Source organism: Sceloporus occidentalis, unplaced genomic scaffold, assembly GCF_023333645.1.
Source record: "Sceloporus occidentalis isolate IW3139 unplaced genomic scaffold, rSceOcc1.0.p SCAF_10, whole genome shotgun sequence".
In the NCBI taxonomy this organism is placed as follows: domain Eukaryota; kingdom Metazoa; phylum Chordata; class Lepidosauria; order Squamata; family Phrynosomatidae; genus Sceloporus; species Sceloporus occidentalis.
The window spans coordinates 22157856-22263042 of record NW_028316990.1 but is presented as its reverse complement, the minus strand read 5'-3'; the positions used below and the strand labels follow the sequence as shown (position 1 = coordinate 22263042).

General features: G+C 51.5%; 1 protein-coding gene across 1 annotated transcript; it reads left to right on the top strand.

Annotated features, from left to right (window-relative positions):
• The first annotated feature begins 26472 nt into the window (after nucleotides 1–26472).
• LOC149306156 (heparan sulfate glucosamine 3-O-sulfotransferase 4-like) lies at nucleotides 26473–84383 on the top strand. Its single transcript, XM_089540832.1, has 3 exons — nucleotides 26473–27050; nucleotides 81097–81775; nucleotides 83248–84383. The coding sequence occupies exons 1-2, from the start codon at nucleotides 26473–26475 to the stop codon at nucleotides 81734–81736; spliced, it is 1218 nt and encodes a 405-aa protein (XP_089396958.1). The 3' UTR covers nucleotides 81737–81775; nucleotides 83248–84383.
• The last annotated feature ends 20804 nt before the right edge of the window (nucleotides 84384–105187 follow it).

Here is a 105187-nt window from a genome sequence, read left to right as displayed (position 1 = left end):
GCCTTGGCATGTGCCCCTGGCATTGCAGCCCTGAAGGGATCCAAGCAGGCTGATTCCAGTACCCCTTCACCTTCCTCCCCTTTGGGCAACTGGCAGGGGCAATGACACTGAAACGTGCCACACTTCCAGGATCCATGGTGGCACCTGAAGACTTGTCCTCCACCAGTGCATGCATGGCCAGCTGTGAGATGCCCTTTGCAGGGCCATCCCAAGACAATTTGCTACCTGAGGGGGAGTAGCAAATGGAAACCCGCTCTATTCACCCACAGCTGATAGGAGCTGCCATGTTGTAGAGTCTGCCCAAATTCCAATGGCCCTCTCGCTGTGTGGAGGGATGCTAGGCGAGGGAGGGATCCCAGCAACCCAGCCAGGGCTCAGTACAGCCAGGCAGGTTTGTGGCAAAGCAGCACCATCTTGTGGCGCCACCAAAAACTGGGCCTGGAGCTCTGAAAGTTGCTTGATGGTGATTTATTTGAACTGCTCCTGCTGCTCTTCTGGGAGCCTTGCTAACTGACACCTGCAGCGGATCAGGAAAGGCATGGAGAGGAGAGGCCATGGTGCCCAAATGGACCTTGCCCAAACGGAAGGGCTCCTGGCATCCCTGGACCCAAGAGATCTCTCCTGGGCTTACCAAGCCTGGGCCTGTACTATTATTATGATTAGTAGTAGTAGTAGTAGTAGCAGCAAACTTTATTTGTAGAGCACTGTACGTTTACCCAGCACTGTACATAAAATAGAATAAAATGAAATGAAATTTTAAAAAACTCGATGAAGGCGATGTGTTCCTGGGCACTACTCCCTTAAAAGAGGTATCTGGGCTGAAATAATTTGGAAACAGGGTTTCCTACAGCAAAGAGCAGCAATTAAATTTGTTTCAGCAAACTTTTTATTCACAATGAAACATTATGCCCACGTGAAATGAATCAGCTAGGTCAGATATGCACTGCATAAGCAAAGACATATTGAACCTTTAAGAGACCACTTGAAGGCCTCTGTTTTCAAGCTGCTTCTTATTGCTTTTAATGAATAGTTTTTCATGTTACTGATAATTTCATTACATTATAAAATGTTGTTAACCTTTTATGTATTACATTTCTTTTAATTTGGAAGTTGCCTTGAGTCCTGGTTTTTTCAGGGAGAGGTGGGGTGTTTATTAGCATAATAATAACAAGTTAATAAGAATACTGCTGATAACCGCAGGCAAGCATTCCACGAAGCGAAGCCGAACTGCAGAGGTCTGAGTGAAGCTACCATCTTCCAGCACCGTCATCCAAAGTGACCCTTCCTTGCTCTGGTCCTCCTGTCAATATAACTGCTGCTGAGCCCAATAACTATTGGCAGAAAACTGCTGGGCTTATAAACCAATTCTGGAATATAGTAGAGTAGTTGACAATTTTGCAGAAACGTGGTTCACAGTCCTCAGTGAAGATGACAGGCACTGGATGTCTTCCAGAAGTGAAGGAATTGCAGGAATCTCGGGAACTCTCCAGCAATCCCTGCTGCTCCAGCTCCAGCTGAATAAACGACCAGAGAAGCCAGGCTCCCGAAAGTGCTATCTTTATTTACAGAGTGCTAACCACAAATCACCAATGCTACTATACAGATCAAACAAATACTAACGCCTACTCAAACCCACAAGCAATTACTGGAAGCCCCTGAGTTTATATACACTCCAGACCATGCGGTCTCCCAAACTCAGTCACTTCCTGTCCCACACTGTAAAGTGTCCTCCTATCCATGAAGACACATGTTTCATCATCCAGGCTTTGCTGCACGTAGTCAAGCAGAGTGACCTTGTGCCTATGAGCTTCAGCCGTGGCTAATTAGCCTTGTCCTTCTGGTGCTGGATGCTCATGGTCACACACATCTAAACATTTCTCAGTTTGCTGGCTTTAACCCTTAACACCTCCGATCGATCGTCTGGCTGCACAAGGGCTTGAGCTTCGGGAGCCAGCAGGACAAACTGAGTGGCCCCTCAGGGCTGGCTGCTGGCTGCCCTCATGTCAACTGGGCAGTGGATCTATTCCAGGGGTCCAAGGAGCAAAGGAGCTCTCTGGAGTGCTGCTGACCCATAGTCCCCCACTGCCTCCAGACCTGGTCCTAGATTTCTCCAGCACCTTGGAGAGGCACCTTGCTTCCCCCTCCCGAAGAACCAATGTTCCCTCATAGAATCAGCGAGTTGGAAGAGACCGCAAGGACCATCGAGTCCAACCCCCAGGAACTCTCAATCAAAGCATCCCCATTAACAGATGGCCATCCAGCCTCTGTTTAAAGACCTCTAAGGAAGGAGACTCCACTACACTCCAAGGAAGGAGTGTGTTCCACTGTCGAAAAGCCCTTACTCTCAGGAAGATCTTGCTAATGTTGAGCTGCAATCTCTTTTCCTGCAGCAGGCATCCATTGCTCCATTGGGTCCTGTTCTCTGGAGCAGCAGAAAACAAGCTTGCTCCCTCCTCAATGTGACATCCCTTCAAGTATTTAAACAGAGCTATCATATCACCCCTTAACCATCTCTTCTCCAGGCTAAACATCTCCAACTCCCTAAGTCGTTCCTCATAGGGCTTCATGGTTTCCAGACCCTTCACCATTTTGGTCGCCCTCCTTTGGACATGCTCCAGTTTCTCCACATCCTTTTTAAATTGTGGTGCCCAGAACTGGACACAATATTCCAGGTGGGGCCTGACCAAAGCAGAATAGAGTGGCACTATTACTTCCCTTGATCTAGACCAGGGGTAGGCAACCTTTTTGAGCCGGGGGCCGGGTTGCTGTCCCTCAGACAACTGGGGGGCCGAAGCCAAAAAATAAATAATTAAATAATTTTTAAAAATTTAAATATATAAATAAACCAGGACAAATGTATGACAAAATTTTCAAATGGAAGACACTTTTTTTAAAAAAAAAATGGAGGACACGCGAAAAAATTTGCTGATTTTTTAAAAAATGTTAATATAAATGCATGTTTCTGAGGCTTCTATGGACAATTGCCCCCCAAAGGCCCCAGCGGCAATCGGCGGCAGGACCAGGCTGGGGCCGGTCCCAAGGCCTTGCCGGGCCGCATTCGGCCCGCGGGCCGCAGGTTGCCTACCCCTGATCTAGACACTATACTTTTATTGATGCAGCCTAAAATTTTATTCGTCTTTTTAGCTGCTGCATCACACAGTTGAGTCATGTTCACCTTGTGGTCTACTTGGACTCCTAGATCCTTTTCATATGTAGAAGTCTATCATTCAGCCAGGTGTCCCCCATAATCCTATATCTGCACATTTCATTTTTCCTCCCTAAGTGCAGTACCTTACATTTCTCCGTGTTGAATTTCATTTTGTTAGCTTTGGCCCAGCTTTCTAGTCTATTCAGGTCATTTTGAATTTTGATCCTGTCCTCTGGGGTATTAGCTATTCCTCCTAATTTGGTGTCATCTGCAAATGGGCCCTCTAGCCTGCTGTGCTGGCCAGGAACTGGGGAGCATGACACCCCTGTTGTGGTGGGAAAGTCCCTGGGCCCTCAGAGGGAGGGAGGGAGTGTGTGTGTGTGTGTGAGTGTGCGCACATGCGTGAAGACTGAGGCTTTCCCTTCCCACCAAACTGGGATCTCGGATTCCAGACAATCCAGACGTTCGGATCCAGACTTGCTAGGATGGCTTCCAGTGCCTGGTTGTCCAGTTCAGCCCAGCCTTCCTTTCTGCAGTGCTGCCTGACTTGAGGACCGAGTTCACAGAGCCTTGAACAGCCCCTCGAAAGTTCACACTGCCATACAGAGCAGATTGTCTGCCCTACTGACATGGTAGCCACCAGTGTCTGGCTGCTTCTCCTGCTTAGGAGGGGAGTCACAACGCCCACCAAACTTGGCTCAAGGAGGAATAGAGGTCTGAGACTCAGTCCAGAGCCAAAGTTCTGGTCACAAGCCCCTTGGAGAGTGCATTGAAAACATAACGTTTGGCCAGGGGACTCCCAAAGGAGCCCCAGGAGGGCGAAGGTGGCTCCTTGCTTCTTGGCTCTGCAATGGCAGAGAAGGGAAGACACAGTCCTTCAGAGAGTCTGGCCATAGCCAGCGCCTGGAATTGTGCCTGAAAGCAGCCAGGAAATCAGATGGCCTAAGAAGACCTCCTCCATTGCCACCTACATCAAGCAGCAAAGGTCTGGTTTACTTCCCAAGACCCCCTCCTCTTCCTCCTTCTCCTCTTCCTCCTTGTTATTATTGTTGTTGTGTGCATTCACATCATTCCTGAGTTACTGCAAGCTTAAGGCAACCCTACCACATTGTTTTCTTGGGCCAGTTCCTTCAGAAGGGGTTTGCCATTGCCATTCTCTCAGGCTGAGAAAGTATGACTTGCCCAAGGCCGCCCAGTGGGTTCCCATGGCCCAGCAGGGATTTGAACCCTTGGCCTCCAGAGAAGTATTTTAATGCTCAACCCACTGACCCTGGCTGCTTCTTCCTCCTCTCTGGCTTATTCCCCAAAGGCCCCAGAAGGGAGGCTCTCGGTTGCAGCAGGGGGCGCTCCTCGCCTGCAAAGTGCTGCAAAGGCGGGAAGGGATGCTTTACTTCTGAAACTGCATCTTTGGTCCAAAAGGCACTGCAGAAATAATCCAGTCTGCTTTAACTGCCCTGGGACAGTGTGAGGAAATTTTGAGAACCGTATTTTTTGTGAGACATTTAGCCATCTCTGCCAGAGAGCTCTGGTGCCACAATAGAGAGCAATTCCCAAGATTTCCTCGTATTAAGCCAGGACAGTGAAAGTGGTCTCAAACTGGATTATTTCTGCAGTGTGTTTTGGACCTGAGTCTACCTTTCTGAAATTGCACCACAGCCCACACTGTGGTTTTCCTTCCCTTCCTATTACATATCCACTGCCCCGTTTTTGTTCAAATGTAACATCCAGCCTGAAGCAGAAGAGTCCTGCAAATCTGCTGAATTTTTGCTTGGTCTTAATAAAAGTATTATATTGTTGAAAAGAAAAATCTAATGGATGAATGCAAACACAAACATCTTGTAAACACACCAAATTCCCCTTTCTTTCCCAATATTATAATTGTGAAGAAATCATAGTAAGATAGGGTTGCCATGTAGGCGGGGCAATCACGGTTTCTGAGCCCTGGGAGCGCCCCTGCCCGGTTTTGCAATGTTGTCCCAGGCCCCAAGTAAGAGAAAGGGGGGAAGTATGTAGTTTGGAAGTCTTTAAACAGAGGCTGGATGGCCATCTGTCAATGGGGATGCTTTGATTTAGAGTTCCTGCATGGCAAAAGGAGGTTGGACTGGGTGACCCTTGGGGTCTCTTCCAACTCTATGATTCTATGAATCCTACTTTGATTTTTCATATGTCTTTAGCTATAGCTTGATCCTTTGGGAGGGCTGAGGGAGAACCCCTTCCTCCCATCTCAGTGTCTCCAAAGGCTTGAATGCTAGGCCAGTCTGGGGCTGGGAGAGGAGGAAAGGCCACTCTCTGGGCCTCAGCCTTCTTCTCCTGAGCTCCTGCCTTTCGTGGGAGGAAGGCTTGCCGAGGACTGGGTCCCTCTGTGAGTGTCACCTTTGGCAGAATAGCCCAAGCCTCAGTGTTATCTTTTTGGAATGTCCTGACGCCCCAAATCAAAGGACAAAGGAGACCATTCCCAAACACCAAAGCAGGGAAAATGGGGAAGGGGGGGAGTCATGAAGTGGAGGGAATCTTCCTTCAAAGGCCTGGCCAAAGAAAGCTCAGGCTTGCTGGAAAGGCAGCGCCGGAGGCTCCCTTTTCTCTTTGCTGGCTTTTCCTTCCTGAAGAGCTTCAAGGCTCCGACGCATTATGAGGCTGGCTGCACAGACTTCAAGGCCAGGAAGCTCTCTCTTGCTCTAGCTCTCGCCATCCTCTCCCCACTGGCCAATTAAGCGCATGGTACATGGCGGCCTCTCTGTGTTTGCTCAGATCTGGCCCGGCTTCTCAGCCTTCCACCAGGTTCTCCTTCATGGCTCCAGTGGGGTTTGGCTACTTTGAATTCCCTCCCCTTCTCCTTTGGAAAACTCCTGGAACACCAAGAAAGCCAGGCCTTCCCATGCAGCCCTTTGAGAAGAGGATGGGAGAGGCAGTGGGGATCCCGCTGTGGCCTTCCAAAGGGCAAGGAGGCAGCAACCAGAGCAGAGGCCATTGGCACCTACTTTCCAGGCCCAGAGGGACCGCCCAAGATTGCAGCCTCAGATGCCAACAATGAGACAGAGATATGCAGGAAAGTTGGCACTGGTGGCAGTGGTGGGTGGTGGGGAGCCTGTTTGGGGCATGTGTGCCAAGGATGTGCTTTCCAGACAGTGGCCCAGAGTGCAAAGGGCAGGGCTGCTTCCTTCCCATCCTCATTTATTATGTATTTAAAAGGACACAAACCCAAGGTTTTGGCACATGGCTAGTGTCTGCACCATGAGAGTCAGAGCACAGCTCCCTTTCCCATGCCTGCTTGGGGGTTCTGCCCCAGAGACAGGGATAAATCATTCTGGGAGCTGGGAGCCCTCTCCTGACATCAGAGCAGTGCCTAGCGGTGCAGAAATGGTGCCAGGCCCTCCTTGGGCAGACCTTAGCACAGCACAGTTTCCTCCTCTTTCTCCTTCTTCTCAGGGATCCTCCGGCTGTGGTGGGGGTCCATAGGGCCAGGCCCTGCCACCACCAGCCAGGATCTCTTTTCATGCTTGGCAGAAAAAGCAACCTCTCCGCAGGCAGGAGACCCATAAGCTCTCTGCCACCTTCTGGCTGCCATGAGCTGAATCACAGCCTCCTCCCATCCACATTCACAGGGGTTCCTTCTCGCCCTCCCTCCTTCCTTCCTCCCATCTCTCTGTCTCTCTCTGATCTGCTCCACTCGCCCTCTTTCTCTGTGTCTTTCACTTTGGCTGGCTTGGCTTTGGGAGGCTCCAGGGAACCCGATGTTCTGCCCCCCCTCCACTGCATCTCCATCCCCGCTGCCTTTCCAGCTGCAAAGCCCAGCAGCTCCTTTCTTTGCCATAAATCAGCATCTCATTGTATCCATAACTTTTCTTATCAGCTTAATACAATCCTTATCCCCAAAGTGCAAGAATCCAATTCTGTGGGCCAGATGAGCCCGATTACATTAATGAATCTGTCTCCTTGGGAAAACCAGACAAGCACTCGAACCCGAGCTGGCCGAGCAGATCTCTCCCTCCCCTCTCCATGCGCCTTGTGTTTGGACATGAGCCTCTAATAGGCCTGAGCAGGCTGGTTTATGGGGGCACCACAAATCCCCCAGGGTTTTCCTAGGCAAGGAATTCTCAGAGGGGGAAACCGATTGCCTTCCTCCAAATAAAGAGGCTGTGACCTCTGGTCTCCCTTCCCTCTGCAACCAGGCCTGGCCCTGCTCAGCTTCCAAGATCAAATGGGGTCCATATGGTGCTTTAGCTTCTGCCTAAGCCAGGTTTCCTTCCTTCCTGTCACTAGGAATGTGGGCTTTTAACTTTTTTATTATGATGAAGGGGGTTTAGCAGTAGTTTGTTCCATTCTGGGAGAAAGGCAGTCTATACATTAAAAACAGACCTGCCAGTTGCCATCTTGGGCAGTAGCCATGGGCTAGAGAGGACTCCTGCCTCCCCTTCAAGTTGGCCGTGGGAGGACACTCCGAAAAGCGAGACAGAGAGGCTTATGATGTTGCCTTTTCCGCTCATTTTCTAGGGCTTTTTATTTCATTTGCAAGGATTTGACAATCCTAAGGATTTAATTACCCAACTTGTAAATCTGTCTCGGGCATCAAACTAATCTTGCTGCCAACAGAGCCCCCCCCCCCGGCCCCCCTGCCAGCGAGGAGGAAAGAGCCAGAATTGCAAGGAGCCTTTAATTGTATGCGGGGGAGGGGGCACTCCTATTTATAGCAAATCGCCAGACTCAAAAGTCTTAAGAAATTAATGGCTTTCTTTCAGATACTTGTTTAATTATCCTCACCCAAGTTTGTCACTTTGTGCAAAGGTAAATTGGGGGAATTGTTGGGGAGGCGCAACATTGTGTTGCATTGTGTTGCAGGGGGTCCTTTTGGGGGGCTGCTTTCCTGAGAGAGGAAAGGGGGGATTCAGAGACTGAAGGGTGGGGGGTGGGTCAGTGGGGGGACCAAAGGCCCCTTTCCTTTCCACCTGACCCCCAGCCTCACTCTCTTCTCCAACAAAATATTGAGCATTTCACAGCTGCACTGTAGGGATGGGAAACCTGTGTCTCTCCAGATCTTTTGGATTACAGCTCCCAGCATTCCTAGAGTTGGAAGAAACCACAAGGGCCATCCAGCAACCCCTAAGACACAATCATGGCACACACAATCTCCTCTTCTCTCTCCCTGGCCCAGTTCTGTGCCGCAGGGGTCCCTCCAGCCAAGGCTGCATCCCCCTCCCCACAGTCCAGGGCCAGCTCCTGAGCAGGTGTGACCTGTGTGGTTTGTGACATGCTTTTAAGAATGGAGAGGCAGGGATCTTTCACCTCCAAGAATGGTTCAACCAGCCCAGTTCCTTGATCTGGGCCAAGGGGTCCTCCACATGCCCACCCCTGGCCACTGCAGCCCCCTCCCACCTCTCCATGCTGTGCACCCACCAAGATCCCCTGCAATGTATCCACCTTTCCTGCCTAAGAGGTGCAATGCCCTCCCCATTCCCTCTTCAATAAAAGGCTGCGATTTAAAAAGGCAATTGAAGACAGATCCACAGGTGTCAGGATATGCCTCCATTAGAAGGCCAGCCTCTAGGCAAAGGAGGTGCTCCTGGGCACCGTGGACCTCTCGCCAGCCACAGGATGTGCCCAGAAAGCTCTCTCCCTTCCCTGCCAAGCGTTCTCTGGGCTGAAGGATCTGTTCACATTGACCTGGGAGCCCACCGGTGATCCCTGGGTTGGATTAAAGTACATATATAAAGGCAATGAATCCAGGCCACCTTACTTTTCGGATGCAGTGATTCCTCCCTCTTGACCAAATTCCTGTCATAATTGTGGGTGGGTTGTGGAAGCAGACAGATTGCATTTATAGAAATGAAGAAAATGGAAGCGAAGAGAGTTTCTGGCACATCTGGCAGCAGTGTCCCTTCCTGTCCTCACTGGGAATTTTGGGAGATGCAGCTCCCCCAAAGCATGCTACCTCCAAAGCATATGGGTTTCAAGGGGGCCGCAAGACTGGCACATCTAGGCCAGAACAGAGCTGGGCTGTAGGGCTAGGGAAGGCATCCCTGCCCCAGACTCCTTCTTGCCTCCCCTCTGTGCAAAGGGGTCATCATGGCATGTGCACACCGACAGAACATGTTTCCAAGGAAGGGTGGGCTGGGCGGTGGGAGAGAAAAGCCCTCCCCATCCTCCTTCTCCTCTTCCCTTGCCTCCTTCTTGGGGTTTTCTGCTGCCTCCCCTCCCCGTGAACCCACTCCTGGCATCCCACATCAAACACAACACAGAGCAACATAAATGGAACGGAGCTCCCTTTAGACATTTGCTTCATCAAGCCCCTGCTTTTCTCCTTACAAATCTGCAATTAGTTTTTGTTCTGATTAGGGTTCACTTGCTAATGAAAGGCTCCCGAAGAGACAGCTGGGACTTCCAAGGCAAGGCAGGCAAGCAAACACTTCAGAATTAATTGCCAAGGCAGCAACCGCACGGCATGGCAAGGCAAGGGTGGCCACACACTCACGTCCCCACACCCACATCACATGCACATCACACACACCCTTCCCAGTATGGATGAGAAACTGGAACAGCAAACCCATCAGGGTCCCTCCAGGGAGTACGAGGAGCAGACCCTGCCCTCAAAACAGGGATGTAGCCGGGGGGGGGGGGTTCTTGGGGTCCGGACCCCCCTTCCGTTAGAAAAATGAATGGTGCGTGCTGCTGCGCCGCCGCACCCAAGCCCCAATATAATGGTGGCACTTAGTCTGGACCTCCCTCTTCCTAAAATCCTGGCTACATCCCTGCTCAAAAGCCCCCCAGATAGCTGGCCGAAATGGGAAAGATGGGTTCAGTTGTGAGTGTGTTTCCATTCTCATTGCACCACTGTGGGGCTGAAGATGAGAAAGGGGCAGCATGGGGAGGGGGCATTATATATCACTGCCCCCTCTGTGGCTACAAGAGCCTTCCTCCCCCTTCCCTCCTTTGGAAGCCACGTGCCCATCATCCATACACCTTTTGCTGGAAAATCCCATCAGTCAGGGCAGAGTCCTATGCCAGACTTCTGGGTGGGTCAGTGGGTGAGTGAGTGGAGGCCAACCATATGCTGGAAACGCCACTAGAGAAGGCAGGGAAGGGTGACCCGCTGCTGCTTCTGAGTAGGATTGTGGCCAAATCGCCCTTGTTTCTCCTGCAAATGATGCCACCCATGGTCCCAATCCACAGTGGTGTCAACTAAGAGGGCGTAGGGGATGCGGACTGCACCAGGTGAACCACCAGAAGAGGGCTGGCACCTGGCTGAGCATCTCAACCACCTCCCAACCCAGCCCTGTTTTACTTGTGAGTCCGACATGCCTACAGTCTTGGGGAGCAGAGGAATGGGCGCTTTCTGGGACCTCAGGGCTGTTGGGGGACACGGCTCCCATACCGCAAAACCCCCTTCCTGACCCCTGACTGGCCAATCTGGGGAGTGGCACTGGTCCAGGGCCATAAAGTGAAACGGACAGCAGTTGCTCAGTTCTGCACTCTTCATTTGCTTGACTGGTAAGCCAACCAGGAGCAACAACATCAGCTCAGCACAGTTATGTTTCTGGTCCTTTCAGAATGTTCATAGGAGAGAAACAAGCATCTCCCCAAATACATTATCTCAAAAACACTCCCTTTTCATTCCAAGGCTGAAGTCTTGTCAGTTGCGTCAGCAGAACAGAAGCACGCTTATTTAAGTATCTCACTTTTAGCCGTTCAGTTTTATAAGAATCTTGATGATCAAAAAAGAGCATCTTTAATTTGCAAAAAATAAATGGGATCCCTCTCTATTTCTTCTTTGGGTCTCTAGAAGGCCATTGTCAAGAGCCTCCCTGGAGAGGAAGGGGCTTGCAGGGAGTCAGGAAGGGCAGGCTGCTGCCAAGTGTGTGTGTGTGTGATCACACATGCCCGTGAACTTTTTCCATTTGGGACTCAAGGGAGACAAGGCTGATATCTTCTAGTGATTCCCTCTGGCACAGTGCCATCCCTATGGGTTCATCTGGAGGGGCTTCTCTCCTCCTGCTGCCCCCCCAACTCCTTCTCTTACTCTGCAGCTTCCAGAAAGAGAGAGACACAGAGAGAGAGAGAACGGCTGGCTCTTTGCAAGTGCCAGGTGAAGGCCACTGATCATCACGATACAGACATGCTGCTTTTGTCAGAGACAATATTAATGTGGCCGGCCGTGCCGCCTCTTCAGCGCCCCCGCCTTCGCTCCTGACAGCGGCGATGCCTGCTGGGCCCAGCTCTCAGCCTCTATCCTTGAGGTTTAATAGAGCCATCGGAGGGGCACAAACATTGATTGATTCCTATTGACTTGTTTGGAAGAGCGAGGTGCGCCTGACTGGACCAGCTGTTTATTACAGCCCAGCTGTAACCGATGGCAGGGTTGGGAGATTGGGAAGGCTTCACAGCACTCTGCCCATAAGACACAGTCAGGAACGGGGCAGGGATGGTACCAGGCGCCTGATGGGCACAAGGTGGACCTTGCCAAATATTGTGTGTGTTTGCATGTGCCCTGGGTGAGGGGAACAGGACAAAAGCGGGAGAAAGGAGATCAGAGACACCAAGACCAGCCTTGGTGAGGGGTGCGTTGGGGATCTCTCCCCACAAGAGACTCTCTGAGAGCCTTTAGAGCTGAAGGGCAGGGTATAAATACCATAAATAAATAAATAATAGACAATCACAAGCCCCAACATTGTGATTGCATGGTGTGAATTCACACCTATATAACTGTACAGTGGTTGTGCAACATCCCCCTTTCTGTCAAATAATGGCAGTGTGCAACCAATTGCCTCCCTGTCCATGCGCTACTGCTCCTTGTCTGCTTGGGCAATGGGGGATCGTGGCTCTTCCTGCAATGGCAGTCAATATGGTTGTATACAGAAAGAATTAATGAATAGTTATGCTCCATTCAGTAATGCACAATTGCATGGCTAGGATGCTGTAGAGCAGGATCCTAGTGTCAGCCCTGTCATTTCCCAGTTGTTAAATGGGAGTTGTCACACAGGAGAGTCTCCCTGGTTCACAGACACTCTTCTAGTTGGGAATAAAAGGGGGCCTGAAGCTTCTCTGAGACAGTTATGCTTTTGCCTGTGAGACACTAATGGCCAAAGAAGGGCAACTCCAGATGGAAGGAAAGGCACACCTGCAGGTGATGCCAGCGGATTCTGGCCCCACGGAGGATGGTGCCATCCGCAGAAGGAGCCTCTCCCTCATTGCCAGGTCCCCCTTTTCTTGAAGCCAAAGGAGGCTTCCCAGAGTGGGAAAAGGCCTCCTCTTCCTCCTCCATAGCCATCCGGTGGAGCGGCCTCTTTCCAGCGACTTGTGTTTTGGCGAGAGTAAATCAATCAGAGCATATTAGGCCATCTTATACCAACTCAGCCGATTGCCAACTTACTTCTAGGCAGGGATTTGTGGGGCCAAAGCTTTTAGTGCAGCTTGGGACCAGCACAGCCCCAGAAGGAGACACTTATTTCATGAGGTCTGACATGTCTGCTCAGAAAGGTAACGGAAGGAACTCAGAATCTAAATGTTGAAATGGAAACCTCTTTCACTGTCTGTCTCTCTCTCACACACAACGTACACATGTACACACACCCTTTGAGATGCTGTCCCAGTGGTCTTGGGTGACGTTCTGAGCATAATAATAATAATAATAATAATAATAATAATAATAATAGGATTTATTTATATGCCGTCCAATCAATGGGAATCCGGGCGGCTTACAACAGAGGGGATAATAGACGGTTCCCTGCCCTCAGGCTTACAATCTAAAAAGACATGACACAAAAGGAGAAGGGAATAGTGAGGAGGGGGAGGGGATCAAGTCCAGCATTCTTCTCTCCCTCTGAGGCCTGGACCAAGTCAGATGGACTAGAGGGAGGGCTCTTCTTCTTCAGGCTAGGCCTGATGGAGCTGGGCCTGCTTGGTCAACTCCCTCATAGGCTGGAAGATGACAGTGATGGAGGGAGGAGCCTCTTTCTTCAGGCTAGCCCTGATTGAGCTGTGCTTACCTGGTCAACTCCTTCGCAGGCCAGAAGATGACAGTTATGGAGGGAGGAGTCTCTTCTTCCAGGCTAGCCCTGATGGAACTGGGCCTGCCTGGTCAACTCTCTCATAGGCCAGAAGATGTCAGTTATGGAGGGAGGAGCCTCTTTCTTCAGGCTAGCCCTGATTGAGCTGCGCCTGCCTGGTCAACTCCCTCAAAGGCCAGAAGATGACAATTATGGAGGGAGGAGTCTCTTCTTCTAGGCTAGCCCTGATGGAGCTGTGCCTGCCTGGTCAACTCCTTCGCAGGCCAGAAGATGACAGTTATGGAGGTAGGAGTCTCTTCTTCCAGGCTAGACCTGATGGAGCTGGGCCTGCCTGCAACTCCCTCGCAGGCCGGAAGATGACAATTATGGAGGGAGGAGTCTCTTCTTCCAGGCTAGCCCTGATTAGAGCTGGGACTGCCTGGTCAACTCCCTCATAGGCCAGAAGATGACAGTTATGGAGGGAGGAGTCTCTTCTTCCAGCATCTTCCCTCTGTAGACCATCTGACCCGCATGGTGGGTCTTCACCCCCAAACTTCAAGAAAGGCTTCAGCTCTGGACCACCTTATGCCAGTCTTTTCTTTCCAGGGCGGGTCCGCTTGCCATTGGTCACCCAAAGAGGAAGAGGAATGGGCTCCCAGCCAGCCTCAGGAGGAGAGCTCATGGCTGGAGGGAGCATGTGGCTGCTTCTCCCGCAACTCTTCTAAGCGTTTTTATCTTTTGCCTTTCCAATGGATTTCTCTCAATAGCTTTAATTCTATCGATGGTTTAATCACGTTTTAACAATACCTCTTTTGTACGTTCTGAGTTCTGTCTGAGTCTTTGTCACATCACACAGACATTCCCAGGCTCGGCGCATCATCTCTCACAGGCAACACACAGCCTGGGCACACTGATTATATAAGGAACACCTTTCAGGGTGATAAGGAACATTGTGGGTCCAGCGCTGTTCATTGGTAAGGAACATCAGCTTAGCACAATGGATGTCACAGGTGAGGGGTCATAACTTATATTTCCCCCTTGGATCCTGTACAGGGAGAATGATGGACTATAAATTAAATAAATAACCAAATATTTCATCTTTGGCTTTGGCACACCTCATGCAGGTGTTTATGTACAGTATAGTTTTTGGTAGCATAGACTATGCGATGTGATGAATCCCCCCAAAGGAGTGCATATAACTGCTGCAAAGGCTCATAACTGCTACACATAATAAATATATGAAGGAGATAAAGCTGCATGTTCACTCTTTCCCTGATAACCCAGAGTTTAAGATATGCCTGAGAGAAATGTTGGAGCTGATCAGATGAAGGTCAAGTTCTTTATCTCTCAATCTAAGCCATTTTATCCCCAGTGGGCAAGAGAGCATCAGGAACAAGCACAGAACCTGCTGTACCTTCCCACAAGTTGTGTGTGTGCGCGCGCATGCACAGGACTTGCATGGTCTGTGCATAGATGCACATGTTCATTTGGTTATGCATTGGGTTGCACACTTGAATGCCTTGGTTCTGTTGCACAATGCTCCTGTTCAACAGGAAAGTTGTATACCTCGTCCTGTGCTCAACTCCACATGATGCTACAAAACCCCAGTGTGGGCTCCCAGCCTCCGTGGGTTGGTAAAGGTGGGGGCTTTCAGAATGGGGGGGGGGGGGGCAGGTGATACTCTGAATTAGCTGCATTCAATATGCTGAGCCTAGTCTGGTGGACAGGTTCAGCAACCTTCAAGTGTTTCTTCAAAGCTTGTGTGTTTAAGTGATTTGCTGTGACTAAGCAGATGCTGCACCTTCGAGAGGGGAACTCTCTCACTTCCCCTCTTGCAAATGGTAGCCACTGCCATCTTGGCACCACAGGCCAGGCTCAGGGGTGTATGTGTGTGTGTGTGTCTGTGGGCAGAGTGTACTGCAAGCCTCCCACTTGGTGGTTGTTGGAGGGGGAGGTTGCATGTCCCCCCAGCTCTGTGGGGCCCAGTTGAGTTCCTCCATCCAGACCCACCTTGGCCTTGGAAGCAGCCTGGTGGGTCTGTGGGAGGCTTCTGGGAGTGAGTGGGGTCAGTTGCCCTCCCATCCCCATTCAGAGAAGGAGTGCACATGCCCCCGCTGCCCGCCAGCCCCCACTCTGTGGAGGTTTCTGTGGCTGCAGATCAAGCCCAGCATCCTGCCCACTGGAACCTCTCCCTGCGTGACAGAATATGGATAAAAGAACCATCACTTTATAACAGCAGGAAGGAGAAATAATTGCATGGCTGCCTCTGAATGCTCTCTCGGTTCAGTGTAATTGAGGAGGTGTCTCTCCCTTCGGGGGACAGCTGGGGCTGGTGGTGGAAGAGCAGCATGGAGGGGTGGAGATGGGGGGCTTTTGGGGAGAGGAAAGGGGCCTCCCTCCTGCCCTCTCCTTAATGGAAGCAAGGAGTCATGCTGGGGCTTTAGGACTAGGCCTCCCAGGGAAACCCTGCCGGCTATGCCCAGCAAGAGGGACACAATTTGGTGCGCACACACGCGCGCGCACACACACGCACGCACACACACACACACACACACACACACACATATACACACCCAAAGTGGGCACCCTTGCCAGCCCCTCTTGCCACCCAGAGCAGGAGAGATTCTCCTGGGCCATGCCAGCTTTCCCTTTCTCTCTCTCTCTGAAGTGACCTCAAAAGTCAGAGCCCCCCGTCCTTTGAAAAGAAGGGGCTGGGTGACTGTGGAAGATCCAGGGCCCCTTCCTCTGCCACTGGGGCCCTCCAGGGTTTATGTGGACGGCTAAAAAAAAGAGCAGAGCAAAATCACTTTTTAACACGTCTGCATTAGATAGAGGAGCTGGAGGGGACTGCCACCTGCTTAAAAGGTGAATGGATGTCCTGGAAGGTTCCCCAGAGAAATGGAGATCTGGGGAGAGAAGGGCCACAGATACAGCCTTGACCACATTGACACTTTGCCCTCTCTGTGTTGCCATTCTGGGCCTTGTAGAAGGGAACTCCTCCATGCCATTCTCACATGGGCTCCACCCAGACATCCCAGCAAATGTTAGCCTGTGCCGTCCCACAATTAGGGATCCGCATCAGGGTTTGTGCTTCGAAAGGAAGAACAACCAAACTGTGGCAAAGCAACTGCTGGAGACAAAGCAACAGCCTACAGCCATCTTGTGAATTCAGATGCAGGAGAAAATCACAGTTTGCAAATGAGCTTCAAACTCTTTTTGGATACTCTGGTTCAGCAGCCCTGATAATCTTGAGGGTGAACTGAGGCAGGTTCAGATGTAAATACAAGTCGTCTCTTGGCGGGACATCGGCCGGCAGCTGGGACACTCTCTTCTTGCCTCTTTTTGCCCTTGGGCCGGGAAATGTAATTGGACAACTCCTGGGGTCTTGTGTTGTAATTTCTCTCTGTGCCATCTCTACAATTTCAGGCTGGCTCTTCCCAGGAGTTTTCTGTCCCCACCTTTTATACCAAAGAGAGCCAACAGGGTGTGTCTGGGAGCCTGCCGCTGCCTTGCGTGGTGTAAATCTACACTCATGTAGCCTCATGGTAGCTGTGCTGCCCTCCCTCTGCCATATTTGCCAACACACTTCCAAAGGGAAATCACGCAGAGGGGCTTCTTTGGCAATGAAATGGTGAATCACGGGGCACCCCGAAGCACCGATGCTCCACCCAAGAAGATGCGCCACCCAGGGCTAGGATTTGGTGGGTGAGTCACCGCACGCATGTAAATCCCTCTGATACAGTGGCACTCCTCTAGTCAGAGCTAACGACAGGATTGGGGCCCCTGTGGAATTACAGTCGGCCCTTCTTATACACGGATTTTTTTATACACGGATTCAAGCATCCACGGTTTGAAAATGTTCGAAAAAAGTATAAATTTCAAATATCAAACTTTGATTTTCCATTTTGTATAAGGGACACCATTTTGCTATGACATTATATTTAATGGGATTTGAGCATCCACGGATTTTGTGATCCATGGATGGGGGATCTTGGAACCAAACCCCAGCATATAACAAGGGTCCACTGTATTACATTTGTCGAACTCTGCGCATGCAACCCTGGAGTGAACCTATCCATTGCAGAACAGAAAGGGCAGAACCTCATAGGAAGGGAGCTTGCAGGGGTGCAAGGCAGCAATGCGACCCGGCCCCTCTCCTCGCGCCTCTTATGCATTGTCCCTGGTTCCCAATGCAGCCGAGGCGGAGGGCGCAGGGTGGGCCAGAGGCTTGGCTGCCCCTCCAAGGGGGGGGGTATGTCGGTGGGCCCGTGTTTTTACCCAGGGCCCCTCCAAAGGACTGGGTTGAGGGGCTGGGCCAAGGGGCGGTTAAGAAGCCGCTTGTCCTGTTGTTGCGAAGGCTCCCAAGGACGGGGAAGTGACACTGACTAATTGAATTCTGAACAAGCCAGTGCAATGCAAATATCTGACAAATGAATTTAATTGCATTCACGTACAATAAAGCTGAGATCTAAAAGGTCAGCGGGAAAATGGAAGGGGTCCCCAGAGTGCTAACAGGGAAAAGTTGACTGTAATACACATTCATCACATTTTATCATCTAATTAGTTCACACAATGCCAGGCTGATGGACAAGGACCTAAGCAAAAGTATTGATTGATTATTGCCCTGGTATCTATCATTTTGCTTCAGCTCGACAGCGTCAGGTGCTGCTGCTGCTGCTTCTGCTGGGGATGCCGATGGCAGCTGCCCTGAATGTCTCTGCTGCTGCTTCTGTGGGACGGAGGGAGTGATAAATGGCTTTCCCTATGGCTGCCTCCAGAGCCAGGCAAGGATTTCATGCCTACCATGACTGATCAAGGGAGGCCACTCCAGTCCCTGCCCGCCTGGTCGCCAACCCCCTCCATCACAGGACCCTTCCCCAGTTAAGAAGAAGCCCTGGGAGGAAGGAGCAGGCCAGGAATCCAACATAGCCTCCTGTTTTCTCTCCCATAAAATGCTCTCAGCAAAGCTTGGGGCTGGGCTGACTTTTTTGGCCTGCTGCAGTTTCTGTTATTGTCACAACCTCCATTGCCCAAAGGAGGTTGCTCTGCTATGGGGTGCTGCCTGCGCCTGCCTCCTCCCTCAAGCTCCTTCTCAGTTTCGGCAGAGAGATCCAGGCCCTGGTCCCTTGCACCTTTCCAGGGAGGGCACCATCACCCAGTCCTCAGGAGTATATCACACAGAGCTTTTGGGTGGTTTGGTGGCTCAGTTCCAGCTCACTTCCGAAGTGATTGTGCTTCCAACGATGCGGTTTCACCTCATAAAGGGACTGTTTTATCAGACGCCATTGATTTCTATGGGAGCTGCTTGCAAATTGCTTCAGCAGTGTTTCTGAAGTCACCCCTCATTTTGGTTAAAACGGAAAAAAAGTGACTTCAGAGAATTCACTCCCAGGCTGCCTTCGATTGCACTGCGAATTGGTCTGGTGTGGAAAAGCACTCCGATGCCACCCCCCTTGGCCCCTGCGTACTGCTCCGTCATTCCCTCCTCCTCCTTCATGCCATCTCCTCCTCTCCACCTAACCCATCATCCCCTGACTGCTCCTGGATCCCCATCTTGCTCCCTCTCCACCTAACCCATCATCCCCTTACTGCTCTTGCATCCCCATCTCACCTCCTCTCCACCTAACCTATCATCCCCTTACTGCTCCTACATCCCCATCTCGCCCCCTCTGCCACCTAACCCATCATCCCTACTGCTCCTGCATCCCCATCTCGTCCCCTCTGCCACCTATCCCATCATCCCCTGACTGCTCCTGCATCCTGATCATGACCCCAGCAACCCCCAGCGAGCTATCCCATCATCCCCTGCCTTCTCCTGCATCCTGATCCTGGCCCCAGGGACCCCCAGCCACCTATCCCATCATCCCCTGACTGCTCCTGCATCCTGATCCTGGCCCCAGGGACCCCCAGCGAGCTATCCCATCATCCCCTGCCTTCTCCTCGACCCCGATGAAGGATGACAGCTAAGGAGGGGGCAGGGAAGGAGGACAGTGTCCAGAGCCCCACTGAGCATGTGCAAAGGTGCCGATTCTAATCATTGAACCCTCAAAGTATGCTCTGGTGTGGTAATACAATGTGCACTCACTCCCCTTTGCTTGAGTCTGTATCACGTGACTTGCTTGGAATCGAACTGACTTCTCTTGCCCCTCACTTTGGAAGGACAACAGGTGTGGAAAAACATCACATTTTTACCTCAGTCCGCATTTCTAGAGAGGAGTGACTCTGGATCTGGTGTGGAAAAACATCACGCTTTGCATTGCTAGAACAGGAGTGACTGCGGATCTGAGCTGCAACCCCCCCCCCCCCATGTGTGATAAGATCCAGTTTCCTCGAGTCTTGCCCAATCCCCCAGACATTTTATTCCCATTTTCATATCAGGTTGTGAGACTTTGGCCTGAATTATGTTAGTACCAGCCAGAGGAGGCCCACTGAATGAATGAGATTTGTCTACATGTTGAATCACCATTCAGCAACCTGTTTAATGGCTTTGCTCCAGGTGGAACTCACCAGTGACGTTCATGCCTTTGTGTGTTCTTCCTCCATGGAAATCTGTATCATAACAACAACAACAACAACAACAACAACAACGTTTCCTCTACAATGTACATTTATCTGTACAATTTATCCCTTTGACACTTTTTGCCACTGTGTATATTTTTCCCAATTCCATGCATTTCAGATGCTCACAATTTAAATTATGCACATTGTTTTGTGAGCCTTGCAAATGTGCAAATGCTCAAGGATACATTTTCATGCAACAAGTTTCAGAAGGTGTGAAAAAGGTACTTTGGGTAGGATTGTCACATCTTGCTCTCCATCCCTTTTCCTTGAGACCCATTTGCTGGTGATGCTGTGTTGCTTTACTGAAGACAAGAGGACTCACTGCCTCCCCTTCGTAAATGCAAACAGATGCAACTTCATTCTGCAGGTTGGAGCACACAAGGATGCCGAGCGTTTTATTTGCACTGGGTTTTATTGCATTATTTTCTTCCTTCCATTCTGTGCCATCCTGGGGTTTTATGTTAAGACTAACCCATAAACCTGGAAGGAAGGGGTGAGGCTTCCAGCTGTCTTTGACACCATCACTTACAATGGAAAAGCAGTTCCACAATGCGCTGATATTTCTGATGGGATCCCCTTTATTTGTGCCTTGTCTCTCACCCCCTTTTGTTCACTGGTTAGTAAGAACATGGCCTTAAAAAGCATCTTTAAAATACCTCCAAAAGGGCAGTGAACAAGCAAATGTGATCTCGCATTCAGTCATTTTTCAGCCAAGAATCTGGAGACGCAGAGCCAAGGGGTGTTTTCTGTTTCCTTGCTCTGCAGAGCAGCTTTGCTGCTTTGGGTGCCTTGGCCAGGAGAAGGATGTTGGGGGTCTTTGTGCGGCGTCTTTGGCTGTTATGCGCACCAACAAACCCTTTGATTTGATGATCACCAGAAGCTCTTGTTTGTGCTCCTATGTTTGTTGGCAAGCGCCTTGTTTTGGCTCCCAGAAATTGATCCCTGCCACACCAAGGCGGCTGCTTCCCCTCACCCTCCACCTCTGAATAATCCGGCCTCTATGTTAACATCGGGGAGACAGAGAAGAAATAAATCAAGCCAAGACATAGGAAACCTATCAACTTTCCTAAGTATCAGAAGTGGGATGTTCTATCTTCTATGGAAGCACCTTGAAAAGTCAAACCAGCCGGCTGCTGACTGACCAAGAAACGAACCAACCTCCTGAATGAAAGTCACTGTAAAGACAAGAAGAGAGTGATGCTGGCTGCGCAAAGGCCCCGGGGCCCCTTCCCTTTGGGATTGTCCCTCTTCCAAGGGACTGCAGCCCAGGAGAGGTGCCCTGCCCTGCCCTGCCTAAGGAGGGCCCAGAGACAGGTCCTGTTGTACGGATGAGCTGCCTACTCCTGGATAGGCTTCCTCTAGGAGTAACTGGGGGCAAATGGCCACCGACCACCAGGGCATTGCAGGGCAGATAGAAATCCTGAAATGGCAGAAGGTTTAGGGCAGCCACTGGGGCAGCCAAGCATGTAAGATGCCAGCCACAGATGCTGGCAAAACATCAGGAAGAAACTCTTCTAGAACGTGGCCACATAGCCCAAAACCCCCATAAAGAACTATGGATGCCGGCCATGAAAGCCTTCAACTCCACATGTTCTGAAATGTTTGCACATTGTGGTCTAGGTGGGTGGGAAAGGGGTGCGTGCTGGGCACTGTCGCTCTTTACCCATTTCTTCCCTGGAATAAGGTTAGGGAGGAAGAAGCCAGCAGGTCCCAGGGACAAAGCAGGCATGGGTTTTGCCGTTGGACAGTTCCAATCAAAACAGGGGCATGGAATCCCTTTGTACAGAAACAGTTGCTGTGGGTTAAATCACATTAAACCTCAAAAGTGGAGCACTCAGTACTGTCTGGGCTGGGCTGGGGGCTCCATGGCTTGGATCAGAAGCTGAGATATGGGTTGGGGGAGAGGGCTTGGCCCCTTCTGTTCCCTCCCTGATAAAACAAGAAAACCAAGAGGTGAGATACTGAAGGGAAAGGAAGGACTCCCTACCCCCCCCCCCTCCACTGCCAGATAATGCCAAGAATTAGCATGCAAACGGGCAGCTCTCCTCCCTTCCTGGGCACCCTTGAAGGAGCTCCGCAGCAGCAGCAGCAGATCCCCTTCAGGCCCGGCCTGGGTTCCTGCTGCAGCTCCAAAGGGCAGAAAAGTCTGGCTTGGGGGGCAGGGAGGCCCTTGAGCGGAGGGATGGGAGCAGCCTCCGAGGGAGCAATTTAATGAGCCAAAGCAAAGCAACGTTTCTGAAATGGCTGCCATAAGGTGCCACTGGTTCTAGCAGAACATCTTGGCACCATGTTATATTTGCATGAATTTGCATAATTTTTATGTCAGACCATATGGAATGGGCCTTCACCAGTGGTAGGGGTGTCTCTCGAGCTGACTGTCTTAGTAACCCACTGTATCATGTTGCTCACTTTTAAAAAATAATCACACACACACACACACACCATATATATATATATATATATATATATATATATATATATATATATATGGTAGAGAGAGCAAGAATGACAGAGAATCTCCTTGTTGCCTACTAATTTGGAAGGATTAAGCCGAGCAGCAGCCGCTTCTGCTGTGGCTGTCACATGTAGTCATTGCTGAAATAATAGAAGCGTTTTAAGGAAAGCAAGAAGCTCCTCAGGAATGCACAATTTCTCCTTCCACGCAGAAGAGACATCAGGCGGATGTTCTGCCTTTGACTTGCCCAAGAGCTCTTTGCTGCAGCCAAGTCCCCATCAAGCCTCAAGGAAAGAAGGCCAGGCCATGGCACAGGAAGGAGGAGGGCACAGGAAAGGGCAAGGCTTAGGGGCACCTGGGCTCACAGCCCCACTTGGCCATTATGATCCTTGGGTGACCCTTGGTGGAGAGCCACCTTCTCTCAGCCTCACCTGCCTCCTGTGGGTCATTGCTGTGAGAAGACTTAGATTTTCTGCATGGCAGAATGGGGATGGACTGGATGGCCCTTGCGGTCTCTTCCAGCTCTATGAGTCTATGATTCTAAGACACCTGGGGAAGGGGACAGCCTGGGCAGCTTTCTCTCTGCGAGACAAACGCAGGGGATTAATGCAAGATGTCAGGAGATACTGGCTGGCATCTGGTTGGGAATTTAAAATACCGTAAACCAACCTAGGGTTGCAGCATTACACAATGTTTGTATTCCCAGGAGGATAGCGATGTCATGGCTTCTCCACATGGACCATCGCACAAGCAGAGTGAGCAGTATGGCCGTGGTGTAACGATTGTGGTGTTCAACAGAATGGCACTTTTCAGGACAGACAGTACAAGCAGAGGGGGCAGAATGGTCCCCAGGAAAGCCATGGGGCACAGGTCTTGCAGAATGGATGGCGCAGAAAGTCATGGGTGCCCCATGCACGCCTGGAAAATTTCCCCCCACCTTTTGCAAAGCCTTCTTTGGTGGTGAGAAAACCCATGGCATAATAGAGCATCTTCTCCAGGGCCTCCTTGTACATTTTGCAGTTCTAGTCTAAATGGTTGCTTATCATGGTTGCATCATTGCAAAGTTACTCCTCACCGACTGTGAGGCAGGATCTTGGCCATTGTTGCCCAACTGTGGGAGGACTAAGAAGGCTGGGCACTTAAGGTGACCATTGTCGCCAAAGGCCCATGAGGCTCAGGTCCAGGCTATCTGGCAGACCATATTTCCCTGGATGACCCTGAGATATTTACATCTTTAAGAAGAGGACTTTAAGAACATTTTGGGGAGAAGCAAGAGGGCTCTCCCTAGTCTCTGGAGCTCCCTTCCCAAAGAGATTGTTCTTGCAAAACCCTTTTTACTCTGGCAGGCTTTGAAAACAAAAGGTCTTTAAGGAATGGACTGAAGGCGATGCATTGTTTTTAGACTGAACTGTTCTAATTGCTTTGTATCTTTTAATGGCATTTTATCTTTTTTAAAGTGTAGTTTTAAAGCATTTTTAATATTGTCAGTCATAAAATCCCATTTTAATGCTCACTTTTTGGGAGTGATTTTAGTTGTATTGTTTTTAAATACTGAAAGGCAGGATAGAAATAAATATAAAAATGACGATGACGATGACGATGCGGTTGTAACAATGAAAGCGCATGTGTGTCCAGCGTGCGTTCTCTCTCTGCCCCGGCTGAAATTGGTGGAAGATAGTGCTTTTTGATGGTGCATTTTGCTGCATGCTGGGAGGCACATTTGGCTGCTCGATGCTGCCATTCAAAGCAAAAGCCACAGAGCACAAAGGGTGCTTATCTCTGCCTGTGGAGACAACCACAACCATAACACAGGATCCAAAACTGGCCCACCGAAGAGCATTGGAAACAGTGGAGTGCATTTTCCCGGATTGGGGAGTAACGACTGCAATTCTGAACTATCAGAAGGTTGCCAGCGATCTCCAGGTCAGATGGTCAAGCAAAGTGGGTGGGAAGCGCAGGGGAGGAGAAGAGCCAGGCAATGGGGCAGACTAGGCCAGGCATGGGAGAGTGGGTTTTCCTTTCCTGAGAGGTGTTTATGGCCCGCCTGGGACACTGTCAAGACACCCTTCATTGCATGGGCTGGATGATCTCTATGGCCCCTTCTAAGTTTCCACTCAACGCTTCCTCAACAGGTCATATCTGTATATTTGATGCCATCGTAAAAGTAACTACACATCCGGTTCGATACTTCCATCCCCAGGAGAATCCAAATGGCAGAGGAACAGCTGTTACTTCTGGGATGGTGGGAATGTCTGTACGATGTACAGAAGACAGCGGAGAAGCCAGAACCTGTGCCAGTGCCTCCATCTTCATCTCTTCCTTAGAGGAGCCCTGTCTCTTGTAGGGGCTTCTTTCCTGGCTTTCCTGCTGGGGCCCAAAGGCACCTCCTGCCTGCTCAGCTCCAGGGCCCCAATCCCCAGCCATGGGCTCATCGGGAGCCTTCTGCCTCCTTTCCCTTTCAAATAAGAGGAAGACCAGGGCTGAGCCTGGCTTTTATGTGTTGCTTTCCCGAACAGTCCAGCGCGGTGCTTGTGACACCGTGGGCCGGCTCTCTCTGGCTCCTGGGGCCCCTGGAAGGAGCCCAAGTGGCCTCCTTGCCTTTCCCTTCCCACCAAGGCAGGAGGAACTCCAGCATCACTCAGCCAAGGTAGAGACCTCCAGAGATGTTTAAATTACTCGCCTTGCCATAAATCAAAGGCAGAAACAAGACTAAGCCGGGCTCCCTCCTGGTGCCGAGCTGGAAGAAGGCGCCTCGATATTTATGGCGATGACAAAAAGAGCAGGCAGCTGCCGCTACATTAAAGGGAATGAATCCGCTCTCAGCTCTGGACCCCTCTGTCTCCCTGCCTGCCTTTGGCTTTGGGGCCTGGGCTGGGGCTTCCTTTATGCTGGACAGACTTGGGGGGGGGGTCTCATTTATCCCAGTGTTGTCAACACTGATGGCAGAAAGGGCTCTGTGGCAGCTTCCAGGCCAGAGTGTTTCCTTGCCCTGGTTGGAAATAGGGCTCAGGATGGGGCCAGGGCTCTTCTGAAGTCGCTGCCAGGAAGGTGCCTCGAACTGGGCCAAACCCCGGGTCCATCTAGCTCTGTTCTGACTGCCAGCAGCAGCCATGCCTTAGTGGGCATCTGGGCGGGATTCTTTCCTTCACTCAGCTGGAGGCCCTCTGTGGTCTCCCCTCCAAGCGTCAACCAGGCCGATCCCTGCTTCACTTCCAAAATCAGACTAGCTCAGGGGCCGGAGGGCATCACTCTCTGTGTGTTTGGGCTGTGAATTCCTGCATCAGGCTGGACTCTATAGAACTCCTTCCAACTCTTCAGTCCTATGGCTCTTCCATAGGAGACATCTGCTGCATCAAGTCTGAAGGCCTTCAAAACTGAAATCAGAAATGCATGATTAAAATCCCAGAATATTGTTATGTCTTTGCCTCATCCTCTCAGGTTTCATTTCTGTCCTTTTTTATTATGTGTCCGTAGATCCGATACGTAGCTAGATCGTTTGCATTGACCATCCCACTGTCAGTGCCTCTGTCTCTGGGTGTTAGCTCTGTCTCTCTACGTTTTCTATTTGATACATGGAAAGATCCTGGTAGGAATGGAGATGACTCTCAACTAAAAACAGGGTTCAAAGAGAGATTTCTCCAAAGGACGATCTAGACTTGGACTTTCCTGAGGCTTTGTGACCAGGATGTCCCCCAAACATAGCACCCAGTTCCCCATGGAAGGGGCAAACAGGTGGGAGGAAGAGCGGGGAGGAGAAGAAGAAGAAGGAAGCCTGGGAGAGCAAGGGCAGGGCTTGCCCCTAGGGAGACACTGGGGGATCCTGGCCCATTTGGGGGTTTCTGGAGGGGAAGGAGCCGGCTCTTGGGGCTGGGCGCTCGGCACATGCTCAGAGGCCCCCTCCGGAGGGAGGAAGAGCGAGTGGGCGTGGCTGCGTGGGCAGCGCGCCCCTCCCCTCCCTCCCTGGCCCCGCCCCCTCTTCCGGAGGAGCATCCTTCCTTCCTTCTTGCCTTCCTTCCTTCCTTCCTCCGGAGGAAACTTTGCCGCCCGGGCTCTAGGCTGGCTGGCTGGCTGTCTGTCTGCCGCCGGGGCCTGGGGCGGGGGGCGGAGGGCGGGCGTCCGGGGCCTGGGCCGTGCCATGCGGGGGGGCTCCCTCCCGAGGGCGTCGCGGGGAGGGCGGCGGGGCCTCGGGGCGCCCAGAGCCAGCGCCTCCTGCTCCGCCTCGTGCTCCGGGGGGCTCCGCGGCCTCGGGGGGCTGCTCCCGGGGGGCGTGGGCGGCGGGCGGGCGGCTGACAGGATGCGGCCGGGGCTGGGCGAGGCGGCGGGCAGGCGGCATGGCCCCCCCGGAGGCGGCGGAGGCGGCGGAGGCGGCGGCGGCGTTGGGGTCGGGATCCCGGGGCTCCGGTTGTGGGGCGGCGTCGGGGCTCCCTAAGGAGGCGCCGAAGGGCTGGGCGGCGGGGCGTCGTTCGCGGGTGGGGAGCAGCGGCCGTCGCCTGCTCTGCATGTGCAGCCTCTCGCTGTGCCTGACCTACGCCTGCTACAGCCTCATGGCCGGGGGGGCCCCCCTCGAGCCCCAGGGACCCCCGCCCGCCTCCGGCCCACGCAGCCCGGCCCCGCCTCGCCCCTCCGACGCCAGCCCCGCCACAGACCCCTCGCCCGCCCCCAGCGGGGAGCCCCCCAGGCAGCCCGGCCCCGGGACCCCCAGCCCTTCCCCGCCTCCGGAGGCCACGCCGGGGAGCCCCTCGGAGGAGCCCGGGGAGAAGCGTCTGCCGCAGGCGCTGATCGTGGGCGTCAAGAAGGGAGGCACCCGCGCCCTCCTCGAGGCCCTCCGCGCCCATCCCGACGTCCGCGCCGTCGGCACCGAGCCCCACTTCTTCGACCGGCACTTCCACCGGGGCCTCGCCTGGTACAGGTCGGTATTCCGCCGGGGAAGGAGGACGGGGCAGAAAGGGAGAGGGAGGCAGGGAGGCAGGGAGGGAGGAGGCGACCAAGGGTCCCTCCCGGGAGAGGCCTGCAAGGGCCCCCCAGCGAGGGCCACTCCGACCTCGTCCCAGGCGGGGCTCCAGCTCTCCCCGGCTCCCTCCGTCTGAGGCGGATCCCCCGAGCCAGGAGAAGAGGGAGGGAGGGAGGGAGGGAAGGCAGCCCGGGAAGGGGCCCCGGCGCCCCTCCCGGCTCTCCCTTCTTCTCCCGCGGCGGGGCTGGGTTCTCTCGGGGCTCCTGCGCTGCCAAGTTTCGGGCAAATGAAGGTGGCCTCTCTCTTGGGATCTGGGGGTGGCTCCTTCGGTCTTGGCTGAGGCTCCCAGGGGAAAGGCAGCCACGGATCTGGAGGGGCTTCTGGAGCAGAGGGCTGCATGTCCTGAGCGGGGCTGTGTGGGGGCGTTTGTGCGTGTTGTGGGTGTGTTTTCCCTGTGGGCATTCCTCCCTCCCTTCCTTCCTTCCTTCCTTCCTTCCTTCCTTCCTTCCTTCCTTCCCCGAGCGGTTCCCCTCAGGAGTCTGAAGGGAGCCCCTCGTCCATCCGCCCCCCAACCTCCTCCCGATTTCAGGGCAGAGAGAGACCCCCGAAGGAGTTCTGGGGAAGGCGAGGCACTTGGAAGGGGGACGTCGGGGGAGGAGCGGGGTCCCATCAGATCACGCTCCAGCTTTCCAAGATCCAGAGGCGTTGGAGTAATAAGCAATTCATTGGGAGGCATCTGTTCATCTCAGGCGAACTAGCAACAGCTTCCAACCAAGCCACGGTTTCTTCTTTGCCTCCGTGGATGCGGCCCCAGAAGTCGGCCCCAGAACTTGCCCCATTCCCAGCCCCAGAGGCTGGCGAAACCTCAGGAAGAAACTCTTCTAGAACATGGGCACAAAAAACTATTGTTTGTCAGTGGTCAGAATCCAGTTTAATTTAAGGTTGCAGAAGCAGAGTTGTGCAAGGGATGCGATTGCGCATATATGTGCAATGCCTGTGAATGCCTTGTGTCGGGATGCCCATTGGTCATGGATGTGTAGGGGCATAGCTGCCCACTTGCCATCCTTATTCAGTTGGGCAGCATTGCCATTCTTCAGCACAAGAGTTGCATAGCACAACAAAGGAACAACTCTGCATTACGCAACCCCAAAGTAAATTTGGGGGGGGGATCTCGGCCATATTGTTTTAACAGTGTTGTGTGGTCCCCTCACTTTGCCTTTACAAAGGCAGGGGATGGATACATTTGCTACCTGTTCCCAATGGGGCCTCTGCTTCTATCCCAGAAAAATGGCTGTGGCCAGCGCATCCCCGAATCCATACAGACGCCAAGAGCCCCGGCCCCACCCTTTGCCTTGTGCCCCACCTGCAGGGCTGCTTGCAAAAGCTCCTGAGGGATCATGGCCCACCTTCCCTTGACCTCCACTGCTGGCTGCCAACCTCTCCCTACTTCCATGGACCCCCCCCCCAGCCCAGCTGGCATTGCCAAACACTGGACAGTCTGCTGGGGATGGCCAGCCAAGGAAGGTTTCCTCTCAGCCCCAGATAAAAGCGATCAGGCAGGCACTGGTGGCGCAATGCCTGCTCCATTTATTGCCCAGTTCTGGCCCAAGTAATAATGGCATCACTGGATGCCTTTTCCTACTCACTGCAACAAGCATGTAGCTTCCCAAAGAAGCAAGACTTAGGGAGCTGGGGATGTTTAGTCTGGAGAAGAGAAGGTTAAGTGGTGATATGATAGCCCTGTTTAAATACTTGAAGGGATGTCATATTGAGGAGGGAGCAAGCTTGTTTTCTGCTGCTCCAGAGAACAGGACCCAGAACAATGGATGCAAGCTGCAGGAAAAGAGATTCCAGCTCAACATTAAGAGGAACTTCCTGAGAGTAAGGGCTGTTCAACAGTGGAACACACTCCTTCCTCGGAGAATAGTGGAGTCTCCTTCTTTGGAGGTCTTTAAGCAGAGGCTGGATGGCCATCTGTTGGAGGTGCTTTGACTGAGAGTTCCTGCATGGCAGAATGGGGTTGGACTGGATGGCCCTTGCAGTCTCTTCCAACTCTATGATTCTATGATTCAAGACTTTTCAGGGCGCCCCTTTGGTCCTCATAACTCCAGCTTGAGGCTAGACTTATCCTTATGCAGAAACTGTTGACGTCTTTGGCCCACATGGGTCTGGATTGCTCTCATGTCTGGTATTGTCGAATTGGAAAGGTCACTCAGTGGTTGTTTGGCTCAAACCCAGTGCAGGAATCAACAGTGAAAGCACCCATGGCAGGTGGACATCCAGCCTCTGTGAAAAGGGTTTCCTTCAGCCTGGGCAGTTCTCGCACTTGGATCTCACTTTAACTGCCATGGCTGTGTCCTATGGGATCCTGGGACCTGTAGTTTGGCAGAGAGCTCAGTGTTTCTATGCCACAACAGGTTCCAGGGTCTCATGGGATGCAGCCAGGCAGCTGAAGTGAGTGGGATCAAAGTGCCATAATGGCTGGCCACTAAGCGCTCTGCTGGCCCAAGGCTTTGCCCTCCTCCATCCGTACCTTCAGTCCAGAGTCCCTTCCCACCTTGCAGTCTTAAAGAGCTCTGTCAGCTGGAGGGCCGGGGCTGTTGCTTTGCTTGTGCTGTTGGCTATAAAATGTACGCAGAATCATTCCAAGCTCATGTGTACGTGTGACTCTGTGTGCGTGTGCTTGTGTGTGGACTGTATTTAATGGCTTGCATGCTCAGAATTTGTGATGCCGCCGCTGGCTTCTGGAGCGTTGTCCGTTTTGTTGGCGTGTCTTCCCTCATTCCCTTTGGAGATTGCTCCGATGCTGGTGAAAGAGGGGGAAAGTGAATGGGAAAGTGAATGGGGAAGTTGCTCAGAGTTGCCTCCAGGGTGAGCACATGAATTAACCAGAGATCTTGACTGTGTATGTATGTGTAGGAGGAAATTCTAACCTGTTCAGCAGCGAAATAATAAATAGGCCACCGACTTGGCTGCCTACGCAGCTTCCTGCTTGCTCAAAGTCCAAATCGTTCCTGGCTGGCGATGCGCCTTCTGAGCGTTTCTCATGGGTGCCGGGATGATGCTGATGATGCTGGGGACTGGGCAGCCCAGAAACAGGCATTCAGAAATAGCATGGCCAAAAGCCATTCCTCCCTCTGCAGACAGAAAAGCCCCCTCTTTGTGGCTGAGGAATAAGTGGCAGCCCTTCAGAACTGGGCAGGCGCTGGAACTGCCTGGCCAGAGCTTTGGGAAGCTTAAAACTAATTCATTATAGAACTTGCTACAAGCCCTATTTCCCTCCCCTCTCCAAATTACTAATTAGTGTGAATGTTAACAGTATTTCCAATAACTTGCTCTGTTACTTGTTACCTTTTTGTAACTTTCATAGTTCTTAGAAACAAGAATAATAACTTGCAACTGATGAGAAAGTGGCATCAAAATTGGAGGGAATCCATTCAGAATGCCTCTAATATTAAATAACAACAAAAATGAGAAAATTGCTGCTTTTTACGCACTCAGACCAAGACAGTTCTTACTTGTTCCATTACTTTTGATGTGTACCATGTTTAGTGGCTTGTTTACTTTGAAAAAAGGAAAGAAGGTTAGAGGTGGTATTTGCAACGTCTTGGATCCCAGGATCACTGCCTTGGCATCATGTCCCATTGCCTTGCGCTTTCCACACACAGGAGTGATCATGCGTGATCCATCTTAGTGCCTAAAATGTTGTCACTGCTCAGTGCCTTGCTCTGTGTGCATTCCTGCCCAGGTAACTCATGATTCATTTGTTGGCTGACTAATGTACTGATGGTATCATCCCAACAACATAGGAAGGCAGTGGGTCAGACTGCAAGACTGAGCCCATTTCCAGTTGCCAACTCTTAAAAGGTTGGTCCAAAGAGTCTCAGGCACCTTCTGGCTTTGAGTATCCAGTGGTGCTGGGTTGCACATGTTGAGATGCTTCCTCTCAGTTGGGGGGAGAGGCTTTTAAATGGTCTGGGATGGTTCACTGGGTTTTTCGTTCTGATGATCTCAGCTCCTCCAGATCCTTGGGCCATCCCGCATTTTATGGCGAATGCATCTTCTGTGCTGTGTATCATTGACACTCTTCATGCCTCCTCAAAGGGCTATCGATTTTCTTGGCTCCTGTGGAGAGTTCTGTGTCACCGAAACAGAGTGGTTTTCAGGGGTGCTTCATACATTGTGGGTCTGTTGTGCTGAGCCCACGCAAGGCTGCAAAAGAAAGAAAACAAGCAGCCTCCAAAAGCTCCCAAGGAAAGTTTCAGGGCTTGGGTCTTGTAGATGTTTTCTGGTGGGACAAAAAGGGCTGGTCGACTAATGCTTAGACATGGGAGGGGTCTCAAATGTAATCTAATCCACCATCAACAGCATCCGATCCCACCCCCAGCCACTGCAGGAGATTCAGGCCCAGAATGGTGGTTGGGAGCTGCCACCCAGTCCTTCCTTCCTTCCTTCCTTCCTTCCTTCCTTCCTTCCTTCCTTCCTTTCGATGGCATCTCCCACCCATCAAGAGAATGACCAAGCCCAGCCTTGCAAGGGCCTGTCGTGGAAGCCCACCAGTGCCTTAGAAGGTGGGAGAGGGCAATTGTGTGCTCCTCCAGATGTTGTTGGACTGTAACTCCCATTAGCCCTACTAGTCAACATAGTAAAGAATGCTGGGAGCTGCAGTCTAGCAATGTCTATTTATTTTATTTATCTAGAGTATTTATACCCTGCTCTTCAGCCAAAAGGCTCTCAGAGCATCTTACAAATGATAACTTAAACATTTCCCTGGCCTCAGGGAAATGTCTGGAGGGACGCATGATCCCCATCCACATTTGAAACCATTCCTACTGCCCCCAAAAGAGCCGTGTGGACCTTGCCTCTCCTGGGGAAGGACATCCCTCCCGTCTTGCCTGGTTTATGGATAGCCAGCCTGGAGGTCGTGCCAAGAGATGGACTGCCCAGTCAGGTTGTTGGATGGCTTGTTAGTCTGCCCTGGCATGTCTGTGCTTTTGCTCTCTGGCCTGCAATGCCTGCTTGTGATGGATTGCCAAGAGGGGCTTGGGGTCAAGGCGGTCGGCTCCACATGAAAACGCTGGGTCAGTGGGTGGCAGCCGGCAGAAAAGGTAAATCCATGCTAGGGGTTATTAGGAAACGGATTGAGAATAAAAGTGTCAGCATCGTTATGCTCATACACAAATCTGTGGCATGGCTGCACTTGAAATTCCTGTCAGAGAGGAGGGCGCAGAGCGAGAAAAGGGCCAGAAAAGGGCAGCAAAATCGAGACTGAAGCATTTCTCTCTCCCTCCCAGCTTCAGACTGGAACCTAATAGGGTCACTTACTGAGGCTGATTGGAGGGAGATCCGGAAGCAGGCAATGGCTCCAGCTCTGCGGGGGTTCAGGAAGGGAGCTTTAATGGCACCTCTCCTCGCTTCAAACTCTCCTGGTTGCATGGGAGCGGACGTGATTGCAGTCCAGGAGCTAAACCTTTTTCCCAACGTGATTTCAGCACCTGGAGAGATCCTGTGCATCCACAAAGGGATACAAGTGCAATATGCCTTCAAGCCATTCGTGAATTCTGGCAACCCTGTTATGGGGCTTTCTTGCCAACATTTGTTCAGAAGCGGTTTGCCTTTGTTTTAGTCCAAACAAACTGAAGATAGATTCCTGAAACTGGATCCATCGCCTAACCATTCCAAAGTGACCATTCCAAAGTGACCTGGAAGTCTTCTTTAACATGTTCAACCACTGTCACAAGATGCAATGATGGTTGCCAGTTTGGATACCAACTCATGCCAAAGAGAGGGGGTGGGTTCCCCTCCTTCCCCCTCTTAATGTTCTGTGGAGGGAGGGAGGGAGGGAGGGAGGGAGGGAGGGAGGGAGGGACCGTTGGGAGCAGCCCTTCCCCTCCTCAGGTGAACCCCTGAGGCGTCAGGCCTTTGATTCTCAGCAGACACACAAATTGGAGGCGCCTTGTACAGAGAAGGGATTGACTCTCTCCTTTGTGTTTCATGGCTGCTGCTTCTTCTCTCTCCTCGCTCTTGTTGTCATGGGGACTCCTTTTTTCCCTGAGTTATTATATTTTGTGCTTCAGCAGAAATCCTTATTGCTTTTGGGGCTGGGGAGGCTCATGTGGGACCTTCTTTCTTTCCCCCAACTGCTTGTCTGGTGCGCTGGTAATTTCTTTCAAATGATTTTTGCTTGAAGTGGTTTCAGTGAATTGAGAAGGGTGTCTGGACATGAATGAACTGTGAGACTTTTAGCACCAAATCTTCAGGCAGAACGCATTATCAAACTTCCTCAAGCATTCACTCTGGATATTATAATTTTGCTGGCACTACATAAATAGGCAGCAGCCCACCATATATTACAATCTCCTTTGAAGCCTGCTTTTCTATCCTCTTTGTGATGCATTACTCAGAGTCCCCAACGACCCCTAAAGCTTCCTTGGCAATTTGTTCCACTACCCAGCCAACACCCCCAGTTCCAGCCTTCCTCCTGCGGTGCTCATCTATCATCGCTGCTGCTTCCTGGCTGAAGAGGAATGGGAACCCACTTTGCCCAGGAAGGTCCTTGTCCATGGCCCTCGCCTAGTCATGGCCTTCCCCTGGTCTTCTTGCCCAGTTCCAACCATTCAGCCCTTGATGGGGAGGCTGCTGGTAGGCCTCCAGCCCCAGGGAAACCCCCTTTTTGTGTCCTGAAACTGGGAATCTTCCTGAAATGCTGCAACATTGGTGTGCCTGCAGTTACCAATATGGTCCATTTCACACCTCACCTGGCATGAAGGTATCTGCGCTCTCTCTCCCTCTCTATATAATATGTACACACACACACACACACACACACACACTGCCACCACCCCAGGTGAGCCAGTTGGGTCGGGGGCTCAAAAGCTTGGTGAGATCCAGGAGATAGTTGTCTACCCATCCTCTTCCTTTAGCCCAGGGCAAATCAGCCCCTTACTCTCTCTGCCCCGTTTTCAGGGGGTTCCTGAAAGAGTTTAGGGTGGTGGCTGATCATGCCTTCCAAACCAACCTCGCAAGTGTAAAACTAGTAGCTTGGAATGGAGGAGCAAGTGGGGAGAAGATGGTGCCCCCTACGTATGGACCACCCTATTGAAGGCTCTTCCGCCCTACTTCCAGGCCCGCTTACTAGAGGTAGCTTTCCTTCCTCCACATGGGGCCATGGGCTCTCTTGTCTGTATCTTCTGGAATGGGACCTCTGAGCTTTCCTACATGTCCTCCCAGACCATTTAATCTACTCCTGGGAAGACCGCATGCCCCACTGTTGGGCCATTTCCCCTGCCTGGCACTGGCTCTCCTTGAACTGAAAGCAGACTTTCTGTTCCAGGCCAAAAAGAAAAGTCCAGCTTCTTCCATTGGAGATACCCACGGTCTTTTTGCACTGGGCACCTCTAAGCTATTTGTCTTTGAGGCTCCCACATAGGTTGGTCTCTGTGTGGAGTCCTCCATGGAGAGCCAAGCAGAGAGCCAGCACGTGATTTTTCCTCATTCCCTGACTTTGGGCTGCTTTGGGTATTCTGCCTTGAGCAGGAAACTGCTCTCTGGGGGACTAATGTGGATTTTGTACATTTTTATAGCCTAACTTAGTTGCAGTGCTGCAGAGGATTATCTCCGGAGCATCTTTGCAGCCCTTAGCTAAACTGGGGTCCTTCTGGCACTGCTGGATACCCCGTTCCCTTTGGGCTTGCTTCCGGAAGCAGATCACAATCTGAACATTGGTGCCGGGAGGCCAAACTGTTTATTCCTCTCTCTCTCTCTCTCTCTCTCACATACACACACACACACACACACACACACACACACACACACCAATGTCCGGATCTTCCTCTGAGCGGCCCATGCACTGGCTGGTTCCTTCATCTGGGGCCTTTTATTTCTATCTAGCTGTAAGCCTGGCAGTTCTCTTTATTTGCGTTTTTTATCTCAAAAGTGAAAGTGTGAGAAAGAGAAAACCCTTGAAAAGGAGGAAAGCATTGGAAAGCTGGAGAAAGCATGTGCTTTTAGGAAGACAGGGAGAGACTGAGAGAGAGAGAAGTGAGGGGAGACGTCAGAAATGGGTATTTTTGTAAATCTTCCAGTTGTCTCTCCCTGAGGAATATGCACCACTTTGGTAAATCATGTTGGAGGAGACTCTGCTCTTCCCCCCCCCCCCCCACTTCCTGCAGCCAGATATTAAATCCCTGCAAGCATCCTGGATGGATCATAAACCCCACGGCCCTTTATGGCTTCAGCGTTACAATTGCCAGTCACATTTTATGTAAATGCAAGCATTTACCCCAACAAACTCTTCTGTGAAGTATGCCAGCTTCTTCAAAGAATTTGTTTGGCAACATAAACAGGAGAAGAGTATACCAAGAAGTCATGGCAGTTTACAGCTATGTTCAGGTGCTGCAATGTGTGTCTGTGGGATTGTGCAGTTGGGTTGTGCAGTTGGTGTGTCCTACGGCTGTGGAAACAGCATGGGGCAGTGAAGACTGTAAGAGACCAAGAGGATCCCAGCCCTGATTTCTGAATAATTCTCCAGAGTATTCCAGGCAGACCAGAGTCCTGGAGTGTGCCATAGTTCTTTGACCTGTGTGAGCCATTGCAGAGGATCCTGGGAACTGTAGTTTCAGGAAGGATTTCTCTGCTGCCATCCAGGGCAAGGGAACTGGGGCGCTCTCTGGCAAAAATTCCCCAGATGAAAAATCCCAGGATCCCTAAGATGGATCAAACTGGCCTCATGGCGTTGTTTGAAGGATCACTCCAGAGGCCACAGACTGGTCTGCTGAGCGGAAATCACAGCAGCTATGGGACTGAGATGCTGAGCCTGGCATGGCTGCCAAAGTTGGCAGCTGACTGTGGCCTCTTGGGACAAACTAGGTAGGTCATGGAGACAGCCTGGCGGGGGGGTTTGAGGGCTGGGTGGCGGTCCCAGGAATCCTGAGGGACTGAGGTCCCTGCTTAGCCAAACAGGATCATCACCTTGGAGCAAGTCACACTCTCTCAGCCCAAGAGCAATGGTGAACCTCCCTTGAGAAAATCTTGCCAGAGAACCCTGTTTTTAGAGATAAAATGGTATATAGTGGTTTGAGTGTTGGACTAAACTCCATTGGACACAGAGTTAAATTTGCATTTGGCCGGGGGTATTGTTGGCTGAGAATCCCCGCTGCACCCTCAGCTCTGTGCCAGGCATGCTTTCCTCCAAGCAGTGTGTGTGTGTGTGTTGTGCCCTCTCCCCACCCCCTTCCAGGAGCAGCCCTGTGATTGATGAAGGAGGGTCTCTTACCCAGGAGACACCGGCCTGGGCATTGATCCGCCTCCCTTTCTGCATGCAAAGTCAGCAATGCTCTCCCCTCCTGGCTAATTCCCCATCTATTTATTTGGACTAAATGAATCCCAGCCTCTTCCAGGGTAGCTCAGCGGGTGCATTTAACACTCCTAAGCCACTTGGTTGGTTAGAGTTTTTCTCCTCTGCCTGGTGGAAGGCGCCTGCGGGGCTAGTGAGGGTGGCGAAGGGAGTGCCTTCCGCCTCCTCAGGACTGTGGGCTGGCAGTGATTTTGGTAACTATTTGGAAAGGTCCTGAGCCCCTGTAGCCTGTGTTTTCCTTCCTCCATGTGTTTGGGCCTCCATGGGACCCTGTGCCAGCCAAATGGGAAGCAGTGGCCTCATCCTGCCCAGCGACCGAGGCAGCATGGGTGAGCCCTGAGCTTCCTTCCACTTTGTAGCAGAGAGATCCCATCAGTTTCCTTCCCGTTGGGCAGCCAGGGTGAGGTTTTGGGCAAGGGTCAGCCCCTCATGGCGAAGCAATGGTGGATTTGTGATCGCTAGATGTCTCTTCTTACAAAGGGTGTTCCTTAGGAGCATGAAAGCAGATGCCTCAAATCCTGTATTTTTAGGTGTTAGTCAAACAGGCAGCCCCCAAATTGCACCCCAAATGTTGGAGTGGGGATGGGGGCAGTTGCATGTGAGCATGCTCTGCACTCCATAATGAGCCCTGCTTTGCCCTGTTTGGAATTCAAGACCTGAGATCTTGAAAGAGCCTGGGACCCTTCCAAGACTTGAGGTGGGTCTTAGGGAGACAGACGTTCCTCACAGGTCCCAACTGATCCCAACTGTCCCTTTTGGGAATCTTGCAACCCTGGGGCTTCAACATGACTGGCCCTATAGCAGTGCCCACAAGATCAGTCCCAATAGGCAGGCAGCTGTTTTCAGATAGGGGTGTGTTTGTGTGTGTGTGTGTGTGTGTTTCTTTCAATATTCAGCTTCATCCAGAGTAGGCCTTTTGCAAAGCTAATGGGTACTTGCCCACTGGAGATCCAACCATCTCACATTACCTTGGATTAAAACAGGGATAACTCATAACAATCCATTATTTGTTTGTCCAAATTGCTGTCCAAATCCATTTCCCCTCCATCTGTGGTGGGGCTCCAACTCATCTTGGAGGGGGCAACAGGGGAGTCGGAGACGTGGGAGGAGAAGGGTTCAGAGCTCCGGCTCCCCAAGGAGTCCTGGGGCTTTGCCCTCAAGAGCCCTGGCTCTCCCACCCACCCTGGCCTTTCTCCCCCTTCGCATCATGAGAGGCACTTCATGAATGGAGAGCTATTTTCCTTGCGACATTGCTGAGGCAGCCTCTTGTGGAAGTACTGAGGCATCCTATGGAAAGGCACAGCATAGGTTTGCCTGGTAGTTGAGGAAAGCTGGAAAGTTTTGCTGCTGCTGCCACTGCTTTTACAGTGTGAATGTGCGCCTGCTGCACCTGTGCTTTGCAAGAGGCACCTTTGGGTGGGAAGGAAAGTTGTGGAGGAGTCGATCCACCTGGCTGCTGTCCCTTTGCTGCCGGCATAAAGGGATCCGTCGGAGGCTGTGGGCATGCGCCGCACACCGGCAGATCAAGAACAGCCAAGGTTCGTTGCTCAGCTCAAAATCCTTCTGGAACCTGAGCAAATCAAGGCACTGGGGAAAAACGCCTGGAGCCATAACTTTGTTGGCAGAGCAGCACGTCCGGTCACCGAACAGAGGCAGAGAGATCCAGCGAGTCACGGCGCTGCTAATTCCTATGCAAAAAGGGTTTTTATCTCTCTAAATGGTATTCTGCATCATTACTCATTGTAAGGAGGTGAGGGCTGGCTGTGTTTAACTGCTGAACTTTGCAACCTGAACTGAAAGCTTATTGGAGCTGCTGACGCCTCCGGCCCGATGCTGTACTGCTCCTAAGTGGTGCGCATGGTGTTCGAACACATGTCGGCGGCTGGGCCTCCATTAGGAGCTGGCTGGAACTCTGCGGCACAGACTGCGCAGCCCATGCAGGTCCCCCTTCCTTTCCTTTGGCCCAAGAGAGTCCCCCCATGTGTCTCCCTCCTGAGGAAAGGGGGACTTAGCTTTGGCCCCGGTTGAAAAGAGTGAAACAGAAGCCCTTAATATTAATGTTTGTAGCTTCAGTCCAATAGCTAGTCCCAGCAAGAAGAGACCCAGGGATTTACCCCACTGCCCCCCCTTTCTTGACCTTTTCCAGTCTTTTGTCTCTCAGAAAGAGCCCCATGAAGGGAGGGCATGGGATCAGCAAGGCTGAGAACCCCAGACATTCATCGGGGCCTCCCTTCAGGCGCATGTGGCCCTTGCAAGATGGGCCCTCCTAGCCTGGCCCCTTTTGCCCCTCCCTTTTGCCTTGCCCACTCTGGCGGCTGCCTCTCTCTTTCTTTTTAGGCTCGCAGGCGGCCTCGGCTGAGTGGCACCGTTCTGAAACCCAACCACAAAGCGTACTGATTCCTCTTTGTTAACATGCATGAGACCTGCGCATTTTTATTGCTTGACTCCTTGGCGTTTAATGAATAACCTTGGTGTTACATTAATGCAAGTTTGTGTGTTGTAATTAATATTTGTGTTGCCATTGGAAATGGAGGGTCATAAATGGCAGCGCGTTGGAAGCGGCGGGAGGGCTTAATTGGCCATGTGCAGCCCTGAAAGAGTCCAGCCATTAAATGCTCAGCGCCAGCGAGAGGAGGGGGCTGGCAGGTCCTTTGCCCACCAGGCTGGCAGGCGGCCTCTGGATGAAGGGGCAGGCCAGGCCAGGACCTGTGGGGATGGAAATAGTTGGGGCACCACCCTAAAATCCTGAAGGGGAGTAAGAGTTCTTCAGGCAAGGAAGGGCAAGGCCATGCCAACAATGGAGGGGCAGGGAAGGGGGCAGCATCTTTTCCTCTCCGCAGCCCCTTCCAGAGTTTTCTTTTCAAGCAACCAAGGATCACAACACAGTCCAGGCTTTCTACAGGACATACATGCAGGATGTGCATGCAAAACTATTTGAAAAGATTCCTTTCATATTCCCTAAGACACACACACACAGATGCAAACACTGCCTGCGGCCTTGTTCTGTATGTATGTAGTTGTGTAGTTGCTGGGGATCCGCACCAAGCACAAGATTTGCTTTGGATCCCACTTAGCTGTTTTGGGAAAGGGCCCAGGGTTCCTTGGAGTGATCCATCAGCCATCTCCTCCTTGCACCCTGATCCTGAGACTCCCATTTACTACAATGGGAAAATTCAGAAATGGCTGCAACTGTTCCTTCTTGAAATAAGCAGCCTGGGAATCCTTCCAAAACAGCTGGTGCCATCTTCCAGAGAGATTGTTGCCAAGGATTTGTGCTTTGCTGTTCTGTGTCTTGGCTTTGACATTGGCTTTGACTCCTGGTGACTCTGCAAAATATGAGTCTCTGAAGTATGAGGGCCTCAGTTGAGCCATCTTGGTTTCTAGGGAGTTGTTCACACTTGATTTGTTCTTCTTGTTCCTGTTTTGTGTCATCAAGTCAGCTTTGACTTCTCCAACAGCCCACCTCTGGTCTTGCAAACTCAGGGCAGCCTTGACTGGGTCATTCCATCCGTAAGGCAGTCTTCTTCTTTTCCAGCTGCCTCCCAAGCATTATTCTTGTCTTCCACTCCGTCCTGTGGTTTCATGAAGTTTCCAAAGTGCAATAGCTTGAGTTGGTCTCTGAGCCTCCCCTCCTCCTTTGCTTCCTCCTCCTCAACCTTTTCCTTCTTCTTTTTCAGTTTCACCATCTACCATTTGTTATTGACTGCAGTGTTTAACTATCAATGATTCAGATTCTGTCTAAGCATCTAGGAATCCATGTTGTATTGTTGGATAAAGTGGCATCTTCCCAATAGTGTCACTTGTGCTATTGTGATCCTAACTACAGCAATTTCATTCATTACTGTTATTATTTATGGGAGCTGCTTGTAACTCATTTTAACAGTTTTGTGGAAGAAAAGGAAACATCGTCTACCATGGAATTAATTAGCGTGCACACTACAAATAAACCTAGACATAATAATAATAAAGAAACGAAGCAAGCACAAAGCAGTATAAAATAACCATCCATGGCTCAGGTTGCATTAATGGTGGGGAAGATGAACTCCAAAGAGGACATACTTGAGAGCAGTGAGGCTTGAAAAGCCGGCGTGAGGCCAGAACAAGCTAAAGAGCGCTGGATTTCTAATCCCCCAGCAGTAATGGGGGTCATGGAGGCAGCCAAACAGGGGGGTCCTCAGGCTTCTGGGAGACAGAGATGGAGAGAAAGTAAGGGATGTAAGGGAAGGATTATTATGCGCCTGCAAGAGAGAGGAGGGATTTGGGATTTCTTGTTTTCAGGTTCAGAGGGGAGGGGAGGGGGGCCAGGCATAGATCCACAGATCTGGAAAGGCTCTATCCAAAAACCGCTCAGTTAAAACATCCCAGCAGCAGGGAGCTGTCCAGATCTTTTCAAAGAAGGAGACCCCATCACTTACCTCTCTGGTCAATGGGTTCCATTGCTGCACTGCTCTTACCATTACGATGTTCCTTCCCAGTTGAAACCTACCCTCCTGTAAGATAAAACCGTGAGCCCTGGTCCTTGCTCAGGGCCACGGAGTGTGCAGGGAAGAGGGAGGCTTGATAAGATGGACTGGGACCCAGACAACCTCTTACAGCCCACAGGATGTCAAGCGCTGCCCCTTGGATCCTCCGGTTTCCCTGTGGCTTCTGCCTGTGCCCACAAATGCGCATGCAGGAGGCAGACCCCAAGCCATGGGGCTGCCAGAGTGAACACTGGAGGGGCTTCCATGCCTCCAATGGTTTTGGAAGATAGGGGGTTCTTGTAGGTATTGCCTGTCCTACAACCAGGGAACAAGCTGAGATTCCTTCTTCTGCACCAGCATGAAAGGGGCCATAGCTCCGTCTAGTTTCCACTCAGGCATCCCTGGTGCCTCCTCAGCCCCAGAACGCCGGCCAATGCCTGGGTCACTTCCTCTTTACAAAAAGACCTCTCCTAGAAATGTGGCAATGTACCATATGTACTAAATGTACCATACATCTGGTAGGTGGCCTCATGAGGCAGACCTCTCCCCCCCCCAAAAAAAAAATCCAAGGGCAGGTGACTTGGCATGAATGGTGTGACCAGGCTAGAACTAAGCCCAAGGGATCCAGGTTCAGATTCACGGTGTGATCTTGAGCCAAGCACCTGAGGGGTTGGCATTCTGACCTTGCAAATCTAAAATGCATTGATGGGTCATCTGAATCTCAGCTGGAGAGTCAGTGTTGTGTAGTAGTTGCAGGTTCACAGGGTTGTTGTGAGAATCAAAAGGCTCCCATGCTCAGAAAAAGAAACAAGACCCTGCACTGTGTGTGTTTGTTGAAAGTGAGGTGAACATTGACCTAAATCCTGTTAGTTTTTCCAACCAGAGTAGACCCATTGAAGGTGAACTCATCACCTGACATTGGCTTGGCTTGTTATGCGTACTTGTGGTTTTATTGTCCCCGTTTTGACAAATCAATAAAACATATATGCACAGTCACACATCCTTCCTGGGGATAAAATCACCTGAACAAAAAAGCACATTAATCTCCTAACAGCTGGAGGACGACTTGTCTGGGCTCCAAGTGTCTTGCTTAAGAATCTAAGAATGACTTTGCCAGCTAAGACAACTTTGAAGATGCTTAACATTGTGCTGGCATCCATTTAGTCTTACTAATGAATTTTATGAAACGCTGGAATCCTACTGGTGGCTTGGGGTTGTGAGCATGAATATTTTTTACACTTGTTGTGCCAGGAGATGCCCAGCACCTCCTTCCACAGTACCTCTCCCCATTGCTTCTTGCCCACAGGTTGCAAGGGGTGCCATTATTTCTTCCTTTTAAAACCCTTCACTTTGCACCGTAATGGTGCTGCAATTCACTACAACTGGCATGGCCACATCCCAGGGAATCCTGGGGTTTGGAGTTGAGGGAGAGGTACTTTGAATTGTCAGCCAGAGAGCTCCAGTGCTTCACCAAACTGCATTTCCCATGATTCCATAAGATGCGCCATGGCAGCAGAAGCAGCGTTGCAACTGGGCATTGGGAGAGGCCTCTTTCTGCACAGATTGTACGCATTCAGGGCGGCACATTCTCCACCATGGTGCCCTTGCGAACACAGACTGAGAGGATATTATATTAGAAACACTCATAGTACATCTCCGTGCAGAAATTGGCTCAGTAAATTATTTTTATTGCCAGGGAGAACTGGCCAGGGGCCTGTTCACATTGAATAACAGTCACACAATGACTCCCCATCAGCTTCCATGGAAACATCCTGTGGAATCCTGGGAATTGCAGTTTAGGGAGGGGTCTTTTGAATCCTCAGTGGAGGTTGCTCCAGCAACCCCCCAATTCTGTGGGATGATGGTGCCAGGGCCGGAGGAGAGGGATCCCACTATAAAATAATAGATTCTTCTTCATGGTCTCTGCGAAGCACACAAATGGGTTATTCTGCGCCTGCACAGCATTTCTGGATGCTACTGGAATCTAAAGTCGAAGGCTTTCATGGCCGGCATCCATAGTTTTTTGTGGGTTTTTCGGGCTATGTGGCCATGTTCTAGAAATTTTCCTTCCTGACGTTTCACCAGCATCTGTGGCTGGCATCTTCAAAATACCTTCCCTTTGGGTGGCTTTACCATACATCAAAGGAGTCACAGACAGAATAGGCAAAGTGGCGAGGAAGCACAACCTTCAAATGGTTTACAAACCGACAAAGAAAATCCAGCAAATGCTTTGTTCAGCCAAGGACCAGAGAGACCCTCTCACAGCCGCAGGAGTTTACCGCATACCATGCAGCTGCAGACAAGTCTACATAGGGACCACCAAATGCAGTGTGCAAACAAGAATCAAGGAACATGAGAGACACTGCAGACTGGGCCAGCCAGAAAAATCAGCAGTAGCAGAACATGCCACAAACCATCCTGGGCATAAAATACTGTTTGAAAACACTGAAGTTCTGGACCATGCCAACCACTGCCATGTCAGGATGCACAGGGAAGCCGTTGAGATCCACAAACACCTGGACAATTTCAACCGGAAAGAAGAAACCCTTAAAGTGAACAAAATTTGGCTACCAGTCCTGAAGAATAGCAAAATAAGGACTCAGCAAATGCAAATGGGAAACCATTCAGAGTCAGGGGCTTTCCCAGCAGATAATGATCCCCAATTAGCAGACATTAATCCTCATTTGCATTAGCCTCCCAGCCTGAGGCCAGCCATCAGCACAGAACAATACACATGCAAATCACTCCTGCATTCCCAGGCTCACACAGTATATACACACCCAATTTTTCCAGGCAAAGCATTCTCTGAAGATGCCAGCCACAGATGCTGGCGAAACGTCAGGAAGAAACTCTGCTAGAACATGGCCACATAGCCTGAAAAACCCACAAAAAAGCTACTGGAATCACTAGGGAAGACTTTTTGGTGGTAGCTCCACCCACCCTCTATATAGGCAGGAGGTCTTCCCGCCCTTTCTCAGTTCCAAAAGGTCTGCCGCGTGAGCAACTTAGGAACCTAGCTCCTTCCTTAACTTTTGCTTTCATTTCTGCATTGGCTCTGACTTCGTTTGACTCTGACTACTCTTTGGATTGTGGTTTGGACTTGGTTTTGGACTCTGATTAATGGTAACACTCAGAATTCTTGACAATTCTCTCTCTTCGTCTCATGGCTTTGGGCTAAAGATGTCTGCACACTCTTTTAAAAGTGCACTGAATGTGGGACAAACATCCCGGCACTCAATGGACACTCCTTGTGCCTCCTCTGACAGGGCACAAGGACCACGTCCCTGCTTCCTGCCCTCACTGCATGGCCGTCACTCCACAGACCAGGAAGAATAGGGAGATGCGCCTGAGATCCATGCTCTATGCGCAAATCTTGAAGCCTCCCTCCACCTCTAAAGCCTCTGGCAAGGCTACGGCCTCCAAGGGCAAGTTCCCATCTCTGGCCTCGGGGGTCCCTGCCAAGGCTACTGCTGCCAAGGGCAAACCCTCTTCGGAAGTTTCTGGGTCACCAACCCCAGACAAACGGAGGTCTTTGGACCAGGATGTGGCTGGCCACCCATCCTCACCAAAGAGGAAGAAGTCCTCAGACTCCTCCAAACCGGAGAAAAGAAAGCACAAGTCTTGGGACAAGTCCAAGGACTCATCCCACCATTCCGAGGGAAAGTCCCATCCCTGCCCAGACTCCAACTCCGACCGCCAGTCCCATACTGACATGCCCTCCCATCCCGCCGACACTGAACTGGGCTTGGTACTGTGCACCCAACCAGCACCTCAACCTCAGTTGTCTCCTCGTCCCGACTCCCGGGCTCGACCAGACACCTTTCTGCATTCCTTGTCTGAACCCTACCAACTCTCGGAGGGTGAAGAGGAAGCCTCTCCTTTCACCCAAGTGGTGATACTGGACCGACTCTCCCAGACTTCGGAGGTCATTGGTTTTGAGGACGAACAGGACTATGATTCATCCTCTGTCCTTGCTGAACCCTGCAGACGGGATACTGTTTTTGATCAAGCGACAGACACTTATTTTTTGCCTCTTCATCCTTCTGAATTCCGCGGAGGCCATTTTGTTTCAACCTTCCAACCTGTTGACTCTCTCGTGCCTCCTCCAAGGTCATCTGCTGCATCCATTCCACTTTGGTCTCGCCTCTCCTCGGCTTCCCAAGTTGAACCAGTCCGACCCATACAGTCAGCTTTTGCTGTGTCCCTGCAAGTGCGCCCCTCATTCCCAGTACTGGTAACCACTCAGGCCCTCTCGGCCTGCACCAGGACCAGATCAGCTTCCGCTGAATCTGCGGACCATTCCGTCTCCGACTATGCTCCGGCTCAACAGTCTCAGGCCCTTGCCTTTCTCAAGGCCCCCTCTCCTTCAGATGACATTTTTTCCTTTTCTGAACAAATGATCCGGATGGGCAAGGCCCTAAACATTGAAGTCCTCCATGCAGACTCTCAAACTCTGGATCCCATTTATAAGAGGGTTCGGGACAAGGTCCCAACTCCGACCTCCATTGCATTTCTACCATTGATGTCCAGGACTGCAAAGAGTTATTGGCCCACTTTGTCCATGTCCCAACCATCCACCAAGAAACTTGGCAATCTCTACCATATCACACCCGTGGAAGATACTTGGCTCTTTGAGCACCCTCGCCCAAATTCTGCAATTGTGGAAGCCTCGCAGATTCACTCAGCCCCGAAGACAGCTTTGACCCTCCCCCAATGACAAAGAGGGCCGTAAGCTTGACACCATGGCACAGAAATCCTATGTCTCCACAGTAATGGACCTTAAGATCTAAAGTTACTCAGCTTGTATGGCTGCCTACCAACAGCAGCTTTGGGAGAAAGCTCTTCCCTTGTATTAAGACTTCCCTGAAGACAAGAGACGGACGGCCATGGCCATCCAAGCAGAAGCTCATGCACTGGCTTCGCACCAGATCTCGGCGGCCTGACACTCGGCTGAATGTGCTTCTCGACAACTCTCATGCGCCCTGGCCCTCCGACGCCACGCCTGACTAAGGTCTTCGGATCTTATGCCTCAAGCCAAACAGGCCATCAAAAAGCTCCCCTTTGACACCATGGGACTCTTCCATAAGGAGACTGATGAGAAGCTAGACTTCAAGAACAAAATGAAGAACATAGGCTGTAAATACAGTATGTCGTCTTCCTCAACTTCTCACCCTCCTTTCTCTCAATACCGTTCGGGATGGCAAAGACCCCCCCTACCCGCCCAGCCAGGGTAGATCTAACCAGTCCTTGGACTACCAGCAACAGCGCTTCCCTCCCCAACAGCAAGGGAAACGCCAACAAAGACAGAAATACAAGCAACCCTTCCATAAGAAGGATGCAGAACAAGGCAAGCACCACTTCTGAAGCTCCCCAGCACACACCGTTCTGTCAACTCCCTTTGGGAGTTGGTGGCCCACTTCCACCACTCTTGGGCCTCCATAACATCCGACTCCTGGGTGCTTTCCATCATCTGTAGGGGTAATGCCCTGGACCTGCAATCCTCTCCCCCAAGGGGTATCATTCTCACCACTCCCCCTTCAGACACCTTTCTCGATGAAGTGCGCTCCTTGCTTCAAAAAGGGGCCATCGAGCCCGTCCTGGACCCGACATTGCCTCTTTTCTCGATACTTCATCGTCTCCAAAGCCACAGGCGGCCTCCATCCCATCCTGGACTTGTGCTTCCTGAACTCTTTCATTGCCTACAAGCGTTTCCGTATGGTAACCTTGGCTTCCATCTTGCCTCTCCTGCAGGAGTCAGATTGGTTTGCCACCTTGGATCTTTGGGATGCCTATTTCCACATCAGCATCCAAGAGGACCACTGGGACCTCCCCGCCTTCTCTATCGCCCCGACTGCTTTCAGTACCGAGTATTGCCCTTTGGACTTTCCCCTGCACCAAGAGTGTTCACAAAGTGCATTGCGGTCATAGCCGAATACCTCCGCCAACAAAACATCATCTTTCCTTACCTCAACGATTGGTTGTTTGTGGTCCTGTCCAGGCAGATGCTCCTCTCCCATCTCGAGTCGGCACTCTCTCTCCTTCACCACTTGGGACTCGTGTTCAACAAGGAAAAGTCCACCTTCTGCCCAAACCAGCGGGTAGGCTTCATAGGACTCCACAACCTGCAGAGCATACCATCTTCACGATAGGTTTCTCAACCTCAGGTCTGCAATTTGTCACTGCCTTGTCTTCCAGCTCATCACTGCACAAACAGCTCAGATTGCCCTCGGGCATGGCATCCACCACATATGTCATGCTGTGGGCCCGTCTCCGCATGCATCCCTTCCAGTCGTGGCTCCTCTCAGTCTTCAACCCTGCTTTCGACGGTCCACGCAAGTGGCTCACTGTTCCAAGGCCTGTCGCCCGCTGTCTCCGCTGGTGACTCAACCCACTCAATATGTTGGTGGGCATTCCCTTTCTGCCACCACGACTACAGACTTCACTGACCACCGATGCCTCAAACACAGGCTGGGGAGCCCATCTCAATGACCACTCTGTCGATGGGAGATGGTCTCCCAAAGAGCGCCAAATGCACATCAACACGCTCGAGATGCTATCAGTTCAAAAGGCACTCATAGCCTTCGAACCTTCCCTGCGGAACCAGGTCATCGTCCTCACGGACAACACAACCATGATGTATTACATCAACAAGCAAGGTGGTACCAGGTCGACCACCCTTCTCAGCCTCACCCTTCAAATCTGGAACTGGTGCATCCAAAGGCGGATCACCTTGCAAGCCATCCATCTCCCCGGAGAGGAGAACAAACTGGCAGACAAATTGAGCAGAGCTCCAGACTCTTGTCACGAGTGGCAACTGAATCCTCAAGTTGCCCTTCACCTGTTTTCTCAACCTCTGACCTTTATCAAGCACTACAGACTTGATACCAGACACCAACGTGAAGCAGCCTTTGGCAGAGCTGTTCTCCTTTCCGGAATGCACTAAGGTTAGTTGGCACCTGTCAAACGTGACACTCACACTGTTTCTGGTTTATTAATTGTTTATTGCCAGGACACTCCCTCCTCCACAATGGGAGAAGCTTGCCAGTCTAACCCATTTGTGTGCTTCGCAGAGACCATAAAGAAGAAGGACAGGTTGCTTACCTGTAACTGTAGTTCTTCCATTGAGTGGTCATCTGCAAATCCACACAAATTCCGCTCATCCTTCCCTCTGTTGCGTCCTTCTCTCTTCCTTGTCTCTCTTCCTTGTCTGCTCTTGCAGCGGACCTTTTTTGGAACTGAGAAAGGGCGGGAAGACCTCCTGCCTATATAGAAGGTGGGCGGAGCTACCGCCAAAAAGTCTTCCTTAGCGATTCCGGCAGGCGCAGAATAACCCATTTGTGTGGCATCGCAGATGACCACTCGAAGAACTACAGTTACAGGTAAGCAACCTATCCATCTTAGAGTTGGAAGCGACTGTAAGGGCCATCCAGTCCAACCCCATTCTGCCATTTAGGAAATCTAAATCAAAGCATCTCTGACAGATGACCATTCAGGCTCTGTTTAAAAACCCCCAACGAAGGAGACTCCACCAAAATCTCCAAGGAAGGAGTGTGTTCCCGTGTCCTTACTCTCAGGAAGTCCCTCCTAATGTTAAGTGGAATCTCTTTTCCTGCAATTTGCATCAATTGCTCCATTGGGTCCTAGTCTCTGGAGCAGCAGAAAACAAGCTTGTTCCCTCCTCAATATGACATCCCTTCAAGTATTTAAACAGGGCTATCTTATCACCTCTTAACCTTCTCTTCTCCAGGCTGAACATTCCCGACTCCCTCAGTCGTTCCTCATAGGGCTTCATGGTTTCCAGGCCCTTCACCATTTTAGTTGCCCTCCTTTGGTCACATGGCTCCAGTTTCTCAACGTCCTTTTTAAATTTTGGTGCCCAGAACTGGACACTGTACCTGTGTGGGGAGAAGGGCAGGTGGGAAGCGGGGAGGAAGAGGGAGGCCGGGCGTCTCTGGGGATGAACCGGGGAGGTTCCCCAGTGAGAATGAAGGGGGCAGGATTGTCTTTGGGGGGGGAACCCTCCCTGCCATGGCTGCTCTTTAGGGGGCGAGAAGCACCTTTGGAGGACGGTCCCCTGGGAAGCTGAGCCCATGCTTAGGAAAGTGTTTTGCACCCCAAAGACTCGCTGCTTCTTGGCTATGAATATTCAGCCTCATTCTGCCCCTTCTATACAGCATGTGTGTGTGTGTGTTCTCACACATAAACACACACGGACAGACATACACACACCAGCCGTATCCACTCCTTTTTCCACCCAGCCCCCCCCCCCTTTTGCTTCGTCTTCTTAAACTGTGGATTCAATTAGTTCTATTTGCTGCTTTAGTAATAAAACAATTCCCTCCGTGGCATTAAAATGAGTTTCTCTCATTATTTCATTTGGCTCTGTGTTACGCTTTTTTAAAGAAAAAAGTGGAAAGAGGAAGGGCAGGCGGAGGCAGGCGGAGGCTGTGGGTGCCAACTGCTGCCCCCTCCCCGAATAGGAGGGGTGAAGGGAGCATCCTTCATCTGGAATGGCGCCCAGGGGCCCTGAACATGCCAACACTCACACACCTGTCTGGGATCCTGTGAGTGTCTTACTAAGGGGTAAACTCACCAATAGAAGCAGATGGGCATTTGTGTCCAAGGCAGAACTTCCATGTTCAGTACAAGGAGTGGCGTTCTGCCCGTGATGCCATTGTGCCCTGACACACATGCAGACTGCATGCACATGGTCGCACACTAAGGTGCATTCACATGGCACATTGGTGCTCGTTGCTTGTTAGGCTGCAGATGTGATTGTGCAACATCACAGTTCGTTACTGAAGTCATGTTGTCAGTGCTCTACTCTAGGAGCGTCACACCTCCTCCCTGTCTCCTCCATGTGGGATCTCAGCCACCCGTGGGGCATTCGAAGGCAAAAGAGCCGAGGGGCAGAAGGGGCTGCAGGAGACCAGGCCGGGCCCAATCCGAGGCCTTTGCATGCCGGCTGCCCCTTCTCCTCCTGACACAAAGAGGTCCCACCAGCGCCTCTTGGGGGGCAGGATCAGGGCCCCTGGTCCCACCCTTCCATTTGTGGGACTCTTTTGACAGCCTTTGGACCCAGAGGAGAGGAAAGGCAACAGTGCCTGCCTCTCTAGAACAGACTCCTCTTCTGGCGCGGATTAGTTTTTTGCTGGAGTTGCTTCCAGGCAGGCATTAGTTCTGGATCCGCTTGCTCTTTTTTATGGGGCATCCATTCATGTGATGCATTTTCCTTGTCTCTCACTTGAGCCTGCAGAAAAACTCGCTTTCTTTTTCCTTTCCCCACCCCTCTTTTTTTTCTTTCTTTTTCAGTAAGGAACAGAATAAATGCCAGTGCAATTTCCCCAGAATGCAGACAAGGGAGAAACACAATGGATGGCTTTTGATGGGGGGGGGGGGGAGCCTTTCTCATTTGCAGTGCCCTGTTACCCCCCCCCCCCTAAAAACAACTAAATTGGGAAGTGTGGAGAAAAAAGACTGTTGCATCCTCTGGGAGGTGATGCTGAAGACGGTTCCTAATGCCAAAAGTCTTTCCTATCCTTCAAAATGCTCAGGTTTGGATAATGAGGAGTCTCCCAGAAGACTCTCTGGAGAGGCAAGCAGCCCTCCAAAACACTCACTTTCTAACCTGCTACCTTTCTGCGCTGCTTTATCACGCAGCAATGGAGCGTTGTTCCAGGGGGCTTCAACTTTGTTTCCAAAGGCAGAGAGACTCTACCTGGTGAATGGAGGCTCCCTTCTCCTTCTCCTCCTTCTTCCTCCTCCTCTTCCTCCTCCTCCGCTGCCCATCTCTGCCATTCCCAAGCATAATTGGCCCGGGCCGGCTTCTTTCCCTCCTTGTTATGAGATTCCACTGAAGCCTCTCTCCGGGTCGAGAGTGCTGACTGCAGGGAGAAGGATTTGAATTGGAGAGAGCTCTCTCTCTCTATGCCTTGAGCCTGTAATTGCCCTTCCTAGGGATCAAAAGCTTGTGGTGAAGAGAGAAGCGAAGCAGTGCCACATGGCTCCCTGGCACGAGGGATGGCTTGCAGCGCAGCAGCATCTGCTTAGCCTCTCGGCCTCCTGAGGGGGCTCCCCAGCACAGAGAAGTGGGTTCCCTGACACAGGATTTGATCCTATTCCCCACTGTACCTGAGGAACAGCCACCCCCTCAGATGCCACAGCCAGGCCCCTGGCTCCAAAGGGCCTTCACGATGAGCATGCCACTGTGCCACTGACTGGGACGTGTGCCGGCCGGCTGGTGGTGTAGCATGCCAGGGAGCCAGAGCTGACTGGGGACTCTTGCAGGAGCGTCTCCTCCTCCACTTGTGCTCATCACGTGCCTTTTGAACAGGGCCCCTGTCTTTTCACTCATCATCCCCATAGTATTCCCCCCCCAGTTAAGTGCCAGTCCTGCAGCCACTCACTCACAAACCACAAGGTTTGTGAGTTCCAATGCCAACTAGGGGCTCAGGGTTGACTCAGCCTGGCATCCTTCCGTAGGTCACTAAAATGAGTATCCAGCGTGTTGGGGCCAATTAGTTTACACATTGTAAACTGCTTAGGGAGTGCTTGTGCACTGATAAGAAGTATAGAAATGTACTTGCTATTGCTGTTGCTATACATGCGCTGCCAACCCTCCCTCCATAAGAGCATGAACCCTCCTGCCCAGCTCTTAGCTCACACAGTTCATGCTTCAGTAGGTGTTCGTCTGCACACCAATCCGTGTGGCTTTTTGACACAGAAAACACGTTTCCCATGCAAGGAGCAGGGTTCTCTGTGCGGGATCTGCTGTTTCCTGCTCAAGAAGCATGTTTGTTTTCTGCACAGAGAAAATGGTGTATTTCTGCGCAGAGGAACGCTTAGCGAAGGATGAAGGATCTCTCAGCAGCCTCTGTTCCTCTTGGCAGGGTTTCTCAAGTGTCAGGAAACTGCTTTCTCAGCCAGGATATGAATAATGACAAATATTCTTTCCGTTTTACTTTTGAGAATGCCACAGGTTAAGAGGTGAGTAGGGACGCCTGTCTGTTTTCCTTTCGTGCCTGTCCTGCCTGAGAAGGAGTTCGGTGTGACTCAAAAGCTGTCATGATTCTTAGGAAACGCACCAGGCGGGCTTGGTCTCTTGGAGCAACTCGGAGGGTCCCATGGTGGTCACCTGAGTCCAGGGAGAGCCAGACCGCAGCTGGACAAGAGGGATGTGAGTGCTGCAAATTCCATTCATACAGACAGGGAAAAATAATTTTCTAATTTTCCTCCCCACTGCAAGAATGTCTTCCACAACTGTGCAGTTTTCAAGGACTATTCACATTCCAGGAGTTATTTTGCCAACTACTGAGAGGGGGATGCCCACATGGTTGTCTGCACAGAAAAATGACATTTTGTTCTCATGAGTTCTTTCCTGTGCAAAAGACATGATTTTTGTGGGGAGAAAGGGGCATTCCTGAGCAGAAAAAGCCCTACTTTGTGCAAGAAAAGAGAATTGTCCTGGCCAGGATTCTCCTTGAGGGTGGGAAGGAGACCGCCCTGCCACCAAAGGGTCAGCCATGAATGGCCATCCCAGCCCATCTCCCTTGGCCTCATCCCAAAGCCCAGCACAAGGCAGCCCTGTCCCCGGGACTCGTTGGTTTTGGCTCCAGCGGATTGGAGGCTGCCATTAATAATGCAGCCCAGTGACAAAGACTACAAAGCAATGATGTCCATTTAGGACGGAAGGGCATTTAGCAGCCGGGTGAAAAATTGGACTGCAGGATGGGTTGAGAAAGACGTCCAAGTTGAGCAATTAATCAAAGCAGTGGTAACAGGGGAAGGAAAAAAACGTGATGAAAGGGATTGCTGGAGCGGATTACGGACACATTTTTAAAAGCAGCAGGAGGGGGCCGGCCAGCCTGGGAATGGCCCTTCGCACAAGAATCTTCGATCACTTCGGCAATCAATCTTGCATTTCCTTAAGAGCAGCAGCAGCAGCATCCACCTCTGAGGAAGGAAAGGAGGCCGCCCTTTTCCTCCAACTCTCATTCTTCCTCCACGCATCCCCTCAAACCCCTTCCTTTCCGTTGTTGTAGATTAACCACAAACAGCAATCCATACATTAAGCAGCATATTGAATATTTGCCTCAGAACAGTGCTGTGGCAAGTGGTTCATTTCCCATCCAGTGCTCTGTCAAAGGATTTTGGTGCCTAGGTCTCCATTCCCAGCCGCTTCCCACCCTCTGCCTGGTGAGCAGCTGTTTAGGGACCCCACAATTACAGGCCGCTTTCCTCGTAAAACAGATTGTTTGTTTCTGGAGATAATTACGCCCGACTTTATTATACAATGTCTGTTTCGCAGCCAACAACCAACCTGGCTTTATGGGGTTTTGCCGTAAAATACCTAGCTGAGATGTGCTCTGTTCCCTAATATGATTCAATTGTATTGTGTTATCTGACCTTTAAAGGGAGCTTGCAATCTATAAGAACATGGCTGAATAGATCCAGAGGTGGAGGGGAAAGGCGGTGAGCGAGGGAGCGAAGGAGGGAGCAAAAAGGATGGGGAGGCAGTGGTGCTTTCAGTGTGCAAATCCTAGCCCTAGTCTTGGAGAGGACATTCCTCTTCCTTCTCTGGCTGCAGACAGACATCCAGAGGGTGGTGGGATTTCCAGGAGGTCTGGAGGGGTCCCAGGGCAGGGGGACACCGGGTGCTCAGGAAGGAGGGCAAAGGCATCCAGGTGGCTGACCTGGGCCATGCAGGGCTTTTCCCTGCCCCCTGAAAGGAAGCATCTGCCTACCTGGAGATTCTGTGAAGCAGAGCATCCTGGCATGATTCCGCCTTGTGCAATAAATGGGGAGAACCTGGAGGATTTCCATGCCAGTTCCAGCTACTGTGAGATGGGGTGAGTTGGGGGCAGTCAGGGAAAATGTGTGCATTTTTACAGGTAGTTTCTCTGTGTTTCTGTCAAATGTTGCCTTGCTCCACAAAGTAGCCAAAGAGGAAGCCCTGGGACGGACGGACAGACAGACAGACAGACACACACACACACACACACACACACACCTGGCCTGCTGTGCTGGCTGCCTGCCTCTCCTTGACTTCACAAAGAGGGAAAGGCAACCACTTTGCACAGGAGAAGATGCTCTACACCGCTGGGCCAGAATCCTCTTGGTGTCCTGTGCATCTGTGCCTTCAGGTCCCCTGTTGCCTTATGGCAGTCCACAAATTCCAAAGGGTTTTCTTGGGAAAGGAATACTCAGGAGTGGAAATAGAGCCTACAGCACCTGGTCTTACTTGACAGATTCCCATCCAAGTACCAACCAGGGCTTCCTCTGCTTATCTTCCATGATCAGTGGGGATCGGATACCTCCAGGGTAGTATTTAGCCTCTGTAAATGAGCCTTTTGGGGAAACGTGTTTGTCCACCATACAACTGTAGCATGCAGTGGAAAGGACTGGAAAGCAAGCCTTTTAAAATAAACTTAAAACAACTTCTGTGGGAAGAACCCTGCAAAGGCATAAGGAAAATGCTGTGAGGAGAAGCCCAGAGCACCAGACAGCATCCAGGGCTGAAATAAGAAAGGCACACCAGAAGCCATTGCACATCCTTTGGCTCTTCCAGCCCAGAACTGTCTTCCAGCAAAGCCTCTCCAGGGCTGGAGGCAGGGGGCTTCCCCCTTCTGCAGGGAACTGACCCTGGCTGGACTTTGGGCCACAGTCCCTCCCTTGAGAGGAGACGCCCTCCAGCAGCCCATCCCTTGCTCCTCTCGGTTGGCACTGCTGGGCACAGCCATAGGGCCCTCCTCTGTGTGGTCTGACCACCTCCTTTTCTTTCTCCGTCATCCTGGCAGAAGCTGAAGCCCAACCAGCTCCCGGGTTTTCCATGCACTCTGGGACCCCTCATGTATTGTGGCAGACTCTGCCCCACATGGCCATAGGTTGTGGTGGGAGCAATTTCCTTTTGCCCTGTTGCTCTCTGGGCTCTTGGCTCAGAGCTCTAGCTCTTCACCAGCTTCTTCTGCTGTTCGTCCAGGTTTCCTCCGCCGCGTGGGCGCTAGTTCTTGTTTTCCCCAGACTCCAGATTGCCAGCTTGGCTTCAGGAACCTTCCGGTTCCTTTCCAAGGCTGCCTCTTCCTGTGCCAATGGGCAATTTGCCCTTGCCCTTCCCACCTCCCCCCTTTCCTATCATTTAAGATTTTTATCAGATAACACACACTTATTTCAGCAGACAAATATAGGCTAATTATATACAAAGGGAGATGTTGTAAATCCCCAAACTTCTCTTTGCACAAGGTTCTTATGGCATGGCAATGCCACCAATGACTGTGTTCTTTAAAGCGAGGCCATGAGAAAGGCCATCATCCAGAGGCAGGTGAGGCTGTAGAAGAGCAGGCAAGGGCTTGAGATCTTGATTTCTCCAGCGCTCTCCTTCAGGCTGAATGTTGAGGAATTCTTTCTTTCAGTTAGTCTCAAAGGTGCTGCAAGGGATGATGATGATGATGATGATGATGATGATGATGATGATGATGATGCAAAGATCCCTTTGCATGCAGATTTTCCAAGCTAACATGGTGATGGCTTTGAATTCTTCTATAAGTGTGAAGCACCCAGATCTCAGAGTCTCTGCCTGGGCCTCCCCTAGATCCTGGGGGGGGGGGGGGGGAATCCCTCTACAATACTGAGACTCTGAGGTGGAAGTATGTTGGGGGAATATGTGTGGGGCATTTGGGCCAGGCCTGGGTCCAGTAGTCCTGGAAAGACCCCCATCTCATGCCCTCCACGTTGGACCTGGTCCACTTTGACAGCGTCCAAGACTCCTTGGAAGCAAATCCCATGGGGCTGCCTGGGATTCACTTCCTTGTATGTTGTGCTTCTGGAGTGAAGCAGACGGTTGGCCCTGCTTTTGCCTTCCTCCATGAAAGGGCCTGTTCCCCTCCAGCCAGGAAGGGTAGCGTGATGATGGATGATGCACTCCACTAATGGGTGTGTCAGTCCCTTCGTGGCTGCCTCCAGTGGCGAGTCTGACAGTGCCAAAATAATAATTATAACAGCAACAACAACTAAATGGCTATTTCCTCCAGTTGTCATGGTGCCAGCGAAGCACTACCTTCCGCCCACCCACACACCCACCCATGCCCACACTTCCAAAGGACAAACCAGCTTCCCCACAGAGAGCTTTGCATTGTGTACAGCAAAAGAAGTGCCATTTGAAAGCAAATGGCACAGGAGCCAGGGCACAGCTGTTAAGGACATGGGGATGGCAATGGGTTTTCTCAGTGTCCCTCCCACCATTGAGGGCATTGCAATGCCTTCTGTTTAATAATAATAATAATAATAATAATAATAATAATAATAATAAGATTTATTTATATGCCGCCCAATCACTGGGATTCCGGGTGGCTTACAACAGAAACAATAATAGATGGTTCCCTACCCTCAGGCTTACAATCTAAAAAGACACGACACAAAAGGAAAAGGGAATGGTGATGGGAAAGGGGATGAGGTCCAGCATTCTTCTCTCCCTCTGAGGCCTGGACTAAGGCAGATGGACTGGAGGGAGGGCTCAACTTCTTAATCGAGGCTGGGCCCAATGACGTTGGTCCTGTCTTTTCTCTCCCTCTATGACCCGAAGATGACAGTTGGAAGGAGGGAGGGGAGGGCTCTTCCTCTTCAGGCCCGATGGCGTTTAAAAGTCACTATGTCTACCTACCATCTACCACCCGCCTTTCTCCTGCCTCTGTCCCCCTTCCTTGCTTCCTTTTTCACTCTCCTGCCTTCCCTTCCCTCCCTCGCCTTGGAGCTGCCCTCTGCCTGTGGCACATCTGCCCTACAGGACGTGGTGAGTTCCTCACATTAGTTTGGGTGCCGTGCCATGCCTGGCGCTGGGTCCTCCTGCCATGTCCCACTTCTCCTCCCAGGTGACAACACTCTAACCTTTGGGTTGTATTCTTGTTTCTATAGTAAACTTTTTTTTCCTTTTAAAACAGAGAAACCTTGACTCTTTGATTGATTTTTAAATAAGCATATATTTAGCTGTTTACTGGTTGAAGTGCATGCTGGGTGCCTGTTCTTTTGCAGAGAGACTAATCCACACTGATCTTGCTAATAAATAATGAAAGGCAGGCATTCAAGGTTGCAGGAGGCTTGGGTTGGTGCCTTCCATGGGGAGAAGGAAAGGAGGGCTAGTGGAGAAAGTTTCCCCAAAAGGAGGGCTGCTTCCAAGGAGGGTGCCCCCCTCCTTTGGGCTTTGGCTGCCTCTGTGCCCTGATACTGAGGGGGGTCCCTTGGGCCCCACCATCCTCTCTTTATGCTGTGGCTGCTGGGAATGATCATCAACACTAGTATCACCCATTTCATAGACTACCGACTGTGGAGAGTTTTGGTCCATCAGTGACTCAGAGTCAACCATCACCATAATCACCACTCCTCCTCCTCTTGTTCCTCCTCTTTGATATTGCACAATTTGGCTGTGTTTGCAACCCTTGCGTGTGAGTTAAAGGTATTGTTTTTTGTGGGTTTTTAGGGCTGTGTGGCCATGTTCTAGAAATTTTACTTCCTGACGTTTCGCCAGCATCTTAGGCTGGCATCTTCAGAGAATGCTTTGCCAGGCAAAGCATTCTCTGAAGATGCCAGCCACAGATGCTGGCGAAACGTCAGGAAGGAAAATTTCTAGAACATGGCCAAATAGCCCGAAAAACCTACAAAAAACCATGGATGCCAGCCATGAAAGCCTTTGACTTCATAGTTAAAGGTATTCTTTCAAGTGGCAAGACGTGAGCAAATTTCCTCGCCTTTTATTTCTTTCCCTTCATCTATCCACCAGCTGCTTCCTATCAATAAAGTGGTATTTTGGCAAGTGTCGGTTGTTGCTTTGTCATAATGGCTGCCTCTGCTGTGCAAGGCTTGTTGCCTGGCTGGGGATCGTCTTGTTGCTTGAGTGGGAGGCGCGCACTTTGGGGATGGGCATTGGGTCTTCTTGGAAGCAGGCAGGTTATGTCCACTCCTAGGCGGGGGCAAGGGGGTGTCCCCTGCAGAATGCATGGGGGCATTCCCTCTAATGCCATACAAAGGAGTGGGCTATGCTTCCCAACTCAGGTGGCAGGAAAGCATGGGCCACCTCCCGCCATCCCTTCTGGTCTGCTTTCCTTCTTTCCTTCCTTCCTGGGCTGCATGATTTGCCTCCAGAAGTTGGAGGCTGACTGGGCCCAACCTCCCTATAATGGATGAGTTGTGAATGCCAGCCTGGAGGAGCCACTTAATGCAGCCTTGCCTGCTTTTAAGCCCTGTGTGCTCCTTCCAGCCCCAGCCCTCGCAGCCACTTGCCGCCCACTTTTGTTTTCCCTCCTTTGACACCTCCATCCTGAAAGGCCACCCTCCCTTTTGTGTGGGATTGCCTCCTCATCCCTCCTGCTTCTCTCCTGCCATTGGGTTAAGAATAAGGGTGCCCTCAAAGTCAGGGTGCCTTTCAGGGGCTGAAGAGCCCTGCTTGATTGAAGGGGGTGGCATGGGAAGTGCTCTGTCTCGCAGCAGCCGGTCTTTGCACAGATGCCTTGCCTCAAGTCTTGCCCTTCCTCCCTGGGGGAGCCGGTGGGTGCCATGCCCATCCTCTGCTCCACTACCAGGGGCTGATGAAGGATAAGCCTCCCTCCCAGGACTTAGGCATCTTTCTCCACCTAATGCATGGCTTGCATTTGCAAAGCTTAAGGCCTTCCTCCCGCAACTCCACTCCTGCAGGCTCCTTGCCAAATCCCCCAATGTCAGTCTCAGAGTGGTGGCATTTGGCTTTTGGCTTTAAACCAGGGGCATGTGGGCCACATCCTGAAAGCTTTATCCTGGCTCTCAAGGGGTAGGGGGCTTTTGTCTGTGATGTCAGAGGACAGGAGGGGGATTTGCAAGGGAGGGAACCCCACTCATCCTCTTCTGAGGCATCAGCCAGTGTGACCTGCACTCCCCCTGCCACCTTCACAATGCCACTGGTCCTAACCCTTCTGCCAGGCAAGAAAGCACAGCTGCAGGACTGTGACCCTCTGGCCACATAATGTCCATATAAAAATCTTCAGTCCACCATCTTCCCAGGGACTGTATCCCACTGTTGAACAGCTCTTACTCACAGGAAGATTAGCCAGAGCTCTCCCTGGAGCAGCATCAGGAGAGAAGCTCACTCCGTCTCCCACTTGCAGGTGTGTGTGTGTGCATTTGTGGGTGCAGGCATTGTACCACAGCCCTATGCACACATACACACCTGCCCTTGGGTTCCAAGGGTGTGCCATGAGAATTGAAGCAAAGAAATAGTCCCTGGCAAGGGGAATATTTGGGGGAGGTTGGATGACACACAGCCACATGTTAGTAAAAAGAAAGTTGCAACAGAGCTAAAAGATGCAGGGTTTGGCTCTGAAATGTATCAAAGTGGAGAGGAGCACATCTGTGCATAAACCAAGGGCCATAATCCTCTCACCCCACCAACGGCATTATAGGAAATCCAGGACTCTCTTCTGGAGGAGAGTCTGACTGAATCTTAGGAAAATCTTCCTGGTGGCCAACACCAGAGTGGACTCCCTGGGAAGAAAGTGATGGGCTCTCCATTGCTGGAGGTTTTTAAAGAGTGCTTGGATGCCCACCTGTCAGGGGTGCTTTTACTGTGGGTCCCTGCGACCATCATGGGGTTTGAACTAGATGGCCTTTGGGGTTCCTTCCAATGCGCTCTGTGAATCTATGATGGCCGCTGTCTTCTTCCAGAGCTTTCACCCATTTGGGTTTTGCACAGGAGGGAACACCCCACCAATCCAGCCCTGTGCCTTTTGTGAGCTGTGTGGGGTGAGGATGAGGGGAGCCAGGCCAACTCTGCTGCCAGTCAGTGGGGCTAGGAAGCCCCTGCAAGGTCCAAAAGGTGGGTCTTTGGGGCTCTTTGCCAGCCTGCCTGCCTCTGCTGGAGACATCCAGAGTCCAGCTCCCTGGGCGCTCTGGCTGCAGCCCAGAAGACAAGGGAGCTGTTTTGCTTTCTTGGAGATGACTGGCTGAGCTCAATTTAACATCCCTTTAGAGTACTTGGTGCTTAACATCCTAATGACTGTAAAAACAAGCTAGAAATTTATTAGAGTGGCAATGGGAGGAATAGAGAGCAGGGAAGTGTGAAGTGAGTTTGTTGCAAAGGAAACCACAAGAAGGTAGGCAAGTGGACTGAAGAAGACCCGGTTCTGACTCCTGAGGCTTGGGCTTGGTCAGTGAGACTTTGACCAGCAAGGCCCACGATAGCTAGGGGGCATGCGTTCCCGAGTCCTGGTGGGGCTGCTGCCACTTTGGTAAATGGTTCACATAGTGACATTTCTGCTAGCCCCAAAGGTGACACTCCTGGTTATTTATTTATCTATATCAGTTCCAGCTGGTTGTGTTTGCCATATACAGCCAAACAATGCAGTTCTTGGATTCCTTTGCCACTGTCATCGTGTGCTGCTATCCTTCTGTGCCTTCAGGTCAGCTCCAACTTCTGGTGACCTTCTTCTAGGGTTTTCTTGGATCTTTGTAGCTGAGCAAGGATTCGAACCCTTTTCTCCCAAAGTCCTAGTCCAACACTGAAACCACCACACTACACTTACTCTCATAGAAGTGCCCACCCCTCCATCCACCATCATCCAGAGAGGAAGAAAGGCAAGCCATCCAGCCTGGAGGGAGTGAAATGGCAGGCCTAACACCATTGTGCCTATCCTTAAGAAACAGAGTCCTCCCTCCAGTCCATCTGCCTTGGTACAGGCCTCAGAGGGAAAGATGAACTCCAGGACCTGATCCCCTTCCCCACAACCATTCCCTTCTCCTTTTGTGTCGTTTCTTCTTAGATTGTAAGCCTGAGGGCAGGGAACCATCTAATTAAAAGATAGTATGTACAGTGCTGTGTAAATTTACAGTGCTATATAAATAAAGCTTAATAATAATAATAATAATAATAATAATAATAATAATAATAATAGGGTTTTCTTGGCCAGATTTTTTCAGAAGAGACTTGCTATTGCCTATATCTGAGGCTGAGAGAGTGCCACTTGTCTAAGGACACCCAGGGCTGAGCAGGGATTCAAATCCTGATCACCCAGAGCCTCTATGTGGCTTAGACTATGCATGTACACTGGGTTATGTCTACACAGCGCATAGTTTGGCCTCTCCAAAGGGGCCGCTAAGACAAATCGTATAAAAAGAGCAGGGTCCCTGCTGCCGCAAGTGCATGGCAATGCCAGCCTCCCTGGGATTAGAACGCCTTTCCTCCAAGGACAGAACCCTTTCTTCCTTCCCTTTTCCAAGTGGTGGGGAAGTCTCTCTCGACCTCCATCAGCCTGTGAGCTTCACTGAGAATGTTTTCTTGCTCATTCGTTCACCACCCACTTGTCATCCACAGGGCTGTCTTTTGTCTCTCCAGTGGCTTTGGTTTACTTCGGAGTGGCTGAGACATGAGAGGATGAGGCCACCCTTCCGAGGAGTGCAGTAGCCTTGGAGCAGGGAAGAGCCTTTTCCAGCTCAAAGGCACATGATTCAGACCCAGGGACAGCGGCCAAGTGCTGCGGTCTCCAGCCCCTCTGTGCCAGGTTGCCACCTTTTAAAAGGGGCTCCTTCACCAATCACAGAAAGAGAGAGACTTCTGCTCTCACCTCCAGATCTCCATTCTTTGTGGCAAGTCCTCAAAGGCCACTTTTCAGGACCAAACCCTCCCAAGATAAAGACAGACCCTTTCCAGAGCTATGGCTCTCAGTCTTTGATCTCCAGCTGGGAATTTTATAAACACCAGGTTTATAAAATAATTATTTTTTCAAAATAGGCAAAGGGCTTGAGGCAGCTGTAGGGTGGGCTAGGACAAAACATCCTCAAGCAGGACACACGCACACACACACACCCCGCTCACGATCTTCCTGGGCAGATGAGAAATGTTGGGCCAGTGCTCAGCTCCAGAAGACCCTTGAAAGCTCTGCCCATGAGCGAATGAATGAATGAATGAATGAATGAATGAATGAATTCACGATCTCTCCTGTGTGGGAACAGCTGTAGCCCCAACCAGATCTCAAAATGTCTGAAATCTGGAGGCGGAGGGGGCTCCCGTTTCTCCAGCCCTTGGCTCCCCGGTCGCCCCCCTGAAGCCCAAGGCCCCACTCAGCCTTTCAACAAGCCACCCCAGCCCCCACCCCCCAGCACCAGCCTGGTATCTCCTGTTTTGAAGCCATGACAGCTCATGTGCAACCGAGTGATTTGCTTGGCACAAGCTATTTGGCCTTGTCAAGATACATCTTCTGAGCACGTAAATTATGCAGTTGAAAATGTTTCTTTATTAAATTGCCTGCATTCCTTTTAAGCTCCTCTTGTCCTGTCAGTCACTCCCCTTCCTGCCAAGCCCCCTCCCTGTTTGCAGACTCCAAAGGTGGGGGGGATGCAGAGGCTCCTGATAGGAATTGCCTCCCCCCAAAGGGTGGGACCTCAGGAACTACCCTCCAAAGGGTTTATGGAGCCCAGCATCTGCCCGCCTTGACGACAAGGAGGACCCTCCCCTGCCTCCATGGGCAGCGGATGAGGGGGCCCCCCATGAAGCTAAAACAGGAAGGCTCTGCCCAGTGCATGCAAATGTGTGAACAGTGTGGGGGTGTGCGCATGAGTGAATGGGGTCACTATGTTTGTGTGGGTGAGTGAAGGGCCTGAGTGTGCTTTGTAGATTTGGGATCTTGTGTTCGATTCAGACAAACGTGAGCGTGGGGAGTTTGCATCTCAGGAAGGTTGCATGCTTTTCCTCCCCCCCCCCCGCCCTTTTCTGGCCCATAGCCCTTGGGACCTGCTTGCCCAGAGACTGTGTGCCCATCTTGCAAGGGGCAGATCAAAGCAAGGAGATCCTTCAGCCTCCCAGGAAGGAAGCCCAAGCCCTTGGAGCTTCATTTCCACATCTAAGTAGGGAAGAAACCCTGGGAGACCTCTTCTCATGCATTTGCAACAGCAGCTGCAAATGGAAGGGATTTGGGACAGATTGTGCCCCAGCCTTAGGTCAAGATCCTGCCAAGAAGAGCCCCAGGTATTATTTAAGCTGGTCGGAGATGGGTGCCCCCCATGCCCTTCCAAATGCCTTTCAAGTGTTGGTTCTGACTTTACAGACAGGACCCTAAGCTCCCCAAATAGGTCGAGTGCCACAGACGCCTCTTTCCAAGTTCAGAGTTGACACATCACTCCACTGCCATGGAAGCCATAGGGGAAGGCAAGCACTGGCGGTGGGTCTCCCACTGTCACAGCTTAGCCCATCCTTTGAGATGGCAGAGTAAAGTCTTTCTTTTGATTCTAATTAATCCCATCCTAAGCCCTCTTAACTTGCAAAGGGCAACACACACACACAAATGTAGACACACAAAAGTGCAGGTGGGAGCGGCGAGATTTCCCCCTTGTTTCTCCTGCCCTGCTGCCAGCACATTGCCCTGCAGGCTCTGAGGTGTTTTCTTCTTAGTTTTAGGATTTCTGTAAGGTTTTCATTTCCAAACCATTTGACATATGAGAGAAAAACAGCAGTTTCTGCCAGTTCCTACGTGCAATTCCTGTCTGTCAGCATCTTGCAGCTTTTTAGTGAGCAGAAAAGGAGCTGAAAAAGAGCCCTGCACATGGAGAGAGCATGCGGTGGATTTGATCCTTTTCTTCCTCTGAGAATACAAACTGGGCATTTCCCAGGTTGAGGAGATCCCTTTAGGTCTTCCCTCAGTCTTTCTAAACTCCTGTTCTGAGCTGAAAGAAGCTGTGGGGCCTCTTCCACCGGCAGCCCTGAAGGCCCCGATGCACCTGATGTGCCTCTCACATGGGTGCCCTGCGCAGGCCATGTCACCGCTCAGGCTCTTCCACTTCTGCTTACAGCAGGCTTGGGCAAAGTGAGTCCGGGGCCAATTTTGTGGCCCTCAGGGTCACCCAGTTGTTGCCATGTTCTGAATGGAGAGCCATTGCTAGGGAGATGTGTGTGTGTGTGTGTGTGTGTGTGTGAGAGAGAGAGAGAGAGAGAGAGAGAGAGAGAGAGATTGTGCTCCAAGGTGCACAATGTCTCTTCTCCGCCTGGCTCCCGGTTTGGCTCTTGCTCTGGATCCTCCTTGTTCTCCTGCTTCCTCATTCAGTGCAGATGCCAGTTGTTACAGGGAAGGCCTGTGCATTATTCATTGCAGGGAAGAGGAGCAGAGCAGATAAATTATGGATCTGTCCATGACACACACAGATTTGGGGGGGGGGGGGTGAGTGGTTAAGAAGAACGAGAGACCCAGGGGTTTCTTAAGGAGGGCAGGAGGAGGAAGCCCCCCTCTCTGACGCCCATCTGTGCCTGCATCCCATAACATTGGGGCCTTCTCATCCTCCGCACTCTGGAAGAGTTTGGGGTGGGGTCCTGGTCCCACAGCCAGCTCTCCTGGCCCGCGGTTGGCCCTCAGCGGCGAGGTTGATGGTGTGGGGCTGGGAGAACCGAGGGGGTCAGAGATGGGGACAAGGCCCTGGGTTTGGCTTTTCTGAAATTGGTCAGAGGGGAAGGGAAGAGCTTTTTCCAGCTGAGGAGGAGTGGTACACCTCTGTGAGAGCAGATCTCCCACCCCTCTTTCCTGTCCCTTCTCACGTTCCCACCTTTCTCTCCCCACATAAAGGGCCCCCTTTGCAGGGAGAGCAGCCCCACAGCCGCTGTCCAGGTGGGAAGAGAAATGCTGACACAGGGCCTCCTCATCCCCGCAGGGAGCACAAATGGCACTGCAGTAAAAGAGAAGCCTCAGAGTTGTGGCTACTATAAAAGTGCCTAACAAACCTGACTGGCAAAGCCAGCTGTTCCCTACAGAGCAAAGGCAGTGGCAGTGGGGCCCGAGAGGGATTGTCATCGGGAAATTGGCTTGTCAGGTTGCCTCTCCCTTTGCCCTTTATCTGAGCAATGTTTCTATGGGTATATGTGTGTATGTGTGCGTCTGCGGATGCACAAGGTGGATGCCAGAAACACTGAGCTGGGGATTCTCTCTAGGGGCACCGCTGAAAGTCAGCAAGTGGAAAGAATCACAGTGACCAGGGGGCCTGGGATGGATTGGGGCTTCCCCCTTGCCTTGCCTTGCCTTGCATGTAGGTGCATGTGTTTGTAGGGGTCATAGCCAGCCCCTCTTCTCTCCCACCGCCAAAGCCCCTTGGGATCAAGGAAGGGTGGCCAGACTTTGCCCTCTCCTCTTCCTCCAGCAGATGTCTTTTTAAAACAAAAGTCCAAAGCCTCTCAGAGAAATGGACTTGCATTCAAAAGGTTTTTGGGACTGAGAGAGAGAAAAAAACTCCTGCATTATTTCCTTCCTCCCTTCCTTGCCGCTGCAGACAGAGGGTCCCCAGCCAAGAGCCATCCAGGAGGCAACACTCTGTTCTAGTGCCATCTTGTGAGCTCCGCAGAGCAGTTGGTGCTGATGGTGGTGGCACAGACTGCTCTGTCTTGTGAGATGTTCCTGCAAGTGCATCTGCTTCCAAGCAGCCTTTCCCAATAAGGACAGCTATTGCCAACAGTACTGTTACTGTTGTTGTCATTTCCAATTGCCAGTGCCTTCCCCTGAGGCTGAGAGCATGTGACATGTCTTTAGGGTCCCCAAAAAATGGGTGCCTGCAGGTCCCCCAGTGCCCTCCCAGGCCTTGTGCCATAAAAACTCAGTGCGAAGGCAATTTTCTCAGGAACCCCAATCTCCCACCAAACCACTCAGAAGCCCCTGGACAAGCAGCGCCAAAGAAGCCCCCTCCTCCAACACACAGGTATGCACATCAATAACTGCCACCCAGTGAGCATGATAGACCAGCATCAACAGGTATAAACATTAAATCCACAGACTGTGTGGATTAAATTAACTGCTTAAAATACTGCCCAGTTAAAACAGCCAAAGCTGGTTTTAAGAGGGTCCTAAGGAGCAATACACTTGTAGCCAGGAGCCCAGAAGGGGTCCCAGGACTCATGGGGTGCAGCTGTAGAGAAGGCCCTGCAGTCTCAGGAAAGGCCAAGCCAGAATGGCAGGGACCCCTGTTGTTGTTGTTGTTGTTCCTAGGGGTCCCTGGGTGGCTGGCGGTGGCTGGGCAAGAGAGGCATTGTGTGCAGGGGGGGCACTTCTGCTGGGGCCACCATGGGCTGGAAGATACCCTCCCCATTTAAAAAGCTGGTCCTTGGCATGGTGGTGGTCCTCAGCTGGCCATTCCCCCGCCATGATTTTCTCTGCCAGATGGGCAGGCAAACCCTGCCCCTGTGCCCCCATCTCTCTTCTTCTTCCTCCTCCTCTTCCTCCTCTTCCATCCAGGGGCGCCTGGAGTGAGGCCTGCAGGTTGCTTCGAAGTGCATCACCTGTCAAGCAAAATTGATTTTGGCTCTGACTTATCAGAGATAACAGCTGGGCTGCCGGAGCGCAGCATAGAAGCCTCGCCTTTTAACAAGCACAGGGGGGAGGATTTCACAGCTTTTAATGTGGAGACCGGGAGGAGAAGGAAAGGGGGGAGAAGCACAGGTTGCTTACTTTTGGGTAACCTGCAGCTCAGGGAGGAGGTGGCGGGTATAAGCAAGCTCCCAAAAGGAAAGAATGAAAAATACATATATATATGTGTATCTGTGTGTATGCATATATGAGAACCGGTGTGGTGTGGTGGTTGGAGTGTTAGACTAGCACTCTGTGAGAGCAGAGTTCAAATCCAGGTTCAGTCACAACCAGGAACATGCACAGGGAGAGAGAGTGCTCCTGAGTGGGTTTGCTGCCTGACATGGCTCTTGTTTGTTGCTTGAGAGCTGTGTGTGTGCATTGGGGGCAGGGGAGCGGCCTTGCTCTGGAGTCCTTCACGGTTGCCAAACCAGGCTCTCATTTCCTTGGCTCTGTTTGTTCATGGAGCTGGAATGGAAAAGCAGAGGGAGAGGCAGCCTTCCGAAAAACAGAGTCTGGGCATGTGTGTCCACCTCATGCTGCCAGGCCCCTGCCATTGCTTTGGCTGCCAGGTCCCCCATCCCTGGGAGCTTCTCTGGAGCAAGTGCCCAGCTGGCACACCTCTGCCCAGTGGGGCTGGTGGCCCTGGCTTGTGGATGAGCAGAGGGAATGTACCAGGCAGCTGGCCCCATCCAGCCCAGGCAGGTGAGGGTCCAATGGCAACCCTTCCAGGCCCAGGGCAGAGATGGCTGCTGAACTCTTCCAAACAAGAGGCCATGTGCACACTGGTTGTGGCTGAGGTGTCTTGCTTAAGGACATCACCAGGGGAGAGACCTTTGTCACACCACATTTGTGACAGCACCAGAGCTTTTCTTTCCTCCCTTGGTCTCAGGTTTATCCTGTGGGATCGCCTGGTACCACTAGTCCCACTGGTGTTTGCCTCTCTGTTTCCAGGCTGAGGGCATTCCCTCTCTCCTTCTGCCTTTCAGGGGTTGCCATCTTCATTCCTCTTGCAAAATGGGTGCACCTGGCCCATTCCCCCCTCCATCCCCACAAGCGCGCAGCCGGTGATTTAAGAGCCACCATGAGCTTTTTCTTTGCCCGTAATGAAGTCAGTCACATTTTATTGCTAAATCGCCCTGATAATGGCCCTGTAACTGCATCAAAGGAGGTGTCGAGGCCCAAGCGGAAGTAACTGTAAATCCGAGGCAGAGGCTTCGCCTGGAGGGGCTGCTGGGGTCTTTGCGGCTGTTGAGCAATGTCCTCATTCTGTGCTCTCTTCTGCATGTCTCTGCAGGAGATGCGTCTCTTGGGGGCCCTTTCCCAACACCCCAACATATACACACACACACATACACAACATGAGGAGCTTGCAGGAAGGTTGGAATCTGAGGAGCCCTTTGCACTCAGAGGCAAAGTGGGCCCACGTCTTGCCTGCATTCCTCCCTCCCCAGCTGCCTCCCACCCAGGACGCAGGTAGGCATCCTGTGCTTCCAAGGGCCAGCCTGGACAGTGCCCTGCGCAACGTGTGGTGGGTGCTGGACAAGCAACGCACCTCCTCCTTTGCCAGAGGTTTCTGATGATCCTCTGTCTGCCAGAATGAATTATTTACTTCACTCATGTAATTAATTAACCCCACCTTTCTCCCAGTGTGGGATCTACTGAGATTAAAACAAAACTCAGCTAAATGCTGAGGGTTTTTTTTAAGTTTTAAAAGTATTATATAACCTCTCCCTTGAAAGCAGCCTTTAAAACAGTTTAAAGGCATTTGGAGCACCACAAGAAAAATAAAAGTGTAGCATGCCCAGAGCCCATTAAAATACCCCCCCCCCAAAAAAAAAGCCAGTTCATAGCTGAAGGTCCAACTAAATAAATAAGTGAATGGCAATGGAAGAGGTTTGGTCCCTTGGACTTCTAGTGGGAGGGAGTTCCACAGCCTTTTCAGTGGCTAAGGAGAAGGCCCTCTCATGTGGCCTTGCCAGATGTGGCTGATTCCTTTGGGCAACCTGGCAGTGCGGAGGCTTTGGGAGCCGGCCCCCCACAACAGAGACACCCCCAAGGGCTTTCCAGAACATGACCCTTGCCCTCAGCATCCTTCCAGAGCTTCCAGGTGGCCTTGGCCTCCTCTCCAGCTGTGTGCCCATGTTCTGATAAAGAGCCATAAAGGAATGCTTTAGCTTCTTTAAGGGAGGGGGGGGGGATTTGCAGCAGGGGCTGCAGGTAATGTGCCTCTTGCCACTCGCTATTTCCTGGGCCAACCATAACTGGCATTTGGGGGGCTCTCTGGCGCTGTCTGCCCAAGACTGCCCTCCCAAACGCCTCCTTGCTCCTCATCCTCGGAGGGGGATGCCCAGGAAGGAGTGGCCAGTGGGGGGACGAAAGGGCTCCTGGGCAGCTTGGCTGGAGCAGAGTGTCCATGGCACTCCTTTGGCCAGAGCTGCTGCTGTTGCTGCATTTGTGTTGTTGCTGACACACAAAGGCAGGGATGCCATTTGCTTCCTGGCTGCTTTCCAAGGCTGTCCCTGCATGCAAACAAGGTTTCCTCCCCTTTGGCCCCAGCGCCTTCCCTTCCAGCAAAACACAGGGAGTGTTCTTTGGGGGGAGAGTCAAAGGGAGGAGGGGGCGCTACCTGTGTAGTGCTGATACCTCTCAACCTTTTCTTCCCTTGGAGAAAAAGATAATAAAGCCTGCTTGGCAGGGAGAGGGAGCTGGCTCAGAGGCCTCATCTTTAAACAGGAGCTGTTGTTCCTTTGAGATGACATTGTCAAGCCCACTGGAAAGACCCGGGTGGGAGGGACGTGTGTTTGCCAAGACACCTGTGCTCTGGGCCGTGCCACAGACAGACAAGACACGGAAGGAAGGAAGGCACCCGGAGGGCTCTCCTGCGCGGCACTCGCTGCCATCACACCTCACAGGGGACATGCGCTGGAGCGGGAGGAGGAGGATGCAGGTGCCATGTGCAGCTGGCCAGGGAGCTACTCTTTCCTCAAAGCCCCCCTCTCTTCCTAGGGCAGCCGAGCCAAGGTGCCAGGGACCCGGAGCTGCTCTGATGGCAGGTGGGTGATCTGGGGCTGCCCTCCTGGCCTTGGCACCCAGCGGTTGGGATGAGAAGAACCAGAAGCTCCCAACAAGGGCTTCAGCCCAAGGGCTGCTCCCAGCTAGAGACAGGGGGATCCACTGACCCATGGGACCTGCGGGCTTGCCATGTTCCCCACTGACTTGGTTGGGCCAAGGGTGAGAATCAGCCTTCCTCCAGCTGCCCTTGGACTGCAGCTCCCAGACACCTGGGACTCTGCTCTGGGCTACTTGGCCTCTGATAGCCAGAAAAGGGGGGTGGCCTCATCCCACTTGGTTCTCAAGGAGAGGGAGGATGGCTTGGTTTGCCATCCGGCTCCTTAAGATGTGGTGTTTTGTGTGTGTGGAAAAAGAAGTGGCTTTGCTTTTGGAGGCTGCTCTTCTATGGATTTCCTTTCTTAGGCAGATGCCTTTCACTTTATTGTGCATGATGGTTTTTCTTTAATTTTATCTGTTCTGCAGAGATAACCTTTGCTGCTAAGTGAGCTAAAAGAGAGAAAAGGGGGCTCTTGGGAACCTCCCCTTAATGCAAAAAGTCTCCCCTTCTACCCCCCAAAAAATCATAGCAAGGTGCCATTGCTCAGGATAACTTTAGCCTGAAAAGTACTGGGCCAGCCTTCTTCTCACCCACCGATGGTGAGAAATCACAGAAAAACACCCTCAGCCAAGTCTCACTGAATACAGAGAAAGCTTATTTGGGGAAAGGATCTGAGCACAGCAAGAAAGAGAGAGAAAGGAAAGCAGTAAGCACACACAAACACACACAGTTTTCTAAAAATAAAAATTTGAAAATGAATCTAATTTAGCCAATTGCATTGTACCTGTTTTTGTGATATACTGGGTTTCAGAGCACATGCAGAGTCCTTTGCATAAATGATGGACTGAGAAAGCATTAGAGACCGTCTTTGCTTGTGTGATTCCAATGATCACGAGGGTTTGGGGTGCTGCCCCACATATTTATGGAAATTTTATGGAAAGGACAGGGGACCCCTTTCTGAGAAAGATCAATGGTGAAATAAATCCCAGTTCTGACATAAGGAATCAGCAGCTGCTGAGGGCTGTCTTGCTTTGGGGCAGCAAAAGTTCATTTGGTTTTGTGGAAACGACTTCTTTTACAAAGTTCCCAAAAAGCATACCTATATAAATGCCATAATAATATAAATAAATACATCACTTTGGAGAGCTCCTGCAGAACCAGGAATCGCTTCCATAAAGCTGAGTAGAATCAAGGCCGCCAGTCAAAATTTGCTGCAAAGATAGTTCCACTTTCTTCGCGGATCCATAACAAACCAGCCAATTCAGACCATTGCTGGAAATGGGATAAACTAAGAAGGGAATTGAACTGAATCCAAACCAAGGAATATTAAGGAATTTGGCAGGTGGCTCTCCCCTTGCAGATGAGGGAAAGGAAGCAGCTCTCTGGCTGGTCTGAGTTTTGGGGTTTTTTTTTTGGGGGGGGGGGGGGACTGGATGGCCTCTGCCCAGCATCCCTCTGGGCCAAGATCTAGGACCTGGCTGTGGATCCAGGCCCTGCTGTTGGGCACTTTTCGGGGCAGGACAGTGGGCCCTGGACAGGCCGACTGGCTGCCCCACTGCTGCTCCCCTCCAGCGACAGCTTCCCTTGGAGGCAAGCAGATGGCATAAGAAGGCGGCTTTCTTCCTTATTGGGGCATGTGCTGCTCCAAATGCTGTTCCTGTTTGGAAGGAACCAGCTGCTGCCTCCTTCTGAAGCCCAGTTTTCTGCTTTTCAGTCAGCAGGGGCTGTTTACACTCAGAGTGTCCAATAAAAAAACAATGTTATTTTTGGGCCTGACATTGATGCTTATGAATAACATGTAGCTCTCGTTCAAAAGTACATTAGTTGTCACTCTTTGGCTCCTTGTTAGAGTGCTAGTTTTTATGGAGAGACTGAGTCCTCCTCCTCCTCCTCCTCCTCCTCCTCCTCCTCCTCTGTGGCTTTTGCTCAGTGGTGGAGATAACAAGGAGCAGACCTCACTAGCTGCTCACTTCCTCACTGGAGCAGGCCAGATGTACAGCCAGCCTTTGTTTGGCCAAGTGCGAGCATGACTGGAGCACTTCAATTACCTTTCATTAGCATAAAGAGCAAGAAGTCTTTCCCTTCACCAGCGCAGGAATGGGCTGGCCTGACGCATTGGCTATGTTGACGCCGCACATTGCTTATTGATGGCAACCCACAATCTGGGCAGCCTGGCCCCAATTAGCTCTCTTGAGTCCCTCACACGCCCATCTCTCTCCTTTTCGCTCTTTCTTGTTGCTGGATGCAAGCTGCTAACTGTCAAAAATACTTGAGCAACTTTGCAGAAGACGTGTGGTTTATTTTTTAAAAAAAATACATTCCACCTACAAAGAGGAGCTGACTGGCAGCTTCCACAATGGAGATAGACTTATTTTAATCAAGGCTTGCAGAAGGAGGCTGGAGCCAAGTGGCACATGTGCATACCTGCACACACTGGTCCAAGCTGGGCACGTCTCCATTTCCTACCCACCTGGACCAGGGCACAGGGGCTTCTGGCTCCTCTAGCCCCCAAACTGAACAGCAGCCCCAAGCAAACAGTGCTGGACTCTGGCAGAGCCAAACAGCCATGGCAGGTTAGGCTGGAGAGGGGGTTCAGAAGTGGTCTTGCATATGCATCCATGCATCTGTTCCATTTGCATTCCCCACTTCTAGGGAAAGACAAAATTGTGGCAAAAAAGGAATAAATCTTGCTCACTCTCCCCTGGATGGATGTGGCCCACCAGGCCAGCAGCCTTCCTCAGATGTGGACACTGAAGTCCATCTGAGGACTGGCAAGAGCAGTGCCCTGTCTCCTTCTGAGTGGGATGCTAGATTTCTTTTTTATGAGGTGGCCTGGGATCACATTCAGCATTTCAGCAGCTCCATCACAGTGCAAACTCAGGTCCGGCTTGGGTTCAACAAGGCACCCAGACACCTTTCACATGTACTTGTGCCCAGTCAAGTTGCCCATGGTTGTGCCTGGTGTGACTACTACTACTACTACTACTACTACTACTCTTACCTAAAACCAGAATATGTGCTCGATACCATCAAAGCGTTTTGCCCCTGGCCCTGGCTTGGGGGCCTCTTCTTCCATTCCAGGGGCTTTAGGGGGCATGGCATGCCCCCCCCCATCTAAGCACACATGGAGACCCCCCTCCCCTCAGCCCCCAACCCAACAGAAAGCGATTGCACATTTGTTGAGTTTGGGTTTGAATGATGCTGGACTTTATGGGGAAATCAATGTGCGTTGAGTGCTGAGCCTCTGGTTTGTGCTCAGGGACTTGGGCTAAGCTGACGAGAGAGTGCTAATTGGTTTGCAATGAGCATTTATGCTAATAAGCCTGTGCAGCAATGCCCACAGCTCTTGGCGCCACTAATTCTGTTTACCTAAACAGGGACTCTCTTTGCCTTGCCAGCTTGGCCTGGGATTGTGCCTGCTTCTCACAGGGCAGTGTGAAAACGGGATGCTGCAAGAAAGGGGTAAGGGGGGGGGGGGGCTTCTTCCTTCCAGAATGGCTTTTACCTTCCATCCATCTTCTGCCAGAGGAGGAGAAACAGAGTACTCATATCTTTGGCAAACATGACGTCCCCCAATTTGTCCTATATGGCTGGGGTCCAGGTTGTCCAAGGGGGACCATCTCCCCAAGAATGTGGCCAGGCTCCTTGGTTGTCCCCAGGAGAGATTTTGGCCTTCTGTTACTGGTGGCATGTCTGGGGAGGAGGACATGGAAGATGGCCTTCTTGGTGCCCATTCTCAGGTGCCAAAGGAGGCTCAGGAGGCTCCCTTCCATTCTACCAGAATATAAAAGATCTTTAAAGGAAATTTTGCTGGTTTTAATTGATTGGCTGTTGAGGGAGAGGCTTTTCTTGAATTGGCACTGCTTTTTAAACAAATGTGTTTTTAAACTGTTTCTTGTTAACTCGGAGTGTTTTGATACTATAGTTTAGTTGTGTTTTAGGATAATAGCTTCCCTAGCCTGGGCTTTATCTGTATCTGTGGTTCATTTGCTGTGAAACATCTTGAAACTCAGTCCTGGCAGAAAGAGGTGGAATGTAAGTGAAGGAAGGATGGGGTGGGGAGGAAGGCACGCATTTCTCCTTGCAGGTAAGAAAGCAGCTGGGTAAATGGCAGAGCAGAGTGTGGCTGAACTGCTCACAGTGTTCTCAGAGTTTGGCTCAGAGTCATTTCTGCTGCATCTGCCTGGCAAAGAGAGCAAGGTCCACTGAGACCTCATCCTGGCTGTCTTTCTTGCATAAGGTCCGATGTTCATGGGCCCCTCTCTGGTTCCCCTGAGAAAGAGCCTAAGGGCCATGGCAAAAGAGAAGCTGTTTGCCGATAGAAAGATTGCTAAGTTGGGTTGCCCAGGCAATCCTTCCCGGCTTCCGGATGTTTCTGCTGGAGTTGTATTCACACATTGGTCCTTCTCATACCCAGCTTTTCTACAGCATTGAAGCTGAAAGAGAGAGAGAACAGTGAAGGAGGGCATGGTGGCTCACTTGCCAAGACAGGGAGAGGGGCCGGTTGGGCTGGATCTGGGTCCCCCCTCAGAGCTCCATGGACCTGGAACTGGGCTTGGCTGGTTGACCTCCTCCTGGTGCCTCCCTCTTTGTGAGCTCCAGAGCTAAACAACCTCTGGGCACAGGTGCTCCCTCAGTTGGGGAAGGGCTCTGAAAGCAAAAGCGCGGTCTGACTTGCGATTAGCAGCAGCAGCAGAGGGGGTCTGACAGATTGCAGGAGGGCAGTGAAGCCGCTCAAGCGAAGAAGAGTGGCGCCTGGGACAGTCTACCAGCCCAGCTCTGGGAGAGGAAGCTGAGTGTGCCGCTCCAGCTGCACTGAGTATGTGATCCGGAGTCGAATGAGCATCATAAATCTTGATTATTCTCTGTCTCAGCTGATTTGAACCTGTGTGTTTGGCTGGGAGATGCCCCACGCCTGTTCCCAAATATGGGGAGGGGGCAAAGGTGGCCCTGCCCCTGATTCTGGCCACTACAGCATTGGCCATTGAGGGGATCCACAAGGGCCAGGCCATGTGTCACTGCCTCTTGAGTGCCCCTCTGCTGCCATTATGGATAGCTGGGATCCAGGGCCCATCGCCTGGCAATCTGGCCAATTATGGGAGGCAGAAGTGCTCAGAATAATAAGGATGGCCTGGTCCTCTTCAGGCAGATGATAGATCATTACTAGTTTTGCATGCATAATGGATGACTCTGGCACCTGCGAGAGAGGGCTCTTTGTGTGTCCATCTGTGGGACACTTGCCTCCCTGGTTAGGAAACAAGAGTTGGACCCCTGTTTGTTAAAGACGCACCCTGAACTTGGACCCATGCATGCACATGTCTTGTTTTGGATAGAGGACAAGGGGCTCTTTGCTCACTTCTTCCACACTACCCCATACCTCCCCTCTTCCCAGCAATTCTGAAGCCCCAGAGGAGGTCTACTAAGTGTCATTAATGATGGGAGGAAGGGAGGGAGAGATAAAAGTAATGGGGCTGAGGGGAGCTGCATCCTCATCCCTGCTGCTGGACTCCAGAGAGAAGAGGAGGAAGGTGGTTCTCTGTTCAGAATGCTGAAGGCTTTCTCTTCCCTTGCAGACTGTCAATGCCGCATTGCTTCTGGGCCATGCTTGGTCTTCTGGCCGCTTCCCTGCCCTATACATGGGCACTTGGGTTGGGCACAGGAATGGATGGGGCAGAGGCACCCTACAGACTATGCCAGACCTTTGGGACTCTTTCTTGACCAGTACAGACCACTCTGAATGGCAGCTGTCACTTTCCCCTGACAGCTCTCTCCCATTGCCACAGCTCAATGGGAGCTTCCAAAGCTCAAACCAAGCAAAGTCCTGGCTCCTTCCTCCTCTCTCTGAAGGTGGGGAGAACACGTTTGCCTGTTTAACTGGCACAGGGAGGCCATAGGTTGCACTGAAACAATTTGCCGTGTGCATGAAAGCACGCGTACCCCCTGCACCCCCACTCTGCCCCCATTTCCATCTGGGCCCCACCAGCCCAGAGAACCCCCACCGTTTAAGCTGCTGTTGCGGGGGCCGGTGTGGCCTCCCTCTTCCAGGGCTCTCTCTCAGCCGGCCGGCACTGGAGTGTATTTACCGATTTCCTCCTAAAAGCTTTTAGGCTGATCCGACAGGGCAGCTCCACTCAGGAGGCCATTAGTTCTCACGCGTTCTTTTTGGTGGGAGTAAATTCCTCTGAAGAGGAAACTCAGCTCTTTGCCATGGAGATCTATGGCATTATATTTTTAACTTTCTATTTTGGCACTCTCCCCCTTCCCCTTCTCCCTCCTTCTTCTCCTTCTTTCAGTCCTCAGAAACATCAGCGGCTCTCAGGGGTGGGACCCAAATTGCACAATTGAGGCAAATCAATATTTCTTGTGCCCTGGCATGGAGCCTCATCTCCGCGACTGTGTAGCTTCACACATGTTCCCACTGGTTTTCCTGGTGGCTGCAAGCTGCAAATATTCATCTCAAGACTCTCAAAGACTTTCACTGGGGCCTCCTGCAGCATCTGTGGGGAAAGGAAGGTCTCCGGTTGGGGGCCGGGGGCATGTCTTCATGCACCCCCAGGGAAGGAAAAGGCCCACTCTCCTCTGACATTAGTCTCTACTTTCCCACTCTCCTCTGACGTTAGTGGTGATCCCTCACACCCACCAGTTACTCCCAGTACCACTAGATCTGCCCCCCTGGTTCCACACAGCTGAGACATGGACACTGAGAGAGCAATGGGGGGGGGGAGGATTTGAGCTGGACAAGTAAATGGGGCTTCTGCAGAGGGGAATTATAGAGCCAGATAGGGAGTCCCAAAGCAGGGGGGGCGGCTGCATTGAATAAAAGCCACAGAAAGTGCCCCATGGAAGACCGTGCTTCCAGCACCCATGGCTCCAGCCTTTAGCTAATGCCCAAAGATGATCACAGAGAACCCCCCCCCCCCCAATCGCCAGAAAAGCTTCTTAGAGATTTAACAAAGGAAGCCAAAGGGCTTTGAAAACTCTTAACAATAGATCTCTGAAAGCCATGCAGGCTCTTGATCACAAGGCAGCTTGAGCCACACAGTGTGTTTGAGGTCAAGTACACACACGCACACATGCGCACCCCACCTCCCAACTATGTCCCTGCCCCATAAGTGCCTTCCCTGTTGCCTCCCATCCCTCTGAGAGGAGTGTGAGGGAGGCTGGGAAGGAAGCCGTCTTTGAAAGACTCCTTTGCCACAGCTGCCTGTGATGGCTGTCTGCTGACAAACTGTGGCAACGGCGGCTGCGCTGCTTTGGTCCTCCATCCAGGTGTGTGTTTGTTGGGGGGCTGTCATGCCCACAGCCTTCAAAACCTCTCCCTGAGAGCCCCACTTTCTGTAGCACCTTCCCCCATCCCTTGGCCATGGCTGGACTCCCTCTTGGCTAATATTCAGACATTTGTTGACACATGCGTTCCAACTCAGAAAGCTTTTGTTTAAAATTGTGAAAGCTTTTGTTTTAAGATTGTCCTGAAGGACACACTTCAGTGCAGCAGCAAAATGGTTTGAGTCAATCACAGCGGATGAGAACTTGCTGGATTCTTTCCACTTTTTGTGCTTTTTTCTGAACCTCACAAATTCAGAGTAACCAGAGCGGAACAGTGGGGACAGGTTTCCTCCCATTTTGATAGGGTTCAGAGAGAAGAACCTTCTGGGCTGACCACCAATTTTTGCTAGACATCTCTTTTTGGGGCCACGGTAAGGGAGGAGGGACAGATGAGGGGAAGGCTTGGGCCTTTCCCAGAGCACTCCCCTCACCCCCCTTTCCTGGCTGCTCCCTGTTTTTCCTCCCAGTGTCAGGCAGGATCACTCCTTGGTTCTGGCTCTCAGGCTGTGGGTCTGAGTGGCCTCGCGGTGGACAGAAGGCTGCCCTTCGACTGGACTGGCTGTGCAGAACTAGGCCCCTTTGCTGAGCCTGAGGGTTCCTTGGATGGCCTGCTCCATGATAGCCCCTCCGGAGAGTCAAAGATGAAGCAAAGGGCCCTGGGTTTTACTGCCAGACAGCAAAGACCGACCCACTTCTTGCAATGCTGAGGAGCTTTTCCAAGTGCACCCACAACAGTCACACACTCCAAGAAGTCCAAAGATTAGATTATGTGGAGCATCTGGGGACCTTCATCCATGGGAAGCAATTTACAGATGTGCTTAAGTGGTGGAGGGCCACAGAGAGGGAGCAGATGGAGATGAAGATGGAGGAAGGCAGAGTGTCCTTGCCAGGGAAGCATGCACTCCGTCCCATCCCACATCTCCACCAGAGAGAAGGGGCCTTCCCTGAGACAGAGGAGCAAACCCTGGGCTAGACCTGTGCTGTGGAGAGTCCAGTGTCTGGAAAGGATGGCAGCTGCAGGGAAGAGGCCACAGTGGGAATCTGCAGTGAGGCTCCATCTCCACATTTGGAGCTCCGGAAGACCTGAGGCCCCTGATGCTCACCCAGGTTCTCCCGGCAGACCCATTTTCCAAATCCTTGTTCCAGTTGCTGTAGCAACTTGGGCCTTCTTTTCCTGCTTCTGCATTTTCTGATCCTATCAGTTTGCAGCTGATGTTAGCACCTTGGTCGTTATGGTAACGCTCTCCCTTGTACTCCATTGACATGTGTGTGTGTGTGTGCGTGTGTGTAAGCGAAGCAACCATTGTGCTTGGTGGCATGCACTCCTCCTCCTCCTCCAGGCTCCCAGGTGCAGCCCCTCTTTCAAGTGAGCACAGAAAGGGCCTGCCTTGCAAATGCAAGCCCCTCCAGTGTCTCTGGGCAGAGGCTGAAACTCAGAACTGGACTTTGATGCTTCTGAGAAACAGCTGCAGGGTGCCTTGTCCTCTGGATGCTCAGGGGATGCCTTAATGGTAGGAAGTGATGGCTGCCTTCTGGCGCTTTGGGAACACCGGAACGGATTTCTTCCACCAAGGAGCTGCTCAGACAGGAGGAGGTTTCCAGCAGAGCCTCTCCTGGCAATGCTGTCATTGGGGCCCATGGGCTGCTGGGCACTGGCTTCTCTTAACCCCTGGCCGGTTGTTGAGGGCAGAAGCTGGGCCAAAAGAGATGCAAAGAGCAGAAGACGAGGGCTGGAGAGAGAAGAGGTCACTAGGGTCTTTTGTGCCCGGGCTGTGTATCTCTTTCTCTCTTTCTCTTTGTCTTGGATCCACTTGGGGGTTTGGGCCTATAGTGTGAAAAAACTAGCCATGGTGCTGAACTGGGAAGCTTTTTAGACTAAACCCAGGAAGGAGAAATACTGTACCTTTTAAAGCAGCTCTCTCCCTGATTTGGCAGATCCTGGAAAGAACAGGATAAGACAGGACAGGATGGGATAGGACAGGACAGGACAGCATAAGACAGGACCCTGGAGAATTCCTTCAGAGCCCAGGACTGAATTTGCAGGAACCCTCCAAGGTCCTGCACCCTAATTCCCAACCCAGGTTCAGCAGCTCAAGGAAGACACCTTTGCAGTGAATCTGGGCACAGAGTCACTGCCCACTTGTCCATGAGTGTGGATGAGCTGTGCCCACAGACTGCCCCTGGGACTGCTGTAGGAGAGCCTCCTCCTCCTGTCAGGCCCCAGGGCCACCCCTCTGCCCCCCGCCATCCCCAAGTGCCCTCAGCCATGACACAAGAAGAAGGGTTTCGGTGTTTCTCGCGGGTTGGCTGATCCCTCTCCAGGAGGAGCATATGGGGAGCCAGGATGTTCCTTTGCAAAGCTCTTTATGAGCCATGTTTAAGGTTGGTTAAAAACCCTGGGGGAATTAGAGCAATATGCACCCATTATGGAGTGGCAGCTGCCGGGTTCGTGTTGCTTATTCAAAGGGATTGGAGGCCACGCTTTGGTGGCGGGGTTTTGGAGAGATTAAAATTATTTTCAGCATTAAGCACAACATTTCAATGTTAATGCTTTCGGTCTTGAATATGGATTCAGAGACCAGAAAGAGATTTACAAGAAATTACAGTGATGCAAATTCCACCAGAAAGTGGGTTCTCTCCCCCTTCCCTCCTTCTTTTCTTTTCTTTTTTTTCTTCTTTCTTTTTCCCCTTTTGTTGAGCAAATTCAACATGAGATTTGACTCTGGAGCTTACAGCAAATAGACTTTGGTTTTCATGCAGATTGCTGCCTTTAATGGTGGAACATCTCATTCCCCTTGCAAATTCCTCTCCTGTCTGCCTCGGATACTCAGAGGGCACTGCTGCTGAGAGCCCAGGCAATTATGGAGAACGTGGCCACACTCAGGCGGAGGGGCCTTCCTTCCCTTTGTGTCTCAGGAGGGAGCCAACGGTGCTCCATCTCAGTCAGCAGCTCAGGGAAGGCGGGGGACCACCGAAGCCCCTTCCTCTGGAGGGACCACTCACACCAGCATCCCCCAAGAGACCCACGGCAATCATCAGTGTGGGCCTCTCCCACCACTCACACTCTTTCAACCTCAGAGGAAGGAAAAGGCAAGTCCTCTGTGAACAAACCCTGCCAAGAGAACCTTGCCATGATCAAATCGAAAGGACTTGAAGGCACTCAGCTATGAGAAGGCCATGCATTTAAAGAGTCCCTTTCCAGGAGGGGCTGGCAGGGAGCCACACACACACACACAGAGAGAGAGAGAGAGAGAGAGAGAGAGAGAGAGAGGAAGGCCTGAGCTACCTACAAGGTAAATGACAGCTGCGAGTGAAGGAATAAACAGGATAATCTGGATTTAAAGATGCCACCAAGTGGGAGGGAATTGGTGACATGCAAATACACAAATTTATCCAATGTTTCCTTCCAAAGTTAAGAGCTTGTTTGAAGCTAGTTGTCAAGAGCCCTTCTGCAAAGTCTCCTTTTCCCTCGGCTCCAAGGGGCTTTGGATCCGGTGTTTGTAGGGGAAGATTGATCTCCTGCCTGCTGCAGATAAGTGCCAGGGGCCTCAGTAGAAAAGTGATGGTGGATCTTTGGGCGAAAAAAGAATTGCTTCTTCAAGTCTTCCTGGGTCACAGCAAGGCCAGTGGGATGTGGACTCTCTGAACTGGCCACTTGGAGGCCCATTAAGTCCAACCAAGGAAGGGTCAAGGGGGCCAGATGTCTGAACACTGAGTAGCTTGGAGCAGCTTTGGAGGGGTTCATGGCCCCCTCCTCCCATCTCTCCCTCCTTTCCAGGCAGCCTTGCCTTGGTGGCTACTGAGGCTTGGGTCTCGCTGGCCACCTGGCTTTCTGGCCCCCAGAAGCAGAGGCGCCTCCTTCCCTCCCGTCTTCTCTGTCAGGCAGGTCCTCTTGCCTGGGAACCTCAGAACCTGCTGGCAGTTAATTATTGACGGAGCGTGCGAATTAGAGATAGAAGAAAAGTCATCCCTCCTTGCACACAAGATAGTAAATAAATTTAATTATAGGACAAGAGGCAGGGGATCTCTCTCTCTCTCTCTCGCTTAAGTTTTATTAGCGCAGACATTTAAAAGCATGTCATCATAACAAAAAGGGCTTGTGTAATCCTAAATGTACCACTTTGGTACAAGGCTCCAAAGTGAATAGATTTAATTGAGCAGATGGTTGCCTACTCAGGCAGGTATGGGACAGGTTTACTGCCAATTAACTTTTGTCTACATATGCCTTTGGCAAATTGGCTGTATAATGGCTTCCTGGGACCAGTTTAAAGGCTTGCAAGGCACCTGAGGCCAGGTGGCATGTGGCAACTGGGGCCCGCTAGCCCTTGGAGAGCTCCCGTGACACCTGTGGCTGATATGATTATGGTCCCCTTACCAACCACCAGCCCCTCACTCTCTGCCCTCTTTCTCTCTGCATCTCTAGGGACCTGATGCCCAAGACTCTGGAAGGGCAGCTGACCATGGAGAAGACCCCGAGCTACTTTGTCACCAATGAAGCACCAAAGCGGATCCACGCTATGGCCAAGGACTCCAAGCTGATCGTGGTGGTGCGGGACCCGGTCACCCGGGCCATTTCGGACTACACTCAGACCCTCTCCAAGAAGCCCGAGATCCCCACCTTCGAGGTGCTGGCCTTCAAGAACCGGACCCTGGGGCTGATAGATGCTTCCTGGAGTGCCATTCGCATCGGGATCTATGCCCTGCACCTGGAGAGCTGGCTCCAGTACTTCCCACTCTCCCAGATCCACTTTGTCAGTGGGGAGAGGCTGATCACCGATCCGGCCGGGGAGCTGGCCAAGGTGCAGGACTTCTTGGGCCTCCGGAGGGTTGTGACAGAGAAGTATTTCCACTTCAACACCACCAAGGGCTTCCCCTGCCTCAAGAAGCCCGAGGACAGCGCCGGCACCCCCCGCTGCCTTGGGAAGTCCAAGGGACGGCCTCACCCCAAAATCGACCGAGATGTGATCCAGCGGCTGCGGAAGTTTTACAAGCCATTCAACGTCATGTTCTACCAAATGACAGGCCAGGATTTCCAGTGGGAGCAGGAAGATGGCGAAAAGTGACACTGGGGCAGGAAAGGAGAAACCGGCTCCTCTCCGGAGGTAAAGAAAGGCCCTTGGGGGAAGGTCATCCCCTCCCTGCGGGGCCCCCAAGGGCCTTAGAGAGCCACATGGGGCCCTTTCTCAGATGTCCTGCAGGATTTCCAGGGAGAGACACGAAGCCCAGGTGGGTTGTGGGGGGTTGTGGGGCCGGAGCAGCTGACCACAGAGAATGCTCTAGCTCAGTCTTGCCTAGGGATGCGAACAACATTTGCACATTTTCTCATCCTTTCTGGATCAAAAAGGGCCTCGTGACACATTTTTGCACAATCTTTGATTATTTATGGCTTTTGGGGGCTCTTCTGTAAACACTTTTATTTACAGAGCTGCCCAGTTCCCATCCTCTTGGCCTGACTCATCTCCATGGCTTGGGTCTGGGCTGCACCAGTCAGGAGGAGGCCTCTTTTTTCCTTCTGGCCGAAGGCTGGGATTGCCACAGGAACGAGGTGGCAACCCCTGTCCCTTGCGCCACTGCCAGAAGTGGAAGGGGACTGTCCTGTGGACCATCACCCACCGAAGCCTCGCTGGAGCTCAGGATCAGGCAAGGGGTGCTAAATGCATTTGTCAAATCTGGCAGGAGGCTAGGTGCCGGGAATGGTAGCATTTGTTTCCACAGAAGTAAATGTCAATTCCTATTAGCTCAATTAAGTGTAAAACCAGCGTCTGACATAAAACACCATCATCCCCTCCCCCCCCTCCCGCTTTTCAACCTCCAAACCACAAAATTATTACTACATGAAAATTGGAAGTATGCACTAGGGCTGGCTTTAAATTGTTTCACATGTTATTAAACTGTCATTTCCTCTGCTTAAATGAGAACCATGTTATGAAGTTTAATTCTCAATGATTAATGAATTCAGATGGAGGATTCTTTTCTTTTTAATTGCCAATGGCAAAGCACCTTGTTGGGTGACTAGGGACCCCCACCACCACCACCACCAGTCCAAGCATCTGTCAGGAGAACATTCTTCACATCTATGGGAACGGAGGTGGGATCCATTGAGCACAAGGGTGCCCCACTGGGCAAAGTCCCCCTGTCTGTCCCACGGCAGCAGAATGAAGCCCTTTTAGCAAAACCCAAAGAGATCCTTTCGGATGGCCATTTTGTGCAGGATCCACTAGGGAGGAGTCCTGAAGTGAGAGCATAGCGCCTCACTCCACAGCCATGAACAAACATGCGCAAGCCCACCCAGACCTCCTCCTCCATGTCACAGAAATAGAGGCCTGGTGTGGGCCTTCCTGAGTGGGCAGCATTGAACACATGCCTCCAAGCTCTGACCAGTCCATTTGGCTTCAGCCGAGAGAGAGGTGCCCCAGACCTTGCCAGGGAAGGATGGCCCCTGGCCCCCAAGCTCACACCCATAGACACATGTGGCCAAAGGCAAAGGAGGGGGCCATGCGACAGAGATGGGGGCCTGGGGGGGGGTCTCAACTGTAGCCCCCATCTTCAGCTGCCTTTTTCTTTTCTTTCCCAGAGATGCGTCCAGAGAAGGCAGGGAAAGAGCCTGACTTTCCTTCCCTGAGATCCAGGACCACCACACTTCTGCCACAATGACTGGGGAAGATTTTTCTTGAGGAACTAAAGCTGCTGCCAAGCCATTGTCCTTCTTGGGACATGGGATGTCGGCCCCCACACGCGGCTCCCACCTTCCTCTGTCACTGGAGCTGGAGGGCAGAGACTGGCCAAGGGCAGCTCCCTGTGGGCACCTTCCCACCTTTAGTTCAGCTGAGGCCGAGAGGAGAGACCTCTGGGCAAACAAGGCCAGGAGCCTCGCAGCCTCCGCAGGGGCCCATGTCCCACTCCGAACCGTTCGCAGGGAGCCACCCACCAGTGGTACCAGAGGAAGAGGAGGAGAAGAGGAAGAAGAGCCAAGCCATTTCAGCCATCCTGCTGCTGCACCACATTTTCAGAGATTTATTTTTGATACAGGTTGAACTACCAACAATGGGATGAAGGCTCCAAAAAGCCAGAGGGGTCTCTCCAGTGGTGGTCCCACTCAGTGGCTCCTGAATCCCGAAGTCCTGCTTTTCTTCCCAAGCACAAAGCCTGAGGCTGGTTTGCTGCCCCCCTTCTCCCTGGATGGTGGGCATCGGGGCTCTTCTCTTTTGGGGAGGGCATGGGGAAACTGGGCACTTCTCCCTGCAGCAAGAGCTGGGGGCCAGGGGGTGTTGGGTGGATGCCCCTCCACCAGCCCCACCTAAGAGCCCCCTCTTCTCCCACCCCACTGCCCTCACCCTACTCTTCTGCTCCAAAAAGCCCGTCAGTCTTTGGGGGAAGTCACCGCCTCAGAAAGCATTTGGCTAAATTTTTGTTTTTCATCTCCCCTCTTTAAATGTCAGCACTCCCAGCACGCAGGAGATTGAATTTTTGTATTTGATTTCAATTAGCAAAGCATAAATTATATTTAATTTTCTACACACAAAGACTGGATGAGTCATTGTCCTGGAAATCCAGGGATATTATAGTACAGAGACTTGACAGCGGAAGAGAGTTCTGGTGCTCCAAGCACAAAGGCTCGGCTGGGGCAGCCATCATCCATCCGCATCCTCGGCCCAGAGAGATTGGTCTGCCGGCTGGAGTCAAACCTCACAGAAACAATAAAAACCTTCCAACAGCAGTTGCTGCAAAAACACTCCCTTCTCTTTGTCCAGTGGGGGGGGGGGGGGGGGGCAAGGCAAGGTGTGGGTTGGTTACCTTCTGCAGCTCAGCTGTCTCCCCAGCCAAGTTGAGGAAGAGCAGGAGGAGTAATCTGACCCTATACCAGAGCAGTCAAGAGTCTCCCCTCTTTTGCCCAGGGAGGAGCAAGTTAATGGGGGGGGGGTCCCACAAAGAAGCCGTCCCCACAAAACCCTCTTGCTTGCTCATTTCAAGGTGAGGCAGAGCTCTTTTTTTCTCAGACGCCAAAGCTGGAAGCTTCACCAAGCCATGGTCTGCATCAGCTGCATCTAAGCAATCTTGCCACCAGCTGAGTTGCCAGCGAACAAAGGTTTGGAGCAGGCCTGTGGGGCCTCTGCTCCATAGGAGCTCCTTGTTTGTCCAACCAACTTCTTCCACAGGCCATTTCCCCCTCTTCCAGGCCTTGCACCCTTCAGCCTGACACAGGGAATCTCTTATCTCTGGTCAGTACTGGTGGGAGATAAGAGCTTCCCCATTTAATGGGTCCCTTTCTCTGCAGTGAGCTGCAAAGAGGCGATCCTTATGACACAGATCAAATGAGAGGTCTGGGTGTGCTCTGTGCATGGACATGAGTGCAAGCGTGTTGTGGTAATGGTGGTGGTGTGGGAATGGGGCAGATGCGTATGAGTCTGCCTGTGAATAGTGTGTGAGAGGTTGCCATGGCCATACCCATCTTGTTCTGTGGCCATATCCACTGCCAACATGCCACTCCCCAGAGCTTCTGGGGTGGCATCCAGCCCCTGATCCCCCCTTCTGCAGTTAAGAGCTGTCTCACCTGCTCAGCCCCATTGCTCCAAAGTACAGCAGCCAGGATGGTTTCTTGCCCCAGCTGTGGTTTGTGAAGTTGGGCGTCATGGCAGCCCCCAGTGAGTCCAAATGGTGGTGGGCAAATCAGTTACAAACTGGAGACAGGCTTAGGGGACACTCATGAAACACGGGTTGTGGGTGACCTCAATTCAGACATAAAACTCTTGCTGGCCCTTGGGTTGGGATACTTTCTCTTGCAGCCCCATGCCATTGTGTCATCTGATAACAGCAACTGGGTTTCTTGTTTTAATCAACAAAACAAAGAAGTAGTGAACTATAAAATTGCTAATTATTTTCTATTAAATTTACTTCTGAATAAGTTGAGACACCAATTACAGGCACCATTAAGCACCATTAGCGATGGGTGTTTCCAAGGCCGGGTGGAAAGAAGACTCGGGAGGCGGTTTTGTTTTTAAAAAAAGGACTTTGCAGTTGAGACTCTCTTCAAAAACCATCTCATGGTTCTCCCCCAGAAAATCCTCTGCCAGATGTTTACAGAGTCATCAAATCATCACTAAGCAGCAAATTATGATAGAGGTTTTGTTTTGTTTTCTTCTGGAAAAAGAAACAACATCTGAGCCTGTTCTGCAGGAAACAGACCCACCTCTACAAGTAAATATCTAAGGGTTTTTTGTGGGGTTTTCGGGCGATGGGGCCATGTCCTAGAAGATTTTCTTCCTGATGTTTCGCCAGCATCTGTGACTGGCATCTTCAGATGCTGGCGAAACGTCAGGAATAAACCCTTCTGGAATATGGCCACATAGCCTGAAAAACCCACCAAGACCTACGGATGCCGGCTATGAAAGCCTTTGACTTCAGATCAAATATCTAAGCTTCCCTTTGGGTGATTTGCGGCAGGTGAAGCAAAGGGCTGGCAAATGTGGCCAAATGAAAGAGGCAGATAATAATAATAATAATAATAATAATAATAATAATAATAAATTTTATTTGTATACCGCTTTTCCATAGATCAAAGCAGTTTACAGACCATATAAAAACCATTAAAAACATTTCATAAAAATAGATAAAATCCACTAATACAAATTATACAAATTCTGAACACAATCATTCAACAGGGTAAGGCAGATGGAAACGGGAATACACAGCTTCATTTTACAGGGGGGAAGGCTTGACAGAAGAGGAAGGTTTTGAGCCTCTTTTTAAATGTTACCAGGGAGGTCACAAGACGGAGCTCCTCGGGGAGACCATTCCAAATTTGTGGGGCCGCCACTGAATAGGCCATCCTATTAGATGGTTTTGAGAGAGGCCAGGACTGCTAGGCCCCAGGGCCCTTCAGATGCTCCTGGACTCCAAATCCCAGAAGCCCCTGTTCCAGCAGGGGCAATATTTTACTTGTTTCATTTCATTTTTATGCTGCCTTTCTTCTGAAGTGGAGCTGAGGCAGCTGACAGAAACTAAGGACAAGATCAGCTAAAACACTGACAATAAAAATTAAAACACAATTAAAACCATTACAGTTTATAAAAATATCTAAAAAACATTCAAAAACGTGACACATTTAAAAACAGAGCACACCAATCTGACATAAAAAGGCTCCCAGCAAGCAGCTACCCATTAAATGCCATTGTTGTTGTTGTTGTTGTTGTTGTGTGCCTCCAAGTCATTTCCAGATTATGGTGACCCTAAGGCAAACCTATCATAGGGTTTCTTGGCCCATTTCTTAAGAAGGGATTTGCCTTTGCCATCCTTTGAAGCTGAGAGAGTGTGACAGGTCCAGGGTCACCCAGTGGGTTTCATAGAATCATAGAGCCGGAGCCAGGATCCAAACCCTGGTCTCCAGAATCACAGTCCAACACTCAAACCACTATTCCACACTGGCTTTAACAAAAGGACTTTGCCTGTTGGCAAAAGGAGGGCAGGGAGAGGGCCAGGCAGGACTCCTGTGGCAGGGAGCCCCAGAGGGAGAGCCAAGGGAAGCCCGTCTCCCATCTCCCCAACGGACCGGCCTGAGAAGGTCCAGGTAGGCGGGAGAAAGTCCTTTCCACAGGTGTCAGGCCTCTGGCTAGTAGGTTTAGGGTGTTACGGTCTTTCAGATAGTCTGGACCTAAGCCCTATTTGGCCGCGTAGCTCATGACCAGCACTTTGAACTGTGCCCAGAAAGGGAGAGGTAGCCACTGGAGCTGTTTCAACCAAGATTGTTATTAGCTCCCTGTAAGAAGCAATGAAGGCAAGTGTTACTGTCACCAGATCTGGCTTCCCAAGGAGTGGACGCAACCGGGACACTGGCCTTAGCTGCGCAAGCCTCCTTGGTCCATGCTGAGAGATGGAGCAGGCTCAGTGGCTGGAGGAGAAGGGCAGGCCAGTCAGGAGGAAATGGCAGCTTAAAACCCCTTCCCTCTGGTGGTTTGAGCATTAGACTGGGATTCTGGGAGACCTGAGTTCAAATCCCCACTCAGCAATGGAAACCCGCTGGGGAAACTGGACCAGACAGATGCCCTTCAAGGCCCAGCATCAACCAATTCTTGAGCCCAAAGGAACCTGCCACTCATGCATTTCTCACAAACGGTCCTTTGCCATTTTTACTTCTGAATATTTCACTTCAAATCCTGTTTGACAACAACATGTCAGCTTCTTTACTAATTATACTTATCCAGTCAGGAATCGGGGACATCTTTGTAACGAGATAGGGAAACAACCATGCAAAAAACAGGGAAATGGTTGGCTATTTATCTGGAAAGTCAGATTTCTGATTCATTTGTTATCTGCAGAAAACTGGACTCCGCTTCCCTTCTGTGCATCTTTTCCCTGCTCTTCTCCCCACTCCTTCTATTAGCAAATATGGAGAGATGGAGGGTGTTGGCTGCCCTACAGAGCGATCTGGATGTGGGCCTGGCAGGAAACCCTTCGTGGGATCAATGCTGGCATCCATCAGAAGGGTGATGTTGCCCAACCACCGCTTAACTATGTGAGTGTAGCTTTACTTGGCCCAAGCACAATGTAGGATCTTGCGTGAAGATGGATGCCATGGAGGAGAAGCCTTTGGGGAAGCCACATTGCAAGAAAAAGTGTGCATACTCCCAATGGTTTGTTCTTGTGTGGGTGGGAGGATTGTCGTTTGTGGGGGCCACGGGTAACAGAAAGTCCAAACCCTCCCGGCACAGCGATTTGCCTAGAGACTGACAGTCAGCTGTCCGCAAAGGGGCTTGGAGGCTGGGAAGTGCCTTTGGGGATCACAGCTCCAAGGAACCTCCAGCCAGCAAGTCAACAAGACGGGCCAGGAGGGGGATTTGGGGATTCTGGGACTTGCAATCCAAGAAAGCAACTTGACTAAGTTCTGGTTGGGTGAGTAATGCAGATATCTTTCTCTGGTGCGGTTAGCTCTTGAGATACGCAAATCTGATTTTATGTAAAACATCCCATCCATTTGCACTATCTCCTATTCCCCAAGGAGACACTTTTTGGCACAAGCTAATTCCAGTTCGGTCTTTCCTTGCAGAGTTTTTTAAAAATGTTATGGAACAGTGACTCTCTTGAATTAATTAACTTGCAGCTCTTCAGCTACGCAGCTTCTCTGCAGATGTTACTTTCTGGAAGTGAAATGTTTCTGTAGAAGGCTGCAAAGGCAATGGAGGAGGCTTCAGCTCAGCACATAGATGTGCAATCCCACTCCTGCATGGTCCCTCTCTCTGTTGGGAAGTACTCTTAGCAGAAGCAGTCCATGGGGCTACAGCCGGGGGGGGTCTCCCCAGTAGGGCTTTACTGTGTTGTAAGGAAGGGACTTTAATGCACTTTCATGCCCCCAAAGCTTGCCAGTTGTGGACAATCCCTCCCTTGCCCAGATGGGCTATGCACCTACATTCCTGCAGCCCTAGCAGCAAGGGGCATGGACGTTGGCACCAACACCTGGAAGCCAAAGCGGGGTAGATTAGTGGACCCTCCCAACTCTAAGACCCTATTATTCTACGGGGAGGGCAAATGGGGCACCTTGGCAGCCACATGCCGGCAGCCCCAGAGGAGACAACACTCACCCAGCCAGCACAGTTTGCCAGAACAGCATGTCCTCCACTGGAGGAAAGCATTTCCCCATGATGATATGCAATGCAAATCCCTCTCAAGCTCAACTTGGAGAAGCACACTTCCTTGGAAAGGTCAGGGAAGGAGCAGGGAAATTGGATCAAGGCAAGCAAGCAGATGCGCCAGCCACATCACCTCTGAGCTCTGGGTCTCTGGTGCAGCCCCATCCCATCCCACCCCCCTCTTCCACCCCCAAAGTGCTGAGCCAGAGAACAAGATCACAGGGACAGTCCTAAATGCTCCATAGAAGGGCAGCCAGATCTTCAATTTTTGCTTTAGTTAGATTTCCTGCTAGTTTTTTATCATTGCCTTCTAACTGCTGGTTCTTGTCAGCTGCTGGGGAGGACAGATCAGCCTATATTACCTACCTGACCATGCAAAAACAGCATTCCTGACTGGTTGGAGGGGCTACATCATGCTCATCTTCATGCCATAACAAGCCCCAGTGGCCTGGGCAAGGTCCATTGCTGTGGCAAGGGGGAAATGCTAGCCCCAGATATGGGTTTCAGCCCAGGCCTCTGCACTCTCCATGCATTAAGAGGGAATAAGAAGGTCCCCAGTTGCACCCCAGGAGAGAACTCAAAGTAATACTGGGTTGTCCTTCCACCAACATCCCTCCCAAAGGCTTCTGAGCAGCCACCATGGGAGAAGAGAAGTCTTCATATGGACCAGAAATCGGTTCCAGAACAGGAAGCAGGGGCCTTCACTTGTGTGAAACTGAGCCCCCGGACACAGGGAAGGAGCCACCTGAAAACCCAATAGACGGGTTTGTCTCCTCGCTCTTGTTTTTCCTAAGTAACTCTTGACACTTAGCTTGCACATCTTAGCCATTTCCCCCTCTTCCTCCTCCTCTTTCAAAAGACTGAGTTGCTGCTGTCTTCCACCATTGAGCAAGGCAACAGAAATGGGAAATTAAACACAAGACAGCAGAAATTAATGATATGTTAAAAGCACCACTAAAAGTGTGAGGCCGCTAAAAGGCATTGTTGCTGCAAGAAGGGAAGGATGCAAGAGCCACTCCTCACATGAAGGTGCTGGTGGGCAAACCCTTACAAGGAAGGCACAAGCCCAACCGGCTCCATCCTTCGTCTTCATCAGTTCTGCACCGCTTCTTTGGCTGCCATGATCCACCAGACATCTATGCCCTCCAGGATCCCCATCCTCTTTCTTTATTCAGGAACAATGTAAGCTTCCAAAATGAGGGTGGAGGATGGGGCTCGGCGCGATTTGTCTTCCTTGAGAAGAGCAGCGAGGCCAACAAGTAGTAGAGGGCACTTTTGCACTGTTTTTTCTGCCTTTTGCCGAACAAACTGTATAAGGTTCTCTCTCTCTGGCTTTGCTTCACGAATGAAGATTCAGGAAGGACTCATCCCGCGCTTTGTACAAGCGCGTTGATGACTAAAAAGGCCAATCCGGGACAAACAGGTCCAGTTGCAGAAAGCACAGCGGAAAGACTCTTTGGGTGATGTTTCCGGGTTGCAGTTCTTTCTGCGTTGTCGTTTCTCTTTGAGACTCGTTCAGTGTGAGCTTTCGAAAAAAGCTGCAGCATCGTGGATAGTGCGTCTCCATGCCTCCCGATGCAAGATGCTAATGGTTTAGCTGTGTTTATCTGATTCTTTCCATGTATCAGTTTGTTCTCTACAGGATTCTTATGCTCTAGCTGGCTCTTGTAACTTTCTGTTTTATGGTTTTAGTGGTTCTTTTATTCCGTTAGATTTGTTTGCTCATTTTTCCTTGGCCTTCTCTGTCACATTCCAGTACCAGGCACCAATTGAGTCTGTTGGTCCCTTGGGTGTCCAGAAGCCTATGTCCAGATGTGATTGGCCATTTTCCTCTGAAGTGCAGCATCAGCCTTCAGTGCAGGCCAGGTAGCTGCTTAGGGGAACCAGGCAAAGCACCTCGTATCTCCTCTCCCACCTCCCCTTTGCCAACAGACACAGCAGTTGCATCCCAAAAAGAGAGAGCCCGCCACCCTCCAAAGATGCCTATTCCCCTCTCAAACAGTTCCTGCAGTAAAGGAGTTCTTCCTAACTTTTAGATGGCATCTCTCCTCTTGTCATTTGAATCCACTGGTTTGTGTCCCACCCTCTGGAGCTGCAGAAAACAAGCTGGTTCCATCTTCTACCTGACATTCCCTCCAGGTATCTCTCCTTCCTTCCTTCCTTCCTTCCTTCCTTCCTTCCTTCCTTCCTTCTTCCTTCCTTCCTTCCATAGATCATGAAAGATGTAACAATATCATGTCACCCCTCAGTCTCCTCTTCTCCAGGCAAAACACACCCAGCTCCGAACATAAGGCTTCGCGGTTTCCAGGCCTTCCAGCATCTTGGTCACCCTCCTCTGGACACACTCCATCTTCTCCACATCCCTCTTGAACTGTGGTGCCCCAAACTGGGCACAGGATAATTCCAGGTGGAGTGTACCCAAAGCATTAGTGAGTGGGTACTGTTACTACAGCCACCTATGCAAATGTTTCCCAGCCACCAGAAAAGCAAGAGGCCTCCTTGCCTGGAAGAGGAGCTGTCTGGCGTAAGAGAAAGGGGCAAAGGACACACCCCACTTTCTGCCTCCCATTTTCAATTTATTCATCATTGCATTTTAGACTACATTTCACGGAAAAGCAATTGCACTCAAGGTGATTGACAGACACCAGTAAGTAAACATGCAAGCCAAGGGTAAAGTGGTGTGAGAGCCATTGCAACTCAGCACAAGTGCGGAGGAGGCTGGTGGGGTTCTCCCTTCTTAGACAGGGGTCCCAGGCAAGTTTATGGGGGGCAGACATGGAGAGAGGGGCGGTCAGGGCTTTTTTTAAGCAAGTGTGTGTGTGTGCGTGCGTGTGTGTGTGTGTGTGTGGCACTATTAAAGATGTAAATCAGAAATTACGGCCCTTTGCCTGGGAAAGAATTGCTTCCCTACCAATTACAGTTAATAGGAGGAAATTAATGTACCAATTAATATGGCTGCTTTTAAAACTCCATCTAATTCGTTAAGCCATGCTCCAGCCTCCTGAGATGTGGCACAGGCAAGTGACGAGCAAAGAGGCACATCATAAAACCTTTTGCCACCCGTTACTTAGAGCGCTTGGCACAAAGAGGCAGCACCTCGAGAAGGCAGTTATTTAACATCTGAAGGTTTGCGGGGACCATAAATCACACGGCACACATGCCAGGGCGGTTGAAAAGGACAGAATACGTTCAATTTTATAGTATATTAAACTTCATCTAATTTGAACATAGGAATGGACCAGCAAAATAAATGACCAATTTCTAAAGCAGAAATTACCATTTGGCTGGTGCCATTATGAAGCTGCTGGCATTTTATCATGTTCTTAACATAATATTGCTTGTCTATTGATGCATAGTTATAATGCCAGCACAAATTAGAAGCCAGGCAAGGAAAGGAAAGCGCGGGGAAGGTGTTTGTAAAAAATGGCCATCATTTGTCAGATCTTCCTTTGGAGCTCTTTTGCTCGGATGATAATATGCAGATTAAAGCAAGGGGTAAATAGGGGGAGTGGGAGAGGGAAATGGGGAAGGGGGCATGGCGCCAAGGCAGTCGGGCCCTGCCCACGTCAGTCACCCCTCCTGGCACCCCACTTGGCAAGGAAACAAGAGAGGGACCAAGCATCCAGGCAGGGCTTCCAGCCCAAAGGCCCCAGGCCCAAGCCTGGCTCTTCCCTTCCCTTTTTCCTTCTCCTGAAAAAAGAAGATCCGCTCCAAGGAAGCAGAGGGGGAAGCACAGCAATGCTGCCAAGGGAGGGCACACAGCACACATTACAACACTAGCTAACACACACACAACTCTCTTGGCCAGTTCATTGCATCTTCTTTTCAGCTCCCACACTGCACCCCAATACTCATTCATATGGTCATGTACTAACTTTGGCTTTAGGTAACATCCATGCCTTGTGTCCCAGTTAACCTTAACCCTAACCCTGAAACTGAACTTGTCATCTCATCTCCACACCAAAGCTCACACATCCTTTGCATCCCTATGGATATTCTCACACACAGACTGCTATATGGGTCTGTCCCTGGGCTTTCTACTCACCAAATGCATCTGATGAAGTAAACTTGAGTCTATGAAAGCTCATGCTACCAACTTCTCTCTTTCAGTTCGTATCAAAGGTGCTGCAAGATCCCTTTGCATACAATTGCAAACTGGGTGTGCATTTACTCAGAATGGGGCTCCAGCGGTCTTTAGAAAGGTGTATGCACCAGGCTGAAGCCCAGAAAAAGCAGCCCAAGATAGGTCTACTTAGAGTTAAGTCCCACAGTGTTCAATAGGATTTGGGACCCTTTCTGAGAGCCAGAGCACTTGCCTTGCAAACATCAGAAGATCTCGCTCTCTCGTTTACACACACACACACACACACACAATTTCCCTTGTCTGAGAACACACAGAGTCTCCAGTTCAAACAGAATCCAATATCGGGGAACGTGGAGGAGCCTTTCTCTGCCACTAGAAACCCTTGAGAGCTGAGAGCACTGCGCAGACAGAGGGAGGGCCCAGGCTGGCCTTTAGCGCTGGCGGTCCTGGCCTTGCAATAATCAGCCCTGCCCCTCGCAGTATCTGGCACAGTTGGCAGAGGGCAAATGTTGTGTAAAATGCAAACAATTTCAGCTGCCCTGAGCTGGAACTCTGCAAATATCCCATTAGTGACATTAAAATCATTGCTTTTCTTCCCTCCTCCAGTCTTGTAAATTGATTGTGCAAGGCAAATGTTTCCAGGTGGGGAACCAGGCTTCTGCTGCTTCTCCGCTGTCTCCGAAAGCAAGCCAAGATTGGCGCTCCTCGGGTGCCTACCTGCTTGGTTGTAGGGCCACTGCATGGAGAAGATGGCAAAATGCTAACAGGGGACAGAGAAAAGGCAGAATTACTCAAAACCTTCTTTGCTTCAGTGTTCTCAAAAAAGGAAAAGGGTGCTCAACCTGAGGATAATGGAGCAGAGGACAGAATAAGGGGATTTCAGCACAGAATAAGTAAAGAGAGAGTAGAAGAATACCTTGTTAATCTAAATGAATTTAAGTCTCCAGGACCAGATAAACTACACCCAAGGGTATTAAAAGAGCTGGCAAATGAAATATCAGAGCCATTGGCAATAATAATCTTTGAGAACTCCTGGAGAACAGGAGAAGTCCCAGCAGACTGGAGGAGGGCAAATGTTGTCCCCAAAAAGGGGAAAAAGAGGGTCCCAACCATTATCGTCCAGTTAGTCTGACATCAATACCAGGAAAGATTGTGGAGCAGATAATTAAACAGAGAGTCTGTGAACATCTAGAAGGCAATGCCATAATCACAAAAAGCCAACACGGGTTTCAGAGAAACAAGTCATGCCAGACAAATCTAATCTCTTTCATAAAATTACCAGCTTGGTAGATGAAGGGAAGCTGTGGATATAGTATATCTGGATTTCAGTAAGGCTTTTGACAAGGTTTCTCATGACATTCTTGCAAACAAGCTTGTAAAATGTAGGTTAGACAAGGCAACTGTTACATGGATTTGGAATTGTTTGACTGGCAGAACCAAAAAGGTGCTCAACAATGGCTCCTTTTCATCCTGGAGAGAAGTGACCAGTGGGGTTCCACAGGGCTCTGTCCTGGGGCCAGTTTACTATTCAACATCTTTATCAATGACTTGAATGACAGAATTGGGAACATACTTATCAAATGTGCAGATGACACCAAATTAGGAGCAGCAGCTAATACTCCAGAGGACAGGATCAAAATTCAAAATGACCTGAATAAACTAGAAAGCCGGGCTTTCCTTCTTCAATGCGGAGAAATGTAAGGGACTGCACTTAGGGAGGAAAAATAAAATGCACAGATATAGGATTATGGGGGACACCTGGCTGAACGAGAGACGTATCCATGTGAAAGGGATCTGGGAGTCCAAGTAGACCACAAGTTGAACATGACTCAACAGTGCGATGCGGCAGATAAAAAGGCCAATGCGATTTTAGGCTGCATCAATAAAAGTAAAGTGTCTAGAACAAGGGAAGTAATGGTACCACTTTATTCTGCTTTGGTCAGGCCCCACCTGGAATATTGTGTCCAGTTCTGGGCACCACAATTCAAAAAGAACATTGAGAAACTGGAGGGTGTCCAAAGGAGGGAGACTAAAATGATGAAGTGTCTGGAAACCATGTGCTATGAGGAACAACTTAAGGAGCTGAGGATGATTAGCCTGGAGAAAAGAAGGTTAAGAGATGATATGATAGCCCTGTTTAAATACTTGAAGGGATGTCATATTGCAGAGTGAGCAAGCTTGTTTTCTGCTGCTCCAGAGAACAGGAGACAATGGAGCAATGGATGCAAGCTCCAAGAAAAGAGATTCCAGCTCAACATTAGGAAGGACTTCCTGACAGTAAGGGCTGTTTGACAGTGGAATGCACTCGTTCCTTGGAGTGTAGTAGAGTCTCCTTCCTTAGAGGTCTTTAAGCAGAGGCTGGATGGCCATCTGTCAATGGCGATGCTTTGATTGAGAGTTCCTGCATGGCAGAAGGGGGGTAGGACTGGATGGCCCTTGCGGTCTCTTCCAACTCTATGATTCTATGATTCCACAAAATGTTGTGCTGCAGGAAGGATGAAGCCACCTCGAGCCACAGTTTGCGGGGAAAGGGGCAATATAGGTGGTGGTGGTAGTGGTGGCACCAATAATAATTCCACGTTCCCTCCCCCCCAAAACCCCATGCAATTGCATGACCCATAGAGTTACACATAGATAGAAGTACATGCATGTGTGGGCACAGACACACGCAAACCATTCCTGGCTGCCCATTTTGTTCTCATATTCTCTGTCTCTCTCCCTCTCTGCTGCCGCCATCACTCACCAGCTGTAGCAGCCACAAATCTGATTGCAAATACAAATTATGTTTAGTTTGCAAAACAGGAGGCTGGTATTTCCACCCTGTAAAGTTCATTGTTCTGGGAGGCTCGGCATTATAGCAGCAATATATTATGGGAAGCAAAAGCAGCTGGCTGGATCCCATTCAAAGCGAGATGGAGGAAACAACGGTGTGCGTGTGTGAGAGGTGTGTATGTGTGTGTGTGAGGCTATCAGGGGTGCAATCGCTCCCAAGGGTGGGGAGGAAAGGGAGCTGAGAGAGAACAAGGGGGATGCATCATGCCATGGGTGAAGGCCCCACTGTGCTGTCGGGAAGGAAGGAAGGAAGGAAGGAAGGAAGGAAGGAAGGAAGGAAGGTGGGAAATGGAATTAGTCCGCTACCCCGGTGGGTGTGCTTCCAGATCTCTGGTTCCAGCAAAGGAGACTCCTTGCTCCAGGGAGAAGAAGAAGGATGACGATGTGTGTCTATGGCACCCCTTGGACACAGCTGAAGTGTGGCTTGACTACAGCCACTTCCAGGTTAGACTTTTCAAAGCCAGGCAACCATTGTGCTATAGACAGGATCTGACAAGGGATTTGCCCAGAAGCAATGGCTGGTGCCACTCCTCTGCTAGGGCTAGCAGGGTGCAGGCAAGGGCTGAGCAGAGGCTGCCATGTTTGGGGTCCTCCGCAGCCCCATTCTCAGATGGGGAAGAGGCAGACAGCAATGGAGCCCATCTTCTCTTTTCCAGCCACATGCTCTCCTGACCCAGGCAGATTAATTTATCCAGTCCAAAGGAGGGAAATGGCCAGGGAAACTACCGCTTTGGCTACCCCTTGTACTGGGCTGGATTGTGTAGTCAAGGACCTGAGATTTCAGTTACTTCCTAACCTTCAGCCTGGCGGCAGTGGCAACACCACGCTCAGCTGCCTTGTCAGAGTTTGTTTGGCACCTTCGTACTTTCATTCCTCCCTGTTAAATATGGTCTTTGTTGTGCTTCGTTGATCTCGGAGCATATTCGGCTGTTTACAACTTTGATAATCTTTGTGTAATCTTCAGGGATAATTGAATTCCTACTAACGGAGTGGAATATTAAACTCCAACAGATTTAAGCACTTGCTTTGGGGAGGAGGGAAGAGACCCAGACACTTTAGAGTCTGAAAGTCAGAACTTGAGGAAGGAGAAGATCCTGCACTTTAATCCCTGCTTCAAAATCAGGTTTCAGAGGAAGAGGAAAGCGGGAGCAGAAAGGAGGAGGCCGGACAACTGCAGCAAACTCTTCTTTCTAACTTGTGTTTTGTGCTGTGTCACTTTGGTGTCTCATTTTATGCTGTTTCTGGGCTATTTTATTTTGGCCTATAGCCTGGACAAATAAATTCTCTCTCATCTGGAAACAAGGTTTACCATACTTGGAAGTCTGCCTGCCAAAGCGCATGACCTTCCTGCTAAAAAGGGCTGGCATTTCCATCGCTCTTCCAGGAGCCATCCTCCATGGAGCCTGATGGGAAGCCTCAATATTCCAAGCCCAGGGATCTGCAGAACCTGGCGCCTGGTTCTTTGGGGGCCATTTGTGTCAGTGCGTATGTGGCAAGGCATTGTGGGTCTTTGTTCCTTGCAGGTGCCACCTCACCCTCTCAGGCAGAGGATTCCTGGTTGCACTGCCAAAAGAAAAAGGCCAGATCATCTTTGTCTTCTCCTGATTCTTCAAGGTGCCTCTAGTGCCTCCTTCTTTCCTTCCTTGAGATTTTTGTATCTTGGCTTCTCTTCGGTTGCAGGTGCGCATGTATTTGTATAGAGAGAGATCTTGTAGCACCTTTGAGACCATCTGAAAGAAAGAAGTTGGCAGCATGAGCTTTCGTAGACTTCAGCCTACTTCCTCAAATGTGTTTGTATAGAGACCCAGCATGGCGTAGTGGTTTGAGAGTTGGGATTACAATTCTGGAGACTAGGGTTTGAATCCCTGCTTGGCCATGGAAACCCACTGAGTGACCTGAGACAAGTCACACTCTCTTGGCCTCAGAGGAAGGCAATTGTGGCAAACCCCTTCTGAACAAATCTTGCCAATAAAGTGAAATGATATGTTCACTTTAAGGTTGCCATAAGTTGGAATTGACTTAAAGGCACACAACAACAACAACAACAACAACAAACGTGTTTGTATCAGGGAGGGGCTAATACAGGCTTCCAGATACTGTTGGATTGCATCTCCCAGCAGCCTGCCAGCTGCCATAGCTTGTGGTAAAGGTTGCTGGGCTTGTTGCACACACACCCATCATCTCTGGCCTTTGGCACAAGCAGAGCAGTTGCACCGTCAAGGCCTCATCTCCCAGTGTGCCTGTTGGGAGCCCCTGGTGTGTGATTCTGCCTGCTGTGTGCATGCGTTGTGGGGGAGAGAGTGTGTGTATGTGTGCATGTGCCACAGCAGCCGAGGGGTTCCTGCTAAGGAGGCGGCTTAGAAGAGAATCCCACCAGGAATCCCAGCCACTAATCGGGTGCCGAACCGGCAAGAGGCTCTTTCATGCGCTCTGCATTGGAGGCCACCCTCTCAAGCAAGGAGGGCTCGCTGTTTGCAGGCGCTTCACTTACTGGGAATTAAGTGGCGCAAATCCATTTCTGAGCGCAGAGAGCAGAAGTGGATCCTCTGCTGCCAATCAGGAGCAAAACCAATAAAAGGACGGTGGCACCATTGATCCTGCTGACTCTGTAATAGGCCTGTTGCACCTGCTGTGCAGCAGCCCATCCTTCAGTGCCTCCATTCCTGGGAAAAGCCTGTGGGGAGATGGAGGGGGCCACGGGCTCAATGCCATGCAACAGGGGCAGGTAGCTCCAGGGTGCCACCCAGGCAGGAATGAAATCTGCCCTGTCCTCCTCTGTGGGGAAAGTCTTTGTGGCCAGAAAAGCAGCCTCCCTCCCTCTCTGTGTCTGTCTCTCTGCCTGTAGATGTGTACAATGACTGCCATCCTACAGGGCAGGAGCTGCACAACGTACCCCCCCCCCAATGTGGAGTCACACACTGATTGCACTGTGTTGAATGGCAGTGTTGTGCAATGGAATTCATGGCTGAATGCGCAACCAAATGCTCACGTCTCAGTGTGTGCACTTCTCCATTCACATGAGCACCATCTTCCCAACTCTGCTTCTGCAACCTGGAACTGACTGCAGATGAGCCACAGGAGACAAAAATGTGTTTAAAAACCAACCGAAGAGGAGTTTGCTGGGAGACTGCCAGCTGAGAGAGAAAGGGCCAAATGATCTGGCAGCACTCAAGGGCCTGAGCCCCTCCAGGTGGAGAGCCCTCCCTTCCTTCCTTCCTTCCTTCCTTCCTTCCTTCCTTCCTTCTCCCCAACACTGTGTCCCATAAAAGCCTTTCTGGACTCTGGGGAGGGCCATCCCCACAGGGGCAAAACTCCTAATGGTCCCCCCTGGGGTCTGCCTTGTGCCAGGGACAGAAGCTGGCCCTGAGGAGGCTGGGGGTCCTTTGCCAGTGGATGGCACACTCCCTCCTTGGTCCCTGCCTGTATAATACCCCCCCTCCATGACCTCTGTGGGCCACTTGCCTCCACTGATCCTCCTTCCCCCCCAATTCCCCCATCATCCCAGAGGAGGAGGCGGAGGCGTGGGCCAGGACTGGGGGTCCGCCATTGTCCCTGGGTCCCAGCTGGGCTCCAAAGCTCTCTGATGGCATTTCCCCTCCGGTGCAGAACACCTTATCAGCCAGTTCTCTGCAAAGGCCCAGTGTCTTCAACCATGAAATTATATGACACTACCTTGACCTCAGATTTTCTATAGTTAATATCTCTTGCAGAATACAAACAGCAGCTCAGGGCTGTGGGGCTTAGCTTTGTGCATTTATTTACTTGGTGTGGAGTTTTCTCCCTCCTCGGCCCCCTCTCATCGTGGCATGCTGGTGCTCTCCTGCAAAATGCCCCAGATGCCCGCTGGCCCTCCCTCCCCACCCAGACCTTCAGTAGCCCCCAGTCACCTGAGAGGGGCCCTCGGCCAGTCTGTGCTCAGCCACAGAAGCACCTTGGCTTCCAGCATCCTCACTCTATCTTGCAGGATCTCCCTCTGCCCCTGAAAACAAGGGCTCTTGCCACGTGGGCCCTGAAAACGTGGAGCCATGTTGGGGTTGGATGGAGGAACAGGAGGAGGGAGGGCAGATCCTGTGGGTATCCTACATGCTGATAAGTTCCCTTACACTTGCAGGACCTTTTTGGTCCTTGTACAACAGATGTATTCACTGGACCACAAGCACAACCATTTCACATGTAGGGACCTTATCACACATGGGGGTGGGGGTTGCAGCTCATATCCGCAGTCACTCCTGTTCTAGCAATGCAAAGCGTGATGTTTTTCCACACCAGATCCAGAGTCACTCCTCTCTAGCAATGTGGATTGAGGTAAAAACGTGATGTTTTTCCACACCTGGTTGCCTTTCTGTTGTCCTTCCGAAGTGAGGGGCAAGCGAAGTCAGTTCGATTCCAAGCAAGTCACGTGATGCGGACTCAAGCAAAGGTAGGGTTGCCATATCCCGCCGGGGGGCGGGACAATCCTGGTTTGGGCGGTGCCAACCCGGTCCGGGTCCGGTTTGGCGCCCAAACTGGGACGGCCCCGCCCACCGCGGCCACCTCAGGCCCTGCGGCGGCTCCAAGGCCTTGCTGAGGCCTGGGAAGGCTCTCCGCGGTTGGAGCCAGCCACGGAGACGCTCCCTCCCGCGAGGCCAGGGAGGAGGAGGAGGCCGCTTCCCACCGCGGCGATCGCCGCGATGAGGAGCGGCCCCTGCCTCTTTCCTGGCCTGGGAGCCAGCCGAGGCTTCCTCCCAGACCGGGAGGAGGAGGAGGACGCTTCCTCTCGCGGCGATTGCCGCGACGAGGGGCGGCCCCCGCCTCCTTCCTGGCCTGGGAGCCGGCCTAGGCTTCCTCCCAAGCCGGGAGGAGGACGAGGCTGCTTGGCACCGCGGCAATCGCCGCGATGCCAAGCTTCCCCGCGCCCTTCCTGGCCTGGGAGCAGGCCTAGGCTCCCTCCCAGGCCGGGAGGAGGAGGAGGAAGCCTGGCACCGCAGCGATCGCCACGATGCCAAGCTTCCCCGTGCCCTTCCCGGCCTGGGAACAGGCCTAGGCTCCCTCCCAGACCAGGAGGAGGAGGAGGCTGCTTCGAACCGCAGCAATCGCCGCGATTCCAAGTGGCCCCCGTGCCCTTCCCGGCCTGGGAGCCGGCCTAGGCGTCCTCCGAAGCTGGGAGGAGGAAGAGGCCACTGGAACCGCGGCGATCGCCGCGATTCCAAGCGGCCCCTGTTCCTCCTCCTGGCTTGGGAGAGAGCCCAGGCGTCCTCCGAAGCCGGGAGGAGGAGGACAGCGTTTGAAAATGTAGGACTTTTTTTTAAATTTCCTAGCCAGGAAATTTTTTTAAAAAAGTCCTACATTTTCAAACCTGGTCCTACATTTGTCCCGGTTTAGAGGTCCTCCATTATGGCAACCCTAAGCAAAGGCGAGTGAGTGCACATTGTATTACCACACCAGAGCATACTTTGAGGGTTCAACGTTTTGAATCGGCACCCTTGGGCATGTTCAGTGGGGCTCTGGACGCTGTCCTCCTTCCCTGCCCCCTCCTTAGCTGTCATCCTTCATCGGGGTCTAGGAGAAGGCAGGGGATGATGGGATAGTTCGCTGGGGGTCCCTGGGGCCAGGATCGGGATGCAGGAGCAGTCAGGGGATGATGGGATAGGTGGCTGGGGGTCCTTGGGGCCAGGATCAGGATGCAGGAGCAGCAGGAATGATGGGTTAGGTGGCAGAGGGGGCGAGATGGGGATGCAGGAGCAGTCAGGGGATGATGGGTTAGGTGGAGAGGGGCAAGATGGGGATGCAGGAGCAGTCAGGAGATGATGAGTTAGGTGTCAGGGTGAAGGAGAGGAGCAGATGGGGGTCTAGAAGGCAGGGATGATGGGATTGGTGGGAGGCTGAAGGAGGGGAGCAGATCAGGGTCTAGGAGGACGCAGGGGATGTGGGGGATGATGGGATCGGCTGGTTGGCAGAGAGGAGGATGGAGGAGGGCATGAAGGAGGAGGAGGGGAATGACGGAGCAGGACGCAGGGGCCAAGGGGGGTGGCATCGGAGTGCTTTTCCACACCAGACCAATTCGCAGTGCAATCGGAGGCAGCCTGGAAGCGAATTCTCTGGAGTCACTTTTTTTCCGTTTTAACCAAAATGAGGGGTGACTTCAGAAACACTGCTGAAGCAATTCTCAAGGGGCCCCCATAGAAATCAATGGTGTCTGATAAAACAGTCCCTTTATGAGGTGAAACCGCATCACTTCAGAAGTGAGCTGGAACTGAGCTACAAAACCACCCAAAAGCTCCGTGTGATATAATCCTAGCTTTGCGCACTTGGATGGTGTGCAGCTGGTGTGTCTTCAGTGTCCCCCTGAGAGGGAAGAAGCATCCCCTGAGCATAACTCCCCATTGCAGAAGAGGACAACATGCAGCTGGCCCACGGACAAAGTCAATATACAGCCGAAGGCAGGTGTAGCGTACACTGTGTTCAGCTGCTTGAGTGTGGATTCACAGTGTGCCAACACAAAGTAGGATCTCTGCCCTTATTTCATACACTAAAAGTTGGGGTTGTCAAGAGACACAGGTGGCCACATGAAGAACATCTTCACACCATGTATTGCAAGCAGAGGATGTGAGTAAGACAGAGAGGGAGGAGGAGGGTGTTCCTCATAATCCCAGGCAGGCCCCCATGAGATGATCCCAGAAGCCAGGGGGGGGCTGGGGGAGGGGGAGGCCAGTGAGCCTTAGGGGCCCCAGGGAAGAGCTCTCCTCCCCCGCCAGGGATGGTGGGGGCCTTTGAGGGGCACAGAGGGATCCTCCTTCCCCTGGGATACGGCCGAATGTAGCCAGGAGGGCTTCCATCAAGCTGCCCTGGAGCAAGATGGCTAAATATCATCATCCCAGGGATCCATGCCGCTTAAACATCTCCTCTAATAGCTCTGTTAACAACAGATTAGGCCGAAAATCCCTCGCTCTGAACTCACAAGTGGAGGGATTTGCATGCGGTGCTTGGAATAAAGAAAAGAAAAGGGATGCTTTTGCTGAGTGGCAACAATCCTCTGGGATCATTGGGGGGAGGATGGGGGAGAAGCAAAGCTGTTGCTGAGCACCTTCTGGAGAAGTTACGCACACGCACACTGCAGGGGTGGAAGAGCTGCTGCTTCCAGGCACATTCCTTCCAGAAGCCTTTCCACCTTCCCCAACCATGCGCAGCCATGTTTGCACACTACAACTCCCATGGTCCCCAGCTTGCTGACAAGGATAACTCAAAGGCTCGACCTCTCAGAGCTGGTTGTGTTTCTGGTGAAAGGCTGAGTGTAGATGGCATTCATGGAGAGTAGCTCCTGGCAGCTGCTTCCAGATGTTTGCCGTCCAAACTAAAATGGCACTGAGTTTCCCACAAACGTCACAGACTGTGGCCCAAAGTACCTGTGCTAGGCAACAGAAGCTTCTTACACAGAGCCTGCCAATCCAACTCCACACTGTATGGACACACATGCACACACCACAACAGACCACCCCACTCTCAGGAGGAGTCCCACTGAATCCAACATGGCCAAGAGGCCACCTTGGGACTGGGGCATGTATGGCCAGGGCCTGAAGGCCAGGGGACCCCCAGATGCCATCATGTGAGCCTCAGCTGATGGTGGCAGTGCCAGTGCCAGGGAAGCCCAAGGCCAGCTGGAGCCTGAAGGGAGGAGTGTGTGCCAAGTGCACGGCTCTCTGCCACTTGGCAGTGCCACCTTCTGGAGCTCACTTGTCCGCTGGCCTTTTGGGATTCCTCCAGGCACAGCTCCTGGCCTCAACCTTGCCTGGTCCAGCCTGGCTTATCTCCTGACCCTGCCTTTCTCTGGGCCTCTCTGGCTGCCAGCATTTCTTCTGGAAGAATCCTTCACTCCAAAGCTGTCAGGCACCTCCTCTTTGCTGTGTGACGCACTGAGGTGGGTGACCTTAGAAGGGGTGATTTATGGCTTTCTCTAGCAAAGCCTTCAAGCTCTGGCCAACCTGGCCAGGCAGGCAAGAGCGGGCATCCTCAATATGGCTGGCACTGTTGCCTCTGTGCCACTGGGGAAGGGGGCAGCTACTAAAACCCAGACTCCATACAGCAGGAGAAGCTCAGGGCAACCTCCACAAGGTCAACAACCACAGTAGCCTGGACTGGGCCACCACCAGCTGTTCCTTGGAGCCACCAATGGCTCCTACCCACCCCTTGGCAGCAGTGCCATGGGCATTGGATCCAGGGTGGCCCTGTGTCCTCCTGCACAGTTGTCTCTCTGATGCAGTGTCCAGTCCAGTCCAGTCAGGAGGCTCAGTGGGTCACCCGGCCGGATTCCTCCCCACTTACATAGGGAACAATGGAAGGAGGGCAATTCTAACCAGCCAAGTTCGCAGCTCATTGCTGGCCGATTATTTATTCACCCATCCATTATTTATGTACTTATTTATGTATGAAAATGTTTCCACACTGCATTTCACCAAAGTTCCTGAACAGCTTACAATTAAAACAATGAAATTGCAATAAAATAACAGTAAATGAAGTGTGAACAACAGGACTGATAGCAGCCGGCCATGCAATGGTGAAGTCTCCAGGGCTAAGTGACACATGGAGGGAGGGGCAGGAGAGAGCTTTTTTGCAGACCCTCCTGGGGGGGGGGCTTTTGGGCCGTGGGGGGGGGGGGTTGCATGCAAGAGGCAGGATTTTCTGAGCCAGGCTCAGGTGCTGCAACTTTGTTCTCAAGTGAACCCCTGATCAAGGCCTTCAGAGCCGCCTGGAGGGTCTGCTGCCCCAGAAAGGGACTGGTCCTCCTCCTCCGCTGCCCAGGGGCCCCAGTCCCTCTGTCCGGCCTCTTTTGGTGCTTCTGGCCACTGGGGAGGGGGCAGTTTGTTTCCTCTGCCTCCCAGTCCCCCTCGAGATCCGAGGAGGGGGTTCTTTGGGTAGAACCCAGCTGGGCAGGCAAGGGCATCTCCCTCCGGGACAGGAGGCATGCAAACTCCCCTCTACCACTCCATGGACCTGCCATCCCT

Coding starts and splice junctions, on each gene's coding strand:
- LOC149306156 (XM_089540832.1), top strand. CDS start 26,473: ATGGCCCCCCCGGAGGCGGCGGAGGCGGCGGAGGCGGCGGCGGCGTTG. Junction 27,051..81,096: donor CGGGGCCTCGCCTGGTACAG/GTCGGTATTCCG, acceptor CTGCATCTCTAG/GGACCTGATGCCCAAGACTC.